General features: G+C 40.7%; 9 protein-coding genes across 17 annotated transcripts; 5 read left to right on the forward strand and 4 right to left on the reverse strand.

The window, feature by feature from the left end:
- Positions 1-12,941: 12,941 nt before the first annotated feature.
- GPRC6A (G protein-coupled receptor class C group 6 member A) lies at positions 12,942-24,593 on the forward strand (the record flags this gene model as incomplete). The annotated part of the gene is made up of 6 exons (XM_082306735.1): positions 12,942-13,132; positions 14,647-14,950; positions 16,563-17,390; positions 20,251-20,463; positions 21,901-22,024; positions 23,473-24,593. 6 exons carry the CDS (start codon positions 12,942-12,944, stop codon positions 24,591-24,593), a joined length of 2,781 nt encoding a protein of 926 aa, XP_082162861.1.
- Positions 24,594-29,527: 4,934 nt separating this feature from the next.
- FAM162B (family with sequence similarity 162 member B) lies at positions 29,528-35,188 on the forward strand (the record flags this gene model as incomplete). The annotated part of the gene is made up of 4 exons (XM_082305724.1): positions 29,528-29,645; positions 30,143-30,254; positions 33,251-33,359; positions 33,585-35,188. The coding sequence occupies 4 exons, from the start codon at positions 29,528-29,530 to the stop codon at positions 33,681-33,683; spliced, it is 438 nt and encodes a 145-aa protein (XP_082161850.1). The 3' UTR covers positions 33,684-35,188.
- Positions 35,189-35,333: 145 nt separating this feature from the next.
- On the reverse strand, positions 35,334-56,529 carry KPNA5 (karyopherin subunit alpha 5). Of its 4 annotated transcripts, none has more exons than XM_082305721.1 (15): positions 56,395-56,529; positions 54,007-54,140; positions 51,571-51,672; positions 51,390-51,489; positions 50,471-50,565; positions 49,500-49,631; positions 48,506-48,594; positions 46,532-46,631; positions 45,373-45,536; positions 44,174-44,252; positions 43,036-43,161; positions 41,776-41,903; positions 39,953-40,131; positions 38,029-38,244; positions 35,334-36,030 (listed from the first exon to the last, which is right to left on the reverse strand). In XM_082305721.1, the coding sequence occupies exons 1-14, from the start codon at positions 56,396-56,398 to the stop codon at positions 38,057-38,059; spliced, it is 1,620 nt and encodes a 539-aa protein (XP_082161847.1). In that variant the 5' UTR covers positions 56,399-56,529; the 3' UTR covers positions 35,334-36,030; positions 38,029-38,056. The 4 variants fall into 4 exon arrangements, with proteins under 4 accessions (XP_082161847.1, XP_082161848.1, XP_082161846.1 ...); XM_082305722.1 differs by adding an exon at positions 54,588-54,691 and having other exon boundaries at positions 35,334-38,244; XM_082305720.1 differs by having other exon boundaries at positions 35,334-38,244.
- A 132-nt stretch (positions 56,530-56,661) lies between these two features.
- On the forward strand, positions 56,662-66,522 carry ZUP1 (zinc finger containing ubiquitin peptidase 1). 4 transcript variants are annotated; one of them, XM_082306133.1, is made up of 9 exons: positions 56,662-56,994; positions 58,956-59,072; positions 59,982-60,091; positions 60,845-61,013; positions 62,436-62,624; positions 62,943-63,111; positions 63,802-63,953; positions 64,297-64,517; positions 65,725-66,522. In XM_082306133.1, the coding sequence occupies exons 1-9, from the start codon at positions 56,685-56,687 to the stop codon at positions 65,770-65,772; spliced, it is 1,485 nt and encodes a 494-aa protein (XP_082162259.1). In that variant the 5' UTR covers positions 56,662-56,684; the 3' UTR covers positions 65,773-66,522. The 4 variants fall into 4 exon arrangements, with proteins under 4 accessions (XP_082162259.1, XP_082162260.1, XP_082162262.1 ...); XM_082306136.1 differs by lacking the exon at positions 56,662-56,994 and adding an exon at positions 57,283-57,579; XM_082306135.1 differs by lacking the exon at positions 56,662-56,994 and adding an exon at positions 57,618-58,515.
- A 17,943-nt stretch (positions 66,523-84,465) lies between these two features.
- LOC309587751 (amine sulfotransferase-like) lies at positions 84,466-91,777 on the forward strand (the record flags this gene model as incomplete). The annotated part of the gene is made up of 6 exons (XM_082306195.1): positions 84,466-84,610; positions 87,067-87,275; positions 88,987-89,113; positions 89,705-89,799; positions 90,703-90,883; positions 91,653-91,777. Exons 1-6 carry the CDS (start codon positions 84,472-84,474, stop codon positions 91,775-91,777), a joined length of 876 nt encoding a protein of 291 aa, XP_082162321.1. The 5' UTR covers positions 84,466-84,471.
- A 2,986-nt stretch (positions 91,778-94,763) lies between these two features.
- Positions 94,764-106,338, reverse strand: RWDD1 (RWD domain containing 1). Of its 3 annotated transcripts, none has more exons than XM_082305407.1 (7): positions 106,136-106,270; positions 104,289-104,354; positions 102,934-102,987; positions 101,784-101,927; positions 100,623-100,755; positions 99,073-99,135; positions 94,766-97,273 (listed from the first exon to the last, which is right to left on the reverse strand). In XM_082305407.1, exons 2-7 carry the CDS (start codon positions 104,292-104,294, stop codon positions 97,161-97,163), a joined length of 513 nt encoding a protein of 170 aa, XP_082161533.1. In that variant the 5' UTR covers positions 104,295-104,354; positions 106,136-106,270; the 3' UTR covers positions 94,766-97,160. The 3 variants fall into 3 exon arrangements, with proteins under 3 accessions (XP_082161532.1, XP_082161533.1, XP_082161531.1); XM_082305405.1 differs by having other exon boundaries at positions 94,774-97,273; positions 102,934-103,064; positions 106,189-106,338; XM_082305406.1 differs by lacking the exon at positions 101,784-101,927 and having other exon boundaries at positions 94,764-97,273; positions 102,934-103,064; positions 106,189-106,338.
- A 4,818-nt stretch (positions 106,339-111,156) lies between these two features.
- On the reverse strand, positions 111,157-112,917 carry CALHM4 (calcium homeostasis modulator family member 4; the record flags this gene model as incomplete). The annotated part of the gene is made up of 2 exons (XM_082306275.1): positions 111,157-111,561; positions 112,360-112,917. 2 exons carry the CDS (start codon positions 112,915-112,917, stop codon positions 111,157-111,159), a joined length of 963 nt encoding a protein of 320 aa, XP_082162401.1.
- Positions 112,918-119,163: 6,246 nt separating this feature from the next.
- TRAPPC3L (trafficking protein particle complex subunit 3L) lies at positions 119,164-140,184 on the forward strand. Its single transcript, XM_082306277.1, has 5 exons — positions 119,164-119,288; positions 122,331-122,428; positions 125,334-125,433; positions 138,075-138,260; positions 139,319-140,184. Exons 1-5 carry the CDS (start codon positions 119,247-119,249, stop codon positions 139,436-139,438), a joined length of 546 nt encoding a protein of 181 aa, XP_082162403.1. The 5' UTR covers positions 119,164-119,246; the 3' UTR covers positions 139,439-140,184.
- On the reverse strand, positions 133,421-137,328 carry CALHM5 (calcium homeostasis modulator family member 5; the record flags this gene model as incomplete). Its single annotated transcript, XM_082306276.1, has 2 exons — positions 133,421-133,888; positions 136,789-137,328. The coding sequence occupies 2 exons, from the start codon at positions 137,326-137,328 to the stop codon at positions 133,499-133,501; spliced, it is 930 nt and encodes a 309-aa protein (XP_082162402.1). The 3' UTR covers positions 133,421-133,498.
- Positions 140,185-143,083: the final 2,899 nt, after the last annotated feature.

A 143,083-nucleotide genomic window follows, 5' to 3' on the forward strand; every position in this document is an offset into this window, starting at 1 on the left:
TTTTATAGAATAAAATCAATGTTCTTCCTGCTAGGCATGAACAGAAGCGTGCTGCACTAGGAATCTACTAAGTGCTATGACTGGGTGTATCTGAGTCTGGTGTCTGTTGCTTTGGATGATTCTGTCATTTCACTCCAGAAAATATTTTTTTCTTGAGATAGATTGGTTAGCCACAGTCTACAGAAAGCTTCAGGGACAGACAGTGCCTTCACTTGGAAGTTGCTCAGGCCCTCGATTAATCTGGAAACAAAACTACTGCTTGCCTTTTTGCATATTCCCATTTGTAGCATATGCTCTGTACTGAGCTGCAGGTGTAAGGCTTTGAATCTCAGTTTCCTGGATGGAGAGAGATTCATGCACCCGCTAGTCGCTGAGTTATAACAATTCCAGCAAGAGTTTTCCAAGGTTGGGAACCAAGTGTTTGCAGTCACCTGTCCCTGATTGTCACTGACACAACAGTGCCTGCCAAAAATTGATATGTTATAGCCAGTTATTTTTAAATTCTGGGACAGAAGAAAAATTTTGGTGTTTTTCTACGTAGTATATTTGGACAATATTTTTAAAAGCATTTTTATATATATTATACTTAATGACAGACAATGTCAGAGCAATTCAATGCCTGATCCAAAGGCAATAGTAGCCTGCCCACTGCCCTCAATGGGCTGTTGATTAGGTCCTTATTTGCTAAGTAAACAATAGATAAAAGTTCAGTCTGCTGCGTGTACACAGTCACAGAAGTATTGTGCTCTACGTGAAACCACAGGTTCTTGCCGGTAACAGATTCTAGAATCTGCTCAGGAGGAAAATGGGCTCTGATACCCGTGTCAGAGAAGTGATGTTGCTTATTGTCAAAGATCTCTTATCTCCAACCACAAAGTGGTCACGTTGCTCTCAGAGCAGCTGAGCATAAATACTTGCCAAAGACAAGATCCTTGGGATACCTGGGACAGTGGACAGAAACCCAGCCATGTCCTGGGGATGGTGCAGCGTGAAGCCTCACGTGCTGCAGAGGACTGAGAGACCTGCCTTGATATGGGTTGCTTGGTAAAGGGATACTAGATACGTTCAGTAATGGTCAGGTTCCTGGTGGGCAAGGCGCTTTCCAAACCGCTGGCATTAAATAAGCAAGCTTTCTTATTTCCTACTGTGTTTAGCAAACCAAGCCGAAGGAGGCTGAGTATCTTCTCAGCCCCAGCCAGCCTCAGCTAGTCCTTTCCTTCACCCAGAACACCTTCAACACCACCTGTTCAACCTGCTACCTGTTTTGAAAACATCAGAAAGGTCTTTGCTGTGTCTCTTATCAACAGAATAAGTGAACAGAACATTTGTGCAGGATTTAGCAGTACATCCCACTGCAATCTGGAATAATGTGGGCTCGGTTTAATGGTGTACTGAAGTGATGGGTGGGTTATTATGATAGCACTTGGTAAAGGGTGCTATAAGAGACAGGCCTTTGTACTTGCTTCCAGCATGTCTGATTTGCCCTTGGAAAAGTCACCTGCTGTATCTGTAAAATAAAGTTAAATGGTTCCTTGGGCTCAGTTAGCTTGCAAATCTTTTGAGGGAAGACCTATTTCTTATTATATGTAATGCCTGGTATGCTATATATGCTTATAGTCTCAAACTACTGAAATATTACAAGTAATAGTATATGCTGATATTTATGAAAAGGACCATTACAATTATCTTGCACATGACAAAGTAGTTCTTAATTTTTTATAGTTTTTTCTGACTTTTCCATGCAACCCTCCTACTATTGTTTATATATCCCATAATACTTTCTATTTTGGGGTGAAAAATGATAAGATGGGGTAACAAAGACCAGCCTTTGGTATTTATCTAGCTACATTCTTAACTTTTCATATATATGCATATAAACTTGCAGAAAACAGACATGGATTTATATGCTCGTTTATCTAAATTCCAATCAAATGCTACTGCTACACTTCATTAAAAACAAGGCACTTGGACATGCACTGTTTACAAATGGGAAATAACATAAATAAAACAGAATGAATAAGGGCTAGACCTGGTGAGATCAGGAGAGCTCTCATGGGAACGAAATTCATGATGAGAAACTCTGGAGATTACATTTCTTCAAAACATTTTGTGTTGGATTGATGGGATTAAACAGTTCTGGTCCTCAAATTCACGTATGAAACCTTTGTTGAACACCTACATATGCATTTAAGAATGACTTTTTTCTCTGGTATTTTACATAGCTCACAACAGGCACGTTACTGGCTACCGAAACAGCAGCAACTTCCTCAAACCCGCTATTAATGTAGTCCTGGAAAGGCAGTTTGGAGAAGTACTTTTCAAATTTCTATGTCTAAGTTCATCTTCAAACAAGGATATTATCTGTAATGTGAGCATAAAGGAAGCTGTGTACTTATGTGCAAAAGGGGTTAGGAGAGAGAATGCCAGTGGCGGTGCATCTGTGTTAAATCTTCTGAAATGAAATTTTCCAATTAGTGAACATGAGCTAGAGATGTTTTCCTTTTGTCCTCTTTACTTATCTGACAGAATAAAATTATTTTTAAAGTGAACACTTGTTTGAATAGATTCCCTTTACTTTAATTTTGAATGTCTCTTCAATTTGTATTTTCTGATTACTGTGTGGTTACTATGCCAGAAAATGCACGGTGACTCCAAGCCTAGAAAACCTTAACTATGGGCAACCTCTGGGGGCCAGAGTTTGGGATTTTCTGTGCAAAACTGCTGTAGAGAATTTCACTCTTCTTAGCATAGATCACTGTCGAGAGGTGAACAGGTCCAAGATAAGCACTCCTTTTTCTTATCCTATTATGAAGGAGTTTTGCTGTTGTTGATAGGTGGATGGGCGTTGATAGGTAGGATAGGTGATACCACAATCATTGTCTGGCTCAGGGGTATCTAGTGTCATGTTGGGCAACTAGGAATAAATTAGATCAAGTTCACAGGTTCATCCATCTCTTCATTCTGCCTCCCTTCAGAGACTGCACTATTTAAAAGAGTTCTGTCATTAACAAGTCCTTTTAATTCTGAAAGCACTTCCTGTCAGTACTGGTAGGGAAGGGGATTTGTTTTGCCTGTCGTTTAACAGTGGACTAGTCATTTAGGTATCAAAATAAAGGCTGCATAATAATTACTACTAAGAAGATTCACTTGCGATTATAGTTGAATTTTTTTGTTGTTCTTTTGGGTTTGGGTTTTTGTGCATAAGCAACAATAATGGTGCCATCATAGTCTTGAAATATTTAAATACAACAAGGTAGTTTTTCACTGGCATTCAAACTTGACATCTCATTGTCTACTACTCTACTACTTTATGTTTTAAATCAGTCTGCCAGCAAGTATTGAATGTTAGTCTGTGAACAAAATGCATGACCTGTGCAAGGACAGAGGATAGGAGGACTAAGGAACTGTTTGACGTACATATGCTGAATGATGTTTCAGGAATACTGTAATATAATAGACAGTCATACTCATGACAAAATAATTCTGTAGTTATTTTCCTTGTTCTAGCTGCTTGCTTTTGCTTGCTACTTGGATGCCTATATAAAGCTAGTATTTCTTGCAAATGAGCTATTTCCATTTCTTTTCTTTCGTTCTTCCATTAACATTTATATCTTCATAATGCAATGCATAAGTTAAATTGTCATATATTAAAAATACTGACTTCAAAGACCTTGATAGTTAACAGGTTGCACTGTGTTTTGAATCTGAATATATGTTGGTGCATTCCTAAATGTGATAGTCTCACAGTTAATCTGGAGATCTGTTATGGTTCAGTCCTGGAGAGCACAGATCAGCCTAGTGTAGCCAAAACACCTCTGCAGAATTAAGCTGTGAATTACTCTGGTGTAATTCAGAAAAGAATTTAGTTTTCTGTTTCCTAATTTCTCACTAATGAGATGGGTACTAGATGTGGTACCTATGCAGAGACCTTTCTTACTGCCTCACTTCTTGGAATCATGTAACTATGAATCACCCTTCATTAACCTATAGATATATCCACAGACTCTAATAAGAACTAATGGAAATGCTACCTATCATTGTCATCATCATCATCATGTTTTTATTGTGCCTGGTTGATGATTTATGAATGTTTGCATGTGGAAATAATGACGTTACCTTTTCAAAACAAAACATTGTCTCAAGAACAACGAGAACATGTTTGCAGCCTTTCAATACATAAAGGGGGCTTACAAGAAAGACAGAGAAAGACTTTTTACCAAGGCCTATAGTGACAGGGCAAGGGGCAATTGTTTTAAATCGAAAGAGAGTAGATTTAGATTGGATATATGGAAGAATTTTTTTACGATGAGGGTGGTGAGGCACTGGAACACGTTGCTCAGAGAAGCTGTGCATGCCCCATCCCTGGAAGTGTTCAAGGTCAGGTTGGATGGGGCTTTGAGCAACCTGATGTAGGGAAAGATGTCCCTGCCCATGGCAGGGGCATTGGGCTAGCTGATCTTTGAAGGTCCCTTCCAGCCCAAACCATTCTATGAGTCTAAGAATCTGGCTGCCCACAGATCTAACTTCTTAGACGAATATATGTTAAAGAATTCTGCATGAATGTAAAGAAGAACATTTCTTCTATAGTTTTAGAGAAAGTAATACCTGCATTTCAATCTATTTGAGGTAGATGAAGGATTTTAACGAGCTTGGATATTAAAGTTATGATTAGTTCATAGTACCACTTTGTCAGCCATTGGTTATGAAATCACAGCTGTAGTTTCCTTTAAAGCAAGACTTTTTTTAAGTTTATGTTTTGGTTTTCTGAGGTGCCTCACAAATATGATTTTTCTTATCACAGGAATAAAGTGAAAACAGGACTTGCCCAGTGAGTGATGGAAATCTACGTAAACAAGTTGATGTGTGAAAAGAAGGAAACCATTCTGATTTAAAAAAAACAAAACAAAACAAAACAGATGGAAAACACTACATGCACTGGCCTCAAACTTCTGAGGCTCTTTTTTCTCTCTCACCCTCTGGATTATAAAGCTGATATAAAACCCTTTTGCTGTTGAAGCAAGGGAAATCTTTAGAGCAACTTGTAGTACAAGGTACAATGAAGGTAGTGATAGTTGTTCTACCACCCTCAGCTTTAAAGGATGGGTGATTGTAAAGAGATTTATTACCAAACTTAAGATCAATCATGGTTTTATGTACTGTTAACTATTTTGGATTGTGTTTCTAAAAGATGTGGGTAAGCAGAATGGTTGGGGATGTAACTGCAGATTAATGATTTCATCCATCCTTGTGGTATGTCTTCAAAGACAATTCTTGTCAGGGAGCACAAATGACTTAAAGCAAAGTTGTTTCGTATTTTCTCATTAGCCAAAGTGCAGTACTTTTGTGTATGTAACCAACAGTGCACGATATTCCGTAGGAAATGTGTGGAGTGATATGCTATTCTACAAGATTTTAAGAGTGAACTTTTTAGCAGGAACCATTCCCAATGGTTTTAATTTGTGGAAACTTTTTTTTTCCTCAGTCTTTAACTCTGAAGATTGAAGTCAGTCTCCAGAGTGACTCCTGCAGATCTGCTGTTTGGGGTTCTTTTCCTTATCTGAGAGGAATTTTTATGAGTGTCACCTGTTCTGCCTGTAGTCTCTTTGCAGATGTATGTTTACTTTTATAACACAATCAGTTAAACCTTGTAAGGTGAGCGGAGATCTTTTAAGATCTCAAAAGAAAACCAAAATAAATAAAGTCCAGAATAAGGGTGACAATGACAACCTTGAATCAATTCTCAAAAAAAAAAATTACAAAATAAGTTGAGAGCTGGAGTCCTAGGGTTGAAAAGGTTTTAGAGTCAATGTTAAATGTATTTAAGCATCAAACCTGAACTGAGTTAACTAAGGCATAAAACCTATTTACCTTCAGGGATCTTGGCCCTTGCCTGCAGAGCTCCTTACAACTGAGTAAGGAGCTCCTAACAGCTTACCTCCTGTACGAACTGAAGGAGATTTAGGCTCCCAAAACTAGTGTCCCCAAGACCAGCTGGCTGAGCTCAGGACTGCCTACAGTAGCCAGTACTGAGAGGAACCTCAAATCCCACTCAGATCTTCTACAATTTGGCACCTATGGGCACCAGCCCTTCCCACAAAACACCTCTGGAAGTAGCATTATCACAGAATCACACAGTAGTTGAGGTTGGAAGGGACCTCTGGAGAGCATCTGGCCCAACCCCAATTTATCTTTATCTGTGTCCAATAACTCAGTGTTCATGGAGAAGGTAAACACATATGTACTTGCTCAAATATGTGTTTTCAGGACAGTGACAAGATGGGGACTCATGAAATCAGAGCAAGTGAAAACCAGCCCTTTCTCTGGTGTCCCGTTCTAGATCCTGTCAGCCAGCACATTTGGGAGACATGGACTCCATTTCCTCTTCTATTGGAAGAGGTTTAGACCCATGTTTTCCAAAAGTGTTCTTGATAAAGTATGCTGAGGAAGGGAAGCAAATGAGTTCTCATTCTTTCCTATGCTGATATTTGCACAGAGTAATTGAAGGCTTGGGCCAGACAGAAAGCAAGCATTTCCATGATATCTTTTAGTGATGAAGGCATTCCCTTAAAAGTATGGTCTGCCTGACCTGCTCCCAAAACCGAACCTTTTTTCATTTCTCTTATTCTAATTACTGTTTAATATTATCATTTCTGTTTCAGCTCCAAAATGACTGCAGCAAAGTGCTTATATTTTTAAAGGAGTTTATGTGGGACAAGTACTGTAAGAGTTAAAAAAAATCACTAAGTACTATTTACAAAAGTGATTCAATGAGAATAAGCACAAGGTCACTGAGATGGCTAGTTGGATTTAGGTAGCTAGCTGTCCCTTTAACAGTCTATATGCAAAACTAAGACCCTTAGATCCCTCACAGTCAATTGGGGATGTCTAAAAACTGTAACCAGGTATACTTTTAAACTCAAAATCCCTGTAAGCCTAATTCTATTTTAAGGTGTGTTCAGTATTAATAATGCTGAGAGGTTTGGCATCAACTTCATACCTGCTTGCCATCAATATTTTCACGTGAGGTGATCTCCAGCCTGACTTTCTTGCAGATAGGCATTTCCAGAACATGCCAAATATACAAGGCAGTACACCCCCGGCAGTCTCTGAATATACTGACTCTCTGAGGAGGGTTCCTGACGTTCGGGCTAGAAGGGCTTTCTCAAACAAATTGTGAATGACATTGCAATGAGTAGAGGGCACTGGGAGCAGAAAGATTTGAGTCCCCTCCTTTATGTAGCAAAAGTCTCACTATAGGATCAGGAGCAGTCATTGTTAGAGGGGCTGGATGCCTGGCCCCCAGCCTTTCAGGAGAAAGCCCAAATATGTAGGCTAGAGGTTTTCTTTCCCTCTGGGTGGCCCTTTTACTGCAGGTTGGGCCCAAATATTTGCACAGTCAATAGATGAATGACATTTTTGCTCACTTGTTTTCCAATTAAGAGAAGAGGAGATGGAAAAAAGGAGAGAAATAAAACCTGGTGAAGAATTCTGAAAATAGCATCTTGATCAATGGTGTCATGCCTGCCATGCTGGATTTTATGAAAAATTGTCCTGCATCCATCCTGACTTCATCCTGATAGCTGACTATCTTCTTGGCTGGGTGGGATAGGAGCAGCCTTGCTAGATTATTTGGGGAAAAAAAACCCCAAACAGTTCATTTATAGAGAAATTCAACTTTGGAATGGCTAAAAATACTTGTCCTCAACATCAGAAAAGTCAAATCCATTTGATCTTTCTTTTCAAAATTATATTTGACTTGAAGTTTAATCTAAGTACATTCAAATATTAGAGAAGATAAATGAAACAAAAATCTCTGCTCTGAACTCAAAAAAACCCTAGAAATTAGCTGTATTCCCCCCTTCACAACTCTGCTTTAATTTCTTATAGCTATATTGTAGCATAAATAGCAGAGGTGAACTGAACATGCACAACACTGACTATTGACTAAAACACTTTCTGAAAAAGGAATTACTACGGGGCTGCCCAGGACTGCCCTGACAGTCTGGGCAGGAGGCCGAAGGCACTGTCACAGCCCTCCTCTAGGCAGACGTTCCAGCATCTCAGTTTTCTACCAGAAGTACTCCAACAAGGCCATTTGCATCAGGGGAAAATTCAACTTTCAGAGAACATCAGGAGACACTTTATAATATTGTGACCTGATAGAGAAAAACAGGACTCGTCCTCCCCATCATGCAGCTCAGCTGACACGCTCTAGAGGACAAACTCAATGAACTTGAAAATTGAGTTTGTTTCTCAGAAATTAATGTGACTGCTTGGCTCCCATCCAAATTCCATTTCACTGTTGATGTGTTTTTAATTCTTAAGTTTTTTTTAATAACAGACAACAGATCAAAATAATGGGTATTTTCCTTCCCATTCTTTAATTGTAATATTTAATATTAAGCTATGTAGGGTCCCAGTAAACAGAAGAATTTTTAAAAAGATTATTAAAATTAAGTAATGCAATACCTGCTTTTTTTTTTTTTTTTCCCTCCATTGTTTAAACTTCCTTAAAAGAAAGTGAGTAATCCAAAATAATTGGGTTAAATACAATAGTTCTATTGGTCTAGAAAGCTGGCAACCCTAACCAATATTTACTCTCCTTAATGTTTTGACCTCAGCACTATCTACTGTCTTTATTAGTGCAGATGCAGTCTATCTCACTGAAAGGAAATGGTTCCATAAACTGATTGCATGGAAAATAAAATGATTTCGCAAGGGACAATTCCTTCTTACTGGCCTGGAAGATGTTAGCGCACTCATTTATAATGGCTTCCCTGCTGGAAGCAACGGTTGCTTCCAATTGCACAGGGGTTTTTAGTGGTGATTTTAGAGAGCGGTTCCACATGTTTCCTTGGTATTTCCGGTTTTTGAAGCATTCCCAAACTCTGCTCATAGTTAATATATACTGAGCATCACACTTTGACTCTCTGGTTTTCTCTTCAGTAGATTAGCCTTCAACTGGCCTTTCAGCCTGCGTTATGAGGCACAGCAGCTCCCATGGACTTCAGTAAGACCATGAGGGAGTAGCTGGGCTACCTGGGAGGCTTTCAAGCACACTGGTTACTGCCCCAAAACAAAAGCAAACCGAGAGGTGGCTTGCTGGCCAAAGCAATGGGATACCCTGTCTGCTCTTGAGTAGAAGGCACATGGCAGCAGACACAGGCATTTGTACTGAACAGCTCCCTGGTGGGTTAAGGCTTCTGCAACCACAGCATTTTACAATACTAGCAGGCTGTTATGTGAAAAGTAACACTTTTTAAAATAGATACCTCATACAAGGCAAAACATGAAGGCTGACTGGAAAACACACAGCTTCTTTACAGTAAAACATGAATAAGGCATGTTCCTCTATTGCAGCACTGATTTATACTTGGGCTTGGCTTAGTTTAGCTTGTTTTCTTCTGCCTTGTTGTTGTTATGTTCTTTATTACTTGTATCAAAATACCCTATACAATCTGGGGGCTCACCATGAATGAAGGACAGTAGTTATTCTAAAGAGTTTATGATTTGGATGGAAAGGCAATATTAGTCTCTATTTTGCAGATATTATGTGAATCAGAAGAAGGTTACGTCTAGAGTTTCAAGGCATTTTGGCACTACTCCATTTGAGAGAAAGAAGGAGCCTTTCAGAAACCTGACTGTGAATAACTGACTAGGGTTGGGAAGTCATGAAGGCCATGCAGATCAGGCACAAGAAGTCAGTGCTGGAACTGGGAACAAACCACTCAATTTAAAATTATGGCTCATCTTCCTTTCTTGTGGCTCATGTCTTCCCCAGGAACGATCCGAGAAGGGGTGGTCACTCTTAACTTACACAAGCATCAGCTTCCCTACAAATGACAGGATTTTATTTGAGTGTTGCTGGTTCTCCAAACAAGACAATCTCCCTTGTGTCAGGATAGGTCCTGTCCTGAGTGGGGAGGGGCTACCCCACTCTTCTGAATAACAGTGAGATATCCAAAGTTCCCTTGGCTTCTTTCATGCATTTTAGATTGTGGAACCTTTCAATAGGTGTGGCACTGTTGCCAAAAATATATTAACTGTAAATTTACAAGAAGTTACCTGCAGAATTAGTGCTGAGCTTGCCAGGGCCACCTTCCAAAATCCACCTATTTTCTGGTCCTTCTCAAAAAGAAGCTGAAGCCCAGGTGGAAGAAGTAGCTGTTTTGGCATGACAACAGGTAACTACCGGCGTATCTCTGTCTCCCACCAGATCCTTCAAAGCCTCTTAGAATTCATCTGTGGCTCTCAGAGTAGCTCTGGGTTTGGTAGGTCCTGTTTTCTGCCTTTACACAGTCCATTAAAGGCTGCTTTCTAGAGATGATGGTACTTCAAGACTTCCCCTGAATCTTACGCTTAATTCTACCTGCCAGGAAATACTCCTATGCAGACAACCGTGAAAGTCTAGCGATGTTGCAATAATATATCACTAAATTTTAAGAAAAGAACATTTTGTACTCTACACTTATTTCTTTTGGTACTTAAATGTCAATGAAAAAGGATATTTGCAAACACTTCCAGTTAATTCTGCAGTATTAGATTACACTGAGCTATCTCAGTAATGCTTCTAAGTACTTCTCATCACTAGCAGTAATTATGAGATATAGGTCTTGAAAACAAATAATAACAATAACAATAAAAACTCTTCCCTGTGAAAATACACTGTGATGTAAACTCAATGTAGTTGAATTTGAAGCACACCTCATTTTGTGGTGTTTTTATAAATAACATTAAATTATTCACCAATTATATGTGATGTTTATTTTGTCAACTTCTACTTTCCAAAGTGACCAAATAAGGATTTTTGTTTGTAGGTAAAATCCTCTTCTACAGAAATTAATAGCTTTTTAGAGACTGGCCACAGTAGAGTTTCTTTTCTGCTTCTAATCATAAATTATAACAAATTTACAATTTCAAATTATCAGTACTGTATTTCTATTGAATCCCTAATGCAGTACTTAGTGTTAGGTCCTTAAAAGTTACATTTTATACTAGAAGCATATGGCTGAATATTCTTGTGGCTTGCTTAAGGAAATGACTAGCTCCAATCTTATGCTTTAACAACATAAAGTATCATTTGGCAGGTTTATATGCAAAGTTATATGCAAAGTCAGGGAAAAGGAAACACCAAAGTCCATGGAGCCAGGCTTTACGGTGTATTACCTGGATGGAAAGGAATAGGTACATGAATATTTGCAAATGAATGTCTCATAACTCAGGGACAGAGTCTGACTACCCTTATGTTGCTGTAAGTCAAGAGGAAAACCTTTGGAATAACTGGAATTTTTGCAAGTCAGTGCAGAAGCAGAATAAACTGGTGTCATCATTTGCCCATAAATGCATGTGATCAGATACATTAAAGAAAATGCAGGAAGCTGTTTACTATATGCCCTGACCCAGCAGTGAGAAAACCACATGGAAAGAACGAAGGCAGATGAAAGAAACACAAGCTGTTATATTATAACAAAGAAGAGGCTGAACCGTGATTTAACTGGGGATTAACATTTGCATTTGCAAGTAATATGTCTGTTGTATTTGCATGTGCAAGAAGTATCTCTGTTGTAAATGGATATTAACTATGAAGAGACTAGTGAGAAAAAAAAGCTAAGCATAATAATTCAAATAATTGATATGGTATGCATTACGCTTATCAGAAAGAATATGTAACAGACATCCCATTTCTACTTCGCTTGCCAGAAAAAAAATCGATTCAAAATTTCTGTGTAAAACCCAGCTTTTTTGATAGTACAATCATAGAAAATAAACACTATGTCTGACCCCATTCTTCTGAGAGTGTTCTGGCATACTACCAAAAGAAGCAAAATCTGAAGAAGCCATTATAAGAAAATAGAGAAATAAGCCAATGCCAAGAACAGAAAGGGATTATTGTCAAATCTGTGTCTCTTACGTAACTTGGTACTGTTTAGTAGCATCAGTCATGTTTCTGTCCTAAAGAGGTTCACTTTGGTGTTTATGGTCGGAGTTTATGAGAGCTGAGAGTCCAGTCTCTGTTTCTCTTTTCCCCCAGTTCCCTTCGGGCACAGCATCCGATTCCTGTGAATCTGAGGGGAACAGTGGCACCGAGACCAGCTCCTCCCCGGCCCTCCCACAGCACAGGAGCTGCTGCTCATGTGCTGGTGTCCTCCATCAGAGGGGAAAGAGAGTGTGCTTCCCTCCTGTCAAAAAAATAGGACTAGTATTATGTTTTCCCACTGTTCTGTGTTTATCAGATTAACCAGCAGCAGACCTGGCCTGGCTTGTAAATACAGAACCTGACCCAAAGCCCACTGAAGTCACTAGGAGCCGTGTGTACATCAGAACCATGAATATTAGCTTATCCAAACCATTTTTATACAAAGATTTAAAAAATTATAAGAAAAGGGTTGAGAAAAAAGTGATCTTTTGATAGTTTCAGGGTGGGCTTTTTTGGACCAGAGTCTGACCTAAAGCACACTGTGGCAAGTGAGATTTTTTTCAGTACTCTTTGGACCAGATCCTTAAAATGTGGTCGCAGCAATATCACTACCATATTGCATGATTGCTTCTTCTCACCCTGCACTCAGTTGGAAGGTATTCAAGACAAGCCCAAATTTATACCAAAATATTTGCCATGTGTTTCAGATAAGGTATAATAAACTTTGAACAGAGCAGAACAGATTTTATGTCCAACATTTCCTTTTAAACTCATTTATCTTTCTCCCTCCCTCGTCACTCCCACGCCCCTGCACCCTCACATTTTATGTGACAGCGTTGCTTTAGTACCTTCAATAAAATAGCCTCAGCCAGTGAAGCAAGCACAAGCACCTTATGAGGTGTGACTAACTTCTGAGCGCAGCCCTTTTCCTTTGCTGCTGTTTATAGATGACATAGGAGCCCTTGTTGGCCCTGCAGCTCGCTTAATTGACTTAAAGCTGGTAGTGAGCAAGTGAAACAGAAACATGGCATTTGTTAGCTTTTTGATCCCCTTTGTGATCGGCACTGATATCGCTTTCTCTTGCCAGAATACTGATGACTTCGTGGGTGCCAGTTCTCCGGGGGACATTGTTATTGGAGGCTTGTTTGCAGTTCATAGCGAAATGCTGCATCCAGAAGAATATCCCATCAAGCCAGTAATTCAGAATTGTGCTGGGTGAGTAATACTGGAAATTACATACATAGCAAAGAGGAGATCGCTGACATCTGGCATGTACTTCTTATATTAAGATGAGCAAAATCGGGTTCTCTTGCGTTTTTTAGTCTTTAAAAAGACCTTGGACGTCACATAAATTGCACGTAAATTAATACAGGATGACAAAGTATGGCAAAGTTACAGTAAAAAATACTGTGGCTGCCTGAGGAAGGCAATAAGCATTTGATCCTATTTCAATCTTCATGTATAACCAAATAGCCCTGGAGGTTTGTGCTGAACAATCATGTAATTTCCATGTAAATGCTAATTTGTTGCTACATGTCTGAAGTACTCTGCTGTGCAGTTGCTCAGTGTTTGTTATGAAGTTGCACCTACATCATTTGAACACAGGCAGACTGTTCCATTTTACCTAAGCACATATTAAAGTATGTCCCCTGCCTCACAGGGCAGCTCAGTTGTAATCTATGATAGTACCTTGCTGACTAGATTGTAATTATTGTTATAATTACTGTAATTATTGCACTTTGTCTTATAATCGTGGCCTTACGTTATAGGATAGACTGTATATAAACAGCATGCCATGTATGCATTCAGGTTCAGACTGTGCATCAGAATATTTATTTTGGTGGCTCCAAATCCTACTGTGCTTGAAACATCCGTTTTTCTGGAAAGAATGCAAAGGAACCCTGGTGAAGAACTTTATTCTAAGTATATAATAAAGCATTCCTAAGCCCAGAAATGCCAAATATGCATTTTCTTTAATTTTAATACAGGTGCAAATCCTCAAATTTTATTTGAATTTTACATGCAACTTAGTCCCACATCTGAATCTAATAATCAGCTGGACATGCAGGTATCCATCTGGATTTATTTAAAAATGATGACAAAGTTGATAATTTTGTCAGTCTTCCGTTATTTTTCTACGGAGTCATAAATTGCCTCAGGTCCATTTGAAATTTAATTTAGCTTGCAAGATTTGTAAACTTTAGAGAAGCTTTCCTGAAAAGAGGGTTGGTTGTATTGCAGACATTTGTGCTAGCACAGTTCTGATTAAGCGTCTGTTATAATATCCAGTGGAGATAAGTCCTTTCTTTTCTTTGTTTCATGCTTTTAGTGAAAGTAGATACATTTTGAAAAAAAGCTTATTGGGCAGATGAAGTAAATGGGAATACCTTCACCGGCTTTGACAGATGCTTCCTGAAGATATCGCTTGCAAATTTTCATGTAACATGAAAATTAATTTTTTAGCACCTGATTTTTTCAGAAAAGCACTTTTATTTGGGTATATTTTAAGTTTTGTGTTTATTTTGCTTAATGTCCCATTTAGGTGAGACAAAAATATATGTTTTCTAATCTTTTGTATACTAAAACCCAAGCAAATCACACAAAACATACCATCCATCACTTCTTTTCAGTAGTTGTCAAATTCTAAGGGATATGCTCAAAACGGACTTTGCTTCAGCCTTGTTACCAGCAATGTTTTTCTAAAATAAAACTTCTGTGTTTCCTGACAGCTTCGAAATTCAAATTTTTCTTCAGACACTTGCAATGATACATGCTATTGAAACGATCAACAATTCAACGCTGTTATCTGGAGTTACTCTGGGCTACGAAATCTATGACACATGTGCAGAAGTTACAAAAGCCATGGCATCTGCTCTGAGGTTCCTGGCTAAATTAAATTCTTCAAAGGACGTTGTAGAGTTCAAGTGTAACTACTCAGACTACGTCCCAAGAATTAAGGCAGTCACTGGAGCCAGCTACTCGGAGGTGTCAATGGCAGTTTCAAGGCTGTTGGCTTTGCAACTAATCCCACAGGTAGGTTTGAGGGAGCTATTTCATTTTGGACAGAGGGTCAAATTTACCATGCTTAGAATAAAGGTGCGGCTCTGTTCATAGGGATTGCAAATGCCACTTGTTTGATACAGGGCAGGGTTTGACTCAGCCTAAGGACATCAGGAGGTGGGGGGATTCAACGCCAAATGGAGAGCTTGATTCACTTGCCTAAACAAAGGCAGTAAGGGCTATTTTATATGCCCAAGGCACATGCCTCCGAGTGCTATTTCAGGATGATGCTGGGCTCTTGTCATCCTGGCAGCACCATTAGTCAGTCCTGCATGGCTGTGCCAGTTACGCTAGTGTACCTCGGATGCCACTCAAGGACTTTGTTCAGGCATCCAAGTCACACCCACTGGGCCTCGTCTGGCTGGCAGTGAATATTACAATACCCAATCTCAAGCTGAAAAAAAAAAAAAAAAAGACAAAATCAAACTTGGCCTGAAGTTTGGAAATTCTCTCCTGCCTGAAGTAGGTTCTGGCCTCTCTAGGACTAGTACAGTCCCACACTTGCACTTAGGCTGGTGCTTACATTTCTACTTTCACCATTGTAAAAGAGCTGGGGTCAAGGCCAGGACCAACAAGGAAAAAGGAGATCCACTTCCACACCATCCTGTGTTGCAGGTTGGGTTGGGCTATTTGACATAAATGACCATACTGCAAAGTAGCACCATAGTAACCAAACACGTGCAAAAGACACAAAATCTGAACTAAACATAACTTCTAGCTGAATCTTTTCCTCTGCAATGGTAGGAAGTAAGTATGACCTCCAGCTCCACCGCAAGAGCAATAGTAAGTATGAAAACTAAAATGCCACACTTGAATATAATCAAAAGGCAAGTGATGAAACAAATCTGCATTGGGACATAGAGATGGAAAAGTGACCCAGGAGATTTTTCTCACCAATAGCATCTGTAATCTTCTGACAACAGCAAGATTTGGTATCCCCTCCAGACAGGTGACTTTCATTTTGGGAAGCTAAGATTTATTTTTTAAGAACTGTCAAGCAATGTATGAAATACAAGTGCAGGAAAAAACTCCTACAAATAGAAAAGTATTAAAACTGAAGAGATTTAAATAACAATGTTCCATTTACCTTTTTCTAGCTGCATTCACAAGGAAAAGGTAATAAATCTTTTATATGAAAGAAACATAGCATTCTGTAGTATTGGTTACTGTTTGTTTTTTCTGGGAGGTTCTTCTAACAGTCTTAATGGTCCTTTTAAAATATAGTATTTAAAATATAAAATATAGTAATTAAATCTTGGAGAGAAAAAATATATGTGGGTGAACCATACTAACATTCCAGCATAATTGTCGTATCCATTTTGAAAGGTTTTATTCTCTGCCTTTACCAAAGTAAGTAATTATATGCATGGGGATGAAAATAGTGGAAGCGGTACTGGGCATGAGTCTGCATCCGAATAGCAGGGTGAGGGAACCTGCCCCATGTGGCTGCACCTTGTTGATGCTCAGTCACAGGAGGAGGGAGCCCTGGGTCAGGTTGGATGAAAGAGCAGTCACGGCAGCTTTGGATCTCTTGGCAAACTTTGCAGGAGACCTCTTCTGTAACTGAATTGTTTGCTCTTCCTAGGTCAGTCCTGCATCATCAGCTGAAATCCTCAGTGACAAAATCCGGTTTCCTTCTTTCTTCAGGACTATCCCCAGTGATTTCCATCAGACAAGAGCAATGGCCCACTTGATCTGTGAGTCTGGGTGGAACTGGATTGGAGTAATAGCCACTGATGATGACAATGGGCGCTTTGCTCTGGAGAGCTTTGGGATCCAGGCCATGGCAAACAACGTTTGCATAGCTTTTAAAGAAATGCTGCCTGCCTATCTCTCTGACAACACCTTTCACACCAAAGTTGATCACGCAATTGAGAAGATTGTCAAGGAAGCCAGAGTAAATGTTATTGTTGTCTTTATGAGACAGTTCCATGTGCTCAAACTCTTTAAGAAGGCAATTGAGAGGAATGTAAAAAAAATCTGGATTGCAAGTGATAATTGGTCAGCTGCAGTCAAAATCAGTACAATTCCGAATATCAGACAGCTGGGGACCATTGTGGGATTTGGATTTAAAAGCGGAGACATCTCCACATTCCAAGACTTTCTGAGAAACCTTCACAAAAAGCCCACTGACAACAACAAGTTTTTACATGAATATATTATGCTTTTGTCAGTCTGTGCACACCTGGAATACCACGATTTTCAAACATGCATTTCAAACCAGTCCCAGGATGATCTGTTGCAAAATGTTGAAAATAAACATCAGATCTGGAGAGATGATTTTTTGAATGCTAACATTGAACCAGGATTTATCCATAGTACTATACTTGCAGTCTATGCCATTGCTCATGCCATTAAAGGGCAATGCAAAGACAGAAACTGCAAGGATCCCTCTGCCTTCACTCCCTGGGAGGTATGGTGTTAATTCTTTCAGGTCTCATTCTCTCTGCAAAACTTTTGTCTCATTTTTGCTCCCACATTCCTGGATTTACTAGCTTGGTCCTTTTACTAGATGACTTTTTATTCCTGTTCCTGCCTTTCTTCACCAACTGAAATCACAGACTATGTGCTAGAGCAGCAGTATCTAACTGCTGCACTGCTGAGAACTAGAACCCAGTTTTGTCTCCCTTTTTTTGGCCCATGTAGACACAGAAGCTCCTGGTGCTAAGCCACAGCTGTGTTCTGCTGTAGATAGAGATTGATTATTGCATTTCACATACAGATAGCTAACTGATCAAGAGTAACTGCACACCCACCATCTCCTCCTTCATGGGTACAATAGCAATGGCTGTAAACACTTGACTTCACAGGTGAAGAAGGGATCTTTTTCTGCTGGGCTTCATTAGCTACCCTAACACTTCTCCACCACCTTCAAAGAGCACACAGAGTAGGCACCAGCTTGGATGAAGGCTCCGGTCTGCAGGTTCCTTGCTGGAACGTTTTGCTAGCTACTCATGTGGGGTAGAATAAAATGTATAGTCAATCTGCAGTTGACTTATCAGCTATTCAGCTACTACTGGTTGGTCATGTGGCTGCAAACCACTGTAATACATAGCCATGAGTGCTCTTGAGAGATGGGGATATTGCAGGATAGGAGCATTCATTCACCAAAGAGTTTCAATTTTCCTCTCTCTCTCTCACCATTGTCTCTGTTTTGTCTGAATTCAGGTATTTTCCTCTATAATTAACCTTTATTTGAAAGTGAAAATGCAGCAAACTTATTGCTCTGTCTGATCTTGATTTATACTGAAGTGACTGGTAGGAAAATTAGCCACAATCTTTAAGATGGGTGAGGTACTTGTAATCAAACCCTACTGGGTGGGAAAAGAAGAGGAAAAATCAGGCAAGTAAACCTGACCTGACCTTTTACCCAAGAACCTGCTCAGGAATATTCACTTTTACACACTTTTACTCAGAGGATTAAACAAAAGTTCATTTAAAAGTTAAACAACCACTAAAGCACTCTGACTTGCTCTGACCTCTTATCCTAGGTCAGGGCAGGTCAAACCAAGATAGGGGATTTGAAAAAAAAAAAAAAATCAGACTCTTGCATGAATTTGTAAATGCAAATGGGACAAATTCATGACTGCTCTACAGGGGATGCAACTTTATGGTGCTGCATTTACATCATTGCTGAATTAAATCCCAAATGAAAAGTCCTGTTAGGAGGCTAAGAACTCATGAAGAAAACTGAAAGAGATAGTTATTCCCCCTATGATGTTTTCATAATACATTTCCTCTACACTAAATTTAAACCCTCTAGAAATAGCTATATATATATATATATATAAAGCTTAGGATGCAACTCATCCATATCACACACCTCCACATACAGAGAAACGACAGTCATCGGTGTTACAGACTTCGCAACAATAACCTTCAGTTACATCAAAATGTTGCTGACTATTAGCCCCTTCTGTCTGAAGCTAAAGATGTATTCAAAAGCTCTGTTGTACCCATACTGTTAGAGAAATTGGAAAAGTGAAGAAGAGAAAGATTAAAATTACTAGCCTGAGTATATACAATTAAAAAATTCCTATTCAGTCCCACACAGCTATGCAACATCCAACCGAAATGAAATACTGGTTAGAAGCACACTTTGGTTCTTCATAAATTGGTAGAGATGCAGTGACAGTATATGAATTCTCAAAAAAATTACATTATACATAAAAAAATGACACGTTATATACACCAGATATGTTACATAAATATGTTTGCCAAAGCCTATTGAAGTAATATACTTGTCAGTATGTTCGGTAAATACTACAAATACCACAAATGGATCCATGTAAGAGAGTGCTTTTCAAAGGGCAGTTAAATTCAGCCTCAGCCTTTCAAGAACACATTGGGTTTTTTTCTTGTTAATTAATCCCTGTTGCCAAAAATCGTTAGGCCTGCAAAGGGATAAAGCCTTTGTTTCAGTTAAGAACCACAGTAGCTAATGAAAGTCCTTCTATGGTCTCCCCATGAACTGGGATTGGGATATATGTGCCTTAACCTGTCCTTTTCTAGATTCACACAGATCTTTTTGGTCTGGCTGTTTGTGATGAGGGAGACAGAAATTTCCCTCTGTTGAACAGAAAGGGTGCTGTATGAAGCTGGACAGTTGCCTTATCAAAGCATGCTCGTTCTGATATTTCCTACAATCTATCAAATATTGCCTTGCTGTTTATTGCCATTGTGCCACTGATCACTTCATCTGAGCAAACTGGCGTGTATTGCTCATTTAACAGTTCTGATTCTCGCCTTGCAATGCACAATATCAGTCAGAGTCACAGCTGAAACGATGTTAGATATTTCCATACACACTGGGGGAGGTTACTCTGGAAGCAAATCTTGCCCATATCGACTCTGGTGACAGTAAAGTAACAACAGGAGCATCATTCATGGTCATTCTTTACAAGAAGAGGAGTTCCAAAAGGCCATTAGTTCTTGCAAGCAAAAATCTTTTCTTTCCCATCATTGTACCAAAATTTCCAAGGCTAGAAAAAGAATACTAACATGAGTATTTGTACACATTGCATAGAGCTAAGAAATGATTATTTTTTTATTAATAGATTTTTAAGGTCAACAGGATTGTCTGAATAATGTAATTCTGTGTAAGATGTCAAATTAAACAGTTATAAGGATACATTTTAATTTTAAGATTTCTTTTACTCCTAAAAAGCAACATTTCTTTTTAACTTCATATGATCATACAGATGTTAAATTATTGAGTTTATCACGCTGACCTGATACTGATATGTGTTATCATTCCTTACACTTATGTTCAGCTCCTTGAAGAACTTAAAAAAGTTACAGTCATTGATGATGATAAAGAAATCAAGTTTGACTCCAACGGAGATATGAGCACCAGTTACGATGTACTTCTTTGGAAAGAAGTTGATGGCCACATGGAAATCACCATTATGGCAGAATATGACCCAGAGAAAGGTGACTTTATCTTTGAGGATGAGGAGAAAAAAAAAGAATTTCTGAATTTAAAGGTAACTTTTAATTTGTTGACATAACATTTGAAATCTGTTTCATGTGTTTTCTTCTCCCTCCAGTATTTGCAACTGAAGTATGTGTCAGCTAGAAATCTCTCTTGTGGTTTCATGTTCTCATTTTAGAGCAATGAATCCTCTCTGGGTTTATTTGACCACCTTCATGAACCCTGAGAACCATGTTAGCCTGTGAGCAGGCTCAGTGATTTGAAATTGAGTTATTTCTCCAGGATGCTTCTAATAGGTCTACTAAGATAAGCAATAGAAGTTATGTCTGTCCCAAGGATGCTATTCCAGAATCTTGAAAAGCGGTTTTAAAATAAAAAGTGACTGTGTATAAAAGCCCCCTCTCTTATGTAACACCACCATTTATTTTGTACATGAAGACTCATATCTGTTGACTTTACTGTTTAAAAAAAAAAGAAAAGAAAAAGAAAGTTTTGTTGATTATTTGCTCCTATGAGAGCTGGAGTCAGAACACCTACAGGAGCCTGAGGTAGGTGGCAGAACCTGGAGCCCTGGCACCAGTGTAGACAGGACTAACGGGCGGCCCCAGCCAGTTGCAGCTGGATAATCTATCATCTGTGCACGGGTGGAGGTCTTGGTTCATTGTGCAGCTCTGTGCTGTAAAGTATTCACCACCGATGGGACGGGGAAAGGCTGAATACTAGGTGGGCTGAATTCAAGTCTCAGATGATGGAAAAGGCTGAAGACAGAAGAAAACCTCCAGTCTTGTCCCTCTTTGTGGCACTGCCCGGAATGGCAAGGAAATATCTCCACCTCCTTGTGAGCACCATCTGGGAGAAGAAATAGTAACATCCCTCAGGACCGCTTCTCCAATTTACAAAAAATTGTCTTTGGAAGGAGGACCTGAACTCAGACCTCGAGAGAGAAGGCCCTGATCACACCCCCCAGAGTGGTGTTTCATGACTCAGGGATGAGCTGCTGAGGGTCAGGAACGTCGGAGCTGCAGTGCAGAGCACCCGCCAAGGTGTCTCCGCTGAGCCGAGGTGTCTCCACCGGGCTCAGAGCAGCCAAGCAGGGTTTCAGGATCTCACTTGTGAAGCAGTCCATTTGAATCCCCCATCAGATACTTCTGGGCTTTCTTCAGCAGTCTAAGTCCCAGGTTCGAAGCTGGATGAGACGCTTTGATCTGGATTTTAAAGGTACAGACAGTTCCACTGATTCACATTCAGGGCCAAAAAATAAAATTATCATGTAAATAATGCCCCATCCTGTCACTTGTTGACTGTGTGGAGAAAATACAAGAAACATGGAGCCTACAACACCTTTTTTCAGCATCATTTTCAGATTCCCTTAAAATATGTTAGATACAAAAAGAGAGTGCAAATTGCAGACTTACTGGAGGTTTATTTTAATGGTTCTTAGTAATTAGTTGGGCCTGAGTTGATTTTTTTTGTTCTCTGCACACTGCAGAAGGTTCAGTCAACATGCTCCCAGCACTGCAGGCCAGGCCAGATGAAAAAGGTTACAGAGAGTCCACACACATGCTGCTATGAGTGTGTTTACTGCCCAGAAAACCATTACAGCAATCAAACAGGTAAGGAATTGTGATTCAAATAAAGGTTTATTTAGACATCATTACAATTGTTTTGTTTAGGTATAATGTGCCTTGGCAACCTTGGGTATAACTTCGGAATGGGATTAAAATATTTGTTTGTGCTCAGTTTCCCAAATACGAGTGTTCAGCCTATAAAACTAGGTTTAAATGCTTTTTAGAAGACCAAATGTACAGCAGTTAGATTTTCCAATTGACTAGGATTATCCTTTGTTAGGATGGAAAGTCTGGCTGATTTATCAGTGGGACTGACTCTCATTAAAATAGAGCCTTGCTTGCCTGTCTTTCTGCAGTACACCCAGTCCAATAAGGAAGAAATTCTTCACTATGAGGGTGGTGAGGCACTGGAACAGGTTGCCCAGAGAAGTTGTGGATGCCCCCTCCCTGGCAGTGTTCAAGGTCAGGTTGGAGGGGGCTTTGAGCAACCTGGTCTAGTGGAAGGTGTCCCTGCCCATGGCAGGGGGGTTGGACTATGTGATCTTTGAAGGTCCCTTCCAGCCCAAACCATTCTATGAGTCTACAAAGTTCAAGGGTTATGGATTTTGCTTACCAGCATATTTTTTGGCTTACCAGGGAGTACTGTGAAGTTTGATATAACTGAACAGTAATATTTTCTAGTATAAAATCTGATGTGTACTTTACCACTGGTTCATTTATAGGTTTCAGCAAAATTTTTTCAAGGGGATAATTAAATATGGAGGAGAGAGATGGAATTAAGAAAACTGTGGTACAATGTACTTTTCATATCCTGAGAGCAGAAGGAAATGAAATGTTACCTTTTTAATTCAAATAATTGTGAAATTTCTCCATATCAGAGGATAGGAATTTTAAAGCAGAAGTAACCTTTCAAAGCATAATCTAAAGCAATGTTTATTCTTGCAGTTTTATTTCAAAAGCTGGCAGTAAAGAGAAAGCTGGGCTTTTTTCTTGTCGAAATAGGTAAAGGAAAGAAACATAGTTCCAATTTCTGCAAGAGGATTGATTTACTCTCAAGTCATTGTCCAGGTTTCAGTTAAAGTTTGCCTGCCCAGAGCTCTGCCCAGGTTACGTATCGCCCGTCAGCCATGACCAAGGCAGGTTTAGGACCCTGCTCACTCTCCCTGCCCCTGGCTGCAGGCAGCCCCTGCTCCTTGCTGGCAAGCAGTCTCCCCTTGTTCCTGCTGCCGCTGCCACCACCACCACCACTGCCACCACCGCCACCACTGCCACCGCCACCACCACTGCCACCACCGCCACCACCACGGCCACCACCGCCACCGCTGCCACCGCAGCCCTGCAGCTCCTCCACCTGGACGGCGACAGCAACAGTGGGAAGCAAGCAGCCCTTAGCATCCCTTCCCACATTCCCCCTGTATCTCAAGCCTCGATAACCCACTTCACAGTTTATTTACTTCGGGTTTCTAAGTTATCTTCCTTTTTTCTGCTTTCAGATATGGACGACTGCTACCGATGCAACAACAAAACCTACTGGGCTCCCGTCAACAGCACCACATGCTACAGAAAGACAATCCATTTCCTCGCCTGGACGGACTGGTTTGCTATTTTCCTCCTCCTTCTCTCTGCTGTTGGGGTTGTGTTGGTTTTGTCAATTAGTGTAATATTTACTAAAAACTTGAACACACCGGTTGTAAAGGCGTCTGGAGGTCTAACTGTCTGCTATATTATTCTCTTCAGCCACTTCTTAATTTTTTTAAGCACCGTCTTCTTCATAGATGAACCCACAGAATTCAAGTGTAAAACTAGGCAAGCCCTCTTTGGCGTAAGTTTTGCACTCTGCATTTCATGTATTTTAATAAAGTCACTAAAAATTTTACTAGCCTTCAGCTTTGATCCCAAGCTGCAGAATTTCCTGAAATGCGTGTATAAACCTGTTCCCACTGTGGTCACCTGCACTGGAATTCAAGTTATCATTTGCACCTTCTGGCTAATATTTAGGACACCTTTTGTAAAGCAAAATTTCTCAATCCCAAGAGAAATAATTCTGGAGTGCAATGAGGGCTCTGTTGTGGCTTTTGGAATTATGTTGGGCTACATCGCTGCCTTAGCCTTCATTTGCTTCATATTTGCCTTCAAAGGTAGGAAGTTGCCAGAGAACTACAATGAAGCGAAATTCATCACCTTTGGCATGCTAATTTACTTTATAGCGTGGATTGTATTTATCCCTGTCTATGCAACTACATTTGGCAAGTACCTGCCAGCAGTGGAAATCATCGTTGTTTTAATATCCAATTATGGAATCCTCTGCTGCACTTTTCTTCCAAAGTGCTATATCATCATTTACAAGCAAGAAACAAACACAAAATCTGCCTTTCTCAAAATGATTTACACCTATTCCTCCAAGAGCGCAGGCAGCATTGCTGTTAGTCAGATTTCTTTGGATTCAAAGTCTTCCAGCTCCCGAGCTACCATCTCAGACTCGTGTAAATCTGAGAAAAACTCTGTGAACGGCAACTGCCATTTCCAAGTGCCTGGGCAGAGACTAATAAAAGGGAAAGTTCTTCCTAAAAATACGGCAAGGACTATGGCCAGGAAAAGACTTTCCAGCATATGACTGGGCAGCATTAAAGTACTAGAAGATGAAAAGCCATCTTTGGGAGCCATTTCTCATTCATGTCTCTGTCCTTTTGGCATCCCCAAAGAGAGCAGGCCACACGAAATGCCTTCTCCTCTGGTACTTAAGCAGTTATCCATTACCAGATTTGCAAGGCTTTCCTCGCTCACAGAGCCCCGGCTCTGCTCCTGCAGGCACCATGAGGCGCAGTCCCCTTCAGCAGCTCCCTTCCTTCCTCAGCCCACTCACATAGACCTGTGGGAACCTGTTCCAAAATTTCACTTCAGCAGAAGCATCAGGAAATTATTATTTCTCACAGACACGTAGGTGGGAACATATGGGTTTACCCCACTTTTTTTGCATCTTTGATGCTCAATTGTTTAAGGAGCTCCTCTTCTTACCTGGCTCTGTTTTACAAATCAAACAGAACCCTCTCCCAGCCTTTGTTTGCTAGGATAAACAAGCCCAGGCCTTTAGTCTCCACTTTTGAGATAGGCTTTCCATTCTCCTTAACATCCAAAAGTAACCCTTTTCACCTGGCATCAGTGAATCCTTTTTTTTCCTTCCCTAAAATTGCACACCTTATTCCAGATGAGTGCTGCAGTACTGAAACTAAAGTTCCTTGTATTTACCAGGATGACAATGCACTAGAGACAGGCCTACCTAAAAATTAAAGGATTTCTCTGAAGCTCTGTAGTTATATGTATGTTCATCTACATTTTTCCCCACGCTCAGAGGAAATACACTGATTCACCTCATGCACCTCCTCTGATGCATGAGGAGAGAGGACCCACTATGTTTGTCCCCAGGTCTCCTCTTAGTTGAGGACGTAATGTCAATATGTAATGTCAAAACTTATAAACACTAATTGATTCCTCTCATTAGCATAAATAATGTAATGACCAGGATCAGCATGAGTGTGTTTTTTTTAATACATATTTAAAAAATCTGATATTCAACAAGAAAATGACAATGGACCATTCCTATACGTAGAAATAGCTCAAGAATGAACTGATATGAGCTGCACTGGATGAGTCTCTGCTCTGTAGCTCTGTCAGTTCAGCTATGCTGTGCCTTCTGTATGAGATACAAAAGGCGCATCCAGAGAAGGAGGAATTTTTCTGTCGGGAAAACGGTACCACAGAGCTTTTTCAAACCCTAAACAGCAGAGCTATGTTGCCAGTCCAGAAGCATGAAAAATACTTTTCCATGTTCATAAATCCCAGACCACAGAAACTTTGCTATTTTAACTTCTGTGCCATGTTACCGTGAAATGATACTAAATTCCTTGAGTTTTGCCCGTGCTTCTGTTTAGATCTGGAATAATCGGATATTGTGGCAGGCCAAAATAAAGTTCAGTAGATTTGATGTTACACAGGCATACCGTATCATGGTTATGTACAATATATCTATTTTTCTATCATTTCTATTTATATGTTGTAACCCTTATCCATATGATTTTTCTACTCCTATTTTGTTAAAAATAGCTATAAATCACATTTCAACAGTGGACACAGGCAAGGAAATTACTGTGACACATAGACTATATACATACTACATATCTGTGAAGACATTTTTAAACTCATTTGAATGGCAAGGGTGCAATTTACATACATAGCTGCGTAATTATAGAAGTTCTGTAGCTGATTGGAAGAATGAAGGTTTATGCATATATATTTACATGATGAATGCTGCTCATACATCAGTTGTTGCAAATACTGTTCTGAATATGAAGTTATGTACGATAAGGTTAAAATTCCTGCAATTTGGCTGCTAATGCAGCAAGAAGTCTGTCCCTAAAAGAGAGAAGCAAAGCTTACATGGCACAATGACTGTCAGCACTAAGCTGGTTAGAAAAGTTAATTTGGCTCAAATGTTGTACCTGTATTTATTGTTTTCAAAAGTGTTGAGCATATCATGTCTTGAAGGCACAAGGAAAAGGGATGATTAAAGCCATATTGTTATTTAAAATTGAGTTTGCTTACTTAATTTCCTTACCTTTCCGCATGAACTTTGGTTTGGCCTTGAAGAGCAGCAATACACGCACCTGTGCAGTATTTCTACCCAGTAGGTCTTAGTCTGCTTCTTACAAATGTCCTTTGGGTTGAAAGCTAAGTAGGGTAGGGCAATCCCTCCTACAGGACAATGAGGAAAGTGTCTTGAGGAATAGGGAGTCGGGGCAGCAATATGAACCTCACTGTGAAGGTATCTTTAAGGAAAGACACCACATATGGCAGAATTTCAAAGGAGTCCTGCATGCTATGTCTGCCTCTCCAGCTACGCAGGTCTTCTGCGTAAAGCACAGTCAATGGCGGAGCTGAGAGGACGTAGCAGATTTGCTAGCTAGACTTGGCAGAAAAAAGAGACACTGTACCAAGCTGTGTTACGTATATCTTTAAATGCCTTGTCTGCCAGAAGCAAGTGATCACATTTAGGTAGAACGTAAGGGGATTGTGCTATCCTATAGAGGGTAAAAAAGCTGAAAACATGGGTTCATGGCACCAAGGGGGGCATTTGCATGCATCCCCCTGCCCAGAACAGTAAGCATTCCAGCAATCTAACCATTCCTGTTACCAGGCACAGATATTAAATGATCCTGAAACAGGTTTTCACCCACAGAGCACAGTACAGAAATCACCTTTCCAAGTCACAGCAGAGTCTCCCCGGAGCCACGGCCCGTAGGTCAGACCGCGCAGGGCCAACGGGGTTGGCTCTTCTTCCCAGCTCAGAGCGTGATCTCCTCGCTCACTTTGAAAAGATCTCAACACCACTTCTCAGAATGCTAACATCCGTATGCACCCACCTGCAAGCTTTCCATCTCCAAGACCAACAGGGAGGACACATGGTCCCCAAATACAGTGCTGTCCATAGAGAAGTCAAGTGTGAAAATGCCATCTGTTGAGGTCAGTGGGATGCTGCTCTGGATGTAACCACTATTTAAACTTTTGGGGGTTTATGTTGTTCATAGAATCATGGAATCATAGAATCGTTGAGGTTGGAAAAGACCCTTAAGATCATCGAGTCCAACCGTTAACCTATCACTGCCAAGTCCACCGCTAAACCATGTCCTCGAGCACCACGTCTACCCGTCTTTTAAATACCTCCAGGAAGTTCATTGTTAATAATGTTAAATGACGCATTGTTAATAATGCTAAATGATGCATTCTGAAGCTGCTTTCACACAGTGTACAATATCTTTAGGGAGAATGAAGACAACAAATTTTTCAAGTCCTCTACTCCAGGGCATAATTCCCTCAGGATTTCAGTGGCTGTAGCTGTGCGAATGCCTTTCAGCTGCCCATAATCTGCAGAGCAGTTCTTTGGTGAGTGCTGAGAACTATTTATGTGAGCCCCAGGCTTCCTCCCAGCACCAATGCTGACGGCTGTTGGAACTGCGAGGACTCTAAACCTGTGGGTTACCAGCACGACTAGTAACTACTAGCAGTGTTTGGGATGCTGCTCGTAAGGTAGGATGCTGAGCAGCCCAGCTGTGCTGACTCTTCCCGCCCTTCCCAGCTGTGTCTCCAGTGACAAGGAGCACTGCTTGACGCTGCGCCGCTCTCTTTGAGCAGGAAGAAGGCGAAGGCAAAACGGCTACAGGCAGCCTGTAACCCCAGTATCACCCTCTGTGTCATTTCTGTTGCTGTGTCTTCATCTCCCCAACAACGCTCTGAAATAGGGCAGAGCTGCTCGGGGTGTGCGTGTGCGTGCAAAGAGGTGCATACTCTTCGTTATTTTCAGAAGGACGTGAGAAAGCCAGTGCGGAGCTTGGATTCAGGGAGCTGGGCTCTTCTGTTTAGAGAATGGCTCATTTGCAAACAGAAATTTTGTTCTGAAACGGAACGTGGAAAGATCGATTGTTTTCTGAGTTGGTATGAGTTAAATGGATTGGGATGGCTTTGATGTTTTACCAATAATAAGGACATTTTCTTACTTTAATGATTTTGGAATGGAAACTGTACATGTGTGAATAAGACAACATCAACATGGGACTACTTATTGAATGGAAAGTGCTTTTCTGAATACCTTTCCAGAACGAAATGTTGTCCAAACAGCATTTAAAAAAACTTTTAATATCGAGGACACTAGAACTCATGGTAACAAATTTCTGATTTCCTCTGCTCCACAATTTGCTTTCAGAGAGAGCTGCTTACCTCTGGCTCTGCTCCTGACAATAGGTAACGGCAGGTTTTGGCTACAAACGGTTCAAGACTCCTGATCCGTGCCGTCAGGCTGAGCACCGTCCTTTAGCTGCTGCTGGGCAGCGATCCGTCCCGGGGGAGCGGGGCTTCTCCCGTCCGCCCCGACGGACGTAAAATCTTCCACCGTTTGGTGCATCAGACATCCTCCTGTTGAGACGCTGTGTTACACTGGCACTGGCATCGTGCTGGCACGGGCTGTTGCTTACTAAATATGTATTCTGTGCTGACTTTTCTGAATTATTTTTTTCAAGGATATGTTGGTAGTGAATTTTAATTTTTTTTTTTTCTTTTTAATAAAGGTTTACTCTGTTCAGGACGTGAAAGGGGAAAAAAATGTTTTCGACTGAAATAAACAGACAGGCGTGTGCTGAGAATCGGTACGTTTGAAGCTCCTGGAAGGGGTGACATAGAGGAGCACGGATGCGCGCCGGTCTGTGCTACGGGACTCGGGTCCACCTTGCGCCGAGTCGTGAAGCGGGCCCGCCGCGGGTGTTTCTTTAGCCGACTTTCGCCTTTAACGCTGGCGTTTCGCGGGCAGAGCTGTAGCACCCCGGAGCAGGACGGCTGCCCAGGGGGACCGGCCCCCCCTTGCCGGCGGCCGCCCCGCCTCGCCTCGCCTCGCCTCGGGGCGCGGCCGGAGGGGGTCGGCGGGCCGGGGCGGGGCCGGGGCCGGGGCCGGGAGCGGGGCGCTCCGGCCGCGGCAGTGTCCCGCCACTGCTCGCCGCCCTCGCCATGCTGCCGGCGCGCCTCCGCCCGGGGCGGCTGCTGGCCGCCGCCCCGCTCCGCCTGCCCGCGCCGCGGGGAGCCGCCGCCGGCGGGGAGCCCGCCCGCGGCCCGGCCACCAGCCGCGGTGAGGGGCGCTGCCCGCCGCGCCGGGGCGCGGGGCTGCGGGCGGGGACGGGGACGGGGACGGGGCAGCGGCTCCGCCGCGCCGGCGGCGCCTCGGGGCTGAGCGGGGGTTTGGCGGCGGGCGGGCGGCGCGGGGCCGCGGCGGAGCGGGGCTGGGGCTGGGGCTGGGGCTGGGGCGGCCGGGTCGGCACGGCGGCCCGCGGGTGGGAGCCGGGCAGCTCGGGTGGTCCCGGGCGTCCTGCTGCCGGCCTGGGTCCCGCACCCGCAGGCTGCGGGGAGGCCTAAGCGGGCCCGCAGAGACCCTCATCGCAGGCGGGGGTGTGCAAGAGACCGCGTGGAGGTAACTCTGCGTAGCGGGGACGTGGAAGTTTAATCCCTGGAAATTTAATCCTTCCAGCGACCAGGACAGGCAGGGGGTTTCCCCTTCCACCCTTACTACCACCCATCATTCACTCTTCGTGCGTGGTTTGACCAAGTGTTTTTTTGCTAATCTTTAAGCTGAGCAGGCTCACAAGGTGGTTGCGAGTTACAAACCTTCGAGGTTTGACAAAAAAATCCTCCTCTGGACGGGGCGTTTCAAGACAGAAGAAGAGATTCCTCCGAGGATCCCGTAAGTGTGCTGCTCTTGCCCGAGGGAAACATGGAGCTGAAGGGAAAGCGGTGGCGTGATCCCGATCTAAAGCTTTTCCGCAGAGTTTGAACCAGTCCGTTTTTCAACAGTGAAAACTTGGAAACAAATTAGAGGGCAAAAGAATTTCCTGTCCTGGTTAGAGGTTAAGATGAGAAAATGTTCCTTACTGGGGTCCCCAGAGCCTGGGATTAAGAACTGGATCCATCTGAGTAGATAGCCTCTGTTACATTTATGTACTGGCTTGTTTGTTTTGCTTATTCCTAACGTGCAACCAGAGAAGGATGTTATTGGTAAACAATATTTTCTGTTTATAGCTCCCATAAACAGTTCTAAGGGAGCTGACTGTCACTGAATGATTAGATCCAACAAATTATGATTTATTATAGAATTTGAGGAAAAACGAAGAAGGTTGTGAGAGAAACATCCCCCACCAAGGAAAACCGAGTACTTGACGTAGCCTTAGCCTCCCATTCTTGTTGACCCACTGGACTAGATGATCCTTGAACGACCCTTCCCACACAAACCACCCTGATTCTGTGCTGCTCTGACTCGCTGAGAGTTAGCATCCCCCACGGGAGTCAGCCGCTGAACACATGAAGCCCCTCGAATGCCAATTGCTGCCTTTTTCTTAGGGTGTTCAATAGCGCGTTCGATGTCTCTCTCCAGGACGCTACTTCTTACCATCACAGTACGTCCCTGCCTTGGGCGGTGCGTTGAGCGTAAGCAGCGTGCAGAGCTGCGTCGAGCAACGGGTGCATCCGCTGCCGGCTCCTCTTGGTTCCTGGCAGCTTCACTGAAGTTTGCTGAACTGGACAGTGGCTTTCCGTCATCCCGCCTCTCTTGCGCTGTGCTAGTCCCACCATCTTCCCCTAGAGAAAGGCTCAGACAGGTCTCAGAAGCTCTAAAAGCTATTCAGGTCATCGGGAGGTGTTTATAGAGACGCACGCATTTGCCAGTCCATGCACATACGCGCACACAAATTGCTCGTTTCTGTGCAAGTCACCGCTTTCAAGTGCGTGTCACCGCTTTGTGCTTTCTGGGTGAGCAAGGTCTTTTTAGAACTGTAAGATCATAAATAGTAATATACTAAAAGAAGTTAATTGTGAGACATTGAAGCTGAATTGTGTCACTGCTTTAACTATTAAAAAACCAAAAGAATTGCAAGATGCTGTTACCTGTGAACACAATCTAGCTGCTGAAGATATTTTGTAGCAAGGGTCAAATCTGCAGTCCTTACTCAAGGTTGTTGGGTTGTTGTGGTTTGGTTTTTTTTTTAAACAGCTGTTACTGACTTCAGCAGAGGTTTGCGCAGAGTCTTGATTAAGGATTGAGTAGCAAAGGCCCTAATTTGCAATTAGGGAAGAACATAATAAGGTCTGTTTTCCATAAAGCAGAGGCAGAAAGCAGGGAGAAAGTGAAAATCTTCTTCAGAAGAGTTTTGATTAGTGCATCGTGAAATATGATTAGGCTAATAACCCAGAGTAATAACGTTTATGGGTTTGCTTCTGTCGCTACAAATGGATTAGCGGATTAATGATTTTATGTGCTCGTCTGATGCGCGGTGTGTTTTAAAGACGATGCGTGTTTACCATGGTAGAGAGGAAAAGCGGTTACTCAGAACTGCAGGCACCGTCAGTCACCTGCACGGTGGAACCCGGCACGTGCACCGCCCGCGCGCCGGCAGGGAAGGGGGTAGCGCGGCCGAGCCGCCTGCCAGACTTGCCCTCTGCTGCCGCGCTACAGCCTTCGAGAGGAGCGCTGCAGCCCTCAGCCCTGGTCCGCGCCGCCGCGGGCAGAGCTTCCGCGATGGAAACCCCAGCTCTGCCCCATCCCACCGCTCTTCCTCCTCAGAGTAAAGCTAAAGGTGTTCTGGGGGAAAGAGATCGTTACGAGATCTTTACTCACAATGTAAAATCAATTCTTTATGCAACCATCCTTGTTACATATATGTATGTATAAAACCATAACTATATATTATGTATGTTTATATTCCGTATCTTGTGAATATATATCTTTATATATATAACGCATTCCCACGTGATTTAGGAAAGGAAAACGGCGCGCAGCCAGCGTTATAACGAACGTCTTAAAACCCGTACTCCCAAGTGTACCGTCTGACCCAGAAAAGGACTCCGCTGAGAGTTTTGAGACGGTCGTAGCGGAGTGGAGGTCTCCTGTACGGCTGGCTCTCGGGGCGCGCAGCCTGCTCCCAGCCCGGGAGGTGGAAACGGGAGCCGTACCCGCGCAGCTGCCTGGGCCCAGCCGCTGCTGCCGGGCGCCAGGCAGGAGCGTTCACTGCTTTTGCCTTGGGTGACCGGCAAAACTAATAACGGAGATTGTTCGTGTTGCGGCGTGCGCTCCTGTGCTAGCGAGGCGGCCGACAGCAGCTGCCCGCTTTAAATAAAGCTGCTGCTTTGCTAAAGAACGAAAAACTCTATCTAACCCATCGCAGTACAAACTCTGTTTTAATCACCTATCCGAGTATGTAAAGCCCCTAGCCTACAGTGTACAGGACGCCATCTAAGCAGGTCAGATACGACAGTAATTAATTTCTAAAGTTAATTTTGAATAAAAGGAACTTGTTTTCACCACATATATTTCTCCATCCGTTCAAAATAGATAAACCCCCTTAATTTTCACTATGTTTAACTAGAGCTTAAGGTATGATTTCTGGTGTATTTACCCCAAGTATTTAAATGCAAATATTTATTGCACAAGCAATTATTTTTTCAGCTTAAAAAAAAAAAAATCTGCTTAAATCCATTAAATGTTGCTTTTCCACTGGAAATGGACTAGGGTCAGAAAATGCAATGTTCTCGGGTGGTACGTAACCAGTCATAGCAAGCTGAAGATGCTCGTTTTCGAAGCTAATTCTGTTTTTATTTTTCAGTGGCGGTGATGTTGTATCTGTGAGGCTTTGAAGAAGAGATGCTTCACAGTTTTCTAATTATTCAATGCAATAACTTTAATTGCAGGCCAGAGATGCTGGACAAGGCAAGAAACAAAGCTCGAGTTAAAGCTTGTTACATCATGATTGGCCTCTCAATCGTTGCCTGTTTTGCAGTGATTGCCTCAGCTAAAAAGGTGAGTATGGTGCTAGCTAGTTATCACGTAGCATACTTAAAAATGATGGCATTCTGTGAAAAGTCGACAAGCCTTAACAGAGAGTGGCAGCTTACACCTATCCCAGTTTTAGCTAACCTGTGTTCCTGTCACCCCTGCCACCTAAGTAGTCGCTGGCTGTTCCCGAGATGGGGTGCATCGTTACTCCTACCACGCTGCTCTTAAGGAGGTGTCTTACTTCCACAGGCTGCTGCACGCCACGAGTCCTTAACAAGCTGGAACCTGGCAAAGAAGGCCAAGTGGCGGAAAGAGGCCGCGCTGGCAGCGGAGGCGAAGACAAAGTAACTTAACATGAAATGCCAAATGTCCTCGTCGGAGCAAAATTAACTGTTGCTGAGGGATTAGCGACTTTCAACCAATAAATGGAAAACTGTAGTACTGCACACACCGGAGCCAACAAGTATAGTTACAGGACCACAAAAAGAAATGGAGGGTCTCTTTATTAGAGAGATGCTTGATGTACTTGTTGCAAATTATTAAAATTAGAATGTTTTCCACACGATTAAAAGCAGTAATTAATTTCAAAGGAGATGAGGTAGTTTCTTAAGAATGTCAGGCACAGGGGGAGCCAAGATTCCACTATCTGTCTTAAAAACTTTCTTTCAGGCTTATCTTGAGCTGTTACACAGGTAAGAGTTCCTCACAGAAAAACTAGCTGTACTTTTCAATGAAAGGTTAAGTGCAGCAAAGACCAAGCAGGAGTGAAGGTAATGAAAACTGCAAAAATAAGGAGACTTATGCAATTCACTTTTGCAATTCTAAATAAAGAACAAACTGTAACCAGCCAGGGTATTACAAGTCTTACACACTGAGAAGGTTTGGAGAAGTGAGGGGAGGGGAAGGGGCCTGATAATTTCACACATTCTCAAGTCCTTATGAACTTCATGGGAATTCCCAAAGAAGCAGTCAGTTCTGCAGGCAGAGCCAAGTCTGTGGTTACCATACAAGTACATGTTTGGTTAGGTATTTACAAAACATGTTTTAAACCACAAAGTTTTCTGTCTGGTAACAGTGCCTAGTTTTACAGTGCACAAATCAGCCAGTTTGAATGCATTTGCCCCAATGCTGTATTCAAAATGGCATTTGTGTTCTCTAGTTTAAGAAGCCACGCTTATTGAAACACTAAATAAATACAATAAACATCTGTAAAATAGGTTTTATTGTTTCTGTATGGTATTTGGAGATTTAACATTCCATAATATTGCATACTACTCATATGTGTTCTGTTACAGTAATGGGCCTTTGGCCTGGATTTAAAGATGCACTATTACTATCTGAAGTTAGTATAGGTATTGTAGTTTCCACACATTATTTGAAGATATTGTGCCATAAGTAACTGAAATTTCTCATTCCAGATTTTGGTGAACTCTTGAGGTCACAGTTAAACTTCACATATCAATTGGCAGACCTATTGCAAAAATCCTCAAATTCACAATTTAATAAATTTAAACCGACTGAGAACTAACCATGGAGGAAAGACAATAGTGCATCTTTTTTTTTTTTTTAAAGACAGACCCAACAATAAATATTTTCCAGTTGCAAACTTGTTCTACAGCTAACTTATTTCTGTGCCAACATTATTACTATTTTCTGATTGCTGCTAGCAACAGTGTTTAAAGCAAATACTAGAAAATTAAAAAGCTGTATGAACCAGTCCTCAGACAAAAGTGCAACGATGAAAAAATTAGATACGATTCAGTGTATCAAGAGTAGGGAACTAAAAAATAATCTTATGCTTTGCATAGTTGCATAGATTAGCTAGTTAGTATTCACATTTAAGCAGAACAAATGGTACCCTTTTAATTAAAACCAAAACCACAAAGCCCAAAGCCCTCTATTTTTAAGCAGACTCCATAACTGATGGGGCACTTCAGATTCCATATAAAATACCAAGCTTAAAGAGATTTTCTTCTCTCAGTTATTTTTTTTTTTCCCTCCACACTGGTTTCCCCTGTTTAGGCCACATCATCATATTCACGCCCCTGCCTGCAAATGACTACACCAGAGCTGACCTTAAGTCATCATCTCTGGTTTGATATTGTTCATTTATGTGCTTTTAACAAAGTGTGATGTAAACCCAGTGATAAAATAGGAGAGGCCATCCTGTACGTTTATTCTTTAAAGAATAATTTTCATTATTGTTTTTTAACAATTTTAGGGTAAACCAAATGTTGAGTTTAAATAATGCTTTCATTAGCCGAAGTCCATCAATTTTAGTTCCCTTTTAAACCGTTACATTTAAATGTATCAGAGGCATGAAATATAGTTTATCTAAATGCGTAAAGTGCAGTCACTAACCGTTCACACATATTGAGTAATATATCCACAAAACTGAAGACAGTCTTTCAAAACAAATATAATACTTTAAATGTCCCCTCTTTTCTTCATTTTCAAGTCTTTTCATCAAGATTTTTATAGTTCAGATTTGGTTTAAATTAGAGAGGCTTATAAATGCAGTTTTTACAGGGTTCTCCAAATAAAAAGCAGGCACAGCTGGTTATGTTATCAAAACAAGGTTGTTAGAAACAATGGAATACCCTGTTACCTGAATAATTTTCTTACACTTGAAGAACATTGAGATTCAGCATTTACTAGTAATCCTGGTAGATCTCCATGATTGTTACCCTGTACTCTGAACAGATGAGGGGGGGAAAGAAGGAAGGTCAGTATATGAAAACCTAAGACTATGAGAGTAAAAAGGGCACAAATACAATCATCTAACATTATATGAAAATTTGGCAGCTGTACTCAAGATTATCACACTATTCAAAACTGTTGTATGCTGTACAAATCTAGGTTTAAAGTGTCATTTGCTAAAATATCTCATTATTCAGAGTTCATAAAGTAACAGCACTCCTATATACACTTCTTACACTATATTCCACTAAAAAGACTTCAAAAAGAGGTTTCTTCCCTCCCAGTTACACCTTAGTCAAAACTGACCATTAATCTTAGAAAATCCACTTCAAGTCCCACATTCAATTACAATATAGTATATATTGCTGTAACATCAAAGTGAAACATCTTAGAATCTTAACCTGCATGTAAAAAAAACTCTAAATATAAAATGGTACTGTAAATGATACCACCTTCAACCTGTATTTTTCAGTGCATTAAAATATTGTTTAGTGATAAGCACAGTGCCATGGGGTAAGTAATCTGAAGTTTAAATTACAGCTTTTTATGAAGCACACAATGCTCTCATATGTCAAGGATTTCACTTAACCCAGGAGTTTGATGTTAATACATTAATTACAGGTAATAAGAAATAATCATACTTCAGCATTAACGCAAAGTATTAATTTCTCCAAATGAGATATACTACTAATACACCAGAAACACTACTTATATGCAAGTCGAAGCAGAGCATACATTTTTTCTGTATTCAAAATTGTTAATGTAAATATTAGAATTCTATTTCTTTTAGTGTTTAACAGCAAACACTATATTGTAGAGCCTAAATATTTAGATGACAATAACTTCTAGTTAGTTTTGGTGTTCACATACTTAATGCTATTTACAGTACAACAAACTTTGCCTTCAACTGAAAAGGAGTGATTCACTACTCATTCTTCACTGCAGTACTTCTATTGTCTTACCAAAAGAAAACCGAGTTAGTTAACTTAAAGAACAATTCAAGTGGCGGTAGCATATTTGGTCAAAAAAAATAACACCTACTGTCTAAACTTTTAAGAAGCTACTGTACTAGAAAGGCAAACATTGCCATGTTTCTCAAACTAAAGTGGTGTTACCACATTTTGACAGGAGACAGCTGTAAACCATCTGCTTGGCGATTTGTGCAAATCACCATCTCTGTCATTCATCATCTCAGCATTCTTGTGGTAACTACAGCAACTGCTTCCACTGCAAAGTACTGTACTTGTGGCTGACTTTTAATGCCATTTAGCAGCTTTAGTTACAGAGCCAACATCAAATGACCAGCAAGCTCTCTGCTGATTCCAATTTGAAAATCTCTGAAATAGTCCTCTTCCCACATAATTCAGAAAAAGCTTTTTCATATATTCAATATTATATTAGGTAATTAGCATTATATATGTATATCTATTATGTCTTTAAATACATTTTATAAATAAATTCCAACAGTGTGTTGTAAAGTAAGTAATGCATAAAAGTTTCACAATTTAAATAAATATTTTTCACATTCCAGTTCAGCTTCTTACAAGCTCATCTTTATTTCTTATCTTAGTTCTGAAGCAATGTTTTTGCTTCAATACAAGAGGTAGATTTGATAGAGACTGGGCAAGTCAAGCCAACTGCCAAAAACGCAACTGTCAGTAACTGTATTGCTGATATGCAGTTTGAGACTACATGAAAAATTCAGAACCACTACCTAAAATCCTACCAAGTCTTAGCTTAACAGTTCTTGTTAAATCACATTTAACGCTTTACTTTAGACATGATTACTCACAGTTGTTTTCTGTACATAAGAGATAATGAAAAACACAAATACAAAACAAAGAACAGTTGCATCTAACACAATATATAAAAGTGCATGAGCTGCTTCATCTATTTCTGCAAAACATACTCAACCTTTCCTCTAACTTTGGCCATAAAGAAAAGACCTCTTGGGGGCGGGGGGGAAACAAACCAAAACCCTACAAGTGTTTACATTTTATGCTTGTCTTCACTTCAATAGTTTACAGCTGAAACCCCTCCATTGGAGCCTCCTGCTGTTGAAACACAAACTGCTGCTGATTTTCATCCACCTGAGGTGCAATACTGGAGTCCTCTTCTTCGACACCAAAGTAATGTTCTATGAGTTCAAAAGCCTTTTGGTAGATCTCTTGGTTTTCATGCCTCTGAAGAAATTCAATTTTATCAAGTCCTAAATTCAAAACAAAACATTTTTAAAATCGAGTTGCTTAAATGACTGATGAATTCAAGGGGAAACAGCTTATAGCATGGATGCACTTCTCAGATAAAAAAATGCAATCCCAAATCATCTCAATTCATTCGATGTAATTGATTCTTAATTTCCTAACCCATTTATTTCTAGTCTTCAGTTTCTGCAGCATTTTCTGCTGTCCAAACTGATTTTAAAACTATGCTAAACGAACATCAATTAAACTAAGAAGGAGGAGGCGGCAGTAGTATCTACAAATAAATATGCCATGCCTACAAAGAAATTGAATCTGCATAGAATTAGGATAGCATAAAACTGTTTGCTACAGCAATTTCCAATATCCCCATTTCTTTTCTTTTACTCTTTCAGTCTTCCCCAACTCTAAATTCTATCCCCTATTATGGAATCGTCACTGGGCACAGTCTGGTATCTTTTTTCAAATTTAATTTTAAGATTTGAAGATATTATCTTTCCAAAGGTTTATCATTTGCAAGCTAGAGGACATAACTCCTGCTCTGCTGGCAGAATTAAGTGCTTGGCGGTCAGTTAGGTTGATTCAAAAATCCTTTTTAGCTATTTAAGATAATTAAGTTTTCACTTAAGTTGGATTACACAGAGCTATACAAACCCTTCTGGTGACTACAGAGGCCAGAGCAATGAAGGTGATATAATTAGCTGTTTCCCCTACTTGAACTTATACTGTACAGCTTCAGCAGCGAAAGAAAGAACTAGGCATTCAATAGCTGAAATTCTGAACGGACTCAAAATCTGGAACAGAATAAATTCCATTCAAGTATTCAGTACTTATTCCTCTTACACATTAGAGTGCAAAGTTCTCCACGTATGCACTTGATTTTAGAAATGAAACTCTGTAACAGGGAATTCAGATTTAAAGGCTGCTTGACAGAAAAGCTAGTACCCTCTAATCAGATATGTGGTCAGCTAGAATTGCTATTAGCAGTTACTGAAACACAAATGTCTGCCAATTTTGTTTTGTCAGAGCTACAAAAAGATAACTCTCCATGAATAATGCCAGATTCATTATAAGCCAGGTTTAACATTAATTTTGTTAAATCAAAAGCATCTAGTCATGAAATTCTACAAATGTCATTTTAGTTTTGATACTCTTGCCTTTAAAATGTGGTTTAATTCAACAACTCTTAAAAGAAGAAACAGAACAGAAATACCTTCACAAATTAAATACAAGCTTATTTACTTTTGTGATCTGAAGTTGATTTTGCTATTACTGGTATTCTCTATGCTAAAAAATGATCTGACTTTGGGAATAAGTAAAACAAACTCTGATCTCGCATCCCTGTTGGTAATGAAACTGTACAAGACAGGACTATATATTGAAGTAATAAAACTCTATTTAAGGATTGGCTGATAAACTTATGTAAACCATGGCTCCAACAGACTAGGACACCTGTGTGTTAAGTATTTCTGAGAATGTTCCTCTAGAGGCACATTTCATAAACTGACCACAGACAAACATCCACAGGTTTTCTGCATTTAACCGCTTTTCCCATCATGTTACATTACTTCCTTTACAATGCTTTCATGTCCACTTAAGCTTGAAGTAAAAATTCTAATATTAAACTTACCTACAAATGGTTCACAATGGTTTTGTTTTTTACAGCCTGAAATAAGGAAGTTCAGGTACGTAGTTTTACAAGAAGTAATTTCTTACCATATGCTTCCTCTATAAGGGCGCAATAAGGATTAATGCCCATTCCATTCTGCTTAGACTCTTGCTCTCCAAGACGCAGAATATTTTCAAGTCCATTTAAAGCCACCTGTACTATTTTTGAATCCATCACAGTCAGGAGGTCACAAAGAGGCTTGGTACAACCTAGTGCTACCAAATACCTTTATAACAGCAGAAAAACAGAGGGGGGTGGGGGGAAAAAGAAGGACTGATAATCCAGCACATTCATTCCGACATGCCTGTCTATCACCACTGGTCCTTAATTTTGCTAAAAGAAGTGGCTGAAACAAAAGATTTCTAAAACGCACCACAAAGATAATCTTAATCTGAAATTGGATCAATACTCTAATTTATCCTAATGAGAAAATTCAATGTGCGCATTCCTAACTGGAGTTTGGAATTTGTTGTCTTTTCTTTTGCTTATGATCTTCAGATGGGTTTAACTAAATAGAAGAGAAAACGTTAGTTTTAGCAGTAAGTTCTTTTCTCAGGCATTTGAAATTTTGTAGTGGCACAAACATCGAGTAAACACATTAAAGACAGATAAGAATATTGGACACTGCTCTATACTAATGCAGTCCACGCTAGCAGCCCATTAAGATACTAGCATTACCTACTGTAAAAGGAAGGACATAATTGTAAATACAAAAAAGATACTGGGATTCTGAGTATCCTTTTCCTTTTTCCAATTTTGCACATAATGGTGTAGAACTTTGGAAGTTAGAACCTGTGCCCTTGTTTCTAGTATGGAAGGAAAATGAAGTCAGTAATGCTTGCCAGCATCAAAAGGTTGCTTAAATATAGTTTATTTAGTGGTTTTAAATTATCCTGCAGTTAGACAGTAGTACCTTGAGGACGTTAAAAGGGCTAAAATTTCATGGCATAGATAATATATTTGTGTTTTGTGACAAGAAGCTACTTTTATGATACTACGTGCACATTTACTATCTGAAGATCCTGAATTAAAATTTATTTAAAATATGCTAAATTTTAAGATGTTACATTATGCAAGCAATCAAAATAATAGCAAAAAAACACCCACAAACTTTCCTTACCTCTGATAACACTTAGTGGTTGTAAGAAAACCAGGACTGTTTACATTTTAAATAAATTAGGATGCACTTATTGCAACAGATCTCTTAAATGTGCTGGAAGAGTTATCACATCACTTTCAGTTCTGGCTTCCAAATAATACACTGTCATATTTAAATACATTTATCAACTACTGATTCAAACTGATCTCTATGCTGACGGTACTCAGAGAAACCAGAGAATATTTTATTCTAGTCATTCAAGAAGTCCAATCTTTGCAGCACATAAATAGCTGCTGACAGTAAAATTTAAATCAAACTCAAATCTGAAAAAGGAGTTTAGATATCTGCTTTAAAATAATACCGAGTTTAAAATACATGAAGAAACCACTAAAATTCCTGACAATCCCATTGCACAAGTTTTCTAAACAACTCTCCCAAATTTTTCCATTTTCAAACACTGGAACTGTTCGTTAACTGTTCCAATTGTGTTTGACAATACAATATCAACTCTGGAAGATAACCCTGTGAAAGCTTTAGATGTAATATCACTGAAACAAAGCAGTATCGGTCAATTTGTTATTAAGTCTACTGCATATATTTCACTCATTTTTCTGAGCTTCTACATGTTTAGTCCCTGTGTTGACAGAGTTACAAGGTATTACGGTTGTGTTTAGGATTTTGCTGCTATGTTTGTCAGGGTTCAATTGAAGAAATAAAAATGCCTTATAAAAGATACTTAGGCAGAGAAAATAGTAACATACACAAACTTACCTAATCTGTTCAGGGGTTCCTCCTGATGTTGCGTTAGTTATGGCCCATGCTGCTTCTTTTCTGGTGCGAAATTCAGCTTTTTGAAGAATTTCGATCAATATTGGAAAAATATTTGCATCTATAACAGCCTAAGAGATGCAATTATAGCATTTTATAATAATTAATAAAGATTTAGTATAGACAGAGAAAGAACATTAATACCCTTCACTACAAGAGTCAGTGATGCCTGCTGATAGCAAAGCAAACAATGTTTTGCTAGAAGGCACCACACTAACTAGAAACGCTAAACTGAAATCCAGAACTATTCCACCACTGCACTACAGCAGCCATCAGAGTGTCTTCCTTGTTGATTTCTCTGTCTCTGGTGGACAGAATGCTGCTTACTGGATAGGCCCATTTAAAAATCATATGACATAAGCACGAAACCTGAATTTTTGAACTGGAGATCAAGCCTCAGAACAAAACTTCACTTTGTCCACTTTATTAGGTTTGCAGTCTCCAATGCCTAAACACTATAGACTACGTCTATAATTGGAGACTATATTTAAATGACATGAAGAACTAACATTTTCATCCCTGACTGAAATAGAGGAAAAAAAATCATATTGAAAGACGCACTCTGATTCAGAATTCTCATTTTTGTCAAACAGAACCTTTTTTCAGGTAACTCCAGATACCTGGAGCAATAGTCAGGATTTAGTAGTCTCCACAAGAATACAACTCAGTATTGATGACATCATGCAGGTTTTTTATCTAAGCAAAATGTGCAACATTTCCAAACAGGCAGAACTGGTAAACTGTCCACTTTTCTCTGGACTAGTCTGTGCAAGATGTTTTCTTTCAACTTTTAAAAAGAAAAATGGCGTATTACTTTAATATATATATTACAATGCATAACAAAATTAAAATATACCAGTAGATGATGCTCCCACAGGGAAAAATAACTGTTGGTATCAGATCTAAGAGAATATTTCATTTGTTTTATAAACAACAACCAAATCCCTTTGAGAGAAATGAATCAGTTTCTTTAGTACAAATCATGACAGTCATTTCTAAAGTATTATTTTATGAAGTTATTTATAATAATCTTTCAAAACGTAGAAGAAAACATTTAAGTTAGGTAGAATTATAGACAGTTAGGACTAAAACAAATAATGCAGAGTCAATGTAGTATTTGCTTATTTCTCCTTGTGAAGGAAAATCAAGTGAACTAGTAAAATGAAAACAAAACCAACCAAGTAACAAATATACAGACTTTACCTGAATCTGAGCTCTGTTTCCTGCAGTAATATTAGAAACAGTCCAGCACGCTTCTTTTCGAATAGATTCCTTGGGACTACTAAGCAAGTGCAAGAGACAGGGTAATGCAGAGCAGTTTAGAATCACCTAAAATAATTTGAGAATTGAAAATTGAGTTGTACAATATACATATATATATACACACACACATATATATATGGAGGTTTGTGCAACATACATATACATAAGAAAAGCACTTTACAGATGACTTCAAAATAAGATTTTGCAACACATTTATATTATACAAAGTATCATAGATAACATCCTGCAAAATCAGTGTTCAATGCTGTAACGCGTGAATAGACAATCCAGCAATTTGAAAGAATCTGCCCTCAATTAAATTCAGACCAGAAGACTAACAACAGCAAGACTAAATAAGGCTGCTTAAGGCTAGAATATGAATAACTGAGAATAACTGAGAAGTGTAAATCTGATTTGTACAGTTATTTGTTAATTTCTTTTTTAAGAGACAGATGTTTTCTATTTAATTCCTTACCAAAATCCTCTCCTACAGAGTTCACAACAAATTATGTCATTAACTTATTTCCTTATTTTCCCTTTACACTAGTTGTCAGCCTTTTAGACACAATTTTCTTTAAAGCAGGACCTGTCTTAGTATTTCCTGCATTGCTTCAAACTCAGTTTTCCATTGCCTAAAATTAAAAAATAAACCTTTAGAACAAATTGCATTAGTAAGACTATCACATACAAATTCATGGACAAATCAAGCATGACTGTTGCTTACAAGTAAAAATGCTGACTGTGTTTGAAGACTTAAAAAAGGGAATGATTATAATAAATAATTGAGCCCCTACTGGGGGGGGGGGGGGTAGTAATTACTTTCATAATGAATGGAAAACAGTCAGAGTACCATACAGGAATGAAGCAATCCACTACATACAGTGCTGTAAGAAACTGTTCGTTCTTGCAGTAATTTAATATTTAAAATAGCAGCCTAAACAGTCAAATTAACAATATAGATTTGTACAGAGCCTCTTTCACGGACATATGCAGATACCTGTACTGGACAGGTATTTTGTCACAATTTTTACAAAATTCTGTCCTTCTGCTTCATTTTTTTTAAATCAACTAGTCTTACCTGTGTTTGGATATCATCCCCAGTAACAATATTTCCAACTGCTCTTAATGCAGGGGATACCACCTTGTAATCATTATGCCTGGAGACAAATATTAAATCGCTCTATATTACCAAGTGTTAAAGTATAATTTTGCATTTTCAGTGTACAATGGTTTACTTCAGGTGCTAAATTTTTAGTTCTAGAAAACACTGCATTACTTCTTACACTTCCCCCCTATTTAGCCAAATTTGACAACTGCAAGCCCACAACTGAATTCCTGATTCAAGGAAAGGGCATCTCTGTGGAACAACACAACTTAGAGCAATCTATCTGTCCAGCAGATTCATTTCACCCAGCTCAAGTATTATTGAATATAATACTGGAAGCTGCATCATTCAATAGCCACAGAAACAAAAGGGGTGTTATTAGCTGTATGCTAACACTTAGCAGCTCCGCTTTGTAAGGGAACTTCCCCCTTTTCTAAGTCAATAACCCTAGAAGCCAGTACATGAAGCCCATATTCCCATATTCAATTCTCTGAAATGTGGGGGAAGGAAATCTACTCAGTTGTCCTAAAGCTTCTACACAAGCGAAATCAACCTCACCGTCTCCTGACAGCTATACAAATAATTGCATTATTTGTACACAAATTTCACAGGGAACTGTGCTGAGCTGTCAGAGCTGGGTACTACTATTCCTGACCTACTCTCCAGTCCCCATGTGAACACAGGGATTTAGTCTCCCTTTCTAGGAAAATAACAAACCATAAACCAAATATACTGAAACAGTTCAAAAGTGGCACAAGCCTGCCTCTGGACTTCGTGAGTCCAAGAACTGTCTGTATTGCAACTACACCTTCTAGAAAGGTAAGAAAACAAAATACAACAGTAAAATTAAAAAAAAAAGCAAGCTGAGAAATTAATTTACAATTCAAGCTTGGTCTTCAGTCTTCACCTTTCTACTCCTCCACATAAATTAAATTCTACATTAAATTCTAAAGAATATAAAGGAATACTTTGGAGAAAACTTTTTTTCACTGTCAATCTCAGGAAAAATCCCAGGAGCCAAGCAACCTAGCAAGCAACTTAAAAGGTTTCAGATTGAATTCATGTTCATCACTTCTCACAAAATAAATTCAGACTTGAGGTGAGAAAAAACAACTCAATTTGAATTCATTAACAGTACTGTAAGGCATTTATTCGGTGAAGAGAAGACTTACATAAGCAGCTCTACCAATCTTCGACACACTCCAGAATCAATAACAGCTTGAATTTTATCATTGGGACCATCTGAAAGGTAAGAGAGGGCCCAGCAAGCATCTGCTAATACATCCGGGTCACTGCTAAACAGCAGTCTTGATAAAACATTTAAGCAAGGAGCGACCTAGGTTAAAGAAAAACATTGCATAAAATTAGGTGTTTCATATTTTTCAAGTTTCAGAGAACATTCTGCAAAGGCATAAAGGTGCAAAACTATTTACTGCCAAAGCACACGAGCTCATTAATGAACCAGAACCTAGGTGGAACACTTCCTGATTAAACTGGACATCCAATTCCAACTGTCAAATGGATAAATTCTGATTCACAGCCTATTTATTTAGAGATACTGTATTAGGTATGTAATTGTTCAGCTTAAACAAAAACCATCTGCTTTTACAGGTAACCAAAGGATCAGGAATTACTGATGCTTTTTTTAATCACTCGGGGAACAGAACTTCAAAATAACAACTTTTTCATATTGCTGTCTTTGCAGGAGTACTGGAGGTTATTTATAATAACCAATTTACCACAAAGAAACCCAGCGTAATTCACAGGACTCAACATTCATGGAAGCAAATGAAACAAACAATGGCTGACTTCAGTTCTCATTGCAACTGTAGTCTCTGGCCTTAATCTCCTACAAGTGCCACGCAGAGACAAATTAACTAGACCATCTTAACGCCACTTGGAACCTGACAGGTTTCAGCAGTACAGCTTGGGAATTTCCTATTTTTTGTAGAACTTAATTCTTTATCTTACATCTTCTTTATCTTACATCACTTGTAATAACTCACATCCTCTAAAACAGATCAGGAGAAAATACAGCTCCAAGGGGTTTAGTGCTGAATGTATTATTTGTCCATCATTTCATACCAGTGAATGACTACTTGCATCCGCCTAACTACAATCTCAAGCTTTTAAGTAATTTAATTTTATTGCTGATAGGTGTCAAAGTAGATGATTTTTTGCAGATACAACAGATGGACAAGACTCTGTGATTACATCAAAAAGATACAATTGAGCCGATCTCCACATTCAAAGATTCTGTGCGTTATAACATATTACAAACATAAGTCGTCTTCAGCTTTCTGATTTCTCAAAATGAATACTTTATTATACCTTACTGAAGTCTGGAGGAGGGTTCTTTCCTCTACAGAGATTTGAGAGAGCCCAGACTGCATTTCTAGTTGTTGTAAGACGATTTGAATTTGTTAACAGTCTGTCAAAGAGAGACAACAGTAATAAAAATAACAACTTCTTATTGAAAATGTCTTTTTATGTCCATTATTACCAACAGTACCTCAAATCAGGAAAAGAAATTCTATTATTGGGCACTAGTTTCAATTTATTTCTCTTCATCACTTACATGCTGCAAGTATTTTCTTAGAATCAACTGAATCTGAATAGATTATTTTGAATGGGCATTTCATTCCCAAATCAAGTATATGCATATAAAGTAAACCATTGCTCATATGAAAAATCATTCAACTAATCTTTTCTGAGGGTCTTCAGAAGAGGCTAGGAGATGCAACCCTCCCTTGAATTAACTTTGACCTTTTCATTCATAGAATGCAATTAATAATAATAAAAGTAGTTCCATAAAAAGTTAGAACTTAGAAGATCTAAAAAAATTAACACTTTACTGGTTTTGCTGAATAGAATGTGAAAGATGCAACACCTGAAAAATCAGCTTCACTTTCAGATACATACCAAAACGTCTAAAACTGTTAATCCTTTAAATCCTTGAGGAAGGTTATCACACTCTCCTCTATTATTTTAAGCTATTTTAGAAATGTTTTAAAGCCTTTTATTATTCCAAGCAATAATAAATTGAACAAAATTTGGTTTGTGCAATTTTCCCCCTGTGATGAAGCTACCTTACATCCTATTGTAAGCGTACAATAAATGCTGGAATGATATTCCTAGTTGTCCTGGTTTCAGCTGGGATAGAGTTAATTTTCGTCTTGGTAGCCGGTATGGGGCTGTGTTTTGGGTTTGGGATGGGATCGGTGTCGGTGATGCACTGATGCTTTGGTTCTTGCTAAGTAGTGCTAAGCTGTCTCTAAATAGGTGCTAAGTGGCGCTCACACTGGTCAAGGACTTTTCAGCTTCCCCTGCTCTGCCGGGGGCACAAGAAGCTGGGAGGGGGCACAGCCAGGGGGAGTGCTGGCCCAGACTGGCCAAAGGGCTATTCCATACCATATGACATCATGCTCAGTATATAAGCTGGGGGAAGAAGGAGGAAGGAGGGGGACATTGGGCATGATGGCGTTTGTCTTCCCAAGTAACCATTACGCGTGATGGAGCCCTGCTTTCCTGGAGATGGCTGAACACCTGCCTGCTGATGGGAAGTAGTGAATGAATTCCTTGTTTTGTTTTGTTTGCGTGCACGGTTTTTGCTTTGCCTATTTAACTGTTCTAATTTATTTTACTTCAATTATTAAACTGTTCTTATCTCAACCCACGAGTTTTCTCCCTTTTACCCTTCTGATTCTCTCCCCCATCCCACTGGGGGGGAGTGAGCGAGCGGCTGCGTGGTGCTTGGTTGCTGGCTGGGGTTAAACCACGACACTAGTGAAGAGAAATCTCCTGGTGGAACACAGCTCATGTAACAACTACTGTGCCAGCTCGTCTCAACAAGCAAATGGATAGATAGCAAGACCAGAGCTTGGAGCTACTGGACAAAGGTGGTGAAACCAGCCTATTGCCCAGCCAGTTGGAATCACACAATTGCAAGTGTGAATTAAATCACCTCTCCCACCCTGTATATCCAGAACTCTGGCAACACAGAGTTCTGCACAATACAGAAATTTCAAACCTGTGAAATAACACTTCTCTCCTTTTGCAAACACTGGAAAGCTTCCAGCAGTCAGGGACTAATTAATTAAAGTTATGCATGGAGTTCAGGTAATCCAAAACATTAGAGTCATAGCAATATAATAAAAAAAGAAACATTCTCAATTTAGCAAAAAGCTATTTATTACTTATAATATTATTTATAATATATTATTATTTTCAAATAAATTTTAAGTTAAAGCTTACAGTTATCTATACCTGTATACTATATTTATAATATTAATTTACAATACTTACTCCAAGAGGGGTGGTAATATTCCACAGTTTAAAACAAAGTCTCTGCATTCTGCATTATCACCAGCAATGTTTCCAAGAGCCCACACTGCCTTAAAAAGCAAAGCATCCAAGTGAATTTATACATGCTTGCAAAACAACTCTTACATCACATCTATATATTTTTTACAGCAAATATTACAGAAGCAAAAAAGCAGTATCATTCCAAATATAAAATTTCAGAAGAATACTGATTGCTATATTGCATTTTTTGTGAACTCACACAAAGTCAATTACGTACACTTGAATTCATCCTTTCAAGGAAAGAAAGTCTTCTGTTATGAAAATGTTGATTCATGTGCTTTTCAATAAAAAGGATACGTGCACTCTTTTTAATAGTTACATTTGCTCACTATGTGTAACAGATTCAATAAAACTGGCTCAAAGGTGCAAAAAATGTATGAGGAATAGAAAACTTAAATCATGAACTTTCACTATGCAAACTTTCAAACATGCTAAATAAAAGCCAGTAAATTACAGCCTCTCAAACAAACAAACAAAAAAACCCCCAAACCCAACCCAAAACAAACCCTAAAGTTCAGGAAAATGTTAATGAAGACTGTAACATAGTAAGATGCAAGAGCAGAGGTATATAGGAAATGAAGCTACAAGGTAACTTAGGGGAAAAAAAAATCTACATTGTTTTCTACTATATTCTTTCTATTATGGCGTTCTAGATCCTGTCCACCTGTAAATGCTGCAATAGAAATGATGTGCTTTCTTCAACTTACTCCATAACATGAAATAAAAAACAGGTTCAAAGAAACCTGAAAGAATCAGAGGAAAAAAGACATGAGGGGAAAAAATACACTGAAAGTAAATTTTTATCTTCCTGGAACCAGATCAATGGGCTAGTAGACAAGTGGGGCTCAAAACCTCTCTAACCACACACACCCCAAAAAAGACATTAATAAATGAATTTTAAGTAGTTATAAAAACACCACAAGAAAACAGTTACCTGCTCCTGTACATCTTCATGTTCTGAACTAAGCAACTTAATAAAAATTGGAACAGCTCCAGTTTCAATTACAACTTTGGTGTGTAGAAAAGTTCCAGATGCTATGTTTGTCAAAGCCCAAGCTGCTTCAAACTGTTGAGGAGCACAAAGATGACATGTTAAACCACTCAGCAGTAAAGCTTACATTCGTGAAGAACAGTTTGACATGAGAGTTGCAGGGGTTAATCTTCCAACTTTTTTTCCTTTCCACTGAAATGCAATTATTACTATTATTGTACTTTCTATACAATAAAATAATTGGCACTTACAAAATCTCTATTTAATAAGCACCTTCAGCATCTAAATTATTTTTAGGTTTTGGCTTGCAGCACTAACTATAAAGAAGATTTCAAATCTCTTAGCTAGTATAAATCCCTTCTGTTTACTCTATATTAAGTTAATTCTTCTGGTATGAATGTACACAAGGCCTAAGTGCCATTCCATGGGCTACCACAAGTAGACAGAACCAGTAACTCTGACCGTTAGTTATATATTTTTCAAAGACTCTTCTAAGAGGGTTTTCATACAAGCCTTTCATTTTCCTGTGTTTTTTTGTTCTTTTCTAAGATTTCAACTGAAAAGTACTACAATATACTCAACACAAACAAAACAGATTCTGCTCACACATCAATGCTGACGATCTTAATATACCACTCTGGAAACTCTCTTGAACACATTCTGCTTTCAACACCCATGTTTTTGACCAGCTGAATACACAACCCTAAAGACTACTATGAAATTCACAAGAGTCAAGTAACAATTTCAGTGGCGATACCTGACACTTTAGACAACTAAAATTTACAGCTTCATCGGTTAAAGTAATTATATTTGGTTATTTAAAACAAAACAAAAACCAACACATGCTTTCCAAAGCTGTTTTGGGGTGTTTCTAATTCCATTCCAAACCCCCAATCACCACCAGCCAAACTCACTTGCAGTGTGTAATTCTCATTCCTCTCTAGAAATTTCACAAATCTCTGTACTACTCCTGGTTTTTGTATGACTTCATCTATAGGTGGATTAGGCTCTAGGGGATAAAAACAAACATATTTGTGTAAGTCTAACAAAAAAGACCAAATAAATTACTTTTTCAGTATGACACAAAACATGAATATGATTCTCGGTTCTTACCATAACTTTTAGCATTCGATCATTTTAATCTCAAATGAAGGAGCTAAACTTTTGACTTTAGAAGACTGCAGGATCATCTCCACAAAGTGCTACAATTCAGTAAACACCCTATTATGTATAATAATAGTAACACATACTATTATCCACTGGCATGTTAGTAACTCATTACAAAACACTGTTCCCTCAGTCAGTAGCTCAGGTCAGTGGAAGAGCAATTATGATTAGAAACTATTTTAAATGACCAAGCATACCTTCACCTATCATGCTATACAAATACCAGCATTAATTTAAGACTGCACGTCTTACAGTCTCAACAAAAACAAGTTACAACTCTTCTTTGGCAGCCATATAATTTTTCTCCCCTCAAATACAGAATGAGAATCAGAAACTGAATCACTGCAACAAGTATTGTAAGTAATGTTGGCGTGCAGTTAGTTACTGCCCTGGACACTTCAATCAAAATATCCTTGCTTTTGTTACTTTGTCCGAAAGACTTAACATTAGAATAATGAAGCTTTCTGTATTTAGCCATTAGGTTGGAATAGATTTGGCACGGTTTCTCCATAAACAGAACTAGAAGTTTCAGCAAGATCTATTTTAAAGTAAAACAAAACTAAAGGTTAAATGACTCTCTATGACAAAAATTTGTAATAACAACACAGAAGGAACAAAAACAAAACAAAAAAAACACAACAAAAAAAAGAGGCAATGTTTATGTACCTTTAGATAGCAATTTTCTGAACTTCTGAGTTGCTGTGAGTTGCTGATCAGGATCATCAGAGAAAATCATCTGCACCATATCTACTGTAATAACTTCTTCCTAAAAATGAAGGGAGGATTTCTCATGTCTAATACTATGCACATAACAGGTAACATTCTAAATGCATTCTAAAATAATTACCTCTGGAATAGGTACAGTAGAGCTGACATCAGGATCCTGAATTGGACTTTCTACCATAGATTCTTCATTTCCCGGGAGAGAAACGTTTCGGCGTTTAAACAGCTAAACAAAGAAGAAATTTTTGGGAGAGTAAGTTAGAACTTACCACAGAGTGGGTACTGATGACATGCACTTGAAGAAATGCTTTCACCAATACTAGTCAAAGTATTTCAACTACTCACCTTCCTACTCATCCATGCAAATGTAATTCTACATTAAAGTTTAAAGGACATAAAGGAGAAACACACTACTATATCTGCATCTTGATTAACTGCGCTGCAACACTTCAGAGAGACATTTAAAAAAATGAAGTTCTCTTTAATTAGCAAAGATCCAAATTTTTTTTCCACATGTAAGAAAAAGAAGATACAGATCTTTTAAGCTTTACTCTTCTATCCCTCATAACTAACATTGATTTTTAAGCAGGAAACAGTATTCTACAAGCTACTGTCTCCTTTTTTAGTTTATAGGCTGAAGTCATCAGCACAGAGCCAATGTTTGTGTTTCAGCACACCCCGTTCCTCCCTTCACTGTCTATGTATTTTCTTTGCATGCCAATTAAACAGCACCTATATTTGATATACAGTTGCAGAAAGATTAACACAGAAACATTATTTTAATATAGTTGGAGAAAAAATGGCATAGCTTCAAGGGAAACTTTCAAATTATGTAACATTAAACATTCTCTACGTCCAAAAATGGCTTTAACATTGGCTGCATGCACTGCCTATGCTCAAAATACATACCTGCACTGTAGTACTTAATGAGTGCCTCCTCATTTTCTGGCATACAAGCAAAACATTCAAATTAGCCTGTTTTCTTCTAGAAACCAAACCTAATTTTCTATCTTTAATCCTGTATTACACTTACAACTACTGTAATTAACAATTCTAAGAATATTATGTTGGTATCTTTAAAAAGAAATGTTAGAATCTCAGTCCATTGACTAAGATTTCACCTGTAAGCATAATAATGAAACCTCCTACTAAATCCTGAAGGTTTTGCCCTCTATAGACACCTAAACTTCTGCTATTGTACATGGCCAAAACTGCAGAAGCAACTCCATGTTTACATCTGCCCATATTTCAAACAGGAACCTAAACCAAAGCATTCTCTCCCTTGTTCAAAAGAATTCTGTATTGGGCGCAATCCTGGACACAAAACAACTGCAGAATCCTGGACCTAAACAAAGTTTAACTCCATTTAAACCCACAAAGGAAGAATAAACAACATCGCTCTTTTGGAAGACGAGCCATTCCTTCTAGCACTCAACAAGAACACAGAAGCTGTTGGTTGAAATGTATAAACTGTTTTTGTTTAGGATCATGGTCTGTCTACCAGTTGTAATTTCCTTTGGAGCAAAAGCAGTCTTATCTCCCTGCATAAACTTGTTCTCCCCAGTTCAAGAAGAGCTGAAAAACACCAGTCCAACAAATTAAGATCAAGGAGAACATAACAGTATTCTCATTATTATGACAGTCAGCATGGGAGAGGAAACACCTATTATTTTCATAATTTATTTAGGGAGTATTTACTACAAAATATACAAACAAAACTTTCAGCAGGAACTGCAATGCAGTTACCCATTCACAGGTAAATGCTCCAGTATCGTACTACTTCTTACTCTTACCTCTCTGGCCCAACTAATTTAAATTCTTTTTCCATGCAGTAGCACCACTTTCACAGGAGAAGGGTAAGCATTCCCACCTCAGAGAAGACTGCAGACCAGTGCCTGGGACACTCTCTAGGTTGTGGGAGACAAATTCAGCCACTTTAGACCAAGCAGAAAAACAAACTACATTCCTTACTTTCCTGGCAAGAAACTACTAAACATTTTGGGAAAAGGAACTACCACAAACCATTAAATTACACAATGCTCCATGTACTGTGATCACTAAAAATTCAATGAGGACAACTGCAAATGTTATATATATAGTTCAGGGATCACTAATTGGTAGCCACTTAGTACTAAGTTACTGTAGGAAAAAGCTCTTGGGCAGCTTGAAGTACGGCTTCAAAGATGAAACTAATCCTCTCCCTTCTAACAGTACAACTTTGGCTCAAACTCCAGAAGAGAATGCAAAGTTTCTAATCCTTATCAGAAATAAGAGTATCCTTTCAGCCCAGTCTTATATGTTTAAACCTAGACTAAGGATTAAACTTAAGACACTGGTCTCTCCTCTGTGTGCCCTAGTGACTTAAGAGGGCTTCTGTTCACTTTTTTGTTTTATGATCCTGTTGAGAAGTGCCTGGTGCTCCCCAAGACTGGACAGAAAACAGACATTCAACCTGGCGCTCTGGATTCTGCTCCACAGGAGGAGTCTGCTCAAGTCCTTTCACATATCTGATTTTAGCTTCACAAGCACTTACCAGTTAACAGCTCACTAAGATATTTACCTGTTCTTCCCTTTTCTGTTTCCGAAGCTGGATTCCTTCCTCCTCTCTTCGTCTTCGCATTTCTTGAGGATTAAGTGCATTATTCTTGTAGCTTTTCATTCTGAAGTTATCTTTACCTGGGCTTGCCATGTTGTCTATCAAAAAAAGAAGAATTACTCCAAAAGGTCAAACCTTGCAAGGCAAACACGCCATCTCTTGTACTACAAAAATATCTACAGCAGCAGCTATATACTCCTATAGCTGCTTGCAATATCCAGTTCATCAACAAAAGTCTCTACAGTAGAAATCAGAGAAAAATCTTTGCCTAGACAGGCATTTCTAAACTGCAGATTAAACTACAGATCATCTCAGGGATCAGATTACTTCATTAAGGGCATAAGCTACTGCAAAAAGAAGTTATGGGTCTTACGAGCAAACTGAGAAACAAAAAGCAAAAACATTACGCTGCTAAATTTTGATTCTGTCACCAAGTAAAGGAATTTGCTTCCTCCTCTCATAAAGGAGACAGTAAATGTATTAAAAAATAAGGACAAATCCAAGAAGAAAACCTGCAGTAATTACCATTTCATTTAATATCTTACCGCATTGTTTCTTTATTTTTTTTTTAAGATGTCTATCTCGCAAACATAACACAGGATCTAAAGGTTATGCCGTGCTTCCTTCTAAACTGTATGCAGAAAAAACTCTGCAGAAAAACAAATTAAGGGTCAGTAGTACCCAGACAGGCATACTCTTTTCCATTTAAAACTAAGATAATGATTGACCCATTCTAATTAACAACTCTTTTGATGGATTAGAGGATTAGAATCTGCCTGTCATTTCAGGCATATCAGTTGTGAAAAGATGAAAGTGATAAAACAAGATTCTGTCACTGAAATGATCAAACTGACTGACTGAAAAAGCTTGTTAATATCACAGTGCTAGTTTTTAAAGCTAGAACTGTAGCCTTCACCTGAGAAATAACTGTCAAAAATACGATTTAAGACTCTACACGAACTCTCACTTATCTGAAATTCTTCCACAACAAGCAAACATACATAAGAATATCTGAACTACAGCTCTTGAGCTGTGCACAATTCTCTATCAACTTCCATGCTAGGACTGTTTATTTTATTATATCAGCAGTACCAAGGACTGCTGCGCAATAAACACAAGCTGTGAGAGAAAAAACAGTCTGCAGACTTAGGCTGACATCAACAAGACACTTGGAGGACTCAGCAACCTGTTTCACCCAAACATATTTGCTTCACAAGAGCCTTAATAAACTACTGCCATCTCTGGACCACAATACTAAGTATGCCATCACGTAAAGCAATTTGCTAGTAACTGTCATGTAACTTTTGAGATACAATTTAAGAAGATTTTTCCAACAACGCTACTGGCTTAACTAGTCGTAGAACATCATCACTTCCTTAATCACTAGTACCTTGCTAACTTAGTTGCACCAATAAAACTGTCAGGCCAAGAAATGAACTAAACAAGAGAAGCGTGCATTCAAAGTAACCCAGTTTAGGTCACCAGCTCAAAAGAGAGTTACAGAAGCACAACTGGGAGGAAGCTCTCATCAAAACTGTTTTCAAAAAGATAAGTTTATGAATTTATAGCTTCATTCCCCCCACAAGAGTTTTAGTATAGACATCATAAGGGCAAAAAGACTGTCAGTCCCTGATCTATTCAGGCTTCACAACTTCTACGTCCAAGGAAGCCTGCGCTTCTGCTCTGCAAACTACGCTCGTTCTAACACCACATCCCTCTTCCCAGCACATCCTGCATCTCGCCCACTTGTTGTGCCTAGACTAAGACCTACCCTAGTAATAGCTTTTTTTCTCCCTGCCTACATAAGGCTCCCTAAATACCGCGCCTCGCTGTACCACCGCCCCCTCCCCGACCGGCAGCGCCGGGGGAGGCCGCGCGGGCTTCCAGGCGCTGCCCGCCGGCTTCGCACCGGCCAAGACCCCGGCGCAGGGCCGGGTCAGACCGCAAGCCCCCTTGCCGCGGCTGCCCGGCCGAGAGGACACCGACCCCGGCCACAAAGAGCGACCAGCGAAGCTCTTCACCCGCGTCCCTTGAAGAGGGGGTGGCAAAGCCCGCTCAGCAGCAGCTGCAGCAGGGCAGGGAGGCGGGAGGAAGGCAGCCCTCCGACTGAGGAAGCGACGGACAACAGCGCGTGAAGACCCCGTCCCAGCACCGACCGCCCCGCCTGGCGGGGACCGAGCTGCCGCGCGCGGCGACGCAGGAGGAGACCGGCCTGCGCCGGGGAGCCTCACAGCAAGGGGCACGGCACGGCACCGCACCGCACCGCACCCCGCGCCGCGCCGCGCCGCGCCGGAGGGGGGCACAGCCCCTCCTGCCCCCACCCGCCGACTCTCGGCGCTGTTCCGCTCTTACCCATCGAAGCGGAGCCGCACGGCGCCCGCCGCCCTCCAAGCGAGAGAACCCCGCCCCGCTGGGGAGCGCGGCGCCGGCAGCGGACGGCAATTCAAGATGGCGGACGCCGCCCCGCCGCGCACCGCCCCGGCCGGGGGGCGGGCCCCTCCCTTCCCAGCAGGCCCCGCGCGCGCAGGCAGCCGCCCCAGGCGAGGCGAACGGCGCTTCCCGGCGGGCGCCGGCAGGACGTGACGAGCGACGCGGGCGGAAGCGCGAGGGTTTCGTTTCCCGGGGGAGGCGCCGCTGCCGCCATGCTGGTGTGCGAGGTCTGCGGGCAGGCGCTCTCCTCGGAGGCGGCGGTGCGGCGGCACCTGCGGCGCACGCACCCGGGCCGCCAGCCCCGCTGCCCGCTCTGCGGCGCCGCCGCCCCGGGATGCGAGGAGCTTCGCCGGCACATCGAGGCGGCCCACCCGGAGCCGGAGCCGGGGCCGCCGGGCGGCCGCCGCCCTGAGCTGGCCGTGGGGCTGCCCGAGTGCCCCTTCTGCGGGGAGGCGGCGGGGCGGGAGCTGGAGGCGCACGTCAGGGCGCGGCACGGGCACCTGCTGGGCGCCCCGGGCGCGGGTGAGCGGCGGCGGGGGGTGGCGGGCCTGGACCGCGCGGAGGGTGGGGCTGGCCGTGGCCGCCCGGGCGGGGAGCGGAGGACCGGGCCGGGGCCGCAGGGCCCGGGGGTGGCGGCCCGGTGTTGGGGGCGCTGCCGGAGCGCCCCTTCCGCCGAGTTTTCATCCGGGCGGGTGCAGCTGGCGCGCGGCGGAGGGCAGTCCCTTGGGGAGGGACGGGGAGCCGAGACGGCGGGGGCGGCACTTGCAAAATCCGTTCCGGAGCAGAACTAAAACCACGAATGCAGACGAACCTGCAGTGTTTTGCAAGCCCAAACCACGCCATCCGTATCAGTGAAAGCAATTCGTAAAGCTTTTGCGTGACAGGACGTGGTTTTTACCTATTTACCTACCTTTGGTCGCAGAGGTTTGACTTTGCCTCTTGAAGTCTTGTCTTTGGCAGGACCCTGTAGAGCAGTTGCAGTACGCAGTAGGGAAAGGTAGGTTTTAGTTTGAAGGAGAGACTTAGGAAAGATCCAGCGCTGAAGTATTCTGAAGTAGTAAACGTTGATTTGGAGACCACAAGGATATTTTGGGGGATAACGTTGGAGTAAGTAAATTTATTTGAATACTGTATTTTATTTTAAGCGTGGTCAGAATTTTATTTTGACTAACGGTCCAAAGTTGCTGGTACCAATTTCAGAAACTTAGTAATGGCATCTCTGCTAGTGGGTAATTATCTTAGAACACTAGCATTATGGTGTAACAAGCTATGTATACTGACAAGGAAAACAAATGATGATGAGGATGCAGAATGTGGCAGTATAATCAACCACATTGCATATTCTGTGATTAAAAATATGTTTTTCTTAAAAGAAAAAAAAATCCAGATCTTAGCACCGAATAATATTTAACTTCTATGTGTGCAAATAATGCAGAGCTTGAATAAATAACTTATTGCCTGCATGCCAATTTCTATTTTTAAAATACTTGCATTAAGGGTGTTTTGGTTTTTTATGTACATAGTGTGTTTCAGGAAACTGTATGTTTGCAGTGTTATGCAAAATGTTGCTGGTGAGTTTAGATTATTATACCATCGAGTTTCCCTCCAGCCAGTCATGAACTTTTAGCGTGGGCAAATGCTTTCCAGAAACAGCTAACATAGCATACTAATTCTGTGGTTTGTGAACCTAGGAAGGTTTTTCTGTGGTGTCTAGTGACAGGATGACAGGCAGTGGGCACAACTTGACATATGGGAAATGCCATTTAAGCACAAGAACACTTTTGGTGTTTTACTGTGAGAGTGGGCAAACACTGGAATAAGTTGTCTGGGGAGCTTGTGGGGTGCCTATCCTTGGACTTATTCGAAAACTGACTGGAAAAGGCCCTATGTAACTTAACCTGTTTAATTTGACCCTGCTTTGAGGGACCAGATGATCTCCAGAAGTCCTTTTGAACCTTACCTATTCTATATGGTACTCTTCAATAATAATAGTAAAACTGCAGAAAGAATATTTATTTGAGGAGATGCAGGAAGACCAACAAGGTAGGAATGACAGCACGTTTTACTTTATTCTTTCTGCCCACCAACTACTGTGTTATCACACAAATACTAAAGTTTCATAAGCAAGTGTTCTTCAGTTAGCAGGACAGATCTTTTCATTAATGGTTTGATCTTTCAGACTAAGCATTTCTTAATACATGTATTATCGTAGCAAATTGTGATCTATGAGTTAAATGGGGCAAAACTTGATCAGTAGAAAGAAGGAAGATATGTCTTAAAATTGTCAGGTATTTAGATATAAATTCTTAATTGGTTAAGAGAGTAACAGCTGTTTAGAATTTGCTGCCTTTCACTGGGGAATTTCAATGGCAACACAAAATTCATTAATGTGCATTTATCTTAGACTGTATATCAATTAGGAGTGTGATTCTCACAAAAACGAGGAATTGCGTTAATCAAGAAACTGTATTTCTTTTTCACAGACACAGGAAATGGTGAACAGCTGTACGAATGTCCAATGTGCAGTCTTACCTGTACAAACATTCAGATTCTTGAAGAACATGTGGATTTACACTTACAGGAACAAAGCTTTTCGGAAGGTACATGAAGGACCACAGGCTTGATAATACTTGAAAGCATTTACAAGTATTTGCATGTTGCAGTATAGAATCTCGGACAAAATTTAAACTAAATATTTCCTTATTTAAAAAGAGAACTGGACACACACATAATTAAGTGAACATAGTTAATAGAAAGTCCTGTCACTTGCCCAAGTGGTTATTTAATTGCACATGCCAAAAGAAATATTTGTCTGTGCATGCTTGTTACATCAATGCACTGTATGTTAGCCAAAACTAAAACTTAAAGCAAAAAATTTTTAAAAGAAAGCCATGTTATATTTTTTTTTTCCTAGCTCTATAGGAGGTTTACATACATGTAATTTAGAGTGCCACATTCCAGTGTGATGAGCTGAAAATCTATAGCTTATGAAAACTTCAAAGTTTTTCTCAATTCTTTTCCCTAAATGCTTGTGCTGATTCATCAGTCACAGCGATAAAGTAAAGCAATCAAAATTAATTTTATTTATTAGCATGGCTAATAAAATCCTAGAGATTCCCTATCCAGTTCTCTGATCCTAAATTTGTTTTTGTCATTTTGTTATGAGACTGCTGGCAGTGATCCTAGAAGCTAATAAGTGTGTGGTATTCAAGAAACTGGGACTTCTTGCTAACAACGAAGTGAAACAAAAGTAAACAAAAGCTGTTTTCTTAGTAGTAGAGGTACATGCATTATTTGCCAAGTAATTGCTCCTGTGACTCTGCATAAACTTTGTCCAAGTCAGGAGTCTGAGTCTTGGTAGACTGAATGCAGTCGGTCCTGTTTCATGTTCATTGCTAATAGCTCAAAATAGTGTGGGATGCATCTCCTAAAATTAATGCCCAGATCCATCAGAGCATTGTTAACCTCCTGATCAAGTCTTCTTTCTTTGGAATGTTATTTCTGGGTAGGTGGAAACGTGAGAGATCTCGAACTGGCTCAGCGACTCCAAACTGAAGAAGATAAATGGCAGAGATCAGAAGAAGAGAAGCGAGAGAGGGAAGAATTTAAGAAGCTGCAAGTACAGTAATATTTCTATATAGTAAAATTTTGAACAGTTTTGCCATGGGAAGCTGAGTATCTTGGAACTCCAGGTCAGACCTGTGCAGTCAGACAGGCTGAGTTGAGGTAGCGGCGCAGGAGTGGGTGGCAGGCAAACGCAAGCTCTCGGCAACCCCGATCCTGGCACAGGTGCTGGGCATGCCTGCCTTGAGCTACTTGGCTTTACTGCTTTGAGCGGTGCTGGCTCAGGGTGGGACCCAGTGCTCTCTACGCGTGCCATACTGCTCTCGCCAGGAGCCTGGCACACCTGGCGCCTTGTACTGTGCTCCACCCAGCTCTAGTGCTCTGCCTTGCAGCACAGCCTGGAGCATATTCCCTGGCAGAGTGCCTGAGGCCCTGAGCATCCTGGCTGTCCTCTTCCTGCTCCAGTGAGCACCCCCCTGCGAGGTCCTGCTTCCCTATCCCTCCCACCTGACAGCCCTGATAGCTCATTTCCCACTTTCGCTACCTCCTGGCCTTTGACTGCCTCTGTGCCGATGGCTGGCTGCCCAGCAGGGAGCAGAGGGATGTGCCTGCTCTTCCAACTGTATCTTTCCTAGTCCCACATTCCTGTCCAGGAGTGAAGCTTCAGCTCTAAAATATAAATCTGAAGTTTTTATGTGTCACTGTTCACTATTTTTCAAAGTTACTGATTGTGCATGCAGCTTCTTGAAATCACTAAAGATTAATTTAAAAAATGAGATTTAAATCATGCACATTCCATCCCTAACAGAGACAGTATGGCTTGGATAATTCTGGAGGCTACAAGCAGCAATTCCTAAAGAATATGGAAAGGGAAGTTGATAGAGGAAGGATGCAGCCTTTTGAATATCACAAGAGAAAAGCTGACATGATGGAATGTTTGGCTTTTGGTATAGATGATGGGAAAACAAAGACCTCAGGTAAAAATGCTGAAATTATACAACTAAGACTGTACTTTTTAGACCTAGGTTGTAGTGACCAAACAAGTCTTTAACAAAGCATATAATTGGATGTTTGACATTGATTAGATCCTAATTCTAATCCTTATTTTCTAGATCAATCTATACCATTTTATTCCTAAAGCTTGGTATATTTCTAATCTTTATTCTAACCTGAAGAGTTTTTTTCTTTTTTTTTTTTTTTTCCTTTTTTTCTATGGAACCTTGGAACCAAGTTATGTGGTTGAGGGCCCAGATACAATATGTATCAAAAGATACAAATGTCTTACTACAAGTTGGTTGTCCTTGAGTGTATGCTTGTTTACTATTTAGTATTCATTGGTTCCTAACGTAGTGTAGCTGTTAAAATTTACAGTAGCATTTTATCTTGTGTTTCAGTTAGTTGTAGTATCATGCAAGCTGGTCCCAGGTAAGCACAGTGTTCATATGATTACAAAGTCCAAGAGAGGACTGGGAGGAGTAGACATCTACTTGATACATCGTCTTGGAAATGTTTTGTAATTGGTACTAAAATACAGTGCCGATGGATATCTCTTCCAAAAGGCTTCCTTGTCTTTTCTTGCTAGGACCACAGTTCAAAGGTCTTTTAGCTTGCTGCTAGTGGTTCTAGCTTACAAAATACTCATTTGGTTCTTGACAGGTAAAATAAAATTTCTGCTATAAAATTTATTGAGTGGAAATAATACATTTAAAGTTTTCATTCTTGGTAATGATTTAGACTTCAGAGAGGAAATCAGAAAATAATCTGTGATGGCTGTGGAATGATTGTCTTCACAATAGCATGGCAATAAAGAGCCTTTGAGAATTTACATATACAAATTGGAGAGAGCATTCCCAAGCATGTTCTTTCATGTAACAAAGGAGGATTTGGAATATCCTGCAAGTGGACTTTTAAAAAATATTTACAGTAATTCTCAGGTTCTGTGCCATTCCTTTTCTTGTCTTAGTTTCTCTGCGAAATAAAAGGTTGACATAGTATGCATAAGTATTTCCATGTTTTTAAGGGGGTGTTTTACTGGAGGTGGCAGTGGCATAGAAATGCTTTATTGGTGACATTATTTTTCCCGTTTCATTGTAATAGTTCCTGTGCATATCACAGTTTATAATGTAGTCCAAGCTGTCTAATTTGAAATGTTCATCGTGTAGCAGCAGTGAAAAAAATAGCTTGAATTCTGAAAGCTTTGTAGTACATAAATTCGTCAAAGACCATTGAAATGAAGTAGATGCAATGTCCACTGGGTTCTAGATGTAACATAGGATCACTCAGGAGTTTTAAAATAAATTGTCTTAACCTGTATCGGTTCCAAGCTGGGGAAAGAATCTTTTTCTGTCAAATTTTGTAGTTCATTTTACAGATAAACTTTATATTTGGTCTTCTTTCAGGAGTCATTGAAGCATTGTGCAAGTACTATCAGAATGAAAACAAAGATGTGAGGCATGTATGGCTTTCAACAGGAGTAGATCACTTCCAGTCATCTTTGGGCGACAGAGGCTGGGGTTGCGGTTACAGGAATTTCCAAATGCTCCTTTCCTCGCTGTTGCAAAACAGCTCGTATAATGACTGCTTGAGAGGTATTAAACAAAACGCTGCCTATTTGTTTCACGTGCCTTAGATGACAACCTACTGACTGATGCTTTACTTTTTCATTTACACAGCAAGGCTTACTAGGTTAATTACACCTATTAAATGCTTGTTGTACCACTGCAGCTTACGTGGAAAGAATCAGAGGGGTGAATACTGGCAAGGCATGATGTGGTTGAAGTTTTAGCTTTAGTTTTTTTTGGTGCATCTTTGTGACATTAACTACCTCTTATAAAAGAGCTGAATACTTTTAATTAATAGGCTATTTCAGTAACTGTAACCACAATTCAAAAGCTTTTCTGTTCCAGATACTACACTAATTCCTAGTATACCAAAGATTCAGTCCATGATTGAAGATGCCTGGAGAGAAGGCTTCGATCCTCATGGGGCATCGCACTTTAACAACAGATTACATGGTTCCAAAGCATGGATAGGAGCATGTGAAATTTATTCACTGTTAACCAGTCTCAGGATAAAGTAAATATTGCTTTTTTGTTGTTGTTGTTATTTTTAAGTGCTGATTTAAGTGCTGTACCTTTAAAGGTCAGAATTGCCAATAGTGTGATGACAGAGCCACCTGAGTGGCTTTAAATTTAACCAACCTATAGACAGATCTGATTTAGCACAGCGTAAAGGTGTGTAACTACTTAGGCAGGTAAATAAATTGTATAACTACTTAGATCATTGAGACTTGGTGAAGTATTATGCCACATATGCATAAAATCAAACATTGGTTAAAAACTTAATTTCTGTAGAAGTTTCTTCTCAAGAAGAATCTGAATTTCAGCTATTCGCTTCCATAATTCTGAAAGCTGTTAATTGGATTCTCTAGTATATCACTTATACAAAAAAAAAAAAAAAAAAATCAAACATTTTAATTTTTGCAAGCTTCACAAGCTCTTGTTAGACTGAACAGAGTAGAGTGTGTGTTTCTTACAGAATAAATCTTCCAGTTTTGAATAGTATATATTGCATTGCTTTGTAATTGTGTCCCCTATTCCTGTATTTTAAAAAAACAGAAGTGGTAATGACCACTTGATGCCTGGAATTGCTGTGTTTACAAAACATTCTTGGTGCAGGAGGAAGGGACTGAGAGGTGAAAAAGTTGTTTTTAACAAACAACCTGCTTGAAATTTTATTGTTGTTTTCATTCTAAATGTTCTGTAGGTGTCAAATCATTGACTTTCACAAACCGACTGGCCCTATGGGTACACACCCTCGTTTATTTGAGTGGGTTTTGCGTTACTATTCTACAGAGAATGAAGGTGGTGCGAAGGTAGTGTGTACTTCCAAACCACCTATCTACTTGCAACATCAAGGTCAGTATCGCAATATGCTGGTTTCTTTCCATTCTCTGTCTTTCATTATATGTGCTGCAATTCAGAGCAGCATTTTACATTCTTTCTTCATTTAATTGAAGGCATGGCTTTATTTCCTGCTATTTTTTTATTTAGTAAGAGCAACATTAAAGTTTGTATTTTTATTGGAGGGAAGAGCTGGGTGTGACTGGGGTCTCAACTTTTTGACATCTGCTCTTTACTTATAACTACCTTATTAAATTTCAAGTAATGTCTTCCTTGATCTGAAAATAAGGGGTATGCTACGAGGAAGTAAATGGGATTTGTGTGTTTTTAAAATACTGAAAATCTACTTTGAAATTAGGTCATAGTCGTACTGTTGTTGGAATAGAAGAGAAGAAGAATAAAACCTTATGTTTGCTACTGTTTGACCCGGGATGTCCTTCCCAAGAAATGCAGAAACTGCTAAAACAAAACAGTGATGGCACTAGTCTCAAACTACTTCGGAAATTTGTGGGTAGCTTAAAAGAAAAGCAATACCAGATAGTGGCTGTAGATGGGGTACTCTCATTGGAAGAGAAAGCTGTAAGTATTTCAGAAAATAGTTTCTAAGAAAATTGAAGACAATCTGCATCTCTTCTTCAATACTCAAATGCATGTGCATATATGGTTGCATGGTGAATTTTTTTCATCTCTTCACTTTCCTTCTTTTTCTGCTCTGCTACTTTCTGCTTATTCACTGAATTGAGTAATCACAGGATCTCAATACCAAAAAGGTTTTGCATGTAAATGCATGCCATCTTGATGTAACTGACAACTTCTAAGACTTTTATGAAGCTTGCAGCCATTTGCATGTGTAAATTAGGCTTCTTTTTTTTTTCTTTTCATAAAATATTTTCTCCTAAGTAACTTATTGTGGGCATATAAGGTACTTCCAAAGCATTCATAGACCAAAATTGTGCTCAGGGGTTTTTATTGCAACTTTGTAAAGCTTTGTGATGTCTGTCAGCCTTTGATAGTTGAAGAACAAGGCGCACAGATACTGAGGCCTAACCATCCAATGTCTCCTCTGCTTGGACACTAGAACTAGTGCATTCTGCTTTCTGAAAGTGCTTAGAACTTCATATATTCAAAACACAGCTCTGAGCAGCTTATATGTTTGAGCTATCGGCATTTTTATAAATCTATCCACGTTTCACTTTGGGCATTATAACTTTTAAGACATCAGAAGTTTTCAGCTGAATGTCAGATGTGATTTTTGTTTCTTAAACTTTCTCTTTCCTACGCGAAAAAATGGATTCTGAGGAACCATGTTCCAATTCTGTGGTGTCTTATCAGCACTGTTCAGCATGTTCAAGCATTGGGACAGACTTTTATTTAAACTATGAAATAACTGGTGACTGTATCACCTGCTCAACTGTATTTAACATCTGTATATTGAAAGTGTTTTCTGGCCCTGAACATGTCAGAAATAGCAATGAAACACAGCCATCCTCTTTTCCTCCTACTGGCAAAAGCTTTACAATTCAGGACACAGTAAAAGGAAGACTGTTGTATGGGATTTGTGTGGGGTGCTTTGGTTTTAGGTTTTTTCCTCTTTTCAAAGATTTGATTTATATTTAAAAATAACAATTATTTAGAATTTTGTCTTGAAAGCTCCCGTTTAATTAAGATGAAATATAACCCCTTATACTTACTAAGCTTATTAAACTACTAATTTGGAAAATGCTCTTTAAAGTGGTATTTTCGTTCACTAAATTATTCTCTTTCCCCTCTCCCCACCTTTTTTTAGGCTCGCTGCCATGCTTCTCAGGTCTTAACATCAGAGAAGATTCCTTAAAGGATGCCTTTATCTCCTTTGGAATTTGCTGGATGCAAAACATTAAACGTCCGGACTGTGACCCTAACTCAACAATTTCTAGACTTAAACTATGTCTCTAAAACTGTTTGGGGGCTCTGGAGAAGCACAACAGTAGAGTAAACCTGTAGTTTTGATCTTCAGTCAAACCTCTGCCCTCCTGATGAATCTGTAACTCTGAAGTATTACAGCCCTTGTCTTGCTAGAAAATTTGCTGACTTCTTAGTTGCTTAAATTACAAAGCAACACCTACCATCCCATAGCAAACTATGCACCGTAGTTTAACTGCGAATAAGCAGTGGATAGAGATAATATGGAACTACTTTATTGGAGGGCCTCTGTGAATATATTTATGCTGACTCTGGCCAATGCTCTATTTCTTACCAAATTTGATCAACAAATATCTATTATGCCTTATCAGATTCTCCTGCAACTATTTGCAAAGTGCAGAGACAGTTCAGTGATTTCACACGATACAGTCTGTTGCACCAGGATTAGTTTACTACTGAACTTCTTTTCAGTTAGCTGGCTTCTCTAGATGTATCGCTTGTAAACATGCACATGTGTGCTTATGAGGTGGATCAGTGTTAGCATTCGCTGTGAGGTCTAAGATAGCAGTGTCCAAAGTGGGGTGCGTGTGCTCGAGGGGCTATGCAAGACAATCCATTGGGGTATAGGAAGAAAGTATTTCTTTTATACCATGAATAAATAAAAATATTTTTTTAAAGTGTTTATTTCATCCTTTTTTATTTCTATTTTTTCTGTATGTTTCATAAAGCGTAGCCCTTAGGCTTCAGAGGCATCTCAAAAGGACATTTGAGCTGGCTGTCGACTAGGGGCTCCATTGTGCAGGGTGAGTGCCAGTTAAGACACTGGGGCTATTTGCTGAGGCAAATATCTTGGGTGTTTGAGGCACCCTGCCGTCTCTTAAGGACATGCTGCTCTGGCTGGATGCAAGAGTCATGCCTTTCCAGCAGGGCAGCTGAAGGCTGGGAGGGATGGTCCAGTGCGTTGCAAATAGCACTAGATGCCTTTGTTTAAGCCATGAATCATGCCGTGGCATCCATTTACTGTAACTAGAGTTTAGATACTTCCATTTCATTTAGACTCTTACGTGTTGGTGCCTAGGTGTAGGTGTAGGAGTTTTGCCATTAATCTGTTTTTCTCATGTTTAATATGCTCTGGCAATAACAACTAGTAATCTTTGGAAGCAGTGAAATGTGTGAACATGTAAAGATATTACAACCTATAAATCAGTTTTTCTGAAACATGCATGGAAGTAGAAATTTTAATTATGAAAATGCCTTAATTCCAGTAGGTACGCAGAAGTGGCCTATAACCTGTGCAAGGGTTAAATATTGAGGACACTGGAGGGGCTGAGACTAGGGATAGAGTTCCTGGGAACTGGGGGACCATCAGCTCCCACGTTAGCCCTGGTCCGTGTGGCACACGTTCTTATGCCACATGAAGTATTGCAGCCATGCGATCATTTAACCTCTCACGGATACAGTTCAGTCTCTTCTGTGCTGCTCCCTCTTCTGCACTGTTCCCTCACCTTCCCTGTGACTGGGGCTGAGTCTATTCCTGGTTAAGGCTCTGCTAATTCCAGACCGAGGATGTTCTTTACCAGTGTGACACTGTACCCAGATGTGTACGCCTAAGAAGGAGGAATTGCAGCTCAGCCCCAGCTCTTCACTAATGTGTTCAGACTGCCATTGGGACCAAGCTGGTGTTTCAGTGAAATGCTGTAACGCGCCAAATTTGAAATATCTCTTTGTACGGGCTTGTACGTGCTATTTGATTCCTATGTAGTCGCCGTGGGGCAGCTAGATAATTAGTGAGCAGAAGAGTGGGAGTCTCGCTTGATCCAGCTGAAGATGCCTCTGCAAGGGCCCTTGGAATGGCCATTCCTGGCACCACCCGGGCAGCGACCAGCTGCCTGAGATGCTTGATTCCCTGTGTAAGCGTGACCTTATGCCAAGATCCCAGTAAATTTTGTTGTCTTTGTTTTGTTGGTTTGGGTTTGGTTTTTGTTTTGTTTTGGGATGGGTTTTGGGTTTGCTTGTTGTTTTTTGTTTGTTTGTTTTTTTTAACAAGCACTCTGGGAGTGTTAGAGCAACACAAGTCTGATTACAGATTTATTAAGGTCAAGTTCCTGGTGTCTCGCTTGTTTCAGCTTGACTCCAGGAATGTCATGTAAAGATGCGACCAACCAAGGTATTCATGGTGTAACAAACATAGCCTTTTCCAGGGAATTGCAGCTGGGGCAGGGTAATGGGGTAACTTTCAAACATTAGCTGGGCACCACTGGAAAGAAAGCAGTGGGGTAACAAAATGTTAAAATAACCTTCAGGAGAGCCAGGACTATAGCCTGAATTGCTACCAAAAGTTTGCCCTGAGAGAGAGAATGAGTGCATTTGGGCTCAATGCTAACTAAAATAACTGCTTAATGGAGGTTGCCTCTTATTGTCAGACTTCCCTGGGTTCACCAAAGCCGAACTTTTTATCTTCTTTGCAAATAGTTGCCTCAGAGAAACAATGGGATCTTGTTTGGATCTATTCACAAGACCCTGAATATTTGGTTAATTGCTTGGGTGAAGGAACTGATGGTGTGTTCCTCAAATTCCAAGAAGGGCTTTGATCCGCTTTTCTCTTCCTAGGTGGCAGGGCAACGGAAGGAGTAGTACGCTTTTGTAATCAGAAGTAAATCCCAGAGACCTGTCATTGCTGGGGGTCCTAGCCGCTTATGTTCAGCTGCAAACTGTATTTTCTGAAAAAAAGCAGTGAAGGAGTGTCTGCGAACCTATGTGAGACAGCACAAACTGATTACTGAAAGGCCTGAGTCTGCTATACGTCGAGTGCTGAAGCAGTTTATTTTTTACGTGGAGTAAACTAACTCTCAGAAAAGCTTCAGTTAATTATTGTGAAAATTGCCACTTGGGTTTGTCAGGCACTGTAACTGTTTTACCATGATTTTGAAAATGTGTTCATTTCTCTTTGGGAATAATGTCAAAACTGTCTGTAAATTCCAAATTTGGGGGGCAAAATGTTGCATTCTTTTTTGCTGATTTATATTCAATTTATCTTATATATGACTTGTCCAAATACTTTTTATATACCATAATATTAAGAGCTTATAGAGACTGTAATGTGAATGTTATTTTGAAGCAAAAAAATCAAGTCATCTAATTCTAGTATGCTAGGAATATTCTAGTAATTCTAGTATTTAATTCTAATTCACGTTTCTTTATAGATAGTCATTTTTAGATAAAATGTTCCTAATTGAAGGTTCCAGTGAAAAATGTGGATTTTGGTGACCCCTAGGTTTTTCTCGCAGAAATAATTTTAACACATCCTAATTATTCTCTTGGGCTATATGGCAGCGAATTTCATTGCACCCTCCAGCCCTGAAAGTGATGATTTCCTCTGCGCAGACAAGAGCTCACCTGTACGGGGTGTTTTCTAGCATGTTATTTCAGTGCTGTTCCTCTCCTTTCTACAGGTGGTGTGGGGACATCCCAGGGAGTTGTGCAGGAGCCAGCTGTAGACTGGAGAGAAGTGATAAGTTTTAATTCCATCTCATGGTTGTTTCATAATAGTTTTCATTTCACAGAGAACGTTCAGACAACACTGCATGGATTACACTCTGTTTTCCATGCAAGCACAGCAAATAAAGGGGTTTTATGGTTTGTTTTTGGTTTTGTTTTTTTTTTTTTTTAATAGCAGTCAGATTCTAGGGATGAAGACTTTAGAGAAGGGCATTACTATGAGGAACCACTGCCATTTAAGCCCTAATTATAAAAACAGTATTCTTCATACCATATATAGTGCTAAGCAGCAAGTGCTGAGAGGGCTTATATCCCAGTTGGGAAGCATTTATGTCCTAAAAGCTGCCAAGCGTCATACATCGGTGTTTCATTATTCTGTAGTGTCAGCACAAAGCCAGCATTCATCTCTGCCTATTCTAGCATCTTGGGTGATAAATTCATCCTCGTGGAGAATTTATGTCTGTTTCTAAATCACAACTAATTAATGTTTTGAGGTGATATATCTTCCCTGAGTTTAAAAATAAATAAATAAATGTTTTATTGCAGACTATCTGTGTCTATAGAAAATTTAAGGATAGGTTAGTCTTTATTCATTCTTTCAAAAGCATAATCAGGTTAGACAAATCAAATTTGGAGGATTTCCTGAAGAGAGAAAAGATAAGGATTTATCCACTGACACTTAAGCAAAGCAGTTATTATTGTGTAAAAAAGTAAGTTTTTCCTAAATAAGTAGGAGAGGAAATAGCGTAAAGCTCTTGCTTGAGGAAGGAACAAAACATTGGTATGCGACTACTCCCTCATCAAGTTTCCTACTTTTCATGCAGCACATCCATTACTGACAATGAATCCTGGAAATGTGACATTTTACTTATTAAAATATTTTTTTTAAGTTGAATAAAAAAATCTCTTTATATGCCTCAGTAAAAAATCCAAAAATAAAAAAATCCCCACCCCTAAACCTCCTTCAATTCCTTCTCTCTAATCTTTATTTCCAGAACTCTTCCCTCTGACTTTTCCTTTCCCTCTCCCCATGATTTTTCAAATAAAAGCAATGTTATATGGATGAGGTTTATGACAGCAGTTGCCTGTTACTCCTACCTGGCTTATGAAACTCACGAGTTCACAGTAGTTCATACCTTAATAGATTATTTCTGTTTCTTTTTTCTCCTCTACTTGTTATGGCAATCTCATTGTTAGATCAGGGTAAAGGTTAGCATACACACAAGAAAAACTTTTTCTTTCTCATGAAGAAAGTATTGAGCAATAAGTAGCAATAAGCTACTTTTACAACCACGTGTGCCAAAAGCACGTACGCAGCTGAGATGCACGTAATAAAGTGTTGATAGTGGTACAGTGAAAACTATTGCCTCAGATCAAGTGAGGTTATTGAAGTGATGTAGGAAAACTAGACAAATCTGCACAAAGCTTCATAGCAGAAGTTGTAACCTACACATAGGTGTCATCATGAAATTTCCGTAAGACTGATCCTGCTTGTCTTGACTCCGGTCCCTTTTTTTCTTTATGCAACTTCCAGGTACTGCCTGGAAATTCCAAGAAAAAAATAAAGGCTGGTCAGTTTGACAACAATGTGTTGGTTCTGTTAAAAAAACTTTCTCCATATGTCTACGTATCAGCATTCTTTTGGGTTGTTTCTTTACCTGCTTTTCTTCCGATCACAGGAGCAGGGTGACTGACACCATGGCATTTTCTCCATTTTACATCTCCATCTGCATGCTCATTCCTCTCTCTTGAGATCACAAGAGTATCTTGTACGTTGTTGGTTTCACCTGTGGCCAGCATAGCTGGGTGTATGCATTTGTTGTGCCTGTGGTGTGATAGAAGGAAGGATGTCCCAAATTTTACATTTTTATTAACATTTACTGTTGACATTTCATTTATCAATTCATTATAAAAAGCATTATGAATTTATACTGAAGTGATGCCTAAAAGCCCAAATACCTGGGCAAAGTCCAGAATGCTAACAAGTGCATACACAGAGGATTAATGCATTTACAATCAAAAAATAAGACAACAAACAACAGATGGACATAGCCATGTCCCAGAGAAATAGGAAATAAGGAGACAGAATTAGTTGGGGTGATAGACAATGATCACAGCAATGACTTTCCATCCGCTGGCAAGTGGTTTACAGGTATCATAGCACAGGGTTGTCTGAAGAAGGAATTTAAAGAAATAAAAAGGATCTTGTTTTGTAGGTATTTAGAAGGAATTTGTCTTAGATGTGATGAAGAATATCATAGGAGAGTGACAGAAGATGACATGAACGTCACTTAAAGGTCCTTCATGCTGAATGAGAGAAAAGAGGTAGGAGGAAATGAATTAAGTCTTGAAAGTGCAGGCAAACTTCCTTCTTCCTTCTGAAAAAGTGGGACTTGGACAGGCAAAGGGTATTTGCTTCACAAGTTTAAGGGAGAAGAAGACAAATACGTTGATCATGTCCTTGCAGACCCATAGAAGACATTTATATCAACTGGTACATACATTAATTGGTGGCCTCTACATCAACGGACTCTTTGGAATTTGTGCCTCTCTGCTCTTTTTCAGTGGTGACCATTACTTATGAGAACAAAAATTGGAAGGTCACACTTTCAGATGACTAACAAATGATCAGTTTTGGAGCTTCTTTTACAAGAAGTAACCAGAAAACACAGTGTGTCTATTTGTTGCACCTTACTCTTGGTGTCTATTTATACTCATTCTTTTTCATCAAACATGCATGAGCAGCTTCATTTGCTAATTTCTTGTTTGAATTTTGTCAAAGGCAAAGACTGCAGATGACTCTTGTACCTTGTTATTATAATATGATATCTAATGTATAATACAATACATAGATAAAAAGGTCTTATCCTTTCTATTGACTGTATGGAGTCACAGAGAGGCTGAGATAGACTATCACATGGCTTCCAGCCAGCCACGCACAACCTCTTGTAGCCCAGTAAAAACACATGGGAAGTAATTGTACAAACTGCCAGGATAGCTGATGAGCATAGTTTGCCACCTCGTTTTGCTAGGAGTGGCGGGAAGCTCTTGGTTTGACCATTTAAAGGCCTGGTATGCACACAAGGATGAATTTGGCATTCTCTTCATTTTCCAGGACAAGAACAAGGTAAGAACAGTCACAATGCTTACATCAAAGGTGAACAGCAATAAGCACTCAAAGAACAACGAATATTTTTAAAAAAGAATTTTTCTGAGATGCTTTCTGGTAAAGCCCAACACTAAATGTAAAGGAACCTGCTTCCTCAAATTAAAGGACCCTGTGATTAAAATGTGGACATCTGTAGCTGCCTTCCCCCATGCCACTCCTGGAAGAGCATATCCCCTTGGCAGAGAGTAATCCCTCTGGACCCCCTGAGCCACTGGAAAAATACTGTTAGTCCCAGTCAGGTTCATATCCCAGCTAAAAGCAGAAACAGCCGTAACACTGCCAGAGGCCTTCCTGTTTGCTCGCTTAGGCCAACGCAATCCTATGCAATAGCATAGCCAAATGCATAGACTTCTTGATCGCTTACCTGTGTTCGGTATGCACTTTTAAACTTCTGTTTTGCTGGTAATCGCAGCTGTGGTGAATCTTTTGCTGATACATAGGACCTCTAAGTACGTTACTAGCTTGTTGAAAAGAGACTGCTGCTGATAGGAGCACTTTGTTATGGAACTGGGACAAAGTGACCTGAAACTGGAATGATTTCATTGTCTTGCCAAATATAACTATTCTGATGAGGCCTAATGTGTGTCTGTAGATGGTAAAGGGAGTTACTGTGTAGGTCGAATGGCATGCTGCAGCAGCCCCTTCATGGAAGGAGGAAGGACCAGTCGTTGAGGTCCCATCTCTCCCACCATGGAGAATAGCACCGGCGAGAGGCATGAAGCTGGTCGCAGCTTGTTGTGATTTGCTCTACTTATATACACTACATCTTGTTAGCAAAGGCTCCTAGTGCCCATGCCTCTGCCCTCCAGAGTCATGTCGGTGCTATAAAGCAACTCCTGTTGCAAGAGCCCGGCCTCTGGCATGTGATGGCAGCTTCCCAGGAGATGGGAGAGAGGAGGGCTGGGACATAACAGCAGCTGCCATCGTAAAGCACATGGACTCCTCTCACAAGGCCACAACAAGGGGTAGTGTCGTGGTTTAACCCCAGATGGCAACTAAGCATCACACAGCCGCTCGCTCACTCCCCCCTGGTGGGATGGGGGAGGGAATCAGAAGAGTAAAAGTGAGAAAACTCGTGGGTTGCGATAAAGACAGTTTAATAGGTAAAGCAGAAGCTCTGCGCACAAGCAAACCAAAGCAAGGAATTAATTCACTACTTCCCATCGGCAGGCAGGTGTTCAGCCATGCCCAGGAAAGCAGGGCTCCGTCACATGTAATGGTTACTTGGGAAGACAAACGCCATCACTCCGAATGTCCCCCCCTTCCTTCTTCTTCCCCCAGTTTATATGCTGAGCATGACGCCATACGGTACGGCACAGCCCTTTGGCCAGTCTGGGTCAGCCCCCCCGGCTGTGCCCCCTCCCAGCTTCTTGTGCACCGGGCAGAGCATGGGAAGCCGAAAAGTCCTTGACTGGTGTAAGCACTACTCAGCAAGAACCAAAACATCAGTGTGTTATCAACATTATTCTCATACTAAATGCAAACCACAGCACCATACCAGCTACTAAGAAGAAAATTAACTCTATCCCAGCTGAAAGCAGGACAGGTAGCTGAGCTTTCCACAAAAGGCAAAGATTGCTTTATTTTCCCTCTTCCTCCATGAAGATTTTATAAATAGCGTTGTTCCAGTTTTACATGTTCTGTTACCAGCACATCAGTTTCTGCTAGGAAGAAGTCAGAGGTGTTATGGAAAAATGAATTATGATGTCCTCTTTTGAGTTTTGAATTCAACTTATTCCTAAAGAACTAGCGTGTTTTTCAATCTTTTACAAGGGCTCAACCTTTGGGTCAGCACTGGGAGGAACATAATGTAATAGTAGTATCCTCTAGATACAGTCCTTCATCTGCCTTGGCTCTCTCCAGGGCTACGCTGAGCTCTGACCGTATAAGCACACCAGCTCATCCATGGCAGTCCACGATAATTTTCAGGCTCCTTTAAATCAAATAGTATTTTCAAATGCTTTAAAACAGAAGATATCGTATGTATCAGTGACCTGTTCCGTGTACTCTGTACAGAGATACCTCTGCATACAGAGGAACTGAGGAGAAAACTCAGTTCTTTGTCACTCTTGGCCTGTCATGGAGGCTGGCAATATAATGCTTGTCAGATGACAGACAAAGCCATGGCTGATCTGCAGTGCTATCATAGTTTACCAAAATGCTTTCCAGCTGCACAGGTGAATTCCAAGAGTTTATCACTTTTTTTACCTTCAAATGTACACTTTGGCTTAGATAATCTGAAACCAAAGATAGCTGTTAAAAGATATATTTATGAGGTACTATTACACCTAAATAAAAAAATATGATCATAAAATACCCTTCAGGGGCCTTTATTTTCTTTCAAGAGACTATGTGGGCTCAGAATATTTTGAGTTAAATATTTTCTGAAGAAAAGGAGGCATGGAAATAAGGGCTAAGAATCTATGGCAGGACTTTATTTTAAATAACATGGACTATCACCTCATTTGTTTGCTATGCACTTACTTTACCATTTAGCTCCAGGAAAGGAACGAGCAGAGAGGTAGGAGAGAATGTTATTTCTGCAAATTGTTTAGAGATAATGCATTATCAGCCCTTGTTCTTAACCTATGCTCCCAGCATACACTTCTCCGCCTCCATGTGAATGGTGGATTTAGGAGCTTTTGAAGCTTTGTTTCTTCCCTTTCCCTTCTCCACCTCCAGAGCCTGCCAACAGAAAAAAGAAAACAAAAAGCAAAACCAAGTGGACAAATGGAAGTTTCAGCTCAAGGCACTGTTCTTTTGGATGTGGTCTGACAAAGAAACAGTTTTTGCCAGAGGGTTTACTTGTGTATCTGTATACTATAAATCACAGTGGGTTCACATCTGCAGCTCATATAGCTATGTAAATGCAGAAAGCCATCTACACGTTGGGTGCGTCATGCCTACAGTTTTGCACTGAGAAGAAGGGAGGGTTGTGGGGTGACAGACCTGGTGAGCAATGATCTCACGTCATCCTTCTTCTTGTGGAAATGTTAAAAGTGCAGGGAGGAGTCCGCATCTAAATCCCACAGAAATTTTTTCTGCAAATGTCACTACCTGGTTCTTGATTTGGTACTGTTACTCTTCTTCGTGTTTTTCCAAAAACTTTGAAAAACCCAGATTTTATGCAAATCAGATCAGTAGCTCTTACTTACTCGAGAGTTTCATATATTTCAATCTCTTGTACACTATGTTGTGTGAGCAAATTAAAAGTAGATACAATATTTTAAGTGCAGTGTTATTCATTGCCTTCCCCTTGTTAATTTCCTTGTGGGTAAGGAAGAGGATATTTGAAATTGTATCTATGGCTGCATCAGCCTCAGATCCATTATATGATCCATCCATGAACCAGGCAGTATTGGTGAGAGAATATATTCGTTAAAGGATATGAATCATCTGTAACAGAAGAATAATTAAATAAGCTATAATTGATAAAAATAATTGCATGATAGTGACAAAATAAACAAAGAAGCAAACAAGCAAGGATTTTTGTCACCTTTCCAATCTCTTTCCTTGCTGTCCCCAGAAGCAGGGCTATGGAGTGAATTCTACTCTCTGCAGTCTGCCATTTTCTTTTCTGTGCACTTTTCAGGTAATAATTTTCCTCACAGGGACACAAGTTCATATCATGTTTTCACTACAGCTATTTTTCTCATTTACCTTTCACCTCAAACTTACAGTGCAATGTAGGCAATGAGCTGCAACTTTAACTGCGCTGTTGGCTACATGATAACACAGGACAAATCATATTCTAAGTGGGATCACACTGTGCAAGACTTATCAGTGAAAAACATGCAGAGTCTTGTCCTCATTCGTAGATGTTCAGCAGTTTTCAGTGGGGTAATATTCTCCACTCCTCTATGGACAGTTAGTGGCCACAAGATTACAGCTCTGGTTTTTGTGTGTTATGTCATCTATAATATAGTTTGTGGCATCCTAGCTTAACTTCCACAGAAAAAAAGCCTGTGTCCTTTGCAGTGGTTTAACAAACTGGAGAATCTGTAGAATTTTGAGAAAAAAAAATTGAAGATTTTAAAGACCAAAATCAGCATTAGCCCATCACCTCACTTGGAGAAGGATAGTCTCAAAGTAGACAGATTAAGCAAATAAAGATTTTTCCATTAATTGGTTCTAATGCAGAGACATCAAGAGTTCTGCTTTCCAACATACAGCTTTTGGCACTTCTTAACCTTATTCAAAGTGGCACTGAGAGGTAAAGTGTCAATGTGCCGTGATAAACCTCGTCTTGAATGGAGTATAACGGGATATTTAATAATATTCTCCTCCAGCCCCCATCTACTTCTTGTGTTGCAGGATCTGAGAGATGCTGTGTTGAAAATCTATAGCTCTGACAAAAAAATTCTGAAGAAGAGATGAACCAGAGACTGTGGTGGGGACAGGTTACATCTGAAGATATAGATACAAAAATCAGGCTAAAGGGAGAAAAGCAGAGCTGTAAAAGACAAGTACTTGTAAATACCTTGAGTACAAGAAAGTGTAACAGGGTTAAGCAAACAACATTACAACAGAGTAAGCCAACACCACTTTAAATAGTTCTTGAGAAGGTGGAGGCTTGTGGAGAAGATACAGAAATTTTAGAGAGGAACAGCCAAGACAGAAGTAATAAGATATCTAGTTGATAAATTTTGCTATGCATACAGAAAACTGCGTAGATGGTGTAATGCTTTTCAGCTGCTGGTCATGGAAAGCAATTGGAAGGATTTGAGGTCTTTACTCCAACGGAGAGAAAAGAAAATTATGTTCTTCAGTCCCTGGCCTTTTCAATTTTTTTTTTTTTTTAATTTCTGTTAAAACATGTGCACACACACACAAATGTGAATTAAATGCATGGCTAACTGTGTGACCACAGACATATTATACTGTAAGGCAGGAAATGCAAGGAGATGGCTCCACAGTGTTGTGTGAAATGGAGAGTTCAATGCTCAGCTCTAGCCAAAGTAAGTGGCTAGACTTTGTTAAAAGAGAGAGTTTTAGGCCTAACTCAAAGGTGATCTTGTTGCCATATCATTGATTTTGTCATATTTCTTAGGCCAGACATATTTTACAACATTTAATGCTTATAATTTTTAACATTCCTCTCAGTTTCCTCTTACCCTAGTGGATTTTAATATTGTAAATTATTGAAAAAAATCATTATAGTTTTTAAAAAGCTGTTTTCCAGTTGGCGGTTGCTTTCATGGGCACGATGTTCTCAGATTGTCCATGCAAAATTTGACACACTCTTGTAAATCATTCATCTTTCAGTTTCGTTATGACTTTGATTTCCCAGTAAAAGCAGAACCTATGAAAAATGGGTTATAATGCAGCATCCCATCCCAAGATTCCCAGCCTTTCAATACTTAAAGGGGGCTTATAAGAAAGATGGGGACAGACTTTTTCGTAGGGCCAATAGCGATAGGACAAGGGGTAATGGTTTTAAACTAAAAGAGGGCAGATTCAGACTGGTTATAAGGAAGAAATTTTTTACAATGAGGGTAGTGAAACACTGGAACAGGTTGCCCAGAGAGGTGGCAGATGCCCCATCCTTGGAAACATTCAAGGCCAGGCTGGATGGGGCTCTGAGCAACCTGATCTAGTTGTAGATGTCCCTGCCCATTGCGGGGGGGATGGACTAGATGGCCTTTAAAGGTCCCTTCCATCCCAAAGCATTCTAGGATTCTATGATTCATCCCATTCCCTATGAGCTTAACTTTTTAAAATGACTTTGCGTCTAAAGACTGAAAAATATTAGCGTGATTGAACACATTTTTTTTTTTTAGCTGGACTAGCTTGTTTTCGAGGCTTTTTTGATCCATTTGAAACCAGCATAGAAATTCATACTTACTGACATACCCTCTGGAGTGTATGAGTCAAGGAGCGAGCACTCACAGCTAGCCCACAGCTAAGTCACTGAAATTTATGTTAACTACTTTGCCTTCCCAGAAGAAAAGTAACAGATAAATGCAAGTTAAAACGTGCAAATAACACACATAATATTGTAGAAAATTCAGAATTTGTTTCACCAAATGGTAAACCTATTTGGTTCACCATTCTATATCCTTTGCTGAGGAAAATTAGCCCAATCCCCCTTGTGACTGCCTACACACTTTGCCCTGGCAACATCTCCTTTTCACATACCACTCATGTTATGTGAAAGCGTGTGATTCCCACTGTGCAGCATATACATTTGGGGTTGTTTGGCTTTGCCACTGTTCCTATAACTCTTTCCAAAATTTCTCAGGCCTCACTTTCACCCTGTTCATTTTTCTGCAGTGTAAAATGCACCAAACTCTTCTGTCTTTCTGGCTAGAAAACTCTGGGGACAAAACAGAAACTAATGGCTCTCAGAGAGAAAACTGTCTCTGAAAGAAAGAAAACATGTACTCTCAAATTAACAGCACTTGTTTAAGCATCTCTGCTGGAATCCTTCTCTGGTGCATTAGTGGGGATGATGATACACAAAAAAAACCCTGTTCAAACACCTCATCTTCCAAAGATAAATCCATTTCATGCTGTTTTAGAATTCTTGTGGCAACCTAAAATCCCCCTGCCACTTTGCTGAACCTGGGAACTTGGATACAAGACACACAGGTAAAACACCTTCAGTTGTGAATTACAGGAGTGAAAGAAAGGGGAGACAAGTATGCCGGTGACAGAAATCCCGTAGAAGAGAGCAGACACAGTATTCATGAGAAATGGCTACATTTAGCCTTCCACACTGACTGTGGCCCTTAGGTAATGCTAACTTCTGAGAAGCTTCTCTAGTAACTCAGGCATCATGTATCTTTGGCAGGGATTTTGTGCAAGAAGAGTCAATACTAGATGTTATTGCTATGTAATAGTACCTGAGGCATGTCTAAAACAAAGGAATGCCTTGCAAACCTTTTATTTTTTTTTCCTCAGTTGGTGGGCAATAATGTCTTCCTATGCAGATTCCTAAAATGAGTGTTGAAGTGGTCCAATTTAGTTTGCCCTTTTTTGCTATGATATGTTGAATGTATTTTGCAGTAACTTATATGAAACTTATTGTGGAATTCAATGTGCCTAATTGTCGTGGTTTAACCCCAGCCAGCAACTAAGCACCACACAGCCGCTCGCTCACTCCCCCCCGGTGAGATGGGGGAGAGAATCGGAAGAGTAAAAGTGAGAAAACTCATGGGTTGAGATAAAGACAGTTTAATAGGTAAAGCAAAAGCCGCCCGCACAAGCAAAGCAAAGCAAAGCAAGGAATTAATTCACTACTTCCCATCGGCAGGCAGGTGTTCAGCCATGCCCAGGAAAGCAGGGCTCCATCACGCGTAACGGTTACTTGGGAAGACAAACGCCATCACTCCGAATGTCCCCCCCTTCCTTCTTCTTCCCCCAGCTTATATACTGAGCATGATGTCATATGGTATGGAATAGACCTTTGGCCAGTCTGGGTCAGCTGTCCTGGCTGTGCCCCCTCCCAGCTTCTTGTGCACCTGGCAGAGCACAAGAAGCTAAAAAGTCCTTGACTAGTGTAAACTCTGCTCAGCAAGAACCAAAACATCAGTGTCTTATCAACATTATTCTCATCCTAAATCCAAAACACAGCACTCTACCAGCTACTAAGAAGAAAATTAACTCTATCCCAACTGAAACCAGGACACTAATTTAGGCATTTGCTTTACATTTTCATTTTACAGTATAGGTAGGCAGGAGACCTGTCTATTGTCTGTATAGGGAGCTTCAGAGCTACACCAGTTTGCTGTCGCTGTGGAGGTTTGTGAAAGAACTGATTAGTATGTACAGAAATGTATTGACACAAACTACCAGAGGAAACAACCGGAGAAGGACATAAGATGTTAATAGCACCGAGAACATTGGTTTTGTTTAAATTATACAATAAACCATACATTTCCTTTCCCAGTCTCCTACTGAACTTTGTGGAACTACACCTACAATATGTTAGGTATTTGGATCCCAAGGTTAATTATTCATATTGCAATGGACTATTTATCCTGGAAAATATAATATACATGAAACCTATGTTCAATTAACTGCAGACAGACTGTAGTTCAATGTTCCTGACAAGCAGGGACAAATTCTAACTTTAGGATGCTGGCGTTTTACAATATCCTTAGGATTCATGTGCTTTCCCCATTCACTATCTGTCCAAAGGCCAAATGGCTTTACATGCTATTTCTTTTCACTGGAAAATATCACTTCTTGCCCTAACTCACACCTTGTTGGCTCTCCAGCTAGTTCACAAAGCTGATGTGGGACCATAGCTATTACTCTTTGGATTCTTCAGAGTGATGTGCCAGGAGCTGGAACAGCTGGTGGAGCACCTCTCCATCTAGTTTTGGGATCAAGAGATGTTGCCTTTCATTATTATTAAAAACTTAAAATAGAAATTGCAGTTACAAAATACTATAAACACGCCTGATTGATTGGAGCAGAAAGCAAAGCAGAACAGGGTTAATCTTTCACCATAAGCACTTCCTCTGTGGTGAAAAAACCTCCGCCCTAGAGGTTTTTTCCTAGAAAACTCCTAGAGGTTTTTTCCTAGAACTCCTCTTTCTGGCTCATTCACATGCTGACCAACCTGACTGATCGGTTGTGCAAGTTTGGGGACCACCTGGGGAACTGATCCAAGTTAAAAAGTAATCCTATACAAAACACAACACAGAACTGGGGAACAAAGTGTTCGTCTTTGTGATGTTGTTGGAGTGCAGGTTTCAGTGAGAATTGTCTCAGGCATTATTTTATTTCAGTTATAAAATACCTCACAGGAAGACTTAACACGAGCACATACACGAGTTAAGTTACACATAACCCAAGTAGCTCATTCCAGGCTCATGGCTGAGACCAGGTTGGACCGGTCTGATCAACCACTTCGGTGGAGTAGTGGATTCAGGTTATTCTTTGTGACTACTGTCACATGTAGCTTGGAGATAAAAAACAATTTGGGCAAAAGTTCAGTGAAAGCTGAGAAAAAAACCCAAAATGTAGCAAAAAGCAAAAGATTTTATTCAATTCTGCTCCTCTCCAACCTTCCTCGATAATGCTATTGATAAAAAAAGGAGGAACAGAAATCAAAATGAGCATTGAAATAATTTAAAAAAATCTTTCTGGACTGCTTTCACTTTTTCGTGAGTTATATTAGTTCTCTGATCTCTGTCTGTGTCAAAGATAAGCAAATATTGAAAGCAAGCCAACCAGCACGGTGCTCATGGGTTCACATCTCAGTTAAAAAGGAAACGCGCAGCTCACGCATCTCTAGAATTACTCGTGTTCACTGAGCTGGGAAGTAGTAGCACACGTCTCCGTGGGCACTGAACGGAGACCAGAGGAGGTAAGTATGCCTGAAATTATTAGAATGGTAGATCTGTGAGTTAAAAGATGCTCTATTACCCTCTCAGTAAAATAATAACAATTGTACATAGGCCTCTTTTGCAGACCGTTTTGGCATGTACTGCCAGAAAGATTTGCAGAGGACTAGGGGCTAGAGCTGGTCCGTGCTTGAGTGGAGGACGGCTGTCTGCAGCAGGGTTATCTCAGTGCTGATGGGGAAACCGGAATCTTACATGGGCTGTTCTCTATCACTCAACAAAGAAATTGGAGTCATAGCTGTGAGATAATTAACTAAGCAGAGTAAAAGTGTGTGGTCACTGTGGATTTAGGAGACTGACTGGCAGACAGTTTTGTGTCTGCATTTGGAGACAGATTTTTGAGATGCATAGCTGGCTGGTACAGGCACATCTGAATGTTTATTTTTTCTCCCATCATATACACTAGATCATGAAGACCCTTTCCAGGACACGGGGCAAGGCTTTTCTTCCAGGGTATACTTTTTCATGATATAGTCATACATCTGTAAGAAACAAGCAGTGCAATAACCTTTGTCCAAAAGTGATACAAAAACTCATGTTTTTGACAGAATGAGACCAAGAAGGTTTCTGTATACTGTGCGTTGAATGTGTCCCCTTTTTGTTTCCCCCAAATTTCTTGTTCTTTCTCCTGTATCAGTAATGTTTTTCACTCATTCTCCATATCTTTGCATTCTTAGGACAGCTTACCCAGCTTTGTTATCACAACTTGAATTTAAAAGTGTATCCATCCCTTGGTTTCTAAGCGTGGGTTTTTCTCCATTTACAGCTCCAGTTCGTTGGGGGTTGTTTCAATCAGTGAAGCCCAGGCTTCGCCGTGAGGCTGAAACACCTCCCAGGCTTTGCTGCCGGCGGTGCCTGTCGCTGTGAGGTGGGGCCGGCAGCCCCTCAGCACACGCAGCGGCGGCTCCCCTCGCTGCCCTGGCCGTGGCCCACGCCACCGTCACGGGCGGAGGGCGGGCAGCGCGAGCACGGGGGTCGGTATTCCCGGGAAGGAGACATCCTGCCGCATTTCTTTGCCCGCGGGTCTTTGGCAGAGTGGGCAGCGGGCGTCCCCGGTTGTGGCAGTGGCCGCTGCGCCCCTTCCCCTGCCCTGCCAACCAGCCCGAGCAGCCACGCCGCCAGAGATCCCCAGGTGCTTCCTGAGGCACCCGGGCGGGAGGGCACGTCCTTGGCCGCGCGGGTTGAAGGGCAGTGCTCCCGCCAAAGGCAGGGGGGCTGGCACGGCGCAGCGGGGTGACACGGGGCCGGGCGGGGAGCCAGCGCTGGGCCGGGGGAGTTCACAGACCGGGAAGGCAAAGGGGAAGCAGAGCACGAACTGGAGAGAAGCTAATGATAACAGGTGGGATGGGTGGCCTCATTTCCAAGGACTGCCTCTTGTGGTGAATTCAGATCGCTTGGCCGGTGTGTCTTGCGCAATGGGCTGATTTGACAAACCTGGGCAAGGGTGATACCTTGACGGTGGAGCAACGGTGATATCCTGACGGTGAAGGAATGGCAAATGCAGCAGTCCGAGAGGGCATGGGAGTGGTCGCATTGCAAGGGGAAGGCAGGGGACAGAAACCCAGACAAAATTCCAGATAGGAAAGTCTCTCTTTCCAAATATATTTTAACCCACATCAGAGAATGCTTGTGATATCCAAGTCTGGAAGTGAACTTGCTTATGTCGTTTCTGCCAAGGCTTGTACATTGTCCAATGGTATTAAATAGTTCATCTACAGAGCAGGGCGGAAGAGACTGGGATGTTAAACTCACTGAAATCCATGGATGTATCATTCAGCTCAAAGACTGCAGAAGAGACATAGACCAAAACCTTCAAACCTAGATGCTCCATTTGGCTCTGACTCAGCTACAAGAGTCAGTCTCTCCCTTCAGTCTCTCTGTTACTTTTCCCGTATCTCGCCAAGTGTTTGCTCTTCCCTGGTCACCACAACAATGATGATCAATGTCTTTTTCTGGCAAATATATGGCAATGGTGTTAATGAGACACAAGACAACAATCTCATAAAACTAGCAGGCGTGTTTAAGAAGATAACACACGTTCATGATTACCCATCCTAGTATGCAGAAATTATGCTGACTATGGGAGAAACATTAGTAATGAGACAGAGAATAAGCAGGAGGCAGAAATTGTAATAAGACATTCTGAACACAGTTTCAGTCACAAAGTTCAGAATGAGAGCTCGGTAGTTAAGCTAGCTCTGTTCAAGAGCTACTGACATCCCAAAGAAAACTCTACAGTCACTCAGATCCTAGAGGAATCTTGACAAATGATTTTTACATGGGTTGCCTTCAGTTACATTACTTTTCACATGCACGTAGCATACACTTGTATATGAGTAAAGGGTATTGCTATACACCTTTCTTTTTTTCTTTTTTCATTAGAAATGTATCCTGGGTGATGTTCTTGTGAAAATCTGAAAGCTAAATTTCAGTTTATTGTTTCCAGAATTTTGCTGAAATGCAATTTGCTAAAATTTGCCAGCACTGGATTCTTTGTTTGAATTACTCATTTGTTTGTTTCTGTGAGATGACAACCAAAGAAAAAGATATAACTTTATATTTTCTTTTTGCAGGTTATTCACTTATAAAGAAAGAAAATAGATTAACAATGGAACCATCAAAAGACTATCTATTCAACTACAAAGGGTTTTATTTTGCTTTAAATACAACACCTGAGTATGTAGCTTCCCTGGAGGATTTTGAAATCAAAGATAGTGACATATTTCTAGCTACTTACCCAAAATCAGGTAAGAATGGAATTGTTTCTAAAGGGGGGAAAAATCTGCCTTTATCCAGCCATCTAACTGCAGAAGTACTTGGGGCTGTTAGCTTTGCTCTTAGACCTGAGTCATCTCTGAGTATATGCAGTGTAGCATTAAGTACAAACCCTGCATAGCCATGGCCTGAACAGCCAGACACAAGGTTCCTGCTCGTGTCCAGCTGAACTGGTCTACCTCATTCTTGGACTCAATCTTGTAGGTATACTCAGAGCAAGCTACACACAAACCAAACTGACCTCCTGTGCCTCACAAAACACATATATAGTTTTGGTAGGGCTGAGTGCATGAGTGGTGGTGACGATTGTGGGATACCTGGAATGATTTGTGGGCTCACATGGAAGGTGGTTTGGGGGTTGCTGCATCCAAGTTACAACCAAGCAGGTGATCAGAGCAAATGTGAGTGAATGATATATACCTTCTTTCAAGAATAATGAAGTACTATTTACCTATATAGCAATACAGGACACTAGTGTGATGAATTTTGCATTCCTATTTCTGAAGCAAATGCAACTGAGCAACCACCTGGCTTCACTGTCGTCTTACATGAAATCTAAAGCCTTGACATGCCAAGACCTGTATGTTTCCATACAGGTTCACTTTATGCTCTAAAACTGTACGACCCATTTTTCAAGACTGCATTTCTTTATTGATTAGTAATTAATGACTTGATCATGCATTAAGCAGTGATTTATGACTAAAGCCTTGACATCTCTGGTACCAATCTGTGCTTGTACTTTCAAGGCCTCTGCTATCCTCTTCTAGAAGTTTGTGCTCTTGGGAACCTCTGCCATTTTCCTTTGGTTTTCTTTAGCAGCCTTCAAGATACAGCCTTACAGTGTTATGTTAGCATATGTCCTTTTCTTAGGCTCACTGAACATCTTGCTGGAATTCACTATTCCCTCAGGTATTCAGTGAAATACCTGAGGCAGAAAGACATTCTTGAGCGAAGCCCTGAAGGAGAGGCAGGGAGCACCAGGTGTGGTTGTGGTGAAGGTAGATGTGATACGAAAAGCCTGTGGAGGGATTGTGGGTGACAGAGTGAGGGGATGGGGACCCCAGGTGATGCTAGCTCATCATCAGGCAGCACCAGGGCGAGCTGTTCAGGTAAGGCAGAGAGGGAGGATGAGAAGGCAGTATTTAAGGGGTAAAGACGTTACACCACTGAGATGAGCACATCTTTGGAAGTAGTTTTGTATTGCAAAGCGATGGTCTACCCTGGGACAGGAAGGACTTGGAAGATGATTTTGAGTTATGAATTGCACAGAATGTCATCTCTCTCTCATTTACACCTTTTCCTTTATCCTGCCCCACCATTCTCTTTCTTCCTCATCAGTTATCAATCTAAGGTACCTTCCAATCCTTCTGTTGAATTTCTACCACTGTGCAGAAAAATCCTCCAGGTTGATTATGCCAAGCAGTGCAAGACAGTCAACACAGCTGTGAAATCACTGGGTGTTGTTCCTCTGAATCCTAGGGCTATTTCTTTTTCTTGCCCAGTGACTTTAAATCTACAACATGCATACAGTCTAATCTCCAGAACCAAGAGCTTCCTTCCCAGGTGAGGTCTTAACAACTAGTCTTCAGTTTCAGATGCCTACCTTTCTCTGTGCTTGTTCAGGGTAACCTACAGCAATAATTAAATGGTTTTCTCCATTGATTTGAATTCTCTCAAGTGTCCATCTGTACTGGCCTATGGTATAAAAGGGGAAAGGAACCAGTGCTAGTATAGTGTTGAGAAGGCCGGAGGACCTGGAGCTAAACAGTTCTGCTCATTGCCCAAGTGGGCTACTCATTCAGAATTTGCCTCCCACCATTACCAGCTGGCACATCAACATACTGGCATGGCGGTCGGACACCTTCATGGTCCCGCTTTTTTAGATCATCCTTGCCAGCAGCTGTGACCCAGGAGTCAGACCTTCCCCAAGGAACTTTAGAGAGCCTGTTGCCACAAGCATTTGCTTTGTGGAGGTCATTCGTGCTTTACAAACATGGTGTTATCAGCTGTTTGTTTCATGACATCTTGCAACATTTTGCAGGAGTTCTGGAAGCAAAGGTCTTTTCCAGATCCACTCAGTATGAGATATTTTCAGGTGCATGGCCCACAGAGATGAAGCAATTCCTGTTGCTACAAGAGGGTGAGGACAGACATAATTTGTGTGGAAGCTGAGTATACCGGGTGAAGGAACTGAAGGTTTCGTTACTGGCCATAGCTTTTCTGCAGGGACAAAACAAACATATGCTTCCCTTCTGCACTCAACAGTCACCAAGACAATGTTTGCTTTCTTCAGTATGTGAGGCTATGTTTCTAGTCACAAAGTGAAACTCATTATAGCTGTGCAGAGGCTCTGTTTATGACAATATACTATCTTTAATTAAAAAAAAAAAAATCAAGCAAGATTCAAATAAAAAGATTTCCTTCTCAGGAACTGTGTGGACTCAGAACATTTTGAGCTTAATAATTCATGAAGGCCACCGTAATGGAACAGAAAATATGGAGACCATGGACAGAATCCCATGGCTGGAATACAATATAAAAAATACGGATTATGCAGCTCTTCCTTTGCCTCGTGTTTTTGCCACCCACCTGCCTTACTATTTACTTCCAAGAGACCTGAGAAACAAAAGAGGACGTGTAAGTGATGTTATTTTTACGATTTCCTTAAAACCAGTCATGCCAATTTGCCTCAGTGAATTGGTCCAAATCCTATCTTTTTCCTCTTTCAGTTCCCCATGTCTCGGTATAAATATGACCTGCTTTGTATACGTGGGGAGATCAGGGACCTTCTCCTTAGAAACAGGTGTAACCGGGCTACTACACTAAGGCTCACTGACAGAACATGGACATATGGGCAAGTCTGAAGATGTATATGGGATGTATACTTCTAACAGCACACCAAGAATTGCCTTAGCCGCATTACAGCAAACTTTGCTCCCTGGCAAAGGATCTCATACTTCTGCTAGTCTTTCTTATAGTGGTCCCAATAACTTCTGCCCCTTCCATCCTCATTTCTGATGTGGGGCTTCCCATGGCTGAGTGAGCGAAGAGGTGTGGCAGAGCTCTGCCCACAGGGGCTATGGAGGCAAGCTCTTAGTCCTGCTGTTACCTTCTTCACAGATACAGGTGTAACGGGAAACTGCAATGCGCTCACCATTTTCTTCACGGTAGCAGTGAAGTTTGGAAGAGAAAGCTCACATGCAGAAGATCTGAAATCCAAATGATGCCCAACAAGGACTGAGAAAATTGCCCCAAAATCACACAGAGCATGCATGTCAGAAAATTTGGAAATTGTTGTGACTTCAGAAAAACATTGCTTGTGGGGGGGAGTCTTTTCCACCTCTGCTTGAATATGTCACTCAGGCTGTTTGTATTTTGTATCAAACCATAGAAAAACTTTTTTTTGTGATTTCAGGTCAGAACTTTTGAACTAGGCATTTATTGAGTTTTCCTGCAATGTGTTTAGGAATCCTTATTTTATATACCTTGGAAATAATGGTTTTGGTTTTGCTAAAGATAATCAATCAGATGATACATTTTCAATTAAGCAGGAGTCAAAAGTAGTCATTTTATCCAGTTCGAAAGGCAGTCTGAGAGCATGATTCTTCTGTCTCTCCCTGCAAGCATTTGTAACCTTGTAAGGGTGACATGCCAGGCTCTGTTTTCTCTCCCTAATTAGACACTAAGTGTTAAGGAGCAGAAACTTAGCAGAAGCTGGCACATGCTGCCAGTTGAGAGGCAGAAGGCTGCCCATCTCACTGGTGGTGCCTGGTCTGTGTCTGAGGCAGCAGCTCTCATGTGGTCAGGAGTCAGCAGGAGCCAAAACAACGCTTGCCCGTAATAGCTCCTTCTTTTAAGATGCCAGGGCTCTCTCTTACCTGTCATTCAAAATCTGCCTGCGTGCTTGCCTTTGGCACCAGCACCACAGGCCAGGAGTTTAGGTCACAGAGTAAGGATGCCGTCAACGCTACCAAAGCTGGGATTTACAAGAAACTCCTCTTCATTTCATTGTGACTGTACACAGAAAAGTGAAGCTGAATCAACCTAATGGTTTTCTAGTGTTGTTATTGCAACCTGACTGCCTTGCATAAGTCAACAGTATCACTGAGGCCTGTAACACTGATCCCGTGGAGAGAGTTAGCTGCAGGCACTGAATGACTGCAACTACAGAAATACCACCACCTATAAACAAATTGACAGCACTATGTTATCCAGAATTTACCTAATGTGATTGTCACCTTCAAAACGTTTTCACACATTTTTAGTGGGACCTGTATGGAAAAATGCATTGATGGTCAGGGTAATGGAGTCCTTTAATATCTCTGAGACTAGTCTTATTGTTGTGCAGGTTATTTATGTTACCAGGAACCCTAAGGATGTTGTGGTTTCTTACTACCACTTCTCCAAATTCATATCCACACTAGAGGAAATACCAGATTTTAACCTTTTTATGGAGAGATTTTTAGCTGGCAAAGGTAAGATATCATTTTTACTAAGGAGCCCAAATCCTATTCCATGACGTCAGATTGAATGGAGATTAATTATGTCAGTAAATATCAATTACCAGAATCCTCAGCTATGCTGTAACCTGAATCCAAAGCTGCAGAGGCTGTCTGAGCTTGACACTATTTTCTGATGAAAGCTGGTCCAAAGGGAGTAGCATATTCATGGCTTTGCTGCTCCCCAACAACATACAAGCTGCTTATTTTATCTGAATTGGATGCTTATTCAGAATATAACCATTATGACTGAAAATCTCTTAAGACTTTCTGCACTTGGTTAGTGGAGCTGAACCCATAGGAACAGACACTGTACAGCAAAGATAGAGAAGTAGTTTTTTGCTTCTGCCAGTATTAGTTCAGATTTCTAGAAACAAAAGAGGAGTTGCCACATTATTTCAGAGAATTGTCACAAAGACTGTGAGCATGCATCCCTCAAATTATCAAAAAATACTATTTATAAAAACCCTTTCAAAGACCTAAATGACTGATAATTTTACTGTTTTACTGCTAGCTGTTAATAGTATTTCTCTTTATTTTTTTGTTTTAACAATTTCCCTTGCTAAGTACTTGCCAGTTCGTGGCTGGATCACGTTGCAGGCTGGTACAGTCATGCAGAGGATTTCAATATACTCTTCCTTACCTATGAAGAAATGAAAAAGGTGAGGTCAATCAGTATCACTATATTCAAGATATTTTTTTCCTATTTTAAGTGCATTTTCAGACAGCTCTTTATAATTACACTTCTATTGGAAAGTGCTTAATCCGTTGTAGATCAGATTCAAATTGAGACTTCTGAGAGGATGAAGTCATTTGTCTCATTGGTTCAAGGTCTTATCAACTACTAGACAATTATTAGGTAAAACACTTTCCGATATGACAGAAGTTATCGTCACTGTCACCCCAAAAAACCCTTTCTGAAATAGTACAGAGCAAGACTTTCGCAAGTATCTTCAACAGGAATGTTATGATCATAAGGACAGTTCCACTAAAGGAAAGAAGTGCTTAGGAGGCAGGCTTTAAAGTACTTGAGGAGCTCTTGAATTGCCAACCAGAGGTTTCCTGCTCGGTGGCTGCCCACACCTTTGTGCGACTTCTCATTTCTGCAAAGTGGCTGCCCTTCTCCTCATGGGCAAGCCCCAGAGCGCCCGAGCCCACGTCACGTGCCACCGCACTGGTCCCTCACCCTTCGGAGCCTGGGATTGCTCACGTTGAGTCCCTTGCTAGGACAAGACGACTGACAAAACCCCCACGGGTTGAGTGCCTTCACCGCGACAGACGCGATTTCAGGGGTGACTTTGCTGGGGCATCTAACATGAAATGCAGACTGGGTTTGCAGCGTGGGGAGCAAAACACAGAATTCCCCATCTCCAAGGACACGTTGCTGCAGTGAGCCGCAGCATCACTGCTCTCCAATATTCAACTGATGCAAGTGAGACTACGGTCACATAAAAACCATGGTCAGTTTTGCACCCAAATGTATGTCCTTTATTATACTGAATTCCACTACTGTATGCATTTAGTTCTTTGCATCATCAAGACTCTTCAAAGTAACATTATTGCAGGATCTCAGAAGGGCTGTGCTGAAGATCTGCGACTTCCTAGGCAAGAAGCTGAGTGAAGAGGAAGTGGACAGCGTTGTGAGACAGGCTACATTTGAGAACATGAGAAAAGATCCCAGGGCAAACTATGAGAACCTGCCAGATGACATGGTAGTGAAAGGCAAGGGGAGTTTTCTACGAAAAGGTAAAGTAGAAGCAGTCCATTGCAACAACTATTTAATCCCACACTTCTTGGTGTGAGATGAACCTAGAGCTGGAATGCCCCATTTGCAGAGGGAGAGTTCAGGTTAGTGGCAAATTAAATTTATAAGAGCAGTTTTATTGCTGTGGCATCAGTGATTTTACCATGTTTTCCTGACGATAATAAAAAAGTAATGTTTCATTGATTGTAATGCAAGTTGTAACAGGCCCGTCAGATACAGGAAAGGATTTAAGGGTTGTACCGAGCCAGGGCTAAGACAATACTTTTTTTTTTTTTTGCTGTTTCTTACTTTTCAAGGCAAGAGTCACCTTAGTTGTGTGAGCATAGACCTTCTTGACCAACTACCCTCCGAGTCCATACATGGCATCCCTGGGCTCCTGGGCATTGCTAAGATGTCCTAATGCTCAGCGTAAGAGGAAACCTCCAAGGATTAGAGAGGTGCACTGAGAGAAAAATAGGAGGCGCTGCTTTTAATAATTTCCTCTTTGATCCCAAAGGAATCAGTAAAACACCAAAAAAGTTGAATAACTTTATGAGGAGTCACGGTTATAGGTCTACACTGTGCTTTATTCACAGCACCTAGATTTGGAAGCCCATCCTCAAAAGAGCACACAGAGCCTCACTTGGCAGGCCAGCAAAGGGAGATGCTGAGGAAGCCAGGAATTGCTTCCCAAGACTAGCACTATTTGCAGTGGGCTTCAGAGAGGTGCATGTTCTGCTTCTCACCTCCCTTTACTGCCTCTTTCCTCAGGCACTGTTGGAGACTGGAAAAACACCATGACAGTGGCACAGAGTGAAAGGTTTGACGAAGTTCTTAAAGAGAAAATGAAGACCCTGCCCATCAAATTCACCTGGGATATTAACGATGAAATGTAGGCTGGTTTTGAGTTTCATCATCCTTTGGTGTTTATACCGGATGGACATATCTGAAGTTCTGGAAGAAGAAAGTACATCCATTTTCAGCTATGTTATAGAAATAATAACAATGACAACTCGGTCACAAAACGAGAGTTGTCCGAGGAAGCTATTCAATTCCACCAATTTCCTGTTTGTAATTTTACAAGGTATTTTAATTAACTTTCTCAGTAAACTGACTTCTTCGTGCTTGCTTTTACTTTCATTGGCTTTAATAATACCAGAGTTGTAGACAATCAAGTGAGGATAGATTGGTGTTGTTAAAAACTTTCTGAAAAATGTTTCACTTCTGCATTTTGTGAAGCTTCTTTTGGTAGAACCTTCAATGTCCAGACTGGAAGCAAGATTGAACAGCTGTGGTATGGTTATGCTTTGATATGTTCCGAGTCCCTCTTTCCTTGGTAAACACTGATACTCAACCGTTTGCTATTAAAGTGACCTTATGTTGCATTCTCTGGTGTTGCCTATTGACTGAAACACTTTGTTGCATTGTCTGTTATGGTTCTTGAGGTCATGTCTGACAATTTGCTGCTTGAAATATTGAGAAAAAAACACAAGCCACAGTCACAGCAGTTTTTAAGTGAACGTCCACTCTATCACACCTGACGATCTGCTAGAGCTACTGATGTAAAACACTACCAGCTATCTATGACTACATCCTTCCTCATATATTCATTGACTCACTATCATGGTTTAACCTGTCCATGATTCAACTCCACGCCCAAGGGCTTCCCCTGAGAAGATAAGTACAGAGACATATCTCAAGATTTTTTTGCTATCAATAACTCAAAAAATATTTGCAAATTCAGCAGCTCCACTCCTGACATGCATCTGGTCTATGATATATTCACCTTTGTAGACAGTAATGCCTTTTATGTTGCTTACAAAGGAAAGTCCAACTCCTGTGTATTTCTCAACTCTATCCATTGAAACTACTCACAAACTAGAGCTGTAGTTCCTCCCCTCCCCCATGTATGCGCTGTTAAGTCTCTGATACATCTCCACCATTTTTTTCCCCTCCAACAATCTTCCATGCTTTCAGCACAGCCTCAATCAGGAGGGCAGAAGGAAAGGACATGATCGGAGGAGGAAACATTTTGTTCCAACTTTTTTTCAGACACCAACTGCACTTCCCTGGCAGGGAAGGCAAGTTTTGGACCCTCATTCCTGCTTCCCGCTAGGATGTCTACATGATGAAACTACGGTGACTGCTTTTGGTTGCTGTTGAATCAATGTCCTAGCAAGCAGTCACAGCAGGATATAACTTCTAATTTCAAAAACATTTCAAATAATCATTTTGATTTGACAAAGAACATCTAACCTTGGCTTTCCCATAAACTATTTGAAAAATGTAAAAAATCCTTCCAGTTCATATGCTGGCTTTTTTGTTTGTTTACATCTATCAGTGGTCCCAAGGGGCCAGCTTTTTCTTCTCATTTTCAATCCACCCATTTTAGCCTTCTGATATATTGTGCCTGCTTTTTTCCTGGGCAGAATTACTTCAGGCACAGCATGCTGTTAGCTGCTATTAGGCAAAGGTGGCCTCATATAATTAGCCTACAAGAAGAATATTTTCACGTCCATCAACAGTACAGCCAGACCATCTTTTCTTCTGGCACTTTGCATCCCCAACAGCAAGAAAATAAGTTACAAAAAACCCCCTTCGGTGACTTATGTAACCACTGCATCCCCTGACCTCCGAGTCTGAACTTCCCACAAGGGGACCAGTGACCTTTTCCACCTGTACATATTTACCCTGGCCACGCAAAAGGTAACACTAGTTCAAAGTCAGAAGCCTAACGCAGGCCTTTTGCCAAGTTTGCCATAAGTACAAACAGAACTCCCGATGACAAGCAGGACCTTGACCTTTCCTCTTTTGCCAAGGAGAGGAAGTCCCCGCAGAGCAGTAAAAGCCACCAGCCTGACACTACGCTGCACGCCACAGCCCAACGCTATCAGCTCGCTCTATCAGTTGCAGATCTCATGAGCAAACAGCGCAGAAAGTAAAATCGAGTTCATGGCAATGAATGCAATTACGTCAAAGAATTGAACCTGAAAAGCCTCTTCCCTCTCCTTCCTACTCCGAGCCAAGTTGCAAGGCACTGAAGGGGAAAAAAAAAAAAAAAAAAAAAAAAAAAAAAAATTAGTATTTCAGTCCCTGTCAGATTCTGCAACATGAGAGAGCGCACCCATATGACAGCTCTTTCTCTCAGGATCTAGGGTATCAGCATCTTGGATCCAGTCTACTGTCTCGCCCAACAAACTTTGGATTTATTTCAGCAACCACACAGTTTAAAAACTGGAGGTAGCCTGATGGTTATAAGTCTCCTAGAAGAAAGACTGAAGTTGATTCTCCCCACAGGAATTGTACTTCAAGCTCCTCATTTTTGGCCAAAATACACTGACCACTGACCTATTAAAAAAGGAAAAAAAGAAAGGGGGGGGGGGGAAGAGTATACCACCCTTAGGTTTTATTTGCTTTAAAGTAGATCATAGTTCAATCATAATTTGGATGCAAAATCCTAGGCTTTGCAAGAAGCCCGAGATTGTACTCCTGCAGCATCTTGATGTGGTAGGCACCATCCTCTGAATTTTACTAGAGCTCAGGCACCGACTATTCAAGAAGTTCAGCATGATCAAAACTAAATTAGCTCTGGTCATAGTGCATTGTTGCAACTCATAATAATCTCCCGACATGCACTACAATGTAAGCTTTGGACTTAGAGAGTCAAAAGCAAGATACAGGCAAGGTTGTCAGCACCATGATTTTGAATTACGAAAATTTCATCAAAGTTTATTGATGGAATTTTATTAGATTAATATGAATTAGACTTCAATCTAATCCAAAGTGCGTAAGTAAACTTTAACTCTCACCTGAACTTGTTGCACCAAAACCCCCTTATCTCAGTCCATTTCAGCAAACTAAAACACGCAAACATAGCCGAGCTTACTCTCAGTCAAATTCCCTTTTATTTCACAGATGTTAATTGCTAAGAAAGCTAAACAAATCTCAAGTTCAGACTGAGTCACTGAAACTTGTTCCAAAGACTTGGAGGAATGGACTTTACGCAATTTTTTGTCACTTCAACCCTTATTTCTTCCTCTGCTTTGAAACAGAAGATGTAATAGTGAAAACACATTTTCACATTTTAACTTAAACTTTGACACCATTTTAGCATTTTTAAGCTATACATCCTCTTCATGAAAACCAATAAATATGTTAGTGTGAAAACAGACTAGAAAATCTCATTAATCTAGAAATACCATTAACAAGAAACTTCTTTTCATACACAGATGATTCTTGTCAGTGACCCACTTGGAAAATTTTCTCAGATTACCACATTTTGCACAGACTACACAGCGTTCCTGGATTCAGTCCAGATTTAAAGAGAACTAATTGACTCCTTTTAGGAAAAAATGCTAAAAACATACATAGCTGAACATAGACAGCAGCCTTAAGAGTTAAATGGTTTTATGCAGCTGAATTGAGACATATCAGAAGTAAATTAAGTTCAGTGCTTAACAGCATTTTAAAGCATGCTAGCAATTACACAGGAAGCTGGATGTAGTCACTACGAAGCTTTCAATCCAACCGTATCTTTGGAAAAGTCAGATTTAATATCACACTAGCTCACAATTTCTTTAATATATTTGGTAACTCTGCTGGAACACAGATCCTGCTTATTGCTTTGAAACGTACGACATCATCATTGAAACCTAGATGCTTGTCTAGAGTTCTTAGTAGCCAAAATTAAAAAGATCAAATAGAGGACAGTAGGAACAAAGGCACATGGTTAATTTATAGAAGTATTTACAGGGTACTTGAACATTTCTTTCTATCTACTAGAAACTCATTCATCTTGAATACAAAAAGAAAAGACTACTGAAACATGTTAAAGGAGATCATCCTAAACAGATGTTCTCAAGCAAAATGAGCAGAGAATCTCATACACCATTAAACTATCTCCAGAACTAAATTTCTCATTTTGAATACGGAATTTCCAAATATTAAAGTTCATAAATTTATTATTCCTCTAAGCACTGTGACACTTCAGTGCAATCCTCTCCAGAGGTTGAAGCTGGGCAGTTAAGGCAGTCTACTAACAGTATTTTAAAATTCAGCACACAGTGTTTAACCATTGAAGTGCCCAGTGGTTTTCTATTTGGAGAGCTGTCTTTTGAAACCTTCATCCATACCGTCATCCTTCTAGCTGATGCAGTCTCAAACACAGCACATTTAAACACCACAGTTCTCGCAGTGTTTGGGTTTTTTTTGGAGGCGGGAAGGGAGAAGGAGTCTAACATCAAGCCATTAGTTCCATAAGCGACTCTGCAGGACGGTCAACATCCACAAGTTGATGTGTAGCTTTACTGTGTGTTTGGCAGCCCATAAAGGTTAGCCCACAAGATACTCCTAAAACAGCACCCATTCCACTCAAATCTATAAGCACTCTATAAATCCTGGTACTGTATTCTGCACTCCACCGATAGTGTTTCAACATAGACTGTTGCCAAAAGCAAACTAATTTTCCTAGGGTGGTTTTTTTTTTTTTTTTCCCCATGGAAGTTCATTGATGCACAAGTTCAAAATAAAAAAAAACCCCACCTCTCTGAACAAATCAGCCAAACTTTTTAAAAGGACTTCATCTCATTCTGATTTTTTTTCCTACAGACTAGAACTAGTCATTTTGAAACTATTATCCTCAACTACGGCAAAAGATTTTACTCTAGTAGTAAGGAAATGGTTTTCATTAAACTTTTTAATAAGGCATAGCCTTATTAAAAGGTGACTAGTGCTGCCTATCTATAGCTGATAGGTTGGGGCACCAGAACTGACTTGAAGTGTTATAAAATTCCACAGAAGGAAAAAAAAATTAAAAAAAACCTCTGCATAGTATGTGATCCCTTTTATTCACCAAAGCTGCCCATGTATATCCTAGGTGGATAGAAGATACAGCTGTTCAGCCTTCAGATGCAGGTCTGTTTAGCGCTTTCTATAACATCTTTCCATCTTGCTCGTTGTCACATCTCTTCAAAGGACAGTTACAGAAATTGGAAGGAAAAAATAAGAGAAAATAGAATAGCATTTTCAGACAGATCAATATTCCTCAAATTTTTCATTTGAAATATTAAAGTAAATTTATTTATGATGAAAGTCATCAGAAGACCATTCTCCTGGATTTAAAATATTTTGGTTTTTTTCTTTGGAAAAAAAAAAAAGGAAAAAGGAAAGAAAAAAAAAAAACTGATACACATTACTAAAACCACAGATGCTGTGGCTTTCCTGCCTGCCCCTCTCTCCTTACATATGTCCATACTGATGACAGAGCCAGTTCAAAAAAGTCTAATCACTATCTAAATTAACAGGGTTGTAGTCAGGGTCATCCTCTTCATCCTCCAATTCTAAATCATCCATTTCTTGGAATAAAGATTCATCAACTTCCACACTGTTTCCAGCTGCAAAGAACAGAAAAATAAGTTATTTTCATGCACGTAGGAAAACAGTACCCGAATAACAAAATACGCAACACTTTCCCGTATTTATTCTTCAATGTAGGTAGCTGTTAACTTACTTGGCTTTTTATATATCAAATAGATACAGAAAAGGAAACGCCACATTTTATCTTTTTACAGCTGAAGTGAAGCTATTTTCCCCTCACACTAAAACCCAGTCAAGAGAAATGTCACTCAGGGCCTCAGAATCCATTAGGAGAATGAAGTTTACATTTATAGTTCCCAGAAGCAGAGATTCTTTTTCCCCAGGTACTGTCAAAGTAGGAGCTCAGGACCCCATAGCTGGAATATTGAAACTATTATAGCTACAGAAACACATAAGGTTTATAAAAAAAAAAAAACAAACACAAAAACAACAAAACACCTTACACACCATTTATATATCTACATTTGTTTTCAGATTTAAATTTTAAAAGCAAGATGAATGCTTGTATGCTTTCGTATTTTCTTCTGAAAGAGATGATGCTGACCTAAGGATAACACTTGAAGACTACTGCTATTTTATTTGTGTGTATCAACAGTGACATCTTCTGGCCACTCAACAAGGTTCTGTTCTTTAACTGGATTTGAAAGAGCCTTTATAACCATTTCCATCTAAAAGATAATGCCATTATCCTGTTTAAGCTGTGAAAATTAGTATTACTTATTACATGGTATTGTAATACTAAATTGCAGTTAGTGACCTGTTGCATTTATGATAGAATGCACACAGCAATGAGGACAGGAGTTTTTAATCACTGATAGCAACAGGATTAAAATACGTTAATCCCAAGTCATTTGGGCACAGAGCCCAGAGAGATCTGCTCTTCCCTTGAGACAGCCAAATGTTCCATCAACAATCCGTCTTTTGGAGGAAGACAAGGTTAAATTATGCCCTCTAACTAAAAGAAACTCAACTCCCATTTCAAGTTTATACTCGCTGATGTTCATAAGCAACTTTTCTCTGCAAGTAACAATTAAAAAAATTCTTGACTCTTCTGCATGTGTGCTTTGCAATGCCAGTAGATAACGCAGCTACATTAAAGAATTGTCTTAACTCAAAAATCAGTCTTTTAAACTAGGATACTAAATGGCAGTACAGAAAATTAAATAAGATACGTGACTATGAGTAGATTTATTTATCTCCAATAAATTCTCCAAGTTTAACATCTTTTGGCACAGGCTCACAAAATTTTCAGCTGGCACCAGGTCAGATATTTTCAGTAAAATAATAGACAAAGTTGCACAAAACCCCGAAGAAGAACTGGGTTGCACAGAGGCAAACAGTATTTAATTTGACCTGCAAGATGTTTACTATTGGCATTGAGGTTCAGAGAGAAGCAGACACAACTTCAAGATCTGTGCTTGAAATCAGGGGTAAGAAGGCTGGCTATTAGAAAAAAAGAAAAAGCAGGGTTTGTTTGCGGGTTTTTTGTTTTGTTTTTGTTTTGCTTTGCTTGTTTTTGGTTTTGCTTCCAGTCCAACGACTTGAAGAGAAGCAACAGAAATAAGATCAACTCAAGCTCAAAACTGCAAAAAAATACACTTTAGCATCTTGAAAATGTTCTGTTTGCTTGTTTTTGAAAGAAGCTAAAAATCGCTTCTGTTCAATCTGCAAAACAGTACTTCTTAGAAAGTTCTTTTAATGTAAAAGTGATACTGAGGTAAGATGTTAAGTCAGAAATATAATACAGATTTTGCTTAGGAATTTTGATCTATTTTAAGCCACTGTCTTTCAGTTGTGGAAACAAACAGAAATTTACCTTCCTCCAAGAACTGGATGTCAGAGGTGTCAAGGTTGTGATCCATTTCAAACAGCTGTTTACCTAAAAATAAAATAAAACACAATATATAATCAAATAGAATTCTGAAATAACTATTGACCTAAGGCAACAACAGTTAGCACATGTATTTTAGGCTTTTCAAATTAACCAGTTCGACCTGTCTTTTTTTTTTTTTTTTTTAAGCTGCTCATTTCTGTAAGTCCCCCATTCTGATTTTTTGACTATTCATCCATGATTCTTCCACGCCAACAGGCTTCCTCCTCTTACATGTGAAATGGGTCACTGTTTCTTATAGTCACTTTAATGCTACTAAGGCTTTAATAATGGGGGGCGGGAAAATTTACACTGTAGTGCCCCAAAGCCTTTGCTCAATTCCAATTACTTTAGTCCTCATCTTGCATTCCACAGAAATCCTCTGTGGGAACTGGAAAGGAAATTAGCTGCCTCCTCCATCTTTTTCCATATATCCTCACCATTTGAAAAGCAATTTGGGATCTACACAAAAATCACCAGCTCCTACACACACATATCTGCGAAGGAAACATCACACAAGGCAAAGTGAAGCCTTTCTAACTGGGAGGTAGAGGAAGAAAAGCTCAGGACTCTTTCCGCATAAACTACCCATCTTCCATCTGTATTTGCATTGCTTATGCAAGCTTCCGCCAAGAAGACTGGTTGGTGTTCATGGTAAAACATTTAAGACACCTTTTACTTCTACTCGGGTTACACTCATGACATCTGAGAATAAGCCTGGTTTTAGTTTTGTAGAGGGGAGCATTGGTCACGTTTTCTCAGGTAATCAGTTTAAAAAGTACATCCAACATCACAGGAGAACCAGTCCAAAGCTAAGCCATGGAGCGTGTGGAGGAAGATGCCCAAGATTTAATTCTTACCTACACGTTCTCATAAGAAAAGTAATTTCCTCCACATTTTGTCCACTGGATACAGAGCTTGCTTTCTGCTGGACAAATGGTGATTTGCAAAACACAGAGCCCGAAACCACTGCTATGACAAGCCCTTCCTCAAAGTACCAGAGCCATTCTCACCAGTCATTGTAAGCTTGTCATATGCAGCAGCCAGCCTCTGTGTTGCTTCAGTCTAGTAACAGCATCCCAAACTCCTACATGTGCTTGAATAATCTGAAGTCACTGTACGATCCAGTGCAATAAAGGCCAAATCAATAAACTGCCTGATGTAGATTCTGTCTCTTGCTTAACAAACCCCAACTACTGCTGCCAGAACAATGCTTGCCAGTAGCGGCTCAAAGTGGTACACTGTCTGGTACAAAACCAAAGAAGCTTAAACAGTCTGGGAACCTTAATGACTTCAGCAGAAATCCTGAATCTATTAGCTTTGTATTTAGCCCAAAAGCAGCACTCAAAGACTTCATGCGACATGAAGGACAATAATCAAATACTGCATTAAGAGTTTATTTACTACCATCATCCTTCAGTGTAAAAATTACTTTTAGGCTTGTCATTATAGTCTAGTAACATTGAAAAAACTTCAAGACCAGTTTTAAATCATACCGCTTAATTTATTTTTGCCTGCTTGTTCTTCTTCTTTCATTTTTTTCCTTTTTATTTCTAGGAGTTCTGCATCAAACTTTGCTTTCCAATTTAGAAAATTCTCAATGGTAACAGGAGTGCCATGAAAACGTTGCTGGAAGAACAGAAAACAAAGCTGCAAACACAACTTGCAAAGCTACGAGTGAAGATAAGCATTCTCTTAATTATTTAAATTACAACATTCCAGAAGCACCGCTTGCTGTGAAGTATTCTGAGAAATTAATCCTAACCCTGAGAATATACAAAGAACACATTCCTACTCGTTTTTGTCATGGGACTCTCCCTTCAGAGAGCTGTACTGAGGTGGAAATTCTTATGGAAAAACCCTGCGTACTAGTTTTGGATGTACAGTGCAATACTTAGCAACACACCACTAATACAGGTTATCCATAAGCAGGCAGCACTCATCAACTCTTAAGTGCCATCTACACTGAAATATTTTCCATTAAAATATATTAACCCTTCTATCTCGTTGAGACAGAAAAAAGGATTCTTTTTTTCCCAGCTATTTTCCTGCCATTTCCAGAAATACTGAACCTTCCAAGTCCCACCACCCTCTAGCTACTTCTGAGGAAGAAAGTGAAGACTCCGTAGTTGGACTTACCACAGCACATGCCATGAATGGAAAAAAATATTCCACAGTGGCTGGTAGAAAGGACACGTGCTGGGAGGACAAACCAGTCTTGAAGACTGGTCTCACTGCTTCCGCCCTACCCACTCAGCCTACCAAGGAAGAAAGACTTCCTCAGACCACGCAGCCCCTGTGCAGCACACCATGCTCTACGTTTTTTTGCTCCCCATCCCCTCTTGCCTCTTCAAGCAAAAAACCAGCTATAGCAATTTTGATTTCATTTGGGAAAAATCCCTGACCCTGTCCTAGGAAGTAATGCTAGAAGGGATTGTGAACATGCAATATGTCTCTGAAAAGACTGCTTTAGAAAAAGGGGGCGGGGCGCGGAAATCACTTACGTGCTCTAAAGAATCTTCTAGTCCTTAAGTTCTAATTATATCAACTTTGGGATAGATGTTTCTCTCACACTGCAACCGAGAATTGCTCCTGCATCAAACCCATACATTTAAAAAAAGCAGGACATTTTTACTTGAAAACATTATTTTACATACTTTCTCTTCTTCTTCTGCTTCTCTCTCTTTCTGTTTCTTTTCCTCTTCTCTTCGTGTTTTTATTTGATCCACTATTTCATTTAACTTCTCCTGTACTGCTGAGACTAGAGTGAAGATCATTACCATTCCTAAATTTTCTTCTGCCTACAACACAAAGAATGCAACTTCAAACAGGAGAACCTCAAACCTTCAGCAGCTGAATGCATAAGTCTGTTTAGAAAGCAGTACACTGTGCAAATGCAGATAGCACAGCTGAGGCACTCTGCACCAGTCTCAGAAGCTTGCTGTAAAATTCAGTTGGCCAGTTAATCCAGTTAAAATGACCCCCAAATGGGTGTGCAGCAAAACACCAATGATGAACACCTGTGTTGAGGTTATCAACATATTATAGACATTTGGAAGGCTTTTTAATTAATAGAACAAAACCCATAGTAGGAATAAAACTCCAATATTTGAATATCATAAATCGTAGGAGACAACAGTCACTTAGTACCTCTCCTCTCCTGAAATGGCTTATTCCTTAATCCCATTACATGCCCCTTTGAAGTGGGACAGTTTCCCAGGAAAGACAAAAAACATCAGTTGATGGAAGGAAGGTTATATGAAGCAAACTGAAAAGAAAGAATGCCTACTGAACATATTATGGTAATTTTAAGGCAGGGGGGACTTGTCAAGAATTCTTAAAACCAAAGAAGTGTTTCCTTCTCATTCCTTCACAATGCACTCTCACTGATCCCAAAGGTTGAAAAGATCCCCCTACTGCCAAAATAGTTATGTTATTAAAAAGAATCAAGAATCAATGTAGCATTTTTTAATCTTTCCAAATAAAATGAAAGTGGCTTATTTCCACAAATACTATATATAAACACATTCACCTTAAGCTAGAACTGCAAAAGAGGGGAAGCCCTAGAGCACTTCCATTTCATTATCGTACCTGTGCACACTGAATTAGCCCTATATTTTACCTCATTAACATAATTTACCTCAGCAATGTCATTTACCAAACTCAAACCTCAAAGTCAGTCCCTACAGTATGGAACAGGTTTCAAATCAGCAGCACATACCTCAGAAAACAACTGATTTGAGAGAGAAATTCTGGCTAAAGTGTGAAGTGATATCAAGCTGAATTGAGATATTCCATTTTCCTTACCTGTTGTTCTAGTAGTTTTATTATATCTGTGACATCGTTATCGTCAAGATTCTCCTGTGAGACAACTTCATAAAGTGGAGTTTCATCAGGATATTTTTCTCTATAGGTAAATTTAAGGGTTGTTTGGACAGCTACAAGATAAAAAACACATTCTTATGGTGATAACTCTATATAACTGTAATTGCATATTTTTCTATTACATCAGCAGCCTAAATGTTTAATATAAGATATCTTGTCTTAAAGCAACAGTCATCTTACATGTTAAAACTGTATGAACAGATTTAAATATAATGCAACAGTTCTGAGAAATTAAGATGAGGTTTACCCTTACATAAACCATTACAGGCTATTAATGTTTGAAAGGTCTTTAGAAAGACTGGAAAACCTTCTGTGGCACGGTGGGTACTAGAGCAGTAATCTCTTTTCCCTCATATTCCACTTAAAGCTGAAGAAAATGAAGAAGAGTCCTAACAACAGATCTAGACAGAATCTCAGCATATTAATGCTTTAAATCCTGCGTGCCTGGCTGGATTATCAACCTCTGTGTTGGGTACCAGGGCTCCACATAAATCATAACAAGGACACAATGTCCAGTAGAAGTTACGAAGCAGAGAACCACCTAAGGAGAAGGCATTCAACCTGAAGCCACCCAGAGCTCGGATAACATGGAAACAAGGCAAAAGAGAATCAAGTTCCTTTCACGCATCCTGCCAGAACACCAGGGAGAAGACTTATTTCAGTTCCAGACTCACAGTTCTGGCAGCTCAGCAGTCTCTTCAACACAGACACCTGCTCTGAGCAGGACTTGCTCCTTTAAAACTGAAGGAGACAGCACCAGTTTCTTCATTCTGATACAGTAACCCAGAACAGCAGCTCTCTAACTTACTGGAGCAAGGCTTGCTTACAACAAGCCCATGCAACCACTGATACCCAACAAACACGCAGGGACTTGGGTCCCACAGCTTTTTGCTCTGGAACTGTTCCTTAAGGGCTGCATATTCATAATACACAGACTCAACTCTGCCATGTGGCTGGTATACATACAGTTGCTAGAAAAAAAATCACCTCATGACATGGCTGTAAACTACTACGGAGATGATGACAACCCATATTTTTGAAGCTATGCTACAAAGCATTTGAGATTCAGCATGTCAGAAAGTAGCCCTACTAAGAGAGTGCAACATTTCTGTAAACTCAACACAGATCACCAGAATCCTTGAACTACATTTTCTGAGGAATGTTTGCTGGATCAGGCCCCTAAGAGAACTTAAGTGGAGGTATGCCTACTTGTTGGCGATAGAATTAGGCTTACACAGAAACTCCTCCTATGTATGTTTAAGGCATGATCAACTTACTTTCATCGTTTTCTCCCGCTTCAGATGTCACAGTGATTGTGAAAGTTGTTGGCTTTTCTGACAATACTGTTCAAAGAAAAAAAAAAAAAGAGACAGAGAGAGATTCCTTAAATCAGACAACTGCTTCTTCACATCATTAAAACTGAACTTCTCAAGGACTAATGAAGCAAGGAAGCTCTTGATACAGTGTTAAAGGCCTTTTTACCCTATAAATAAATACTTTTCAATGAACAGCTATTTTCTATATGATGTGATGTTTGGAGTGCTCTTTTAACGAGAGCATCAACAGTACAAAAAAGTTTCTCTTTTGGAAAGTTTTCTCTTTTGGAAAGTTTCACTTTTACAAAAAGTGCAAACCTACTTACCATCAAATGACTTATGTTAGCATAGCGAATGCGTGCAGAAAGCTCCCGAAGCTAATTTGCTTTATTGCGCTAGATGTGCGATGAGTATCCAGTGCACTCTTGACCCTGGACTATTTTTACAGTATGCCTGCACATATTTCTATATTTAGGACAGCTTAATGTAACAAATGCTTCTTCAAACAAAAAAGGAATACATAGTACTTCCTTTCAAGAACGTACTACCCAAGTAATGTATGAGAATGAAATTGCATGAATGAGGCAGCTAGAAGACAGACAAGAAGCAGCTCTAGAGATGCACAAAATGCAAGCCCTGTAATCTAAAGTTTCACAGGCTAGAAACCTCATCGCACAACTGTAGGTTGCAGACCATATTCTCAAATAAGGACTGCTCTGTATCAGTTATAACCTATGCCCAATCTAGTATACATGCTCTCACGGTGTTAACTGAATTTTGCTTAATTGCTAATGTACTACTACTAGCACCATCTTTTTTCCTCCCTCTTCTTTCGGGCATAAGAGCATTACATGAATGAACAATAATTCAGAGTAAGCATCAGAGTAGAAGCTATATGAAAGTACACTATTTCTGTATCAGTGATTCAGCATCCCCAGCTATAAGATATCAATTCGCACACCTTTAACAGAAAAACAAAGAACCCAAAATATTTTCAGATTAAAGCAATGGGCAAATGTAGTAGGCAAATGTCTGTGTGATGAAGTTACTGCCAAGTAAGATACTGTGGGACTTCGGACAGAGTAGCTACTGTGCAGGAAGGACACAGGAAACGCACAGGTTTTTTCACCGTTAAAATTCTTTGGATACTGAGCACCATAAATCACGTTGGATGAGGTAGCATGGCAGACACTCTTAATTGTCTGATAATAACTAGCAAGTCCTGACCATCTGATGAACCAACGTGTCCATCACATGAAAGTTTCAGCACTGTAAAATACTGCACCTGGGAATTAAAGCTTGCCTTTTTTCCACCATGGATCTGCAACGGAATAAGGCAGACGCTGGCAATGCACTTAGAGAGGAAGCAGCACCGCGAAGCGCCCCACAACGTCCCGCGCCTCACGGCTGCGAGAAGCTGTTGTTACCAGAAGGAAAACCGGCCGGCACACGGGCCGGCTCCCCAGCTCCCACCCGGGGCCGCGTCTTTTGACGGGTTTCTCCAAAACAGCCCCCTTCGGCCAGCCACGACTCGGGGCAGACGGAGGACGGGGAGCCCACGCCGGGCCGCCGTACCACGGCGCTGAACGCCGCCCAGGCCGGCGTCGCCCACGCCCGCAGCCCAGACCCTGGCGGAAAGCGCCATCGGCTGCCTTCCTTCTCCCGCCTTAGGGAAAACTAAAAAAAAAAAAAAAAAAAGCCGAAAAGCACTCAGCAGCTGCAGGCAAGGAGACGCCCGAAGGAGCCCGGGCAGGCGCGGCGCAGGGGGCGGCTGCCGCCCGCCGGGGCCTCCCGCTCCTCCCTCGTACCGGCTGGCGGCCGCCGTGCGGCGGAGCGAAGCGCGGGCCCCGCCGCGGCTCACCCGTGAAGGAGTCCGGGTAGATGGACTCCAGGGCCTCCAGCTCGTTGCGCTGCTCCTCGCTGTAGTCGGTCATCGCCGCCCGCCGCCGGTGCCGCCGCCAACGGCCATGGGCCGCCCGCACCGCGACGCGACGCCACCGCTCACCGCCGGGCCGCGCATGCGCGCTCCCCTCCGGCAGCGGCTAGGCATGCCTAGCGCCGTGCCCGCGGCGCCCATCGGCGGTGGATGCCTTTGGGCTGACGGGGGAGGGAGGCGGGCGGCCTTGGGGCGCATGGCGGCCGGGAGGGCAGCGGCGGCGGGGCGGGGCGGGGCGGGTCGCGCCGCGCCCGTCGTCCGTTGCCTTCGCGAAGAGCCGTCGAGCGCGGTGCCCTCCGGCCGGTTAATTGTACTGTTTGCTTCTTGGCGTTCACCTCTGTGGGCAGAGCGGGCGTGATGTCTTTACCCACCTGTACCTGACGTGCTCGAAAAATCTTGTCGTCGTCATCGTCACCGCACCTGCTCTGCCCTCCCCCCCCCCCGGCATAGCCGTGTTTGGAATAGGTGAGGTGGTCAGGCTCTGTTACTGAGACTCCTGAGGGCCTGTGGGCTCCCAGCTGAAGACGCAGGCTTCAGAGGCACTTTAAAAAAGTTCGTTGCTGCTAGGCTGGCATTCGCCCTTTCTCCTTCTTTCACTGACAATCTATAGGGATGAGCAAACTGAACGGGATTTAAAACTGTTGCTGCGGTGCCATGGAGACAGCTGAATGCCGTTTTAGCCTGAGATTGGAAGTTCGTTTGATGCAGCTGGAAAAATCAGCTGGTGGTACAGCTTGGAGTCAAAAAGCACCTGCAGACTTCCCAGGAAACATTCACAGTGATTTCAGAAGTGCCGTGGCATAAGCAGCGTCACCATGTAAGTGCAGAACAGGAGTTGGTCAAGGCGAGCAATATTGGGAGCTCCCATACTTGGGGGTTACCTGCAAGGATGAATTTAAGACTGTTGAGGGCTGAACAGCAGCAGGCCCTGGTGGGTACTCGGAACACAGAGTAGTTTTAAGGTGCATCAGTTTCCTGGGCGTGTGACCAGCACTTTTCCCTCAGGTGCATTTTACAAGCCCAGAGTCTCGAAAAAACTTTTGCCACAGACATAAAGAGAATCATTTTCACTTCAAGCAAGGAAACTGCAATTCTAAATTGATTTTGGGTAAGATGACTCAGGTTTTAGCAGGCACAGTTGGACTGTTCAGTACCAACTCATTGATTTTTCTGTAATCATGAATTGTTTTGAAAGCCACGCCTTCACTACCAATCCATGATGTGTTTCAGGGAGCAGAGGAGTGAAGGGAAATACACCACATCACCTATATCTATACAGCTACAGCTGTATTTAGTACTATGGATTAATATATGCTAACAGGGTGATAGTCTGTTTGTATATTGGCAGGCTGACTTCACAATGACAGATACAGGTAGTACTTCCACTCAGTATTTTAAATTCTAAACTATAAAAAAAAAAATACAGGTCAAATAGTATTTGGGACAAAATCAGAAAACAGGAAGTTTAATTTAAAAGGTAGTTTAGCAAGAAGTTAAAAGAATTTGGCAGCTCACTCTTTCTCTTAGCTGCAAATAGTGCATCATTTTATAGTGGTACTGTAAAACAAGGGAAGAAGTGGAAAGAGCCCACGTAGAACAAAGACAACAGTTTTTTGTCATTTGGACCCAGACATCAGCATAGGGTTTTTTCCCAAAACTTTCAGATACACAAATTAGTTGCATGTTTTCCAGATTACACACAGTGTTCTGTCTTACTTAAATAAAAAGACACAAAGATTTTTAAAGTTAAATTAGAGATTGTGTTTACTAACAGAGGTACTTTGCTTCCTAAGGAGTTCATATAAACAGTGCGTGTTTATTACCTTGTATTGGGTTTGTGTGGCAAGGTTGGGGGGGGGGGAGGGTGCTAGGGGTGGCTTCTGTGGGAAGCTGCCAGAAGCTTCCCCTATGTCCGATAGAGCCAATGCCAGCCGGCTCCAAGATGGACCCGCAGCTGGCCAAGGCCAAGCCCATCAGTGACAGTGGTAGTGCCTCTGGGTAACATATTTAAGAAGGGGAAAAAAACCTGCACAACAGCAATTATAGCTGGAGGGAAGAATGATAATATGTGAGAGGAACAACTCTGAAGACACCAAGGTCAGTGAAGGAGAAGGGGGAGGTGCTCCAGGCACTGGCGCGGAGATTCCCCTGCAGCCCGGGGAGGACCCCACACCAGAGCATGTGGATGTGCCCAAAGGAGGCTGTGACCCCATGGAGAGAGGAGCGCATGCTGGGGAAGGTTTGCAGGCAGGGCTTGTGACCCCACGGGGGACCAACGCTGGAACAGTCTGTTGCTGAAGGAGTGCACCCCATGGAAGGGACCCACGCTGGAGCAGTTCATGAAGAACTGCAGCCTGTGGGAAGGACCCACGTTGGAGAAGTTCATGGAGGACTATCCCCTGCAGGAGGGACCCCACGCTGGAGCAGGGGAAGAGTGTGAGGAGTCCTCCCCCTGAGGAGGAAGGCGCAGCAGAGACAATGTGTGATAAGCTGACCACAACCCCCATTCCCCATCCCCCTGCACCGCTAGGGGGGAGGATGTAGAGAAGATTAGGAGTAAAGTTAAGCTCAAGAAGAAGGGAGGGGTGGGGAAGAAGGTGTTTTAAGATTTGTTTTTATTCCTCATTGTCCTACTCTGATTTGGTTGGTAATAAATTAAACTGATTTCTCCAAGGTGAGTCTGTTTTCCCCATGACAGAAATTGGTGAGTGATCTCTTATCTCAACCCATGAGCTTTTTGTTATATTTTCTCTCCCCTGTCCAGCTGAGGAGGGGGAAGCGAGAGAGCAGCTTTGGTGGGCACCTGGCATCCAGCCAGGGTCAACCCACCACATACCTGAAAGTTTAGGATTCAGATGAAAGAGGTGGGAATTTGTTTAGTGATGTAAAATACGCATCATTCTCCAGTTATTCAGCAGATACATTGTTTGCATTTGCTACAGTGCTTGCTTTTGTTTAGAAGTTTAAATCTTCAAGACCAAACACATTTACCCAGATCTACAATTGAACTTACTTCTGGCTCCTGCATTTTCTACTGAAATTTACTAAGTAATTATATTTTTCCACTTCAGCGCTCTGGGGTCATTTTATTAACAGCAGGTGGCATTCTATAATCTAGCACATGGCTTTGTAGCCCACACATGTACGTGTGTAGCTGGCAAGGCACTACAGGAAGCAGTAGGAAAAACTATGGTATGCATTTTTTTCCCGCTTAGTGTTGGAAACATCTGCGTAGGGAGTTAGAGGGGAGATGAGACACAGTAACATCACATCATACCACACTGAATTCACATAAAACCATCATTAAGCCTTCCTTCACTAAATTCAGTAGTTTTTAATCACAGGAATATTTATGGGCACAGTAGTATGGCTGAATTGTAAGTTTTCCACAGGCAAAGCAAACCTTACTGCACAGAGGTTCGTTTCCCATCCCGATTTGACGTTTGTACAGTAGGCAAGCACACAAACACCTGAGAGATTTTGAAGCATATCTGAAGGGAACAGGAGGCTGACCTTGCTATTGCTTTCAGCCAGAATACATTTGAACTCAAATTTTCCACAGTAAAGTGTTTGTTCATACAGCTGCTACATGTTGCACCCCTCCATCCTGTGCCTCTCAGCGGCCATTTTATCTCCTTACCAGAATTGGAAGTTCTCTCATCGCTGTATCTAGACCCAGCCTTCGTTGCTGAAGTTTCCCCATATGTTCCTTCCTTGCTACTTGTCCTGGTTTCAGCTGGGATAGAGTTAATTTTCGTCTTGGTAGCCGGTATGGGGGCTGTGTTTTGGGTTTAGGATGAGAACAATGTCGATGATACACTGATGCTTTGGTTCTTGCTAAGTAGTGCTAAGCTGTCTCTGAATAGGTGCTAAGTGGCGCTCACAGTGGTAAGGGACTTTTCAGCTTCCCCTGCTCTGCCGGGTGCACGGGAAGCTGGGAGGGGGCACAGCCGGGACAGCTGACCCAGACTGGCCGAGGGGCTATTCCATACCATATGACGTCATGCTCAGTATATAAGCTGGGGGAAGAAGAAGGAAGGAGGGGGACATTGGGCATGATGGCGTTTGTCTTCCCAAGTAACCGTTACGCGTGATGGAGCCCTGCTTTCCTGCGGATGGCTGAACACCTGCCTGATGATGGGAAGTAGTGAATGAATTCCTTGTTCTGTTTTGTTTGCGTGCACGGTTTTTGCTTTGCCTATTTAACTGTTCTAATTTATTTTACTTCAATTATTGGGCTGTTCTTATCTCAACCCACGAGTTTTCTCCCTTTTACCCTTCTGATTCTCTCCCCCATCCCACTGGGGGGGAGTGAGCGAGCGGCTGCGTGGTGCTTGGTTGCTGGCTGGGGTTAAACCACGACACTACTGTAGCCACAGACTTAGCTTGTGGTTAGCTCAGTACATTTTATTCACAAAATACAAGAAAGATGCAGAAGAGGAGGAATAAGGCATTTCTGCTAGGGGTCACTGAGACAAAGCTGGATATCTGCTTTTGCTCTATACATAATGGCCTGATTCATAGGATCCAATCAAAGTCTAGCTATTAATTTTTAAAAATTTTCTAATGGGAGGAAAGAAAAGCATTTGGGAATAACTTTCTCTCCCAGTACATACTCATCCTTTTAGCACAAGTATGAGAAAGCAGAGAGCTGCAGCTTGAAATAGCCCACCCTAATTTAGACATAGACCATCACATCCCACAGGAGTCAGACACCATCAGAAGAGGTGTCTGTAAGCAGGTGCCAGAGGACTACATAAATAAAGTATGTGAGCAAGTACACCTTGTTAGTCAATGTAATAAGGCATCAGGAAGTTCCAGAGCAGCTCAGGTCTGATGTGGAGCGAGACATGTTCCTGCTTCTCTGCAGGGTGTTGGTGGGTGCTTGGACCCTCAGAGCTGTGTTCTGCTCACAGGGTCTTCATCAATCTTCAGGTATTTTTCATGTGCAGACTCCTTGAGCGCCCAGTCATGGAGGAGGCTGTAGTCGTAGTGCTCCTCATCCACTCGTTTTAGGAAGGCCAGTCCAGAAATGGCTTGCCACTCTCTGAGAGACGGGATACGGATTTCCCTTACATTTTCACTCCCTGGGACAAAGCCAAAGAACTTCCTTACGTGCTGCATGGCATAGAGCCTGGAGTGCTGGTCCGTTGCTTCATCAAAGAGCTCCTGCTCATTATGGACATAGTTGCTCCAGTATCTGAAATGCAGAAAGCTGAGTGGGGAGAAACAGCTTGCCAGGCAGTAAGACAGGAAGACAGTGATGACTACCACAGCAATCAGAAGCCAGCCAGCCACCTTACAAAGAAAAACAAAAGGCAAAAAAACTGTTACAGCTGAAAATACTCACAGTGGTAACTTCTGAGCATCAGAAAAATCTGTAAAGTGATCTTTACTTGCTTTTCCTGAATAATAAGGTTAACAAGGTATAAGCCCAGTAAGGGTTAGTTGCTATCAAGGCCAGTCCCTGCCTACTGGAGGCAGCCATGTAGTAAAGTCACTTCTTTCTGTCAAGTTTAAGGAAGTTCTGTTGTATAATTTGTTAAGGATTGTGCCTCCACAGCTATTATTGCAAGAAGAGAAGCCATCTGATTCGTAGCCTATATTAGCTTATAGCCTGTTTAAAACTAGTTTTCTCTGAAGTGACAACTTAATGTTCCCCCTGTTATTTACCTAGTATATAAGTTTTCAGAATTGAGTGTGATCTGAAAACCAAGATTTTAATTTGGTTCATGTGGAGCTCTCACAACCTGGGCCCCTTAGTCACGTGTTTCTTATGCTTGAATGAAGAAGATTCATACCCTCCCTGGCTCTTGAACTTCCATTTGTCTTACTTGATAGTACTTTTCAAGATACTATGCAAGGAAGAATATATCCGCCAGTAGCAGGTAACAAACAGGATAACCAGACATAGTAATTTATATACCTAAAGTTCAGTTCCACTTACAGGAATGCAACAGGCTTCAAAACACACAGAGATTTGGCACTCAAGGCAGAAGATACAGATCCTGTTTTATCCTAACATTTTGCCTGCTGAATTAACTACAGATCTCATCATTGGATCCGCAGGCAACAGAAGCAACATCAGTTACTCACTTGTGACTGGTATCGGAGTAGGAGTATCACTTCATCTCTTGCCTGGGTCAGCTCCGGAGGAACTAACTGACTGCATGGAAATGCAGCCAGTATCCTTCTGCGTTCACTAGCAGTAACGTTAGGATCAGCTCCATAATAGTGCACGGAGACATACTCACTCATGGCGCAGACGTAATATGAGCCATTTATCAGGGTGACTGCTAGCCACGTTACTGGAGCAACCAGTGCTCTCCCAGTGATGCTGCACAAGACGAAGCAGATCAGTTTGCATTGCAGTAACCGATTTGGTGTAGTCTCTTCCTCAAGAGGAGACCTTTTGCCTGTAACAAGCCTCCAAGTCTGGTTATTCAAGGCATAGCCAACAATTAGAAGGATCAGTGCAGGAACTCCTAAGAAAGCCAGTCCATAGGTAAGGTTCTGCCCAACATGACAGGGACAGCTGAATGTAAAAAAAGAGAAAAGCTGCTGCCCACCAATTGTCAATATTGCAATTATAGCATTAGCAATAACAACCTCTTTGCCTTTTAGAAAAGTTAACCACTTTGGAAGGAAAGTCATTTTAGGTCTTACTCTTTACCAGATGCTTTTGTTTTAAGTCAATACTAGCTTTTAGTTATATTTTACTAAAGTTAATGGCAGACTAGAACAGAACAAATTCCGACAGCTTAAAAAAACCCAACCAAAACAACAACCCCCAAACACAACACCAAAAAACTCTGCTACTCTTTCTGCTTCCACTAATTTTTGATTCTACTCCATGACAGCTAGAAGCTTGTTTGGTAGCTTTAAATATACTTACAAATATCCAATCATGTGTTTTAATTGATGCAATAATTTATCTCAGCGGTTCTGGAACATTTAGCTTTTAGGCAATTGTTAGCTCTGCCAGCCCCTTGCTAATTGTCTGAAACTAACAATAAATTCTCCCTACCTTTTGGATGACATGCAATGTTATCAAACTGATGACTACCCAGTTAATTGGCAAGCTGTTTGCTAATCAATGGTAATTAGCAGAAGCATGGCGTGGGACTAGGAAAAAAAAAAAAAGGAGGTCTTTCAGCTATTCTTCATAAAAAAACAATCAAGCAAAGCCTTGTCAAGTGCACTGATTAGAAAAAACAAACCATTTAAAATGCTTCAACTTTAAAATAAAACTAGATAAGATTCCATAAGTTGCACAAAGTTTGGAATCCCAAAGCTGTTTGCATTTGATGTCAGCTCTGGTTCTGAGGCAATTTGCTGTCCAAACACTGGAGTCTGAGATGTAGTTAGCTGCTGGACCATGAGGATTTTAGTGTTTCACCTGTAGGTGGCAAGAAGCTAGCATGTCTCTCTTCCTGACAGTGTTGAATGTTTCCTTCGGAAAGTTTTTGTTGGTGATGCGTAATCTGCTATTCACACAGTGTCAAGCCAGCTTCAGACATGCTCATGATAATAGCTGGCATTTATATAGCATGCTTGTGACTGCAAGTTTTAAGATTTTCTGTAAGTATCGTCAGTCCCATTCTGTGGACAGAGTTAGATAGAAATTTTTCAGTTAAATGTTTTCAGAGCTGGTTTCCAAATATTGGGATGTATGATCTGGGCTCTCAGCATCTCTCACAAATCAAGCCTTAAACAGAGGTTCATTTAAAACATTTCACTACCGATGATTTTCTCCGGGTTGCACTTTGTCTGTGGTCATGCTATCCAGTAGTTCTGTACATTGCATACCCTAGGCTGATCTGAATATGCAAATATTTGTGTTTAAGTTCTGAGAAGTCTAACTGCCTGTAATGTACGCATTTTTACCAAGAACAGAAAAAAAATTAGCCAGAAAGTCTGAGGAAAATTGTCTTCCCATTTCAGATCGCTACCTCCAGCATGTGTGGACTTGGTCGTGTGATATAATAGTGTCTGATTGCACAGTCTCTTCTCTCCCCTTGCAGAGGGGGTTGCTAATCATAACTTTCAGCTCAAAAAGGAGTTTTAGCACCCATGGTATCTGCTTGGATGGCAGGGACACTCTCACAGCTGTTATACACATGGATGGCGTGTTATACACTTCTTGCCTTTTTACTAGGCAAGACCTTGTTCCTGGTGCGCTGTTAGGGTGGACACCTGCTTGTCTCATCCCTGGTCACAATCTGTGAACAAGTCCTTGCTGGTAATTGGCTCTCAAAACTATGTGACATCATTACACAAAATCAAAAAGTGGTAGAGCAGCATGTGAAACATCCAGCAGGACTTTGCCACAGCTTTTCTGGAACCTGTTGTTAAGTTCTTGGTTGTTTGGGCAGGGTAGTAGCACAACAAAATCCCAGTGTTGTCTGAACACTGCCATTTTGAAGCTTCATTTTCTTTCAGTATCACAGGATTTTCAATAACTTTTTTTTTTTGTGCTAGTGGCATTATATTTTGAAAAAAATGATCTCCTTTAAATTCAGTGGAATAAACCCATCAGGCTATTACAGAATCATTTGGAAGATGTGTTTTATAAGACTCTTCCATTATGCCTCAGTTAATTTTAAAATCTCAAATTGATTGCTGCTGAGCTTTCTTTGGGAACCCATGTCTTATTTTGTATTAAGGGAGGAAGGCTTTCCCAAGCATCACTTGTTTACTCAAGAAACACATTAGATGTGAGACTGAAGAGAGGTACAACACTGAAATATTCATAGTCAGCCTAAGGCTGTTGAATGAGGCAATTTATACAATCAATACAACATCTTTGTACTGCTGCATTGTCACTTCTTTGGCATTTGCTTTCATGCTGTGCTGTAAATAATCCTGCTGGGTCATCCTATTATGGAACAAATTACAGGGTTGGATCCAATTAAGAGCTTGGGCGGCACATCAAACCTTTAAGTAATCGCCTTTGCAGACAAACCGGAGTCCTGAGGTAGACATTTAGGCTCTTTATCTGATGCCCAGGAAGAGTTAGGACTGAATGCAATCCAAAATACCACTACCTGAGGTGACAGCCAGCTTGCCTCTGAGGCAAAGAGATGCTTATAGCTGACGTCTGAGGCAAATGGGATACATGGGCAAACCTTAGCCATGGTTTTGCTTGTCATTTTGCAGGGCTCTGTCAGCTTGAATTTACTGCCAGGAACCTCACTTATGAGAAGAAGTGATTTTTTTTTAAGAGCTAAGAATGGTTTGTCATTTTCGTTTAAAACATGGTTATTGGAAGACATATTATACCTTCCTGTCCTCCCATACACCAGCAAACAGTTTTTATTCTCTTGTTTGCTTTTTATTGAAATAAAGCAGCCATGGCAGAAGGGAGAGATTGGTTTCAGTTCCCTTCTCCACCTGATCTAGTCAAAACTCGCTCACTCATCTCTTTCTTCCAAGAGCTCAGTTATTATTAGTGATGTGGTGTGACTGTGGTGGGAAGAAGCTGTATTCTCCAGCTTTCCTGCTATAGTTCTACCAGTTGCACTTAGTTCCCCCACAGAGAAGATTTTGATGTTTATTGGATCAGAAAAAGATTAGGATTTTGTTACCTAGTGGCCAGGAAAAGGTAGAGAGAAAGAGGGAAGTGTTCTTCTATTTTCCATCTGAAGGTTGCTTCCCGTAAAGTTTGGAGCAGGAGACTGAATGCTGGTCTCTCCGCTCCTGCACAAGTGTTTTCGTCCCTGAGTTAGCAGTCAAAAGGCTGATGTTCTGTCCCTCCTCTGGCTGCATTTTGAGTTACATTTCGCATGGATGTCAAGCCTGCCTGTGCATGGTAGGAAGCGTGCTATGAAGTACCTGCATGTCAGATTTCCTGTGGGAGCAGGGGAGCGCTGCCCATGTCCTGCGTTCTGCCGGGTTGCAGGTTGGCTTCGGGCTGCTGAGTCATTTTCATGGTCTCTTTGGCCTGGTTAAGGGAGAAGTTCCTCTCCCTTTAACCAGGACAAGCACTGATGAGAAAATCATCAATATGAGCTTTATGTTAAGGGAAGAATAGAAACCTGTTAATGATTTTTTAAATTTACATCTTTTGCTTCAGAATTCAGCTGTGGCTGAATTTATAAGATATTTTAGGTGCCTGCAGTGAGTTTCAGCAGAAAGTAGGCACCCAAATCCAAAAAAAAGTTTGAGCAGGTCACGCTGAAAACGCTTCCCAGGCAGAGCACTACAGGCAAGGTGGCAGCAACGGCACTGCTTTATTCTGAAACATGGCCAAAGCAGCAGCCACACTGGGCTTTGAGTAAAAGCACTCATTTGTGATGTGGGAAAGCTGTGTTCAAGTACTTTTTTTCACATCACCTACCTTCTTGTGATTTGAAAGAATTCAATTTTCTGTGAGTGAAGTGTTTCACACAAAATCTATTGACCTGGAGATGGAGAGCAAACAAAAGCTTGATCCTGTATTACACTAATTTGGACACCCATCTTTTGTGGCAAGTGTATTCTTGTTTTGGCTCAAAGAACTTTTTTAGGTATTTTTTTAGGCATTTGACACCTAATTCATTATTGACCTTTATATTGCACTCTGCTCTGGGATATTCATGTTTGGGAGAATCTTTAGATACTGGACTACTAAAAAGATCATGTGCTTAGCTCATGGCTTCAGCTTTCCCATAATAGCCAGTCCACTAGAAAAGACAGGGTGCTGGTGCACACTTCTATGCATGCTTTTGAACTTCAAGAGACATTTTTTGTATTTTTATTTTTCACTTTAATGGGAATTAAGAGAACTGGTGTAGTCTAATGCTCAAGCAGTATGCCAGACCAACCTACTTGGGGCTGAAGGCTAAAATTGTCTCCTGACAAACACGACAGAAAGGGAGGTGGACGGCGATGCTAACTTCCTCACTATTTAAATTGCTTGGGATTATTTCTGAGAAGTCTATGTTAAGGTTTAAAACAGGTGCCAGATATGTGCTAACCTCTACTCTTTTCACAGGGCTGCAAGTCAGACAACAGTTAAAATTAAGAGGGTGGTTTTGTTCTGTTCCTGAAGATGTGGATGCAGTCCACCATTGACTTGTTTCCCTCACTGGAGCCATTGAATCCCCAGTTTATTTGGACAAACCATTTCAGCTTCATTTTCTCAATTGTGCAAACCTTTCAAAATGTAGTATATGCTACCCAATCCATCACATTGTATGTGTGAATTTACTTGCATACACGTGTGCACGTATGTATTTTCCAAACAATGCTAAATGTGTTCTTACCACGCATTGCACTGTCTGGTCCATAGTGTTCCTTCATGACTGTAGTATTAATAATGCAGGCTGAAGTAATTCATCCTTATATTCAGAACTGGATAAATAAAATGGTGCTCATTTATGGGCAGCCTTAAGTGCTTTGTGATGGTTTCACTGCAGTTAAATTATGCTAATGATAATCTCTTAGAGCTGTTTTTTAAAATGCAATGCAGTACACTTTCTTATGGAATATGGGACGTCTGTTGCAATGAGAGACATATTTGGTGCATGTTGCCTGTTGGAGACAATCTGAGAAACAAACCCATCTCAGACTGAATTTAGAAATGCAAGTAACTATCTAGAGAACTGTAATGCCGGGCTTTTATAATCTATTTAAATTTAGATATGGGAAGTACCTACAATAGTTTCATTTATAAAATGCAGTTGGATTTTACAGGGCCAGAAAAGTGCCTAGAAAAAAATGCAAGAGGCTTATTATATTGTGAAGTTGTTAACACCAGCTTGTTCTGTGTCAAATGAAAGCTGTTAGGATTACCATGTTTTCCATAGAAAAAGCTGAAAATACTTTTATCTGTCCTATTTTTTGTTGTTGAATTGTGTCATAACTTTACCATTTTTTAAAGTAAATTCTTCTTATCCCAAATGAATCACATCTGCTGCTTTCTGTGTATCTGGAGTAGTAAATACCTGTAATTTTACTCTAGCACCGAATCGATTAATTAGCTGAAATTTACTAACAGCATGGCATTCAGACGAGGCCATGTATTTTTACTTCCTTTCCTGAGAGGACTCAGTGGGAATACATGTGGAGATAAGTCCTATAAGGAAAGACAGCTACCTGTTTCTTTTCTAAATTCACTAGTGACCATAGTCTAAATTTATTGCAAATCTAAACTAGCAGAATAGGCCAAATTTAACTCAGGGGAAAACAGAAAAAGTAAGCCGAACCTTCTTGCATGTTCATAGCAGGGATGTTTACAAATAGGGGTTATAATAGGTTAAGAATGATATAAGATCCCCTAAAAACATCGTTAATGAAAGTGCCACTTGCACAAGCTGGCAGCTGTAGCAGGTACACAGTTTCTTCTTCTTTTTTTTGGTTTGGTTTTTTATGGTTTGGGTGCTCTAGATCTGTCCTGCCAGCTTTGCAGAAACATGGTGGTAGTAGTGCCTTGTAACCCATACTGCTCCTGCTTAGGCAGACATTAACTCACCAGACTAAAGCAGTCAGAGCTGACAGAAGACTATAGCTCCTTTAAGATGAAATTATCAATTTTTAATTACCTTGTGCAGCACTATCTTGCAATTGTGTTTTTATTCTTCATAGATGGAGCTTTTGTTAACTCTTCAAACACCAAAACAACAGAATGAATTTGCTGTCCCTAAAAACATAAGACCTGTGAATCTCTTGGGGCTGCCCGGTTTGACTTCCCATGGCTGTTTGCTGTGTGTTTGATTACAAATCATTCTTATGGATGGAGCGGTTATTTATGTCGTGTACAGGGGCAGATTTGTTGCCAGTCAAATTCCTCCCAAAGGGCTCGGTACACGTAGAGAATAGGAGGAGCATCAGCAGCATTACAGATTGCAGCAAATACATCTCATGCAAAAGGCAGAAGAGCAGAAAGGAGAAAACTTTAGAGAAGGGAAAGAGGAAAAACAGTGATTGAGAGAAAACTATGCTGCTTGAGGAAGAAAAGACATAAACTGACAATCAAGTACATCAGGCGTTACACAAGCAACATGTCTCGGCCACCAGGAAGAAAGCAGGAGAACCACAAAATAGTAAGACATTTTTGTAATGTGTGATTAAAATTGTGCATGGAGTAAGAAGAAGCTATTATTGTATTGATGTATTTTATACAGTCATATTTCCGAATAGCCTGAAATTACTGAAAGGATGGGGATGAGTCTGCCAGTATGAGAGCAGAGGCTCTAGCAGCATTTATGGCTACAGTGGGACTCCCTTGTGAGCTGCCAACAACCTGCCAGCTATTAAGCAGTGACATAAAAAAGCCTGCCCATAGGACTCAGAGTCTGTTTGACTCTGAGCAGTAATACTGAGATTTGCTCTAGGAGCCTTCTTATCTCTCCAGCTACCTTGACTATGACAGGAAATGATTTTCAGACAGTCCTGCCCTCAGTGTGAATCCTTGGGGCCAAAACTCTGTTCTTGTTTTGGAGAAAAGAAGCTGTGCCAGCCACATCTCTACCCCATGAACAGTTACAGGAAGCAATGGTTCATCCGGGACCGCAGCATACCTGGTACCCACTGTGTGCCTCCCACGTAGCAGACCACATCTTCTTTTGGGGGTGATGTTGCATGAGCAGGGGACCTTCTTCATCCTCCTAATGTTGGGATTTTTCTATGCACAAGGAGTGCACCATCACAGGATCTCAACATCTGGCTTTAAGGCCAAAATCTGATTCTTGGGGAAACAATGGTAGAAGTGTAACTGTTGTCTTTGAGTGTTGGCTTTGACCATTGATCACATAGCACAGAATTCTGTCAAGTAGAAGTTATATAGACCAAAACTTCCTTCTTTTTCTGCACTTCATGTTAGTATTCTCCTACAGCTCCAGCAGTTGTTTTAAATAACTGCATGCAAGTTTTTCCCAAGAGGCCTTCTTAAACTGCAAGGTCACAAAAAGCAGTATTTTGTGCCATTAAAGATACCAGTTATTCTCCTTCTTGTTCTCTGGAAGTGGTGTGTCTAAATATGAAAAATTCAGATAGCAAGTTTCCTCAGAGTCTCTCTCTGTGGTTGAAAATCTTCACCTGTTTAGGAATATTTTACCACAAGTCCAAAAAACAAAGTGCCATAATGTGGAAATAAGGCCACAGTGGTTTAAAAACCCAATAATAGTATTGTGTCTTGAAGAAAATATGTTTGCATCTAAAAGTATAGTTATGACACAGGTATCTATGTATACATATGTGTACCGAACTGAAGAGAGAGGAAGTTCCTAGTAAGGAAAAGAGAACATAGACAACTGTAGAAGACTGATGACAAACCCAAAGTGACTGTCTCACTCACTGAGCACTTAACTGTGTGTTTTTACTTTATGCCTAGTGCTGAGATTCTGAACGGGCTTAGGAAAGATGGGCACAAAGCTTCTGAGACTGAGATCTCTTCAGAAGCAGTGGTCTAAATGCTTAGACAGATTTACGGTCAAAGATAGAAATGCCAAGTAAGTTTATGTGCCTCTGTGGTTAGATAGTCATTAAATGAAACACAGAGAGAAGGAGATCTCTGTTCTGTGTTCGGATGGTTCGATTCCACACAAATATTTCTTCAGGAACTTAGAGCCTTGGGGCTCTCTGGATGGTGAATGGTGATTTTTGATAGGAGCTGGGGCAGTGGAGAAGTTCCAGAAGGCTTTAAGACAATGTTGTGTCAGTTTCTGAAAAGGGGACAGAGGTCTCCACTGAAAAAGAAACAGAAGAATATAATATAATTAAAGTTAATATACATAAGTTTATCGACAAAAAATACTCCAACGGACTGCAAGAGTGGCTGATAAATACAATTATGTTGATATAGTATGCTTAAGTTTCTCTAAGGTATTTGTCTTATTACAGCACAGACTTCTTGCTGAGACTAGAACAATACAGAACCTGTATGACATCCATTTACTCCATTACAAACTTGTTAACGAGCATTTGGCAAAGTGTGCAATATCATTGTAAACAGGAGTTATCACCAAGGCGAGTTTGGGAAATGGTTCCATACTCTTTAAGATTTTGAACAGTGACTTGTTAAACTGGGAACATTGATTAAACTCCAAGCTTTTGATGCAAAGGGAGCAGGAAGAAGCCTTTTCACCAAGCTTTTCTTCCTTTCCTTGTGTGACTTTTTCTATTGTTTTCGTTGGTACTCAGGCCAGCTGCTACTCCTGCTAAGTACAGTCAATTCTGCAGTGCCATGGAGGTGATCTGGCAGGGCAGGGAGGGAAGAAAACTTTCCTCCAGATTGGTGCACAGCTGAAGATCCCAGACTAGTGCTTGTGACAGGATCTGTGCACAGATATGCCTTTGACCTCTTCAGTTGCTCTCCATGCTCCTTGGGCAGGCAGCTGTAATCCTCACCCATCCCCTTCACGTTGCTTATGCGGTGGAGCCATACAAACCACATCTTCTGTACTAAGATATAGAAATAATGTCACAATGAGATTGTCTAGGCATTTGGAGAGCTAGTATTGACAGTGATTCATGTTGTAAAGACTGATAAAGAAGGGGAAATGTCAATGGGACTGATTCTTTTCTACTCTGATTTTTGTTATTCTTTACACTTGTGCTGAATTTTAGTATTTTTTCATTATTCTGAGCTAATTTTTTTATCCACTTTTTAGTTTTTTGGGAAAGCAGCTGATTATCTGAATCAGATCAATCATACCTTTTTGAAGGAACTGGAATTTCAGTGTATATACTGTTGTTTCTATTGTAAAAGGACTCATAGCTCATTGCCTCTATTATTTTTCCTGCAACTAAATGCTTGTCATTCTTGGATGGTGTTTGATAGCATTTATCGATCCAGCATACATATGTGCGGTTATAGGATGCAAGAATGCACCTGATGAAAGTAGCTGTATCCCAAGAGGTGGTATTTCTGACAAGCAAAATCCCTGTACAGAGACTCAAGCGATGATCAATTCAGGTTCTGTCACACTTGAATTGTGGATTTCAGTGACTATATGTCCATGAACAAAAGTTTCTTTATTAATGTAAATGTTATTTTTGCTTGCTTTTAATACAGTAGCAGCTCAAAAGCGTGGAAAAGTTTGATTCTAGTTTGCTTCATTTTCAATTTCCACCTTTTCTGGCAGAGCAGAGAACTTTTTGTACTCACATATGGGGCTTTGGTAGCCCAGCTGTGCAAGGACTATGAAAAAGATGAAGATGTCAACACCTGTTTAGACAGAATGTAAGTACTGCTTTAAATGTTCCGCCTTATCGATAATGCTATTTGTCCACCTGTATGTTACCTTTCAGCTTTATGTCTGTTATTTCACGAGTTCCAGCACTCTGTCTAGGATTACAGAGATCACAGGGGTAATGTTCAATATTCTGTCAACAAAAATAAGGCTAATTTGTGAACTAAGATCAACAATTATCTTTTGAATTCACAGAAGAAAAGTGTCAGGATTGTTTTGATAGCTTACACTTGTTCCTTGTTGATCCTTTGTTATGCTAATTAATAATATAAACTTCTACATTTCATCTCCTATATCCATGTATTCAATTTCAACTTCCATGTTAACTCTTCTCTTTCTTCATACCCATGTTATTTCAAACTAGATGAGTTTTTTGTTTCTCACAGGTATTTTCTAGCTGACAAGCATGTCTGTGTTCACTGTCGATGTGGCCTTCCCGTGGCTCCCCTTCATCTAGCTACACCGTGGCTTTGTGACTTGGACAGCTAAGAAGTAGTCACAATTCCAGGTTGTAGGGATTTGGCTTAGGTGACTCAGTCAATAGGCAGCCTCCTTTTGCAGTCAGTCGCCTTCCTTGAGGGTGTAATTCAGGTGTCGGACTTGGGCGCTCTGAATTGTCCCCTGTGGGGTGGCTCTCTTCCCCCCTCCCTGGGTTAGGGGCAGAGGGGCCACTCACCTTTAAAAGGCCATATGGCAGTGAGTGAGATGGCACAAATGGTCAATGAGGAACTGATTTTTACATGGAAAACCTCTTTGGAAAATGAAGATCCTATGTTTATAGGATCCTGTCATCCTGACTGAGATTCCTAGGCATTATCACAGTAAAAATAATGATATTGCAGAAAATCGGCAAGAAACAACTTTTGAGCTGGTTAACAAGAAGATATGCTAAGATCTTCAGCAGAAGAGTAAGGCTTGTGTTTTCAGGCAAAATGGACATGCAAAATGGATTTACAACAATCACAGTGGACAGAATACCTGACCACTTCACTATTAATCTGAAAGTTTGCAAACAAGCTATAGTCCAATAGCTATTGATGGGAGTGAGTAAAAAAAAAATCATTGATTGGAAAAAAGAAAAGTAATTTATTCACAAACTAAGAAGGGACAACATCCCTCAGATATTTATTTTATATTAATCTCTCATTCAGCTCTGATGAAAATCATACATTTCAAAAATACACAGGCTTCTTTATGCTGCCAAGGTAGAAATTACTAAAAGGTAGTTTTGGAAGATGTGGAGACATGTTTTGTTCCTTGTGTTGTTATTATTATAGCTGTTCCTATAAAATCTTTTTGGTTTTGTCTTGATAAAGACTTGATAAAATAGTGACAGGTTTCATGAAAGCAGTATGGCCATCTTTACTTCTGTGAAGATGAAAACACTCCAGCTTGAGGAAGAAACCTTATAAATTAGCAGACCTGTGACAGTTGGGGACAGTATTGTTAGCTCTCTCTCTCTGTATATGTGCATATATAGTCCGTAGTGAGAAGGGTGTTTTTCACTGTATAGTTGCCAAATAGCTGCTTGTCAATTTATTATTCATTTGACTTTGCAAATCTAAGGCATAAAAGTTGAAAGGGATCTAAGTAGTCTTGTACATCACCAATACATACCTTGCTAACTGCTGATGACATATTTACCAACGTTATTGATATTGATACCCAGGCAATAAATAAATATTTCATTGTTTTCTGATGCATGACATACTGCAATTTTAAACTTCACGCTGCCAAAACCACTTTTTGGTCTTGTCATTGCATTAGACGTCAGATCACTTTTTGGCTTCTTGTCAAAGACATGGAACAAAATCAGTGAGAATCTCCATCGAGTTCAGGCCGCTTCACTGAGGGTGTAGGGCCTCTGACAAACAGGCAGAGACTGCCAACATCAACATAAATGGAAAGGAAAAATTCCCTAAAAACATTTCTGAGTTGAGTTCTCATTCTTTCATAACATTTGTGTCAATCTCTTGCCCTTTTTCAAAAAATGCTTGGAGGCATAGCTATTTTGCACACTATGTAGTTACTGACCTTTGTTAATGGGTGAGAGCTAGGAACGAATATTTGTTTTCCAGAAAAATCCATTAACTTCCATTCTTTTTTATTTCATTTCTCTGAAATGGTAGTGTTTTAAGTACAAAATGAAGGTGGTGTTGTCCTGAAACTGTATATTAACTAGCAACTTTTGGATTCTTTCTGCAACTAGTAGATGAAGGGAGAGAACATGTTAGAAAACAGACAAAGTGGGAATTGTGGAGGAAGAGCGAAAAATGAGGTGAAGAGGTAAGAGGGTAAAGTGAAAGAGATCAGGCGTGAGTCCACTTCCTATGGGTTTTCCTGGCACCTGAACGCTGCAGTGAGGGTGCCCAGGATTTGCTGGACTCCATACCAGCCCAGAGGGGAATGCTGTGACCTGAAGGGGCAGTTGCTTTGCTCTCCTTGACAGACACAGTGTGAGATGAACTCTGGGGATCACAGAGGAATGGAGAAAATCCTGTGCTATGTTATCCTATCCTATTTTTAGTGACAAAGCAGTATTAATCAGGTGTATTATTTGTATATTATTTATATATTATACTCATCTGACATCTAATATTTATTCATATATATGTAAATACAAATGTATGTAGACAACAATCACATCATCCTTGCTGGGAGTATCGTGCTTAAAGGAATATGATTCCTTAAATGACTACATGAACAGCAATCCCACTGTGCTGCAAAACGTGGTAGAAAGAAGAATCTAGACCAGCAAAATCTGTTGTCCTCAAAGCCATTCATTTAGGAACATGCAGCTGTTTTGCTGAGAAAGCACAAGAGACAGATTAGGGAGATGGTAGGTGGAAAGAAGTTCCCCATTTTGAATGTTAACTTTCTTTGTTTTCTCCTTAGGGGATATGGCATTGGCGTAAGGCTGATTGATGATTTTTTAGCTCGTTCAGCTGTGAAAAAGTGCCGCAGTTATTCTGAAACTGCAGACATGATTGCACAGGTAAATAAGATTTACATTCTCTAGAGCTTCATCAGCTTCAATGGTCTTAGCTTTTCCCTCCTCCGCTATCAGTTTGCTCCAGAACAGTTACCTACATTTTCTGCTGTATCATGATTGCCTTATCAAAAACCAGTCATCTCCACAATCACACCCATGCTTCCACTGGGTGAAATACAGCCTTTGCCTTATCTAAAACTTCCTATCAACTAGTTGCTCACAGAGCTTGGCCTTGAGAGGAGACATCAGTTTCTACCTCTGTAGCACAGTGCTTCACCAGGCTGGGAAAAAAACAACATTCAACAGAACACAGAAAATGTGATGTTTAGTGAGATAAGAATTTTGTGGATGGTCTTGATAAACCCACAGCGGTAAGTTTACCACAAAGCATCATCAGAACCACAGAACTGGTTCACATGGGTATTAGATTTATATCTGAGTTGAGGGCAGAGAGCACAAAATGGGATACCACCTGCGAGAGGCTGCCAGCCCCTGACCTAAACTGACCTTAAAGTTAGTTGCTAAGCTGAAATTAAAATTCTTCTATTCCTAGTAGACTATGAGGTGTTTTGCTATTAGAAGAATTAAAAAGTTCCTTTTTGTTTGCTGCAGCTTAAGCTGATTTCTTGTACTCTTGCCAGAGAATGCAGCAAACAACAAAAACAATTCAGTTTTAACAAACTTCAAATCATATATTCCCTCACTTTTTTTCTTTTTCTAGGAGCATAAGACTTAGCATTCTCATACAGATCTTAAACTTTGATATTTTTACTCCTGCCATCTGAATCTCCTCATCTTCTCCATAATTATCTTAGATGGTTTTTAACCTTAAAATGGTAATATTAGGAATAAGCCGCAGGATATTCTGCAAAAAGAAGACTCAATGGTAGCAGAGAAGAACTGTAAGAAAGGAAAACGAGAGGAACATTTTCCTCACTACCCACAAATCTAATAATAAAATCAAAAAGATAAAATCAGAGTGAGTACTTCCACCTTCTTTGATGGAAATTTCCCTTTTATTGAGTAGTCTTTCACACTACTGTCAGACAAGAAAGATTTAGAAGGAAATTTAGTGGCAATACCTGGGTTTCTAAAGACATGTTTTTGTCCCCACAGGCAAGTCAGATTTCCTGGGAAAGCTCAAAGAGAAATCCATAGGACGTCCAGCCCCTTTAGACTGCTGAGTCACTGTAAAGGAGGTAGTAGTTCATAGGTATTGAGTTAGCTCAGACTAATACCTGCTCAGGTCATAGTGAATGATCCCTTTTATCCTTTATGATTTTCAGCTATGAAGTGTTGCCAGTGAAGACATGCCTGGCCTTTCCCAATGGCAAAAATTAACCACGCTTTATAACAAAGAACTATTTGCTAGGTAGTTATTTGTTTTAAGAAGAGAGATCAGAGCATCAGTTAATTGAACTGAGTTTCATTTCCATTGGCTCATTTTAGGAGACAAAAATATGCTTGGCATATTTTTTGGTTGCTTGAGAATTACCAGCAGCATCAGCTAAATGTGAACATTATGTTTAGCCACTGACTACAGAACTGGGGAACAGCAGGCTTTCTATACAGTGAACTAAGGCACCAGTATATGCTGGTTATACAGGAGTATCTTAGCTAAAAGTGTATGTGGATGTTAACAGGTGATGTGTGATCCTGCTCACATTAACTATGTCACAAATACCTACTTTACATCTGACTGAAATGGAGGGACAGAAGTTATGTTATCATTCCAAAATGCTTGTCATAGAGGAACTGATGGCTGTAACAGAAATAGAGAAACAACCTCTTTGCATTTGCTGTTGCTGGTAGGGCTATAAAGTGCACACGTGCACAGCACACACACACCCCACGATCTGCCAAAGTTTAAAGCAGAAGCAGGTAACATTACTAAAAGCTGGCCAGATCCCATTAGCTCATAAAAGAGTGGAAACTAAATTTCTTCCTGAAGTAAAGTGTATTTTGGAGTCTCAAATCAGGGTGATGTATAACAAAGCTCCTCCTTTGAAGGAGCTGAGCTGGGGTAGAGGATCCATTGGAGATAGTGAGGGCAAGCTGAATGAAAACCATGAGACAAGCAGCATTTCAATCACTGTATTAAAATACACTGTCTCGTTAAAAGAATGATACCAGGCTGCAAAATCACATTTTTGTTCACTTTTATGTTCTTCTTCAAGTGATATTTGTACTTTATTTTCTCTGGATTTTCACATATATGCCAGATATCTTGTTTTCTGGATCTTATTTCTCATGGGTCCCTTGTTTACGAATGCTTTAGTACAGTTGAACCATCATTCTTAAGTACAGAAGATTCAACAACAAAATACAGTGAGAAATTAACCATCAAAGTCAGGAAAAAGACACTATTTCTTTGCAGGTTGTACTTCAAAAGAGACTTACTGAGAGAAAATTACTTGGAAAGATTGGAACAGACTTTAAAGCACACAGTCTCTGGAAAAGACTATTTTTAGCAAACTAAAAGAGGAGTTCTGTAGTAGGAGTATAACCTTTCTGAGGCAAAATGTGATATGGAAAGCATTTTCACATTTATTTGGGAAAACATTTTTTAAATAGTCTTCAAGCACATTTGTCTGAGGCACATACCAACAAAACATAAGTAAAATGACCCAGCAAGTAACTGCAAACACGCTGTTAAAGTTATGGGTTCAGAATTACACAGCTGTTTACATGATCTCTAATTCTTCAGCAGTAGTGTTCTCAGCCAGGAGAAAGTGCTTAAATACTTAACTATACTAACTCTGCTGAGGTAGAAATCTGTTTGAGGATGAGTGTGCAGAGTAAAACCAGTTAAAAGTAAAGTAATTAAGCAGTTCAAATAGTTGGAGGCAAACATCCTGTAAACATAGCTGTTATTCTGCAGTCCTTTGGAAAGCAAAGCAGTAAGATCGGGCTGTGGGTGTTCCCTGTGGAAATGGAAAGAGATGAAGCAAAGGAAAAAACATAAAGTGAGGAGTACGAAGCCAGCTTGCCATATTAAGAAATAAATCCCTGAGGAAAGGTGCACCTAAGGCAGTGACTGAGGGCTTAAAACTTCAACCGCTGGTTCAGACTGCAAAGCCTGGGATTTACTGCTAGCTTATACTGGACTGGAGAAGGGCCAACAAGTTTTGATGATGAGGCAAAGTGAATCCTTCTACACTGAGTTCCCATGGTGCTCACTGACTTCTCATGTTGGTGCTGTGACTTTGCGTGGTTACAGTCGGGACTGAATACAAAAAGATAAAACAGGCCATGTAAAAGTAGGCCTTCTGCTCACTGGCAAATTGGGATAAGAAAATGGAAACCAATTGAGGAATGGTATTAAGAACAAAGCTCAGCTGAAGAAGTAATGTCCAAGACTGGATTCAGAATTTGGATCTGAGTATAAGTGAGGATTACTTGTGAAATGAGGGTGATAATTTTGCTCTATAATCCTACAAAAACAAATGTTTACTTCAATTCCTCCTCACAAGACCTTGACATCATTGATCTGATGGAAAGAGATGCAAAAAATAAACAGCTTCTTGTTTTACATCTAATCCTAGAACAATGTTACCTTTCATAGCACAATGTCACCATGCCCCAGGAGGTGTCTGTGTGTGCTACAGGTGGGAGCAGCTGGGCCATACCCTCTGGTCCACAGTGAGCTAGCGCTGGCTCACAGGCTCCATAGCTGTGTTAATACAGTGCAGTGCCTAAGGGTATATCCCTTGCTGAAAAGCAGTGGCTGGAGAGATGGGCTTTGCTGTGGAAGCTCAGTACCCCATGAATGTGGCAAACGTACATCTCTGCAGCTGCTTGTAGAGAGGCCCTTGGGGACCACCAGGGCCAGGGTAATCCAACCCTGTCACCCCCAGGCCCAGAGCTGTAGGGTAAGAGACATGATTCCCCATCCCATGGGAGGTCCTGCCGCACGAGGTCCCTATATATTGACATATGGCCAGTTTGAAAGTCTGACAGAAGCTGGCAGAATTTACGGAGCTGCCTAATGTTGCTTTTCAGATCTTAACAGTGAGAGGGAAATGCATACAGCAGGTTGCTGCGCTAAAAGTGGTAGACAGCAAACTGAAAAATGAAGTGCTGCACTGTAAAGAGTAAAGAAAAGTTTGTGAGTACATGGATTCGGCAACAGATGGCAAGACCTTTAAAACATCTTGCTCTTCCAAAACACTGACTGTGGAAAAGTACTAAGAATGAAAAGCATGCTAGCAAAAATGTTATTTTGACTGCCTTTCCCCTTCTAAGCAGATTAATTCTGGTCCTTCAGTAATCTTGTTATTATGTCATCTGAAATTATGGTTTCAATTTTTTAACACTTTGTCACTTACTTTGCAACATTACTTATGCATACAATGTTTTGTAGTGAAAAGTCCCCAGCAGTATATAAAGGGACTGATAAGTTAGTGGCCTCCTAAATATTTCGGTAATTCTAGACTGTATTTAAGTGCCATCGAAATGTTAATGAATTTTATTCTTGCTGCTTGAGAGAGATAGGGTAGGTTGAGACTTTGAAAAAGGCCAGTGGTACATTTTTAATTCTGTCTGATAGATTTCTTGTTTGACATTAAGCAATATATAATCCAATAGAATTGCAAGTAACATTTTCAAAAGAGAGATTTTGCTTTATATGGCTGTCATTTTGATGGTGAGCCTATGTACATGTCTAAATAGATATTCTTTTTTCTTTCATTTCATAGAGACAGAAATGCGACTATAGATCCATAGATTTATGGATGCAACTTTCAAAACTGCTCATTCATTTTACTTCCCTGTCTTTTGGAGTAAAAAGAAAGATTGAAAAGACCTTTGTTTTACCCTCTGAGAAGCTGTGTATGGCAGTTTTAAAGGAATTTCTGCCCAGTCATAGCCTGTTTTTTAAAAAAAAGTTCATATCTATTCATTGAATTACTTATCTATGTACTTAATTATTTTTTCTGCTGAGACTTTTTTACAATTTTCACTTTATAGCAATTTTTGCCTTAATTTAGTGCTCCATTGCAAGCCAGCTACTGGTCTTGCATAGTTTCCATGCAAGTTCTCTTTTACACAGGGAATTTTAACAATAGAATTTGGACAAATTTGTCATACCGTAATGCAAAGTACAGCTGAAACTAAATTGAAAGCATATGAAGGCCTAGCTTGGTTAACTAGTTTTTGTTCTTGTAACAAAGACTTGAAGTTTGACGAAGCAGCAGATGTGTAGCAGAAGAAGAGTTAAGAGAATTTAAATGAGAAAACTGGGCTCTCACAGAGGAGAAGAAATAGTAAACTGAGGGACAAAGCACAGAGATTTGAGCAAAAAGGTTTCTGGTTATTTGTGCACTCATATTTTGACGGACATCAGAGTTAATGCAAAATCTAAATTTTCTAAGAGAAAATGTTGATTCTGCTGTTTTGTTGTTGGTTTTTTTTTTCTAATTTGTTTTGGGTAGTGTTGACAACAGTTTTTGCCTCTTTCTGAGCTGCCATGGTAGCTGCTGAAGTTTAATTAAAGGGCAATGTTGATACAAAACTTTTGTGATAGCTGCTTGAAGGACAGGGTTAAATTTACCAAAACCACATTCCAGTTGAAAACATAGGGTCAAACTGGCTTTTATTTTTGTCTATTTTTATAGAAGTATTCCAGCATCCACATGACAATTGCATTAAGTCACAGGCATTTTGGTAAGACAACACAGTTAGAGTAACACAGCCCTGGGAACGAGGGTCAGTGAGAGACTTAGGCTCCTACCAGGCACATGTTGCAGCACTACGTGTTCAGCAGCTGCTCTTAGAGGTGGAGACACTCTCTACATGAGTCGCTTGTGAACATGAAGCAGAGTTAGGATGAGATGGGGAGAATGCACCTTGGTTTTGCCCCTCCATGATAAAGGAGAAGGCCAGACTGGGAAACAGATGTTTCAGATGGTCCTGGCTACTCAGGTGCAGAGCTTTGAGCTTTCTCCCGAGGAAAAAGAAGGTGCCCAAAGCAGGATCCCTCTGTCCTCCCACTTTTCCCTCTGCCAACTATGCTTTTGCCTCTATGTCCCAGCTTTTATATCACAGTGGAGACCTCATCCTTACATCAACCTGCTTGTTTCCCATATTCCTTGATCAGCTCATAAACCTACTCAGTGTCCTCCCCTTTGCATCCCTACTTGCTTTGGTTTTCTGTGGTATCAGTGAGGAAGGAGGTGGACAGATGGCTTTGGGAAGGGAAGTTTGGTGCGGGCAGTGGGGACATCCTGTTAGGTGGTGTCTCCTCTCCCCTCACATGTAGGGAGGAGGTGAGATGGGGCTGGGCAGTCGATGTTGGGGCATCTCTCACAAAGAAAGAGAAAAGCAGACAAATGGGAAGGGATGTGCACCCTGGAATTAGTTGCTGTGCCAGGAGAGGAGCCTGGGGAGAAAAATGCATATGCACCAGACATGGTGTCAGACATGCCTGCTGTTGTGACTTTCATTTTGGCAGTGTTGCCTCTGTGCTTTCAGCTGCAGCAGGTACATTTAGGCATGTAACATGTTCTAAGGCTGCTGCAAAGTGGGGAAGCTGGGATAAAAAAAGTTTAAAACATTTGCTCAAAGACCACAAGTTCTTCAAAACACAAGGAGAAAATTCTAAGCAGACAGTGGAATTAGCTCTTGGATTTTATTTAAAAAAATGGTCTGTAAATGCAGATGCATTTGTTTTTCTGCTGAAGAAGTGCAGTGAGTATGAGAACAGCTGGGCAGAGTATCCTGGTTTGTTGATAAGAGCCTGATTCAAGCAGAGCAAAAATATGATTCTTTGCAGACTCAGGGAGACTGGCGGTAAAGTGCTGCATAAAAGCCCGCCTAGCCACCCCAGGGAAAGAAACTTGGCAGAAACCTTGTTCTCCTTTTATACTGTATTTGCAAAGACTCTGAACACCCCGTGTGAGAGCCACGTGGTGAATTCCAAGTGGCTGAGGTAAAGCGTAGGGCTCTGAGGTGAAATGCATTTGTCAGTAGCACTGATCGTGCAGTCGCCTAGCCTGCGTTGCCTGCCGGTTCTTCTTGCTCCAGACACTAAGTTTCCTAAGATATTCAGAAAAGTGAAAATCAGCCTGCTGCAAAAATATTTTCTTGTCTTAAAATGTGGAATTTCCTTCCAGGTCCTCTGCTGTACACTGGCTGCAGGCCCAGTACAAACAATATTACATAGCTCTACAGGCTGCACCCAGTGCCCCAAACCCCCTCAAAACAGGAGCTTTATACCTGTACAAAGAGAAATTCTCAGCAGGAGAAGATAATACCAAGTACTCTATGGAGACAAAATAACAGTGATGCATTTTCATTATTATAAAAAAGCACTAACAACAACTGATTATGTTTCAAAAGAGCACGTTATTTTTTAACAAAAACACAAAAATGCTGAACAATTTGGCAATTTCAAGTTCTTGGTACCCTACACTTTGGCTGTAAGATTTGTCTAAAAAACTACCTGGCACCTCACTGTCAATGGAGGTCACTGCCCCATGTCCCAGGCAGATGTCTCAGGGACTAGAAGACCAGGGCTGATGGATGAGACCATCCGTGGCATTCTAGGTGCAACAGGAGTCCGAAGACACTGAGATGCCTTGAGTGACCACTGCTGCCTCAAAACAATGCTGTACCTGCAAGTGACCTGGAAATGACCTGGAAGCAAAACCTTTACTTTCTGTGGGCTGTCAGAAAGCCACACACATCTTCTATTATTATATTCACACCTTTTAAATGGTGTTACTTTATGATAGTCTCTTGATTTACATAGGATGAGCACACTATAGCGCCTTTTACATAGGATATTGTTAAAACTATGTTGTAGAAGTCATTATTCATCTCTTTTTGCTGTCAGCTCTTGATGTGGAGCCAGCGACATTAGTAGAGCATGAACCCTAGGTGCCATGGAGGACTGCAGCCCTTTCACTGATGTAGGGAAATAATTTCATTCCATCCTTTCGGAGCAAGTTTGTAACTGGGAGGGAACATGATGAAGAAGAAAGAGACCATTGTGAAAAAATACAGAGATGAAACCAGCTAGAAGTACGCTATATTAGCAAGATATAAAAAAGCCGAAAATATGTTTGTTCTATGGTATTTCCCTTCTGTCTACAAAGTCCAGCGTTGTCTCTCTTTCCTCATTGGTTCCTTTCTGGCCTTCTTCAACTAGCCTGTGAATTGTGCTATAATGCTGTTTGCTACTGTTAAAAGAGTAGAGCTGGGAAGCGTCTTCCCATGCCTGAAAAGCTGGCAGGGGAATTGCTTCTGGTTCCTTGTTCTCAAAAAAGCACTTCAGGTTTCGCTCACTCAGCTTGGTGGCATACAGCTGGAAAATCTGCTCCAGTTGCTCCTTCTCCTTCTCCACGTACACCCTCCAGAACATCAGCTGGAGGTGGCTGACTTTCGACTGGCAGCTGGCACAGCAAGTGGTTAGCAGGGAGAGAAGAGCTGTGGTAACTATCACACACCAGCCTAAAATCTGCGAAAACAAAAGAAATGAGTTTCAGATTAAAAAGGCCCAAGTGAAAATGCTACTTAAATCAAGAGTGTCTGACAGAGCGACAACACTTTGTACAGAGGGTCTGCTGCTCTTCGGACCCTACTGCGAGCGTCTCATCCCAGTTTGCACTTGGTGCCTGGCATTCATGTTAATGAGGTGTTCATATGGGGACCAAAGGGAAGCAGAAGACGTCAGGATTGAGGCTTCTCAATAGCGCTCATTTTGATGTCTCTTTCTCAGGAAAGCAAAAGCTGATGGAAGGTAAAACACTCAAGAAAAGTTGGCTTATACTAGACTCTGGCTGCCTCCCCATCCCATTTTATGACAAAGGGAACTTGGGTAACAACAGAGACATGTCCAGTGCAACGGCAATGGCAGGTTCAGGGAGAAGTGATCTCAAATCAGACCTTAACTACAAGACTGTGTATGAAGAAAAATCTAAGAGAGGTCTAAATGATCATTCAAATAATGTGGCTGAATAAAGCTATACAGGAAACAGTGCGGACCTGAGAGCAGGAGTAGTTCCTGGGTAATTTAGAGAAGATATTGATGAGAGTTTACTGCAAAACTATAACCATCTGGCATGTAGTGTATTGGAATCGCTCACTGAATTCTGTCACATAAAGGGAAAAGTGCACAGGGAGAATAAAATATCACAACCAAGATGGTAAATGGTTTTCTATGTCCTGAAAGTGTTAAATAAAATTGCCAGGCAAGAATTAGGATTAAGACACAATTCTGAATTGTGACGAACTGCAAAACCAAAAAGGGTAAGTAACTTGTCCCAGATCAATCAACCTTTTAAACTGTGACCATTTTTAGATGTGTTGTTTTCAGACTTCTTTTTCATTAAAAACAAAACAAAACAAAACAACTGCATTAATTAGCTAACAGGAATATAAAAGTTGGTCTGAAATTTAAAAAGCATTCACCAGTTCTTTTATCAGGAGATTCACTGAAATCTATGCTATTCTTGTGAACCTTTTTTGACTTTGATGAATCAGCCCTTTGTAGTGGAAAATCATTTTTATGCCAAAACTGGTTTAAAATTACCTTCTTGCCCAGTCTTGTGAGAAAGCTGGGAAGAGAGGGCATGAGAAAGAAGAAATAGCGTGCGCCTTGGCAGATCTGTGTTGGCACTGGAATAGAGCCCAAGTCATCTACGCACTGATTCGAAATAGTTGCTGTATTTTCAGAGAACTTTGTTTTTGCTGAAATATGCTTTTCCAGCATCACTCAACTTTTTTTGTAGCAGCTTCAGAGTTTGACAAAATTCTGTTAAGAACATTTTAAAAGAAAGAGCTACTTCCAGGACTAGAAAAAGGGCTGAGGGTGGAAAAATGTGCTTGAAATTGTTATTGTGGGATGTTCTCCTCTAAGGAGAGCAGGGGTGTGAACACAATTTTTTCATGTGTAGTGCCACTGGCCTAGCCAATGGTTTTACCCACCTACTCCACTGCAATGTGTAACACTCGCAATAAAAAAAAAAATCCTTGTTTTCAAACAGTGGAACAAATTCCAGAGTGGAACAAATTCCAGTGTGGAACAAATCTTCTAGTTTTCAGAGACCCATACGAACTGGAAGTGATTTCCCATGTTTTAGTGGTGATGATATGCAGAGCTGCAACCTTTCTCATGTGAACTCTTGCACTGATGTTAAAAAAATAACCGCCAGTAAAAATCTGTATTTATCTGAGGGAATATAGAATGTTTCCTCAGGGAAATATGTGAAACAGAAAAGCTTGACAAACAATTATTCTTAGGGACTGGTATGGAAGAATAGCTTTGCTTTCTTTTATTTTTCCAGTCACTTTGCACTGACTGATGATTTCTATGGGTATTTGAGAAACTGCTCTTTTTAGCAGCTTTTCACTTTCTTGCACCTTGGAGAATGAGCCCGTGTATTCTCATGCTATAAACTGAGTCACTGGTCTTTCACTGTTTCCTATATATACAACTTAAAGTCTTAAGCCCTATTTGTTATTTCCTTCTAAAACTCTCAAATAAATTGCTTTGTCTGCAGTGCAGGCTTTGTCTGCATTCCAGTCCTATTTGCATGAGGACTTGAAAACAAAACCGGCTCTTGGGGAGGAAATGGTTCCAGATGGATACAATTGTCTGACAAAACTTGCTGGCTCCACAGAGTGTTTTTCCATCCTGCTGATGATCATCTTTCCATCATTTTCTGTAGCCTTTTTTTTCTTTTTTTTTCCTTTGTTTTGATTTTTTGTCTCTGAATTTATTTACGTTACAAGGCAGTGAGCAGAACTGTATCACACAAATATAGTAAAATGTAATACGATTTCAGCTTTGCAAGTTCTGCTTGGTTTATTTTAGTGTTTCATCCTTTCTCCAAGCAGGACAAAAACATGCTCTCACCTGGCATCATGAACATGAGCAACGCAAAGAGAAATATATTATGTAAGCAGTCACAAATCTGTCACAAATCTTATTTTCCAGTATTTTTCTACTGTTAGTGACCTAAGATTTCATTACAGTTATCATGATGGTATAAGATAGGAGAGCGTAGTATGGATTTTATAATAGGACAGACCCCTTTCATGGAGCGAGATCTGTTAATTCAGCCTCCTAAACAATCCAGTAGGTTTTTTTCTCTTTAGAGCAATCTTCATTCAGGAAGAAAGCTTTAAGTTATCTGGTCTTAGTGATCGTGCCGTCAGCGGGGCCCCCCAGGAAGTATGGCACAGCTCAAACTGAACTAAAAGATGGATTGATTGTATTTTGCAAGGCTGCATCATGCCAAAACTTTGTTTATGTGAAACCAACGGTTTTATCTTAGCATCTGACATCAGGATCTTCCACAGATAAATCACAGCGGCAGTACAAACTGCATAACGCTCTTTATTTATTTTTCTTACCTGGGACTGTGCTTGAAGAGTTCGTTTCAGTTCGTCACTCTCTGAAAAGGGCATGGAGCTTTTGTCACAGGCTACCTTGTGTAGCTCTTCAAAGCACTTGGCAGATTTGCTGTGGCAAACTGCATGTAAGTAGGCAGGATTTTTCAAGCCACTCATGGCACATTCATAAAATGTCCCGTTGAGCAAAGCCACAGAAAGCCACATCACTGGGGCTACCAGAGCGTTTAAAGTGATTTGTCCAAAGACGTAAAAGAAATGGCAGATATTCCCTCTGGGGAATATTTTTCTGGGATTCACCCAGCAGCCTGTAAAGAGCTTCCAGGTCTTGCTGTTCAAGAAATATCCAATAACTAGCAAAACAAAAGCTGGGGAGAAGAGAAATACCAAACCGTACCTGAAGTTTTCATTGCTGCAGGGGCATCTGAAAGCAACAAGAGAAAACACACGTTCACCTCCCATTGTCAGCAGCGCCATAAAACTGTAACGTATAGCGGTTTTCTGGTTCATAAAGAATTTCAGGATTGTTTGGAAACCATCCATATTTGACACTCACTAAAGAGGTAAAAATCAAGACTCTCTTCCCTTTGGTTGCAGCAGTCTGTAGTGGTGTGGCAGGGGAGAGCTCTCCAGAGGAAGAACAGCCGGCTGCTAGCCTGCCTGCGTACACGCTGTCTTGATAACGCTGTGATGTCACTGTCTGGAGAAACGCGCTCACAGGGGACCCCTCCGCTAGCAGAGCAGATGTTGCACATTTACAGTAACATTCATCAGTAGTGGCAGGCAAGCAAGCAATGCTCTGTATAATTAAATAAGTTTGCAGTCTTGGCAGTCTTATTCTTGGTGCGTTGTTGTTTTTTTGTGACTGCAGATGGAGATCAGAGTAAAAACACACACTCACCAGTTGCAGGAGTTCTTGAGCTGTGATTATCAAAGTTGCTGGCAATGTAGTGAGGGGCCTAATAAAGCTGCTAATGGTCCCAGGGGCATGTGATGTGACTGAAAGCAGACGAGCGATAACAGTAAGACCACTTTGTAGGGGGTTGTAAATGTAGGAGCATCAAAGACAGAATAAGCAGCCTTCTGCTGTACTTCCCTGGAGTATCACATAGCTCCAGATTTGCATCTCTGGCTCAGGCTGATCACAGAAGAGACAAATCTAGTTTGATTTCCAGCCTGTCTGGAAAATTTCCCTAGGGTAAACCTGGTCTACAGGATGCTGCATCCTGAAGTTTCACCTCTGGCTTGCACACAACAGATTCAAGCAGCAGAGTTTCATCCTTTTGCAGGTTGCTTTTAAGATGTACCTTGGGGTCACCCCTAGTGTGAGCTGCAGTAGTGCCGCAGGAAATGAATTCTCCTTAATCCTGGACAAAAACCCACTAGTGGACTTTGTGGAGGAGCTGCCAGCAGAACGAGCCTCACTTTGCTACTGTAACCTCCTCTGCGGGGTGATTCGAGGCGCCTTGGAAATGGTAAGGAAGTGTGCATCTGTTTTCTCCATTCTTTGTCAATATGCAGAGGCACAGGAAAGCAAACCCACTTGCTCAGATAAATGAAGGAAATTTAGTAGTGTTTAATCTCTCTCTCAGATTAAATGTCTATATCTAAATAAAAGAGGGCCAGATTGATCCTGGATCCTGATGTAGAGAAACACACAGGTTGGCTCACCTCCACACTGTCCCTGCTTGGCTCTTCAGTGGCTGACCCGGGTGCAAAAGCCAGGTGGGACTGGGCAGCCAGCTGACACGTAATGTGGAGAGCTGGGGGACATGCTGGACCACTCCGCTGCTCCTTGAGCCCATCTCATTTTCCTGTATAGGTGTAACCAGTAATAGCCATCCCTGATTCTTTCCAAATACATGAAGACAAATAATATTCTCAGGTTACCACAGCGCCTGCTGAAAGGGAGAACAAAGTGTAGATGAGTATAATGTTAAAACCGAAGCATCAGAAGTGTATCAGATGGCATTCCAAATGTTGTTCTTAAATGTAAGACTTTTACAAAAGAACAAACAAAGGACATCATTTGAAAGTCACTGAGTGGTACAGCTTCTGTGGCGTTTTCTGGAAAATAATTTTTGGGCTGCTTTATGTTTCTGTCAATATGTTATTTGTCATATATCTTACGTTTCGAGAAAACAAAAGCTGTACAAGTATTGTGTATGTCCGTCAGTCTCAGAATTACAGTATCTGATAGAAGACTAATTAACAAAAGTATTATAAGTATTAGTACGTGACCAGGAAATTTTGTGATCACAAAATGATCAAGTACACAATTTAGGTTCTTGGAAGAAAGCAAAGCACTGGAATGAAGGGTAATGTATTATACAAATTCCAGTGTATATAAACTTTCTTTTTATTAACTTAGTTGGGAAAGATATTTTAAAACATCCTAGAAATCTGTTCCTTATGAAACCTGAGAAAGGAGGTCCCCTTGTGGTAAGAGAGAGAGAGAAAAAGCTCGTTATACTGAGGAGGGGGAAAAACTGGGCATTTCTTTGCTTAACTGATCAGACATCATTCTTTCTAGGTTCACTTAGCAGCAGAAGTTACCTTTCTCCAGGACAGGCTGAAGGGTGATGCTGTGACAGAAATAGGAATTACGTTTTTAAGGAAGGCGGAAGACAGAAAGCACAAAAGAAATAAATGAAAGAAATATTGGGAGAAACCCTTGCTGAGGGATATTTTGCGCCTTTTGTTTCCGAAGAAGACATGCAGAGTAAAAATGGCTTTGCTGAGCCAGCTGCACCAGTCATACATTTGAAAGGTGAAGAGAGCCAGGCAGCAAACAGGAGGAGCAGAACAGAGGGAGAGCAACATTAATTGTCATGACACAGATATCAGTATAAAAGATCAAAATGGCCTCCCCGTCCTTCTCACATAACTCTGCTCTTGAGCTCAATGAAAGTTTTATCTCAGTATTTAGTGCACGCTGGATGCAAAATATTCATTCGAACACCAACTAAACATGACCACCTTTTCCCGTTTTGCTTGTTGGTAATGTTGCAAAGCATGGTTGCTAAGAGGTGCTTTATTTTCCTGGCTCTTTGTGGTTAGGAATAATTAATTCATCCGCTGTGACTGCTGTATGCAGTGTCTCGCTGTCAGGTGCCTGTTTTGATGCGTAATGGTTTGCCATTCATTGTCCTCCGCACCAGACATCCTGCTCCCTTTGAAACCAGAGAGGGATGTGTCTTCACTGGTTGCAGGAGCCCAGTTCAGTTCCTTATGGCTCTTTCAGGCCCCACATGCACTTTTGCTGGCACGCCTGTTCAGCCCCGGGCATACATGAGGCTGCAGCACTCTAACGACCTGATGACTGCAGCAATGCTTGTGTTGCTTCAAGCTATGGGCCTTTTCATGTCAGTCTTCTCTTCAAGAGCACTGATCTTATGACCAAACTGAACAAAGCATGGCATATTTAATGTGTAGTCACTGTGGATCTGTACTCACCTAAGGAAACTTGAATAAAAATTCAGAGATTGCCACACAACTGGTTTCTTGGTCATTGTGTTTGTTCTTACCTGACCTTCATCACCGGCTGTTGAACATCCTCCACTTGGCAGTGGACTGGTTACCACAACATGACTGGGAAGTAGAGAAATAGCAGCCTCGCAGAGACTTGAGTTATAGGAAAGGTTTAAAGTTGTCTGGTGTAATGCAAGATATCTGGGTAAAGGTTGGATAAAAACCCAAGTCCTGGCACAGTACCTTATCCACAAAGCCAGCTTACCTTCTTCTCACCAAACCACTTGTTTTAAACCAAAATACAAACCCTCAAATCAGTTCAGTGAAGCCCAGAGTTAACTCTGAGTTTATCGCTGTGATTTGTACTCTCATCTCTTATTTTTCCCGCAGTCTGTTTACCCGTTAATCCTGCTGACGGGCACCTCTTACCTTGGGGACAGTGGGGTTCATTCCCACCAGATCTGTACAATCCCCATGATAATCTTTCTCCCTTTGTTTGTCTTAACAGTGTCGTACAATTGGTGGCATAGTGTAATGGAGCTTTAAAAGAACAATTTTGGACAGAACAAAACCTCAGCTATTCATTACCCAGCCTTGGGCTCAGCCAAACATGCTGTTACCTGTTGCCAATAGCAAGTTACAACACGTAATAACGTGTTACAACCAGCAACAAGTTTCCCTAGTTTTTTTTTTTTTTAATCAGGGCTGAGAGGTCTTGTGGAATTTGCCTGATTTCACTGCCTGTGCAGGAGCCCTCAGTGGGGTTTTTGCTGGTTATGCCCAGCTGGCTGAGATGGATATGTGGCAACTTTGGCTGACCACAAAAAGGTTCTTTACAAGGCAATGGCCATTTTTCCTTTTTCCAGCAACATCCTACTAAACAAATATTCTCCTCTTTTTATTATTATCTTGAAAGTGAATAACCTATACTGTCTTTGTTTTCTAAGATACAATTCTCTTACTTAAACCTCTGTTGCATTAGGCTTGCACGCAGGTGTGTGTGCATGCACACACCTACGGTAAGATTTTCTGTTGACGTCTGCACCAGCTAAAAAGCATCAGTCACCACATTGCAGTGTCATGTAGGCTGACTCCTGTGTATTCAGGGCCTATTAAAGAGTTTCGGCCTGCAGGCATTAGCTAGCAAAGTCAGGGCTGGATATTACAACATTTTTAAAGCAAGGACCACTAGCATCATCTTGGGGCCTTTGCAGCTTGCCACACTGGCTTTGGTGTGGCCAAGGCTTCCTCCCCTTCCTTCAATGCCAGACATTTGCAGTGCTGTTCCATGCAGGACATCAAAGCTGTTTCTTTAGGTTTCAGTATTTCAGAATAAACAGCCTGAGGAAATCTTTACTTCCACTTGGACATGGTAAGTTTTGAAGGATAAGTTTCCACGGTGCAAATGAACATTTAGCAGAAATGCGTGAGCCAGTCAAGGCAGCACGGATTTGAGATCAAGCCGAGAGGTGGCATGAGAATGCCAGACGAGGCTGGGTGCTAGTTCATGGTGCTGTCATATCCCGCTGGTACATCTGGTCGTGCAGCAATCATTCCTCTTGGCTCAGCTCTGTGCTGAGCAGATGTGCTTAATGCACATGTTTTGCTGTTAGTTTTTTTTTTTATTTTCTTCCTACACTGGGTCACCTTGTCCATTGTATTCTAAAGATGGAGTTAAGTAAATGTTAGGTAGAAAAACAGTAATAAACAATAGAAAAAACAGTGACTCAGACTAAGTTACCATTAGTTGCTGACATTAGCTATCCTATGCACATACAGTTTTTTGCTTGTCTTGCTTGGTAGTACATTCACAGAAGTGTTCCTCGGTGTTTCATTTTAGTGTAGACTCTCCTTTTGAAGGTATCTAATGGAGCATTCACAAGTGTGCTGAAGCTTCTCTTAGAAATTTCTTTCGTTATAAATGTAATTACGTACAGAAGATATGAGTATTGCATAAAGGTGAGGAAAAATCAAAATTCAAACATGACTGCATACAAAACCAATATATAAATATCTGCTTCTATCTTTATACATAGATATAAATTTTTTCCTTCCCCCAAAAGTCACTTTGTCTGTGAAAAATAGATTGCCATCATTGCCAGCAAACTTGAAGATATGTATTGCAGCCCCATTTGAAGCCTTTGCTCATTGGTTTTAATTAGAAGTGCCAGCTCTATGTCTTCCCTGGAAAGCTGAGGCAGCTTTGGTAGTGAGACTCTGGCAGTTGCAACCGTGAGTGGGTGTCACAGATGGAGAGACACACTTCATTTGTGAGAGAGAAGCAGCAATGTGTTTATTGATATAAAGCAGCAATTTAACAAAGTTTAATAGTAAATGCAACAGTGGTTTAACAAGATTTGATGGCAAGGTACACTTGATTATTTACTGCATAGAGGACAGGGTCAGACTAAACTGTCAGGGAGACCCTCCCGTTGGGTCACGAGGTTCAGAGAGGACCCCCTTGCTTTCTAAACTCCTTCCCTTAGAAGAGTCTAGGTGTGGCTGGATCCAAACTTAGTCCTGGACTTGGTTGACACTTTATGTCTAAAGGATTATATGTGCACAATCAATCTAGGAAATAATCTTAGCAAAGCTTACAAAGTTTAGCAAGCTACTAGTCACTTACCAAGGATCTGTCGCAGCAAGGAGTCTCTCAGTATCAAGTAGTAAGGAATCTCTGCGGCAGGCGTAACCTTGAGAGGCGTCCCTACCCAAGGGGGGATCTTGGCGTGCAGCCCGCTGCTGTGCAGGAGAGCTTGAAGGGCTCTTGGGCTGCTTGCTATTTATGAGGGTAAGGCGATTGACTCGTAGTCATATTTGCGTACCA

The sequence above is a fragment of the Platalea leucorodia genome (assembly GCF_965183815.1).
Source record: "Platalea leucorodia genome assembly, chromosome: 3".
Lineage (NCBI taxonomy): Eukaryota > Metazoa > Chordata > Aves > Pelecaniformes > Threskiornithidae > Platalea > Platalea leucorodia.

Excerpts from the sequence above, each read along its gene's own strand:
- RWDD1 (XM_082305405.1), bottom strand. The coding sequence starts at position 106,261 with ATGACCGACTACAGCGAGGAGCAGCGCAACGAGCTGGAGGCCCTGGAG. Across the intron at positions 104,355-106,188 it reads CTACCCGGACTCCTTCACGG|TATTGTCAGAAAAGCCAACA; the intron begins GTGAGCCGCGGC and ends TTCTTTGAACAG. Across the intron at positions 103,065-104,288 it reads AGCGGGAGAAAACGATGAAA|CTGTCCAAACAACCCTTAAA; the intron begins GTAAGTTGATCA and ends TTTATCTTGTAG.
- KPNA5 (XM_082305721.1), bottom strand. Across the intron at positions 45,537-46,531 it reads CTCCTCCAGACTTCAGTAAG|GTCGCTCCTTGCTTAAATGT; the intron begins GTATAATAAAGT and ends TCTTTAACCTAG. Across the intron at positions 41,904-43,035 it reads GAAACAGAGCTCAGATTCAG|GCTGTTATAGATGCAAATAT; the intron begins GTAAAGTCTGTA and ends TGCATCTCTTAG.
- TRAPPC3L (XM_082306277.1), top strand. The coding sequence starts at position 119,247 with ATGTCTCGGCCACCAGGAAGAAAGCAGGAGAACCACAAAATA. Across the intron at positions 122,429-125,333 it reads AACACCTGTTTAGACAGAAT|GGGATATGGCATTGGCGTAA; the intron begins GTAAGTACTGCT and ends TTTTCTCCTTAG. Across the intron at positions 125,434-138,074 it reads CTGCAGACATGATTGCACAG|GTTGCTTTTAAGATGTACCT; the intron begins GTAAATAAGATT and ends ATCCTTTTGCAG.
- ZUP1 (XM_082306133.1), top strand. The coding sequence starts at position 56,685 with ATGCTGGTGTGCGAGGTCTGCGGGCAGGCGCTCTCCTCGGAGGCGGCG. Across the intron at positions 59,073-59,981 it reads GGAACAAAGCTTTTCGGAAG|GTGGAAACGTGAGAGATCTC; the intron begins GTACATGAAGGA and ends ATTTCTGGGTAG. Across the intron at positions 62,625-62,942 it reads GTATAATGACTGCTTGAGAG|ATACTACACTAATTCCTAGT; the intron begins GTATTAAACAAA and ends TTTCTGTTCCAG.